The sequence below is a fragment of the Natrix helvetica genome (genome assembly GCF_964273705.1).
Source record: "Natrix helvetica genome assembly, chromosome: 11".
Lineage (NCBI taxonomy): Eukaryota > Metazoa > Chordata > Lepidosauria > Squamata > Natricidae > Natrix > Natrix helvetica.
In genome coordinates this window covers 10544128-10663058 of record NC_138562.1, presented here as the reverse complement: position 1 = coordinate 10663058, position 118931 = coordinate 10544128, and the positions used below count along the sequence as shown (strand labels likewise).

At 42.2% G+C, this 118931-nt stretch overlaps 1 protein-coding gene across 2 annotated transcripts; it reads left to right on the top strand.

Annotated features, from left to right (window-relative positions):
* Positions 1-35458: 35458 nt before the first annotated feature.
* RPS6KA6 (ribosomal protein S6 kinase A6) lies at positions 35459-97642 on the top strand. Of its 2 annotated transcripts, XM_081964096.1 has the most exons (22): positions 35459-35938; positions 54679-54738; positions 60482-60598; positions 62358-62439; positions 64110-64190; positions 67345-67424; positions 70549-70655; positions 71254-71291; positions 75326-75468; positions 76728-76798; positions 79466-79554; positions 81852-81916; positions 82899-83001; positions 83990-84114; positions 86133-86258; positions 88713-88802; positions 89642-89800; positions 91806-91967; positions 93298-93374; positions 93558-93675; positions 95057-95197; positions 95300-97642. In XM_081964096.1, the coding sequence occupies exons 1-22, from the start codon at positions 35753-35755 to the stop codon at positions 95423-95425; spliced, it is 2346 nt and encodes a 781-aa protein (XP_081820222.1). In that variant the 5' UTR covers positions 35459-35752; the 3' UTR covers positions 95426-97642. The 2 variants fall into 2 exon arrangements, with proteins under 2 accessions (XP_081820222.1, XP_081820223.1); XM_081964097.1 differs by lacking the exon at positions 54679-54738.
* The last annotated feature ends 21289 nt before the right edge of the window (positions 97643-118931 follow it).

The window sequence follows — 118931 nt, the reverse complement described above, 5'->3', positions numbered from 1 at the left end:
AGCACGGGTGAGGTGGTATCATAGATCATCGCACAGAACCGTGGTTTGTTCTTCTTCATATATGCAAGCACTCAATTTAAGGCAACTGTTTCTCAACCTTGAAAACTTTTAAGTTGGATGGACTTCAACTTCCAGAATTCGGGGAGTTGAAGTCCACCCATCTTAAAGTTGCCATGGTTGAGAAACACCAGTTTAAGACATTCCACTGCCCAGTGCATCCAACCCCCTATTCTTCTACTGTAGCCTCATCAAACTGGCATGTTGAGTTTTTAAAGAGAACGATGTGCGAGAAAAATACGTATGTTCCTTGTTCCATTGGCAGCATGCTGGCAACTGAACAGCTTTTTCAAAAAAAAAATCTTTGGACAGTTGGAGGAGTGGCAATTTACTGCATTTTCCACTTTTGTTTACAATAAAACAGAGATGATTATTTTTGTCCTCTTCTGCTTTTTTTTTTTTTTTTTTTTTTTGCTGCAATGCTGTTTTGTCAAAGGGTCTAGAATTCACCTGCTTCTAATGGTTTAAAATTTTGTTGATGCATGGAAAGAGTGAAGCATGTAATATTTTTTTAAAAAAAACATTTTAATGCTTTTGCGAGTGAACCTTTCATGAGGGACGTGGGTTCTAAATTTCATTATTTCAAAGCAAGATGAATGCAAAATAAATGAAAGTTTTGGATCGAGTATGAATGCACTGTAAAAGTTGGCTGTGAATTGTAAGCTGGCAGCTCCATAAATGCTCCTAAACATTTCTCCGTCTGACCTCATCGAAACCCCTCTTTAGAATTTTCTCCACTTTTAGGGAATGGTAACATTTGGTTTAAAATTTTGTTGATGCCTTGGAAAATTTTGTGTATCTTGTCTTTTTTTTATTATTATTAATATAAACTGGTTTATTTAAAATGTGTCACTGAAATTGAAGGAATTAACAGAATGTACATTTGGCTAACTTGGGTGAATTTTGTGATTTAAAGCTGAATTTCTCTGTGAAACTGAGTGCTTATACTGCAGATTTAGAGTGTGTAAATGGCTACAGATTCTTATCTTGAGTACTTCCATTGTAACCCAGGATATGAGATCTTGGTTTATTGCTAAAAGGGACTCCACCCAATTGTACTGACCTTTTTCTCTGTCTGTATGTGTCCATGTGTACTGTACACAGGTGCATACACAGACAACATGTTTATAATCTTGTATTATCAAAATACAGAACCACACAGGAAAAAAAAGATTATTCACAAGAAACCGATTCAGCTATTTTTATATGAACTGTTGGTCTCTGCCTTAACTTTTTTTGTGAAAATTTTGTGCCATAGGATTTTTAACTTATCAACAGATAGCTTGAGAAGTTTGGTTTGAAAATAAAAATAAAAATGTGACTATTGGATTTGGGCTAATGGATACTTTCAAAGTTTCCTGTCTTCATTAAGGGTTCTGAAAATAAACACCCTGTAGAATTGCATGAGTTAATTTTCTTACTGTGTTTGTTCCCCCTCCCCATTTTTAAGGGAGGGAAGGGCTGGGTGGGAGGGGAGAGATTGCATTCACACTGAAATGCATACTTTTAATAATTTCAGGAACTGTCAGTTTGTTTTCTGACTGTGTCAGTTATAGTTTGACAGACCCTTAATAAACTGAGTTGTAGTACAACACTGTAAACTGTTAGATCAACTTCGTTAAAGTGAAGGTATATCTGCCTTCGCTTAACTTTATCTACTCCATTCAAGGATATTTTTCTACCTCTACTAGATCTAAAATACTGGAGAAATTCAATAAAGGATAAGTAAGTTGATTTCCTATATTAGGTTTCCAGTTTCTGTTTTCATAAACAACGATTTAGAAAGATTTACTCTTGTTACTCAAGCTTGATTTCATGTTCTTGAAGTCAACTCTAAGGATAGTAACATATGCTCTCTTACTTTGCATTCAAACCCTACCATGTTTGGCCTTCTGCTTACCTGTTTTTACCTGATGCGGTGGCTAAGATGCTGAGCTTATCGATCAGAAAGGTTGGCAGTTCAGCGGTTCAAATCCCTAGTGCTGCAGAACAGAATGAGCTCCTGTTACTTGTCCCAGCTTCTGCCAACCTAGCAGCTCGAAAGCATGTAAAAAATGCAAGTAGAAAAATAGGAACCACCTTTGGTGGGAAGGTAGCAGAGTTCTGTGTGCCTTCGGTGTTTAGTCATGCTGGCCACATGACCACAGAGACATCTTCGGACAGTGCTGGCTCATTGGCTTTGAAACGGAGATGAGCACTGTCCCCTAGAGTCGGGAACGACTAGCACACATGTGCGAGGGGAACCTTTACCTTACCTGTTCTATATATTAGCCCAAACTATCAGTAGCTACTATATGTTGGTTCCATTCACATATTGCACTAAGAAAATTTTGTTTTGGGGTGAAAGACAGACAGAAATGTTATTGTGGTCATTGATCAGTAAAAAATACCTTCAATAAAATAAAGCAAAGGTAAATCCTAACATCAAACACTGTAGGCAGCCTTTCGTGGGTGAAGCTTACACTTAATGTGGCAAAATTGTGGAATTTTTAGACAAAATATATTTGTTCTGGTTGTTTTGGGGTGTAATGTGATTTTAAAACAATGGTTTATAGCTTATTGTAATGTATAAACTTTGGCATTGCAGCTCAAACATGCAAAGTTAAAATAGAACATGGATTAATATGAATTTCCATTCTATTAATTATAATGATGTTTTCATTTTTTAAAAAAAAGAAGTGATTGCAGTATTCATCACAGAAAGTGAATTTGTCATTTTTATACAAACACTTGCCTAGTCAACATATACAGTAGATAATTAGGGGACTTGTCTAGCTCTTGCTGAGAATAATGTGTGAACCAAGCAATTATGCTTTAAGCATTTATGTGCAAGCCATAGGATGCTGTTTTTTTTTCTTTTTAACTAAAGAGTAAGCAAAAATAACAACACCCAAACCTGGCTTAAAATCTCGTTTGAGTTCAGCCATCTTCCTCTAAAGGTTCCCCTCGCACATATGTGCTAGTCGTTCCCCACTCTAGGAGCTGGTGCTCATCTCTGTTTCAAAGCCGAAGAGCCAGCGCTGCCCAAAGACGTCTCTGTGGTCATGTGGCCGGGCTGACTAAACGCCAAAGGCGCATGGAACACTTACCTTCCCACCAAAGGTGGCTCCTATTTTTCTACTTGCATTTTATTTTACATGCTTTCGAACCGCTAGGTTGACAGAAGCTGGGACAAGTAACGGGAGCTCACTCCGTTACGCTGTGATGGGGATTCGAACTGCCAACCTTTCTGATCGACAAGCTCAGTGTCTTAGTCACTGAGCCACCACATCCTCTTGTAGAGTCTTCCTCTACAAGAATAAATTAACAACTTTGTTTAATTATTTGATGTTGGGTATCAAATCTGTGACCTAGCAGCCTGTAAAAATGAACTCAGGTGTCTTCCTATCTACATCAGAAAAGGTTGGAGAACAGCATATGTTGCCAGTTCACTTAAATAAAAATTGCTAATAGCTTTTTCTCTCGATAACTTCCATAATGGTTGTTATGTAGGCAGCAGAGAATTCGTTCTGTGGCTGAAGAAGGGTTATTGATCACTCACTTCCAGACTACGGGTGTCCTATCCTGCTGATTCAATTACTCAAATGTCTTGCCAGTTAATGAGGATGCAAAAATGCAGCTATCCTTTGATGAGGGTGAATCGGGCATTGGGCTATAACAGAGCTGTAAAAACAAAATGACATTTTTTTTAAAATTCAGTCATCCTGATTCAGTCCTTTAGAGTTGATTGTTATAAAAGGAATTTATTCCATCCTTCGTTCCTCTGTTAAAAATTCTTTATTCAGTCATCTTTATTCACACACACAAATTGAAGAGTGATAACGAATCAGCGGGAAGCCAAAACCATCCTAATTTTGCCACCTTATGTGTAAGATTCAATATTTAAGATTGAGTTGATTTTGAGAGTGCTATGTCCGTGTTCAGAGCTATGAACAGTCCGCTGGTGAGGTGAATTGCAACTCACAAGAAGCGGATAATAGTAGTAGTTCACCAAGTAAAGTGTCTTTAGATTCCGGTGTTTTAGTCCTGGGCTGAGTCATTTTACGAGGACCCAGAATTGGAGTCCTGAACTTTGAGAGATCTGAAAAGCTGTCCAAATGATGTGTGAACCCTAACGAGAGAGCTACTATGTTTAATAAACCCTGTTTAATGCTCTGAATTGAAGCTGAGTTTGGCTTCTTGATGGTACTCACTTACCTTGGACAATAAGGTAAAGGTTTTACTCTCCTAGTCATAACTGACTATAGGGAGCATGGGGCTCATCTCCGTTTCAGGGCCATGGAGCCAGTGCTCTCTGAAGATGTTTTCATGGTCACGTAGCCAGCATGACATCACGGAGTTCCGTTCCCACCGAAATGGTACCTATTTATCTACTCATATTTACATGCTTTCAAACTACTAGGTTGGCGGAAGCTGGGGCGAAGATGGGAGCTCCCCCCATCACGTGGCATTCAGATCTCAAACCTGGACTGTCAGCTTTCCAGCCAGAAGCTCAGCATCTTAACCATGGAGCCACCATGCCGTCTGTACTTTGGACAGTGCTGAGAAGGACATACTACAACCTCATCAATTGTCTGTAAATTGAAGTCCAGCCCACTAAAGTTGCCGAAGTTGAAAAATCCTGCTTCCATCCTCAAAAGAGAGTGTGAGGGTTCCGTTGGATGCTCTAATTAAATCATGAGCCTCAAGCTAAGTTTCAAAAGAAATCCAGTTATTTATTAGGAACGTCATGTCGACACATATCCAAGTGTAACCAACTCTGACCCCACATAATTTATGGCCCAATTATGACCCTGTTTCTCCCATCCCCCAGGGTGTGTCGTCAGTCGCATTCGCCAACGGAGCAATTTCGCAAGTTGTAATGATCACTCCCCTCCGGCAGCTGTGGGTAACCCTGGGAGACAGCCTTGAGAAAGATATATCTAGAAAGTGCTTCCGTTTATGGCTGCTGTGCTACTTCATCAGTTTCCCATCTCCCTTGCCTATGGCAACTCGAGAGCAGGCCAGGGATGCTTTGTGAGTTGACAGAGAGTGCAAAAGGACTTTTTTCAAAGGATGTTTTGTTTCAGATGAAAGGAAGTCCATCTTCCTTATCTCTCTCTCCTCTTGAAGATCTACCGTATTCTCGTTTGCCTCCTGGAAGCAAACCAGCCATGCCAGCATGGAAACGAGAACGTGCTATGACTGTCTTGATGCATCATATCTAAGGCAGGTTTGATCTAAACTACTTTCACATGAGCAGGCAGGAACAAGATATAACCCCTCCCTGTTTCAATAAGGTTAATAAAATCCATGCAAAAGAAGCCCTTGGCATCATTTTGAAAATCAGTTTTTTCATATCTCTGCTTGCTTGCTTGCTCATCAATACAACAAGGAGGATCCTTTTAGCCTCACTGGATCTTTGCCGATTGCCGCTGCTTGTGTTGGGCCGAGATGGAAACCTTACACGGAGTTAGTGCTGCAGTTGCAATTGCTGGCACCCTCCAACTCTAGAAACTCTTAATTAGCAGTATTGACACCAGGGTGAATCAGGAAAGCTAGCTCGGAGTCCTTGCTACTTGAGATTTGCAATATTGATGGAGCTATTAGCAGCCTGCTAAAGCACTTGAGGACAGGACAAGAAGCAATGGGTAGAAAGCTTGTTCAAGAGAAGTCCAGCCTGGAATAAGGAGAAATTTCCTGGCGGTGAGAATGATTAATCAACGGAACAGCTTGCTTTCCAGAGAGGTGAATGGTCCATCATTGGAGGTTTTCAAGAAAAAAAAAATGGACAATCATTTGTCAGGATGGCATAATGTTTCTTGCCTTGGGTGGTGGGGTTGTACTAGAAAACCTCCAAGATATCTTCCAGCCGTATGTTCTAATACTGAGCTGAAATCTCAGTAAACCAGATAGTATCTACAAGGCCACACCGGTGGTGAAATTCAAGCTTCTTTACCAATGGTTCTGTGGGCGTAGCTTGGTGGGCGTGGCAGGGGAAGGATACTGCAAAATTTCCATTCCCACCCCACTCTGGGGCCAGCCAGAGGTGGTATTTGCCAGTTCTCCAAACTACTCAAAATTTCCACTACTGCTGAATTTCACCCCTGGGCCAAGCCATAAATAAGCCATGATGGCGCAGTAGATAGAATGCAGTACTACAGACGACTACTGCTGCCTGCCGGCTGCCTGTAATTTGGCAGTTCAAATCTCACCAGGCTCAAGGTTGACTCAGCCTTCCATCCTTCCCAGGTGGGTAAAATGAGGACCCAGATTGTTGGGGGTAGTAGGCTGACTCTGTAAACCGCTTGCAGTGAGACATCAGTGAGGCAGACAAACAGCTGGAGCCTGTTTCAAGTGTGTGCATGCACAGAGTTGCCAGACTCTAAAGAACAGGGTCAACTTGGGAGTAAGGCCAGAGGCGGACGATGAATGCCCCCTCCCAGAGGAAATAAAAGAAGAGCAGGGGGTTGGACCGGAAGACCTCCAAGGTCCCTTCCAACTCTTGTTATTCTGTGAATTTGTGGAGTATTGTTGTTAATGCCCTCGCATAGAAGTGTGCTACGAAAAGGATCCCACTTTCAATGTTAGAAGATTAATCTGATTTGATAGAACTTCTTTGATCGACTTTCCTCTCAAGCCAGCATCTTCAACTTTGGAAGCCCTGGAGTAGCTAGCTAGTAGCCGTGTGAAGTTTAACCAAATAAAATGGGTTCTTACGAATTAATGTTTTTAGAAATAGAGCAGCGGTTCTCAACCTGTGGGTCAGGACCCCTTTGGGGGTCGAACGACCCTTTCACAGGGGTCGCCTAAGACCATCGGAAAACACATATTTTCGATGGTCTTAGGAACCGAAACACCAATTTGATGGTTGGGGGTCACAACATGAGGAACTGTATTAAAGGATCTCGGCATTGGGAAGGTTGAGAACCACTGAAATAGAGAATGTGTGAAAAGCCCGGAAAGGACATTTCTCGTGCGGGGGGGGGGGGGGGGAGTAGAAATGGCAGCATGATCTGTCTTTTTAAAAGATGGAGAATTTTTTTTCTTGGGAGGAAAGATAATGTGTAAACTCATGCTTTGTGCAATATGTGCTATTGTACTGACATCTGGTGGCCAAAAAAAAAAGAGAACTAAGATGAAGAAGAAAAAATAGCTGGTTAAAAGGCGGCATTCCCATGTTTTCCCCACCTGGTTTTCAATTTTCCTGATTTATGCATTCAGCCATGCTCATAACATGGCTTTGTGCATCACCTGAATCCACAAGGAAACAAATCACCACGGGATTTGGTCTTTCCATCTATTGAATGGACAGTGTAGCCTTCCTCAACTCCAAAATATCAAGCGAATAGAATGGAATGGAATGGAATAGAATAACAGAATTGGAAGGGACCTTGGAGGTCTTCTAGTCCAACCCCCTTCTTAGGCAGAAAACCCTACACTACTTCAGACAAATGATTATCCAACGTCTTAAAAACTTCCAGTGTTGGAGCATTCACAACTTCTGGAGGAAAGTTGTTCCACTGATTAATTATTCTAACTGTGAGCTAATTTCTCCTTAGTTCTAAGTTGCTTCTCTCCTTGATTAGTTTCCACCCATTGCTTCTTGTCCTGCCCTCAGGGGCTTTGGAGAATAGCTTGACTCCCTCTTCTTTGTGGCAGCCCCTGAGATATTGGAAGATTGCTATCAAGTCTCCCCTAGTCCTTCTTTTCTTTAAATTAGACATACCCAATTCCTACAACTGTTCTTTATATGTTTTAGTCTCCAGTCCCCTAATCATCTTTGTTGCTCTTCTCTGCACTCTTTCTAGAGTCTCAACGTCTCTTTTATATCGTGGTGGCCAAAATTAGATGCAGTATTCCAAGAGAGGCCAAAGATGACGTCCCAAAGATAGTTTTTGAAAACTCTTCCTCTCTGTCACTCTCGCTTTCTCCCTCCCTCCCCCTCTCTCCCCCATCTCTCCCTCTCCCTCCCCCTCCCTCCCTCCCAGTCAGTCAGTCTTGATTACTGGTGATAGCCTGGACCAGGTTCTACATATTCAAAAGTGGGTTTTCCTTGACTTTTTCTTCCTAGGGTTGAGAGAGGGGGATGGGCTCAGGTTCACCCAGTTGTCTGTGTACCTAAGGTGGGACTAGAATTCTCATTCTCTCAGTTGCTGGCAGATGCCTAAACCACTACCCCAAACTGGCTGGCACCCAAAACTTTACTTTCAGCCCTAATGATGGAAGGGCGTTCTTGGCATCTGTGAAGGCAGGTTTTTAAGAAGTGAAGTAAAGAATTAAACTCTATCTACAATCAAAGGGAATTCAGGAGGAATAACCAAGTAGCCTCCATTATATACCTTACTATTCGCTTACCTGCCGGAACACTTATTTAACCTTGGCTGACATAGGAAGCCAGACTAAGATAGAACCTATAATTTACCTGGATGAGAAAATTCCAGGAAATTCCAAAGTTGTACATAGATCCTTTTTTTTATCGTTGATAATGTACAGGACAAATTAAAGTAAGTCCATTGTCTCTTTATTTAAAATGGGGGTCATGCAGGGCCTTTTTTTTTTCATGGCTTTGATTTGATTGTCGGAAGGTTCAAGCAGCCACTTTATGATTAACTTGGTTTTTGTAAATGGAATAGGCCAGAGGGGCATCAACCTTAAATACTCAAAGAGCCGCAAAGGTGCTAACTGGAAGCCTCCCCCCCTCAATTCTGGAGCCGACTGGAAGTCCAGTTCCCCCACCATAGAGTCTCCTCCTAGTATGGCGTCCTTTTTCCTCTACCTGTCCTAACTAAAAGCCCTATGAATTGTGGAGCCGACCGGCAACCGGGAGCCACAGCAGAGCGAGGAAAGAGCCACATACAGCTCCAGAGCCGTGGATTGCCAACTCTTGGAGTAGGCTGAATTATCAGGTGTACAACTGGAAATCCATAAGCTTGGAAGCTAAATGCCATAATGAAGGAGGTTAGTTAATCCCTGGAGACTTTTAAGAAGAGGTTGGCGTGCCATTTGTCAGAAATGGTGTAGGGTCTCCTGCTTGGGTGAGGGTGAGGGTGGGGTGTTGGACTAGGCGACCTTCACCATCCTATGATATCTCACCCTGGGTCTGAAGATGGAATGCATGGACCAACATGTGAGGTAAAAAATGGTGAGGGATAGTCATTTATCCATCGTGGACTCAGGAAAATCAAAGGCATTGATGTTAATGTCAGGCAAAGTTGGTTTTCTAGGGAGCCACCTTTGGGGAGAAGCATCAGAGAAGACGTGCCCTTGCGTAGAAGGAAGAAATGTGAGTGTAGATCATTTGTGTGAGAGTGTGCTGGCACGTCCAATGTGGGTGGCCCTGCTCAGTGCTGACACACAACGAAAGCCTGACTAGAACAAATGTGACACTCGCACTACAAATGCTCGCATTGTTTAAGTTGTAGGCAGAGTAAAAACGATATTTGTAATGTGGGGATACTAAATAAACCATTATACTTTCTATCATTAACCATTTGGAGTGCCTTTGTCAAGAGACGTGCACGGAAATGCGTTCAAAAGGATAAAATAGCAAGTGTCACATTCTCAGTGTCTTAATTTTAAGCCATTCCAATCCATAATATTAACGACCTCCTCCCTCCCTTCCTCCTCCTCCTCCTCCTCCTCCTCCTCCTCCTCCTCCTCCTCCTCCTCCTCCTCCTCCTCCTCCTCCTCCTCCTCCTGTTCTAAAAAGGAGCAAGAGCTGTGTGCAAAGCATGAATCATACACACATTCCCATCTGTACTATAAACATGTTGGGATAATTCTGCCAAATATTTCTTGTTGAATTTAGCCTTCTTTCCTGTGCACAAATCCCTCCGCTTGTTCTAATTCTGCCAACTGTTTCATTCAGCTAGTCCGCTTCCTTTCCCCCCTGCAACCTACAGCGAAAATAACTTACCTTTGTTTCCGTGACGGATTTCATCTTGTAATAAACCTTGCTCCTAAAGATCTGAAAGATAATCATCTTGTGGATTATCCAATTTTCCTTCATAATCCTCCTCTAAAATAAACCTATCCACCCATGTATATAATGTAGTGGAACTAAGCAACCTTTATACTGGAAGGTGTGCAGAGACAATTAAAGTAAGATAGGTAGTCCATTAACACCCAGAACTCTAAACCCACCAGAGATCACTGCCCTATGGTTGCCTCATGAGGAGTAGCTGTCTAGAGCAGAGGTGTTAAAATCAAGGCCCGGGGCCTGGGTCTGGCCCATGAGATGCTTAGATCCAGGGCTGAAATTCAGAAGGTTCTGACAGGTTCTGGGGAACCGGTAGTGGCAATTTTGAGTAGTTCAGAGAACCAGCAAATACTGCCTCAGGTGGGAATGGAGATTTTGCAATATCCTTCCCCCAGGAGTTGGGAGGGAATAGGGATTTTGCAGCATCCTTCCCCTAGGGTGAGGAAGGAATGGGGATTTTGCAGTGTCCTCCTAGTACGGAATCCTTTTTCCTCTACCCGTCCTAACTGAAAGCCCCATGAATTGTGGAGCTGACCGGCAACAGGGAACCACAGTAGAGGGATGAAATAGCCACATGCAGCCCCAAAGCAGTGGATTGCCAACTCCTGGAATAGCTGTGCAACTGGAAATACATAAGCTTGGAAGCTAAATGCCATAATGAAGGAAGTTAATCCCTGGAGGCTTCCAAGAAGAGATTGGACTGCCATTTGTCAGAAATGGTGTAGGGTGCTCGGGCAGCGGAGTTGGACTAGATGACCTTCCCCATCCTATGATATCACACTACAGGAGTGCCACTCAGGTGACCCCGAGGACACAGATAAACCTCCAAGTGCTTCAAAGACCCTCTAAAAGGATGCAAGTGACCAGCTGTCTGCAAGGAATATAAATCCTTCCATTCCCCACCATCTGGTCAGAGCTGAAGAAGCTTCTTGGATGAGAAGCTAAAAGTCTTCAAAAGAAAAATGAAAGCCAGTTGCCTCCTGAAAAAGCACTTTTGGGACAACCATGACCTGGATGACTGAGAATCTCTACAGACTTTTAGAGGACCTTACTCCTTGCTTAAGTATTAGATACTAATAGTTTTCTCATCATCACGCCTGGTCCAGATCATGGTTTCTCTATCACTGCTCTTATGTACCTGAAAACTACAGCTTCATCTTTAGGGTTTGAAACTCCCCAGCGCTATTTTTCTGACTTGAGTTTGGTCATCAATCTCAAGAGTACACCGTGCTGTATCTTGTCACAAAAGCACACAATGAATCCCGGAGAATAAAAGGTCAGTAATTACATTTCTTTTTGGGGTTGTTCCAAAGTGTTAAGGTTTGGGGAGGACACTGTGAGACGATTAACTTTTTGTTTCCCAGCCAAGAGGTACAATGCAAACCGAGACTAGGAACTCAGTCAACTATAAAACAGGAACATCACCCACTCAAGGTTTAATAATCACAATGTGTCAGAAACCAGAAAAATAAAGGAGATCCATAAAGCAAATGCAAAATAGGAGATGACTCAGTCCATCAAATCTGGTCACAGGCCTTGTGGAACCTGCTGAGTTATTGCATGATTAGAACATTCATAGAAAATCATCTTCTTGACCTCAAAGCTGTTAAAATGTTTTCATTTCTCAGACTCAAAGAACAGTGAATCTTGGGCTCAGCCCAGAGGTGAGATTCAGCCAGTTCTGAAAGGTTCTGGAGAACCGGTAGTGGAAATTTTAAGCGTGGGGACGGAATGAGGATTTTGCAGTATCCTTCCCCTGCCACGCCCACAAAGCCACGCCCACAGAACCGGCGATGGGCATGGAACTTTCCGGAAGCTTCTGAACTCCAGGGTTGATGAACCACAGTTAGCAAAGACAATGATAAGATGTAATAGGAATATCAAACTGGGAATATCTGGAGCAGATATGATGTCTTTTATTATATCTATAATTTGCCAATAATGTCTTTTCTTTTTTTTTTTAAGTTTGGAGAAAGCTCTCAGGTTTGGTTCACCCCTAGCTTTAATAACAGAATAACAGAGTTGGAAGGGACCTTGGAGGTCTTCTGATCCAACCTCCTGCTCGAGAGCCTATACCAGTGATGGTTAACCTTTTTGTAGTTGCGTGCCAGAAGCACTCCCCCCGCCCCCTTGCACATGCGTGGCAGAGACCCGAAAATCAGCTGGCCGGTGGGAGGTGCACGATCTTGCGTGGCGGAACTGAACTGGGACAACAGCTTGTGTGCCCACAGAGGGGGCTCTGTATGCCGCCTGTGGCACGCATGCCATAGGTTCACCATCACGGGCCTATACCATTCAGACAAATCACAGTCCAAACTCTTCTTGAAAACCTCCAATGATGGTGCAGCCCAGGGGTGGGTTCCTGCCAGTTCTAACCTCTTCTACAGAAGAGGTTCCACAAATCTACTGTGCCATTTAGAACCGGTTCCAGCTCCCTCCCCCTGCCCGTCCGCACCACGCTTGCTCCGCCCGCCGCTCACTGATTGGCTGGCTCAACAATCGCCCCGCCTGCCTCTAAGAGTCCTATCTAAACCTTAAAGCTGTCAAGTTTGAACACCCCTGGGGGTTTTTTCCCAAAGGGTTAGGGATGCAAGGGTCTTGTAACTTGACAGCTTTAAGACTTGCACACTTCAATGCCAGAGTTCCAGAGCCAACATGACTGGAGGAGGAATTCTGGGAGTATTTATGGAGCACAGTAGTCTCTGATGGTTTAGAAAATGTTGAGTTCATACTCTAGAGCCGTAATAGCAAACCTATGGCACGCATGCCAGAGGTGGCACGCAGTGCCCTCTCTGCTGGCGCGCAAGTCAGATTTCCTTGTTTCTTTCGTCAGCTTCTGTTTCCCTGCAAACGACGAAAGAGAAGCTCACGAAAAAAAAAGATGTTACCTCTTGCTGCGCTGCCGGTGTTGGGATGGCCCGCTGGTCTTTGGGTCTCTGCAGCGCATGCGCACATGTCTGCATCCATGTCCATGCGTGCGTGCATTTGCGCATGTTTGCTCGTGCATGTGCACACCTTTAAGTTTGGCCATGCGCGTGCGCACCGTTTGGGCACTTAGTGTCTAAAAGGTTCGCCATCACTGTTCTAGAGTGTTTTGTTTGAATGCTATTTGCTTGGAGCCATAGATTCAGCCCCTTTATAAAAACAGAGATCCAGTCTTCATCCAAATGGATCAATCTTTTAAAAGACACATGTCTAAATGAAGAAATCTGTCCACAGATCAACCCTTATGGCTTTCGTTTCATTTCCCACTAAAGGACACCCGAAGCTATATATTTTTTTTAAAAAAGAAATTGCTTTACTAGTGTAATCTAACTTAAAATTTCTAAACTTTTAGCATCTTGCTTGGTCTCTATCTACCCTGATGTCCGTTTTGGCATCAAACAAGGAAAAATCTTCCCCCTTGACTTTAGGCCAAAATATTTGATTTTCTTTATCTGATCTTTGGGACAAGTGGCTTGAGGGTTTTGTATTTTTTTACTGCTTCATTTTGTATTTTTTTTTTCATTTTAGTTGTGAATATTTTATGTCAGACAGCAGAGGGCAGCATCTAGCTGACAAGAAAGAAAGAAAAGAAAAGAAATAAATAAAGAAAGAAAGAAAGAAGAAAGAAAGGAGAGGAAGAAGAGGAAGGAGGGGAGAGATTGAAGGAAGGAAGGAAGGAAGGAAGGAAGGAAGGAAGGAAGGAAGGAAGGAAGGAAGGAAGGAAGGACAGAGACAGAGACAGAGACAGAAAAAGAAAGAAAGAAAGAAAGAAAGAAAGAAAGAAAGAAAGAAAGAGAGGAGAGGAAGGAGGGGGAGAGATTGAAGGAAGGAAGGAAGAAAGGAAGGAAGGACAAAGACAGAAAAAGAAAGAAAGAAAGAAGATGAAAAGATGAATGAGAGAGAGGAGGAAGGAAGGAAGGAAAGAGAGAAAGAAAGAAAGAATGAATGAATGGAAGGAAGGAAGAGGAGGAAGGAGAGGGAGAGATTGAAGGAAGGAAGGAAGGAAGGAAGGAAGGACAGACACAGAAAAAGAAAGAAAGAAGATGAAGAGATGAACGAGAGATGAGGAAGGAAAGAAAGAGAGAGAAGAGGAAGGAAGGAAAGACAGAGAGAGCGAGAGAAAGAAAAGAGGAAGGAGAGAAAAAGAGAGGAGGAAGAAAGGAAGGAAAGACAGAGAGAGAGAGAGAAAGAAAGGAAGAAAGGAGAGGAGAGAAAGGAGGTAGAGAAGGAAGGAAGGAAAGAAAGAAAGACAGACAAAAAAAGAAAGAAAGGAAGGAAGAAAGAAGGGAGAGGAAGGAGAGGAGAGAAAGGAGGGAGAGAAGAGGAAGGAAGGAAAAAAAGACAGAAAGAAAGAAAGAAAGAAAGAAAGAAAGAAAGAAAGAAAGAAAGAAAGAAAGAAAGAAAGAAAGAACACTCCTAAATAAGAGTATGTCCCACTGGTACTTTGATGGGAAATCACCCTAAAACCCCATAATGATAGACTGGATGAAGAAGCCAAAAATATTCCATTCTATTGCCAAGAAAGCCTCCTAGATGCATTTATCTAATTCCTAGAAGCTGACGAAAGAGAATTTTCACCTGGATTTTTTTTTACTTATGGAAGGAAGCCCAAGCACCTGGGCGTACACAGGGTGTACAACAGGGGAAGGTATCTATGAAATGTTTTTATTTATTTTTGGTTGATTATGAAAATGTTCTGCCTCCCATCTTTCTTATAAGGTGACTCTGAGTGAAATACTCTGTTTGTTACTACCGTGTTTTCCCGAAAATAAGACTGGGTCTTATTTTCTTTTGACCCCTGAAATAAGCACTTGGCCTTATTTTCGGGGAGGTCTTATTATTTTTGAGGTGCAGGAGGCGGCGAGCGGGGTCACCTCGTGGCTGCTGCTGTGTTGCAATATTTTGGGGGAGGGCTTATTTTCAGGGGAGAGCTTATTTTAGCTCATGTGCGGGGCTTATTATCCGGGGAGGTCTTATTTTCAGGGAAACAGGGTACAGATCAACCAATAAGCCTCGATTGCACACATTGTGGTTTGTTAGAATGACAACGCTATACTACATGCTTTCTGTTTCCAATTGGTTTTTTGCTTCCATATGCATCTGTGTGTTTGTGGGAGGATAGGATAGGGTAGGGTACATAGAACAGAATAGCATAGGGTAGAGTAGAATAGCATAGCATAGTATAGCATAACAAGTCTAGACTAGACTAGAACCAGAGCCGAATCCATGGTGACGCAGTGGTTAGAATGCGGCATTGCAGGCAAACTCTGCCCACAGCCAGGAAGTTCGATCCTGACCAACTCAAGATCGACGCAGCCTTCCATCCTTCTGAAGTCAGTAAAATGAGGAGACAGATTGTGGGGTGGGGGCATATGCTAACATTGTAAGCCACCCAGAGAATGCTGTGAAGCATTGGGGAGCAGTATATAAGTCTATTGCTATTTCTACTTCCTTTTATAACAGCTAGGGAAGAACATGGAGAGATGATGAATGGGAAACAGGGGGTAAGGATCTCCAGATTGCGTTTAGACCTACTTTCATGCAGAGGAATTAGTTCAAAGAGAAACATCAGAAACATAGTAAATTAAGAACAGGAACAGACCTCCGATGTCCATCGAGTCTCCCCTTTGAGTTTATTTGCTTTTTGCTTTCTTTTTAATGAATCCTTTTAATTTAATTTAATTTTTTTTAATTTTGAATTGTTTTGTTATATCCCAGGCCTATTTAAACTCAGTTACTGACGATTCCTGATGTCTAACTTGAGGATGCTCTGTGCTCAGTCACCCCTGTTGTTAAATTTTGTTTGTGTCTCTCTGCCTCGTGATCATTGGCCGTCCAGGCTGCACAATAAAATACGAGCTGACCTCATCCATTGCTCACTTTCCCATGCTTTCGGCTACGATGATTCAGAATGTTGTTAAGCTGGGCCTCTCAAAGCTGCAATTTGGCCCGTTTTTTTTCCCGAGCTGCCAGATAAATCCACCCATTCCACAGTTGGAACCCTGATGGTTTAATTTCCATTTTTATGTCTCTGTGTTCCTTGCTTACATGCACACACCTGTGACAGTCCTACTGTTCTGATCCAGCCTTAGCAGAAACAAGAAACAGACTCCTTGTCCTGAAAAACCCCTCTTTATTTATCTCCGGTGAATTAATGGCATTCACACACCGAAACGTCCAGGCAATAGTCCTTCAAGGAGTTAACTGCAGTAACAGACCTTATCAGGTCCTTGAGACAATTGCTGGGAGTTTCCAGCTACAAAGCTATAAAGTAAGTTCTGGTAAGCAGTCTCTGTGGCATGAAACATGATGAACAAAATCTTCAGAAATCCGAACTGTTGTCTCCTACGACCACCATTCCCCTTTCCTTCTATTTATTCCCCAGCCAGGGAGGGGCCATTCAGCATCTACATGTGCCTTGCTTCCCGAGTCAACTGCTTGTCCTCAGTTGTTCTCTTCTCCCAACAGCTCTGCACATATGCACATCTGGAACAGGACCCAGCTGTTCTTCCTTCCTACTCATCTTGGCTTCCAAAGGCAGCTGCCTCTCTGGTGGCTGGGAAATGTCTGAGGATCCTGGCTCTATCTTTGCGTCTGATGTAGAGTATTCATCAGAGTCTCCCCCAGATTCCAGTGTTGGCCCAAGTGTCGTTCCCCCCCCCCAATCTCCTCATCATCTACGTCTGCCACGAGCTCCACTGGCAGCTGGCGGGCCACAACACCCACATGCTTCATGGTATCCTGTACATGACACATAAGGCCATTAAGTAGTTGGTAATTTTTTTTTTTTTTTTGCAAGGAGCTTTTAAATCTGACTCAGAGCTGAAACAAACAGGGCATTACCATAACAGGACCTCTGAATAGTTTCCTTGTGTTCTGCAAAATTAGCCCAGACTTGAACTGGTTGGGTTGGGTTAGATCCATTTTGGAAAGGGAGCCCCTTTTTATCACCTTGTTTTCTGGGTTACCAAGGAACCTGGTCTTGTCGAGCACTCTGTGCAGTCATCCATCAATGAACAGCCATTCAACTTATTCATCCGATCGTGTGCAGAATCCAACCTGCAGAGTGTTAAGCACACAGTATAAAAGTAGTCCAAATCTGTAGGATCTAGCTATGTCCTTAGTTTCAAATTTCATTGGGTTTGTTCACACCGCACCCAAGCCTCCTCTCCCCTCCTCCCCTCTGATCTCCTTTCCCTTCGACTCTCCCTTTCTCTTCATCTCCCCTCTCTCTGCTCCTCTCCTCTCCTTTCCCTTCCCTTCACCTCCCCTCTCTCTCCTCTCCTCTCCTTTCCCTTCAACTCTCCCTTTCCCTTCACCTCCCCTCTCTCTCCTCTGATCTCCTTTCCCTTCGACTCTCCCTTTCTCTTCACCTCCCCTTTCTCCTCTCCTTTCCCTTCACCTCTTCTCTCCTTTCCCTTCCCTTCACCTCCCCTCTCTCTCCTCTCCTCTCCTTTCCCTTCGACTCTTCCTTTTCCTTCACCTCCCCTCTCTCCTCTTCTCTCCTTTCCCCTCCCCTCCCTTTCCATCCCTTCCCATTGTTTTACAATTGAAGAATAGGGGAGCCTATGTTGGATTTACCTCTAAGATTTAGAGCTCCATTGATACAAACTTCCCAAGAAGTTTCCATTAAAAATGGAAGACAACAGTTGTCTAAGGCCCCCATGTAAATCAGCAAACTGTCATTCAAAAGAACCTTATTATTAGCGGCGATGTTAATGCTCTCTTTTAGCACTAAGCTTTCAAAGAAAACAGGTGACTGGAGGCAGCTGTCTCAGGCTGGTCCCAGTCTGCTCCAATTTTTTTATCTCCTTTCTGCAATGAAGCTGGCTGCCCCATTATGACTGGATCTCGATTATCTCTTCTGTCCAGGCCTGGCTAGAAACACAGCCTGTCCCCCTCTTTCCCATGTGCCATTTTACATTATTTGTTCTTGCTCCGTATAGGACACGCATAACAATCCAGGGCTTAACAAAGGAAGGATTAGGAAACAGAAGCCTTTAACATGAAGATGGTGGGGGTGGGGTGGATCAAATTGTGATGTGTACAGATGTTCATAAATCATAAAACATTTAAAGAAGATGAATAGACAAAGGGGGGGGGAGGAGGCTCCTTCGAGTGCTAAACCTTCAAGGCATCCAGTGAAATCCCAACACTGGAAGTCTTTAAGAAGAAGTTGGATGAAACGGTATAGGGTTTCCTGCCTAGGCAGGGGGTTGGACTAGAAGACCTCCAAGGTCCCTTCCAACTCTACTATTGTATTGTAAATTTATTTAAGTGAAGCACTGAAAAGTACGTCTTTAAAGTGGCAACTTTAGAAGAACAAGGAAAGACTTCTTTCAAGTGGCAACTTCAGCTTAGAGCATTTGCCAAAAGCGGAAAGTCCTTCTCTTGAGATTCTTCTGGAAAAACAAAACGATGCGGTTCTTCAGTCTAGGAGTCCACTTTGCGTGAAGCCGGACTAACCCATTTTCTACCTGACACTGACATTTTGCGTAACCAGCTTTTGTGGTGGCCCGCCGGTGGCCAGTGGAGCTGTTGCCAGACTCAGACAGTGAAGAGGCTGGGGAGGAACATGGGCCGTTCATCGTATGTTTTCGCCTCCAGTCCCCTAAACATCTTTGTTGCTTTTCTCTGCACTCTTTCTAGAGTCACCGCATCTTTTTTATAGTGTGGTGACCAAAACTGGATTCAGTATTCCAAATGTGGTCTTACTAAGGCTTTATAGAGTGGTATTAGTACCTCCCTTGATCTTGATTGTATCCCTCTGTAAATGCAATTTAGGATTGCATTGGCTTTTTTGGCTGCCGCTGCACACCGCTGGCTCACATTTAGCTGGTTGTCCACTAAGACTCCAAGATCCCTCTCACAGTCACTGCTATTAAGCCTGGTTTCACCCAGTCTATATGTGTACTTTTGATTTTTCTTGCCTAAATGTAAGACTTCACTTTTCTCTACATTGAATTTCATTTTGTTAGATAGGGCCCAGTGTTCAAGTCTGTAATACCACTTAGCATTTAGACTTATATCCTGCTTCACAGTGCTTTATAGAGCTCTCCAAGCAGTTTATAGAGTCAGCCTCTTGCCCCCAACAATCTGGGTCCTCATTTTACCCACCTCGGAAGGATGGAAGGCTGAGTCAACCTTGAGCCTGGTAAGATTCGAACTGCCAAATTGCAGGCAGCCGGTAGGTAGCAGAATTAGCCTGCAATACTGTGTTCTAACCACTGCGCCACCACTCCCCCTTTCTAAAATTTCAGGAAACATTCTTTATTGGCTTTAAAAATCATCAGTCCCAGGAACTGTCAGGGAGTGGATAAGTTGGATTCCTAAGATTAGATTTTTCCTGGCACCAGAATTCTACATCTAACTTCAAAAGGGGGGGGAGGGAAACACTATTGGAACGGATGGTCTTACACACACCTTGTTTCCACAGATGCTGCTTCAATTTGTGGTTGCCAATTTTTTTCCATTTCTAATTGTAAGCTGCTCTGAACGCACTGGAAAGACATTGATCATTTATAAATATATACCCGTTACTCTAAATATATCCCTATAATGTGTGTCCTCATTTGCATTGCTGTTTATTGCTTCTTCCCCCCCCCCTCCCCATGTCCTGCAAAATTCATAATATACAATACAATACAATAGCAGAGTTGGAAGGGACCTTGGAGGTCTTCTAGTCCAACCCCCATGCCTAGGCAGGAAACCCTATACCGTTTCAGACAAATGGCTATCCAACATCTTCTTAAAAGACTTCCAGTGTTGGGGCATTCACAACTTCTGGAGGCATGCTGTTCCACTGGTTAATTGTTCTAACTGTCAGGAAATTTCTCCTCAGTTCTAACTTGATTCTCTCCTTGATTAGTTTCCATCCATTGCTTCTTGTCCTGCCCTCAGGTGCCTTGGAGAATAGTTTGGGCCACTACCCTAGTCCGATGGATCTCTTTGACTCCCCTCTCGCAGCCAGTAGCTCCACCCTCCAGCCTCAGGAAAGTTCAAATGAAAATCAAAACTTTCAAATGAAAGTTCAAACGAAAAAAAAATATATGCTAAGTTTAAGATGATATTTAGGAAAGACAGTAGAAGGCTTCATGGCCTCCCAATCCAAGAACCGCAGTTTAAAAGGGAAAGGGAAATTAAAGAGTATTTCTCGGGTTATTCCCTTCCGCTGCACAGTTCAAACTGGATACTCAAGAAAGAGTAGTAACATGTAGCAACCCGTACGGCGATTATTTAGCACTTTTCTGCTTTCATTAAGAAGGAAGCATGTAAACTGTCAAAGCTGGCTGCCTTTATTAATTCCCCCCCCTTCTCTTGCGCCCGTAGCATTTCCAGTTTATGGCAGCCAATTAAAAGTGATGAAAAGAATCAGGAATCGCCTGTTTGCTTTTCACTTTTACTGGATGTATAGTTTCTGGGCTTTAAACAATTCACAGTAGTGGGAGGAATACAATTATATCAGTTGTGATTCACATAGCTGTCATTCTCTGCATAAAAGCCATTATTTAAAAATACACTAGAAAAGTAATTGCTATTTTCGATGTGGCCTCTAAGTTAAGTAGTCACTTAATTTCAGCTCTACTTTTGGTGAATTCATAAATACATCTATGCAGTTCTCTTGGGAGTGACGTGCCGTTGTTTCTACCTTTTTTTTTTTGTTTTCTGTCCAATCAGACAGAGGTCAGCATCGACATTGTCAAAGATGGGTCATCCTTTGTTCGTTCGCCTTGCCCAAATCTGATGGATGCCTTGCTGAGAACTAAGAACAGTATGAGATGAATAGCATGTCCTTTGTGTACTCAGTTTCAGCACAAGACGTAGATTTAGTATAATTTCCACTCTTTAATTTGAAACAAGATCGCCTTGTAGAACATAAATTCCCCAAGTATAAACTGGTTTCGGCATTGCGATCAGTTGAAAGTCTGTTATTAGTGCTGAAAGAAAAATGCTCCATTGTTGTCCTTCAATATTGATCCACATGGAATTACTTACAGCCTGAGATTTGAGGAGCCAATGAAAGGATTATGGCTCTTATTCTTAGTCTCTTGATTTCCAGATTGGTGGCATAATAGTGGACAATTTATATATACCAGATCGATGTTAATTTATTTGCTTTCTAAAAGTTTTTGAGAATTATAGAATAACGAGTTTGAAGAATATAGAATAACAGAGTTGGAAGGGACCTTAGAGGTTTTCTAGTCTAACCCCCTGCTTAAGCAGGAATCCCTACACCACTTCAGACAAATGGTTATCCAACATCTTCTTACAAACTTCCCGTGTTGGAGCATTCACAACTTCTGGAGGCAAGTTGTTCCACTGATTAATTGTTCTAACTGTCATGAAATTTCTCCTTAGTTCTAAGTTGCTTCTCTCCTTGATTAGTTTCCACCCATTGCTTCTTGTTCTACCCTCAGGTGCCTTGGAGAATAGCTTGACTCCCTCTTCTTTGTGGCAACCCCTGAGATATTGGAACACTGCTATCATGTCTCCCCTGGTCCTTCTTTTCATTAAACTAGCCATATCCAGTTCCTGCAACCGTTCTTTATATGTTTTATCCTCCAGTCCCCTAACCATCTTTGTTGTTCTTCTCTGCACTCTTTCTAGACTCTCAACATCTTTTTTTAAATCATGGTGATCAAAACTGGATGCAGTATTCCAAGTGTTGTCAAAGATGGTCGTCCCAAATACAATTTTTTAAAAATCTCTGTCTTTCTCTCGCTATCAAGCCATTCCATTGATTAATTGTACTAATTGACAGGAAATTTCTCCTTAATTTTGGGATGGATTTGTCTTTAGAGTGAGCTTTCTCCTTGCCCTGCCTTCAGATGTTTTGTAAAATATCTGTATAGCAGCCCCTCAAATATTGGAAGACTGATATCATGTCACGCCTATTCAAAAATACCCCTTATTGTTTGGGTTAGTGCTAAGGTTAGATTGCTTCATGTTATGCCTAAAATTATGTTAGGTCAATAAATTTTGCAGTGTCTCATTGATTTTAGAATCGTAGAGTCATTCATTTATAGCTCTTAGCTTTATAGATTTTAACCCAATTGCTGTTATATAGTATGCATCTTATAGTATATAACATATACATTTATAGCTAGGAGCTACATTTATTTGCTGTTGCAATTTCATAGATTAATTTACTACATTACTTACTTGATTTGCTAAAATAATTAATTTACCTTATGGTAAATACCATGCAAGTATAAAATAACCTACAAGGTTAATGTTGTGTTCTTTTTTGTACATTTTATCCCAACTTTTAAAAGAAAATCTGCTCTGAACTGTGCATAACCTTTTCCTGTGGGTCGGGAGGTCAAAGTCGGAACTGTCTGATTGTAAAGAAGGGTGATCAAAGGAAACCCTATAAGATTGCTCCTGAACTCAATTTCAGGGGTTGATATTAGACCTTAACTTCTCAATGGCCTTTAAGGATGAATCTTTATTTGGTCCCAAATCCTTAATGGCAATAAAAAATAGCATTCAGACTTATATATTGCTTCACATCCCAAAGGTGCTTTTTTTCAAGAGGCAACTGGACTTCCTTGTTTCTTTTGAAGATATTTTGCTTCTCATCTAAGAAGCTTCTTCAGCCCTTACTGGATGGTGGAGAATGGAAGGATTTATACTCCTTGCAGACAGTTGTCCATTTGCATCCTTTTAGTGAGTCATTGAGGCCACTCGGAGATTTGTTTGTGTCCTCAGGGTCACCTGAGTAGTGGAAACAGGTGTGGAGCCTTCTTGGAACTGCTGAAAGGACTGTGAAAAGGAAAAAAAACACTTTGGGGATAATCATGACTTGGATGACTGAGAATTTCCATAGACTTATTGCTTCTTAGAGCTGTGGTGTCGTAGTGGTTAGAACGCAGTACTGCAGGCTACTTCTGCTGACTGCCAGCAGTTTGGCAGTTCGATCTGACCGGCTCGGTTGACTTAGCCTTCCATCCTTCCGAGGTCGATAAAATGTGGATCAGATTGTTGGGCGCAATATGTTGATTCTGTAAACCGCTTGGAGCTAAGTCTAAGTGCCAAGTACTATTGCTAGAGCTTTATATCACTCTTTCAATACAATACAATGCAATAGCAAAGTTGGAAGGGACCTTGGAGGTCTTCTAGTCCAACCCCCTGCCTAGGCAGGAAACCCTACACCATTTCAGACAAATGGCTATCCAACATCTTCTTAAAGACTTCCAGTGTTGGGGCATTCACAACTTCTGGAGGCAAGCAGTTCCACTGATTAATTGTTCTAACTGTTAGGAAATTTCTCCTCCGTTCTAAGTTGCTTCTCTCCTTGATTAGTTTCTACCCATTGCTTCTTGCTCTGCCCTCTGGTGCCTTGGAAAATAGTTTGACTCCCTCTTCTTTGTGGCAACCCCTGAGCTATTGGAACCTGCTATCATGTCTCCCCTAGTCCTTCTTGAGCTATTGGAACCTGCTATCATGTCTCCCCTAGTCCTTCTTTTCATTAAACTAGACATACCTAGTTCCTGCAACCGTTCTTCATATGTTTTAGCCTCCAGTCCCCTAATCATCTTTGTTGCTCTTCTCTGCACTTTTCTAGAGTCTCCACATCTTTTTTACATCGTGGCGACCAAAACTGGATGCAGTATTTCAAGTGTGGCCTTTTAGATGTTGTCCCCAACAATCTGGCTCCTCATTTTACCAACTGTAGATGGATGAAAGGCTGAGTCAACCTTGAGCCCCATCAGGATTGAACTCCAGGCTGTAGACAGAGTTTGCCCACAATAGTGTAGTTTAATCACTGCGCCACCAGGGCTCCAGCCTCTTCCAATGTCATCCAATCTGTGTGCCAAGATTAGCACAGAAAGCTGCACCAATTCTCCTACCTTGGGATCTACTTCACAGTGCACTAACCACCAATAGAACTCCCTCCCAGGGGGATTACAATAGATCCCGCCCTATCTTGCTTTAACAATCAACTACAGCTTTTGCAACACCCATCCACCCAACCCTGGGCTAGACAGCCTCTTAAATTATTTTATTCCCATTGTTTAATTGTCTTGTTTTATGGGAATTTATTCTGTTCTTAAAAGCTTTTATTTAATTGTTTTGTGCACTCTTTCTTTTAAAAAGCGGGTGTGTATTCCCGTAGGCTCCTTCCTTTAGAAGGAAGAGCAGTATAAAATAAAATGAAATAAAATAGCAGCAAAGGACTATAAACTGGGTAGGTATGGGAACATAGGATGAACAAGGCTGGAAAAACTCAGGGACGATGCTATCTTGCTGAGAACAATTTTGACTAAGTGAGCTCTGCTCTTACACCCAACTTTGTCTGAACAGATTGTTCCGATGGCATTTAATTGTTTTCTTTGCTTGTGCAATGTTTTATTGAAAGTACTATTGAAGATGAACAAGAAAAGGATGTAAAGGAGCTGAGATTTGCCTGTTATCAAGGTATGACTAAGATGGGAAGATTGATAGAAATTGCCAAGCTATTGTTCTTGAAATAGAAAATCTTGCCAGCAACTCTTTCCCCACACCGAACTCCCTACAAATATTATAAGACAAAGGTTTACTAAAATCTTCAGAATAGTTAAGGTAAAGGTTCCCCTCGCAGATATCTACTAGTCGTTCCCGACTCTGGGGAGCGGTGCTCATCTCTGTTTCAAAACCGAAAAGCCAGCGCTGTCGAAAAACATCTCCATGGTCATGTGGCCAGCATGACTCAACGCCAAAGGTGCACGGAATGCTGTTTCCTTCCCACCAAAGGTGGTTTCTATTTTTCTACTTGCATTTTTAACGTGCTTTCGAACTGCTAGGTTGGCAGAAGCTGGGACAAGTAATGGGAGCTCACTCCGTTACACGGTGCTAGGGATTTGAACCGCCGAACTGCTGACCTTTCTGATCGACGAGCTCAGCATCTTAGCCACTGAGCCACCATGTCCCAAATAGTTATTGGCTCTAAAAAGGATGGAAATAGCTGAAAGTCAACGGCATTCAGATGGCAATATCCACACTCACCAGGCAATATCACTGATTTGTATAAGCCAGGCAATGATTCAAGGCTAATTCCACACTTGATTCTTTCTCCCTGTTTAGCTGGTCATTTCCCAACAAAAGCATTCTTTATTCATAATTCATTTATTTGTGACCTAGTTTGGCCATATATCCACTAATTCCAGTAACTGTGGTGTAATGCTTATTGTAAGTCAATAAGAGTTAAGACATCGGGAAGTGCTTGCTTGACTTCACCTAAAGCCCAACTTCATTCAACATTCAGCATTTGTTTTTGCGCAGGGCTAAAAGCCACTTTTAAAATTTCAGATTTGTCCATTCAAATACTATTGACTACACGCTCCATCAATAGGCGGGCTAGATCATGTGAAGTATAAGTACCACTTTACAAAACCTTAATATGGCCAGACTTGGAATGCTGCATCCAGTTTTGGTTACCACAATATAAAAAAAGATGTTGAGACTCTGGAAAGAGTGCAGAGAAGAGCAACAAGGATGATTATGGGGCTGGGGGCTAAAACATATGAATAAAGGTCGCAGGAACTGGGCATGGGTAGTCTAGTGAAGAGAAGGACCAAGGGGGACATGATAGCAGTGTTCCAGTATTTGAGGGGATGCCACAAAGAAGAGAGGATCAACCTATTTTCCAAAGTGCCAGAAGGCAGAATATGAAGCAATGGATGGAAACTGATCAAGGAGAGAAGCAAACTAGAACTAAGGAGAAATTTCCAGAGAGGGAGAACAATGAACCAGTAGAACAGCTTGCCTCCAGAAGTTGTGAATGCTCCAACACGGGAAGCTTTTAAGATGATATTGGACAACCGTTTTGTCTGAAATGGTATAGACTCTCCTCTTTGTGCAGGGGGTTGGACTAGATGACCTCCAAGGTCTCTTTTAACTGTGTTATTCTACACGTGTTGCTCTATAGGATTGCATTTTTAGGGGGAATGCCATTCAATAATAAATGATGAGGAATGATTACCGTCAGAAACACTTGATCTATTTCAACTCTCTTAGAGGACTAGCCCTTTCCACCAACGCCCATTAAGACCTCCATTAAATATCTCCCTTTAAATTAAGACTTCTCTGTAGCAGCACAATATGGTTAATAGTTTTTTTCTCTCATATGAGATTTTCCATACCAAACGTATTTTACTCCCTGTACCTATTTAAGATCCATTTAGCACAGAAGCAGGGGGAAACCGCACGCTTAAAACTTCTCAAATGGTTTTATTGGAAAAGAAGGACACATTTCTGAAATGGAGCATTAATGAGGATTCTGGGTAGAAAGTCCTATGACTGTAAATCAATGTGAGAGCCGGGGATTTGAAGGAAGGATTAAATGTCCATTAACTGGTGACATCACCAAGAGTACAGCTGATGCAGCTAAAAAAAAAAAAAAGTAGACCAGATAAAGAATTGATGAATGCGATTGGGCCTCTTGGGGAGCTGAGCAGAACATTTGAAAGTGGCCCTCACGATTAAAAAGAAATGCGATGGCAGTAAATTATGCATATGAATGAATGCTGTGAAATCATGTTAGCTGGAGAAATCTGTCTGATTTCTAAGCTCCGGCAGCAGAGGTGGTATTCAGCAGGTTCTGACCGGTTCTGGAGAACCCGTAGTGGAAATTTTGAGTAGTTTGGAGAACCAGTAAATACCACCTCTGGCTGGCCCTGCCCCCATCTATTCTCTGCCTCCCGAGTCCCAGCTGATCGGGAGGGAATGGGGATTTTGCAGTATCCTTCCCCTGGAGTGGGGAGGGTATGAAGATTTTGCAGTATTCTTCCCCTGGAGTGGAGAGGGAATGGAGATTTTACAGTATCCTTCCCCTGGAGTGGGGAGGGAATGGAGATTTTACAGTATCCTTCCCCTGGAGTGAGGAGGGTATGAAGATTTTGCAGTATCCTTCCCCTGGAGTGGGGAGGGAATGGAGATTTTACAGTATCCTTCCCCTGGAGTGGGGAGGGTATGAAGATTTTGCAGTATTCTTCCCCTGGAGTGGGGAGGGAAGGGAGATTTTGCAGTATCCTTCCCCTGGAGTGGAGAGGGAATGGAGATTTTGCAGTATCCTTCCCCTGGAGTGAGGAGGGTATGAAGATTTTGCAGTATCCTTCCCCTGGAGTGGGGAGGGAAGGGAGATTTTGCAGTATCCTTCCCCTGGAGTGGAGAGGGAATGGAGATTTTACAGTATCCTTCCCCTGGAGTGAGGAGGGTATGAAGATTTTGCAGTATTCTTCCCCTGGAGTGGGGAGGGAAGGGAGATTTTGCAGTATCCTTCCCCTGGAGTGGGGAGGGAATGGAGATTTTACAGTATCCTTCCCCTGGAGTGAGGAGGGTATGAAGATTTTGCAGTATCCTTCCCCTGGAGTGGGGAGGGAAGGGAGATTTTGCAGTATCCTTCCCCTGGAGTGGAGAGGGAATGGAGATTTTACAGTATCCTTCCCCTGGAGTGGGGAGGGTATGAAGATTTTGCAGTATCCTTCCCCTGGAGTGGGGAGGGAAGGGAGATTTTACAGTATCCTTCCCCTGGAGTGGGGAAGGAATGGGGATTTTACAGTATCCTTCCCCTGGAGTGGGGAGGGGATGGGGATTTTGCAGTATCCTTCCCCTGGAGTAGGGAGGGTATGAAGATTTTGCAGTATTCTTCCCCTGGAGTGGGGAGGGAATGGAGATTTTGCAGTATCCTTCCCCTGGAGTGGGGAGGGTATGAAGATTTTGCAGTATCCTTCCCCTGGAGTGGGGAGGGTATGAAGATTTTGCAGTATCCTTCCCCTGGAGTGGGGAGGGAATGGGGATTTTACAGTATCCTTCCCCTGGAGTGGGCAGAGGGTTGGACTAGAAGACCCCCAAGGTCCCTTCCAACTCTATTATTCTGTTATCTGTTAACCACACTGCAGAGAGACAATTGGCTACCCTGTTATTAACTATGATTATTTTCAAAAGGAAGCCCTCCGAGATCTCAAAAGATATAAAAGCAAAAAATCACCAGCTGTTTCAAGAACAACAAGTACCAACTGAGTGATGATCATGTGAATGCCAATGATTTAATCGTGGCCAAATAAACCAATAACATAGAAATTATCATTGAGCTGATATTACAACTGGCCACAAAAATTAGGATTACCTTTCTGGAGAAAGACAAGAATAAATGCCCCCAAAATGGGCATTTATCCTGGGGGTGGGGTGAGGTGGGGGAAAAAGATAATGATGAGTTGCTGAAGCCTTAGAGCTGAAGAGTTCCTGATAACTTTTTTTTAAATAGCTGAAATCTTGGGTGTACATGTGATGTCTATAAATATCTAGTGACAGGAAAGGATCATTGTTAAAATATTGATGCTTGGAGTTGAATGCAAGGTGGTTAATGAAATGCATTGGGGGAAAAGAGCACACAAAATTGAAGAGCCTCAAGTCAGAAATAAAGATGGATGATAGGTAGGTAGGTAGGTAGGAAGTAGGGAGAGAGAGAGAGAGAGAGAGAGAGAGAGAGAGAGAGAGAGAGAGAGAGAGAGAGAGAGAGAGTTAGAAAAACAGACAGACAGACAGAAAAACACATGATAAAGATATATACATACCTTAGATACATATATAAGTAAATAAGATAGATAAGATAGATAGATAGATAGATAGATAGATGATAGACAGACAGACAGACAGATGATAGATAAAGATATATCGATACCTTAGATACATAGATAAATAAATAAAACAGATAGATAGAGATAGATAGATGATAGATAGATAGATAGATAGATAGATAGATAGATAGATAGATGATAGATGATAGATAGATAGATAGATAGATAGATAGATAGATAGATAGATAGATAGATAGATAGATAGATAGATATATGATAGACAGACAGACAGATGGATGGATGGATAAATAAATACCTGTAGATAGATAGATAGATAGATAGATAGATAGATAGATAGATGATAGATAGATAGATAGATAGATAGATAGATAGATAGATAGATAGATAGATGATAGATAGATAGATAGACAGACAGACAGACAGACAGACACATGATAGATAGATATATACATACCTTAGATACATAGATAAATAAATAGATAAGATAGATAGCTAGCTAGATAGATGATAGATAGATAGATAGATAGATAGATAGATAGATAGATAGATAGATAGATAGATAGATGATAGATAGATAGATAGATAGATAGATGATAGATAGATGATAGATAGATGATAGATAGATACATAGATGATAGATATAGGTATATGATAGACAGACAGACAGATGGATAGATGGATGGATAAATACATGTAGATAGATAGATAATAGATAGATGATAGATAGATAGATAGATAGATAGATAGATAGATAGATAGATAGACAGATAAAGAGATAGATAGATAGACAGACAGACAGATAGATATTTGATAGACAGACAGACAGATCGATGGATGGATGGATGCATGGATAAATACCTGTAGATAGATAGATAGATAGATAGATAGATAGATAGATAGATAGATAGACAGACAGACAGACAGACAGACAGACAGACAGACAGACGATAGGAAGGCAGAGATAGATGTAGATATAGATGATATAGACACACATAGACCCATACATAGATAAGTCTTAGATGCTGGTATCAAAAGCAAATGCCAGACAATAAATACAGTTCTCAACAAAATGAACTGTCGTAACTTGAGGACTTCCTGTGTGCAAGCGATCAATAAAATTAAGAACGGGCAAGGTGATAAAGTGGGTAGCTAGTGACATGTTTCTTTCTGCAGAGCACTCGAGCGTGCATGTTCATGAAAGTAAGAGAAAGGAGAAAGATGCCATAAATTTGAATCCAAAGTGAAATGCAGTCGAGAGACAGGCAGAAATTTGGAAAATGTGGTTGAAGGAGCTTTTTCATGCTCTTGCTAAGAGGATGACTTGGTTACGGTGCGACTCGATGAGCTCTTTGTATAAATGCCACAGTTCCGAAAGAGTAAATGCTCAGGCTTCCATTACAATCCCTATGCGTTCTCTTAAGGGGAAAAAAAAATCTAGCCATTCACAATATGGCTGTGTATGTGCAATTCTTAACACCCACAATTTGGAACCGTATAGCAGTGTGTTACGGTGTATTAATGTTAGTTGAATAAAACATGTAGTTCTTCCCAATATATTCGGATCAACAACACTACAACAGCCTGTAGTTTGTACCCAGATTTACAAATACGAGTGCCGACTTTGAACAAAAAGAGAGAACGAATCTTCTCCTCCGCCATGTGGTGGACCAGATTGTTCCTTCCTTCTTGCCAACCTTACACAAAGAAGTTGGGGGGGAGGGATAATTGATAATTAACAGTCCCAGCAGCTCCCTTTCTTATCTTCTTTCATGAGCACCTGAAGGTGTTAACACATGTTCAGGTTAATTAGCAGCAAAAACTCATCTGAAGGGACAATTTCTCCACAGAAGATAGAGCTCTGCTACTCTAGAACAAGTACCAGGAATCATGCATAAGTTGTTTCCATGTGCTAGGACTTTGGGGTAGTAACTGGGAGACCAGGCGTTCTACATTACTCTCATCTTGGGCAAGAAGCCAATTGGGTGATCTTGGGCCAGTACCTGTCTTTCAGCCCTAGGAAGAGGAAGGCAAAGTGAACCACATCCAAAATCACGCAAGAAAGTGGCAGGGACTAAATCAGGCAATAATCAGAGAGAGACACACACACACAGAGAGAGAGAGAGACACACACACACAGAGCGAGACAGACAAAGAAAAGAGGGAGAGATAGAAAAGGAGAGAGAGAGAGAGAAACACAGAGAGAGAAAGAGAAAGGAAGAGAACAGAGTGGAAAAGAGAGAAAGAGAAAGGGAAAAAGAGAAAGAAAAACCGAAAGGAAGAGAAAAAAGAGAAATAGAAAAGGAGAAAAGAAGAAACACAGAGAGAAACAGAGGAAGAGAAAGGGGGAGAGAGACACACAAACATACAGTGTGAAACAGGAATAAAGAGAAAAAGAGAGAGATAAAGGAACAGAGAAAGAAAAGGGGAAAGGGAGAGAATGGAAAGGAAAAAGAGAAACACAGAAACAGAGAAAGAGAGAGTGAAAAGAGAGAACAAGAAAAGGGAAAAAAGGGAGAAAGAAAGGGAGAAATAGAAAGGCAGAGCAAGAAGAGAGAGAGAAAAAACAAAGTGAAACAGAGAAATAGAGAGATAGAGAAATAGAAAAAAAGAAGAGAGAAAAAGGAAAAGAAACAAATAGAAAAAGAGAGAAACAGAAAGGAGGGAGGGAAGAGAGAGAGAGAGAGAGAGAGAGAGAGAGAGAGAGAGAGAGAGAGAGAGAGAGAGAGAGAGAGAGAGACTGACTGACTTTTGATAAAAATGCTGCCTCTGTTCCTTCCAGGAAGTTTTGTAAGTCATTTACTCAAACGTACAACCCACACACGCACCAGATGAACAATTTTCTCTTCTCCATACTCCAGCCACCTGTTCAAGAAATAAATAATGCTGGATGTCTTTGACAGACAGACATTCTATAATCTGTACCACCAGATCCACTCTGGAATTAAGCGTGCTGTTAAATCTTTGGATATTTTTTTTAAAATGTAAAGCCTTTTTAAAATGGGGATTGTCATTCTGAGTTGCCAAATATTAAGTTGTTCAGCGTAAGATAACACAACAGACGCAGAGACTTTATTTCAGTATCAATATGAACGGTTTCATAGCAGCCAGAAAAAGTACACAGCTTCTTTCTTTCGTTTTAATTTTGTTTTTTAAAGTCAAACAACTTTAACCCCAGGAATTTCAAGATTTTTGTGGACCTCTGTATTGAATGGCACTCTCCATCTTTTTTTTTATTTTTTTTTTTACTTTTTTAAAAAATGTAGTTTGGGTACACAGAGACATTAAAAACAAACACTGAAAGCTTTATCAAGAAAAACAAATGGAAGAAAGGCAAGGCAAAGGGAAATAATCCTTCATGTTAAGATAAGGGCACGTCTACACACACACACACGCACACACACACACACACACACACACACAAACCCCTCACCCCCAAGAACACACATACGATCTTAAGCAGAAATACAAACACTTTATATAATTATATTCAGTACTTCTATTCAGAACGTCGTTTGCCTAAAGATCGTTAGAAAAAGCATAGTTAATTCAGCTAATGAATGATAATCAGATCCCCAAGTAACACCTTTCATGGTGTTTATTGATTTGATTCTAGCCTACAATCCCTCTTCCTTTCCAAAACAACACACACACACACACACACACACACACACACACACACACACACACACCCCTCTCTCTGGTAAATTGGGCATGGAGACCCAAAGTCATCCAGAATGCTTCGATAATAGGCAGTCCTTGACTTACTACACTTCTTTTCGAACTGTGACCGTCCGAAGCTCCTGAACCAATTGACTGATGGCCGTTTTTCACACTTACGACCGTTGCTGCATCTCCATGGTCATGTGATCAAAATTCGGACGCTTGGCAAGTGACTGACCGGTAACAGTTGCAGTGCCTGGGGGTCATGGGATCCCACTTCTGTGACCTTCTGACAAGCAAAGTCAATGGGGGAAACCAGATTCCCTTAACAACCGTGTTGCTAATTTAACAACGGCAATGATTCACTTAACAACTATGATAAGAAAGGTCGTAAAATGGGGCAAAGCTTACTTAATGGCTGTCTCGCTTTGCAGCGGAAATTGGTGGCTCAACTGTGATGGGGCTACCTGCATTGGAGACCTGATCTGAATGAAGAACTGTGTTCTCGGAGTACCTTAAATACCCCTGCCTACTCACTCTCGTTTTAAATAATTTTGGTTGTTTTTAGGCAGAGCAATTTTCTACACTTTAAATGCCACTAATTGGTGAAAGATACATTTATATTTTTTTCCATGCTTTACGATAACAATTCTAGCAACAAGCAACAGGAATCGACTCAGTTCCCCTAAGTGGCATCACCAATTGATATGCCTCAATTGGTTAAAACTTGATATAAAAGTATAAATTATATACACATGGATTACACAATCTGTAATCCGGTCAACTGAACTAATTTATAGTTTATTATAGATATTGTGACACGTGAATTTTATTGAAGCATTGGAATCTTCATAATAATTATTGTGCAGAGAAGAGATGATGAGACAATGAGCAAAGAACTCTTCCTTTTAAGATTGAATTGCCAGCACAGATTTGCCCTGTAGGAAGAAGGGAGAATTCAGAATAGAATATAGAATCATAGGGCTGGAAGGGACCCTGGAGGTCTTCTAGTCCAACCCCCTGCTCAAGGCAGGAGACCTTATACATTCCCAGTCAAATGATTGTCCAGTCTATTTTTGTTATATTACCATAGTTTTTTTTTAATTCCCCAATTACTTGTATGGGGATTGTTCTCTATGCTATTCATGTTGCCCTGTATTTTCTGTTATCGATTGCACCAGTAGAGGCTAAACGAATTTCATTGTATACATGATGTACAATGACAATAAAGACTACTACTTACTACTACTACTACTACTGGTCGATACCTAGGATGCTGGCAGCAACCCGTATCAACCATCAATGCCAGTAAATAATATTTGTGATACATTTTTAAATGTTCAGTTGATTTGAGTTTCATGTTTAATGAATAAAATATATTATAATAATAGGCATTGACAGATTTGCCATCAGTCAATTGCAGAAGGAGGCTTTACTTGGAACTGCTTCCATCCTGCGTGGATATCTGTAACATCATCAAACCTGCAGATTTGCCCATCCCAGGTCCTTGGTAAGGACTCGATAGGTAGACAAAAATGCCAAACCCAGTCTGAACATCTGGCTGACTGCGATGATTAACAACAACAACAACAACAACAATTTTAAGAAGATACTTGGTTGATACCTAGGATGCTGGCAGCAACCTGTATCAACCATTAGCACCAGTCAGTGGTATTTGTGACACATTTTTAAATGTTCAGTTGACTGAGTTTCATGTTTAAAAAATGATGATGATGATATGACCTTGGCTGGGATAATTTATAAACCAGAGGTTTATTGGAAATGCTACAGATCTGTCAGGTTTAAAACAACAAAAACAACTATATTGGAAGCATCTGTTTCTTTTCCACATTTCCTAACAGAAATTGCTTCCTCTATCATACCGACCAGTCTGTGATCAGAATTAAGGCAGTCCATCCCATTAATCAGAAATGCTATGTGGCTAAAACTTCAGATTTGTATCACAATTTCATTCTGATTATAGACTGCCCTAAATATTAAGAGCTGAACAAAAAGAGAGTGTGTGTGTGTGTGCAGGGCACATTTTCATCCATGTCATCGTTTTTTTCCCTGGGGGGGGGGGAATATATTATTTTGCTGGCATAACCAGGTCTTGAGGTTTGGTTTTGGTTTTAAAGGAGGAGCAGCAGCAGGATGGTCCAGGGATAAAGGAGAGGCCCAGTTGCATCAGGACCTGCGCTGCCCTTCGTAGAGGCTTTAAGGGTCAAGAGAGGTCATCTGGTTTTAGTGTTTTCACTGTTTTTATTGGTTTTATGTTCTAAAAAAGTTTTGGATTGTAGTGTTTCTGAACTGTAAGCTTCCCAAAGTCATGGATTAAGATAAGCAGCCATAGAAATGGAACGAACAAATGAAGAAGGGAAAGGACGGGGAGGGGAAAGATAGGACAGGGAAGGGAAAGACAAGACAAGGTAGGGAAGGGAAGGACAAGGAAGGGAAGGGAAGGTGAGGACAGGAGAGGGAAGGACAGGAAAGGAAAGGACAGGGAAGGGAAAGATAGAATAGGACAGGGAAGGGAAGGGCAGGGCAGGACAGGACAGGGAAGGGAAGAAGGCAGGCTGCAGATCTGGGGGTGGACGCCTGCTATCTCCTGCCCGATCTGACCTCTGCCTTACTACCCCTCCATCTCGACCCCACAATCATTACACCGCAGTCCAAGGCTGCGGGATCAAAGGGAGGCGACACGCCCTGCCTGGCCGGGCACCTCTTCGCTCCCTCGCTCCCAGCAGGCAGGTTACAGACAGAGCCAGTCGGCCAGGCGCTTTTGCTATCGCCAGTCCTTGGCACCTTCCTTGCCCTCCCCGCCACCGCCCAATCCCCCCCCCACCCAATCCCCCGCCTGGCGCCTTTGCTACCTGGGCTTTCCCCCCCCCCATCTCTCCCCGTCCCTTCCCTCCACGCCCCCCCGCCTTCCCTCCCTCCTTCCTTTGTTCGGGCTGCGCTCACGTCATCGGCACCGACGTCACCCCCCTCGCGGTGTCCACGCAACCGCTGACGTCACGCCTCCCCGGGGGGGTCCTCCCCCGGCTTTAACCCCTTCCCCGCCGGTTCCCTCCACCCAGGGAGGGGTCAGAGAGAGCGAGAAAGAGAGAGAGAGAGAGAGAGAGAGAGAGAGAGGATTCTCCCCTGACCGCTGACGTCACGGGCGCCCCCTCCCCATTCCAGGTGCCGCCCTGGTCCGCCCCCCCAACTCCCCCCCTCCAGGCCGGCGCCGCGCAGTGCCGCCCCCGCTCGCCGGGTCGCCGCCGCGGCAGCAGCGCAGCCTCCCCGCCTCCCCAGCCAAGCCAAGCCATGCGCCTCGCTGGAGCGGCTGCTGCCTAGCCCCGGTCGCCAGCCGGCCTCGCTCTCTCTCTCTCTTCGCTCCGTGCCGTCCTTCCGTCCCCTCCGCCCGGGGAGGGTCGAGCATGAGCGGCCGCCCCGGCTCGGCGGAGGCAGCCGGGCGCAAGGCAGGGCCCCCGAGTGGCAGGAGCGCGCCGGCGGAGGCGGCGCCATGGTGCCCTTTGCGCCGCCCGAGGGCGCGGAGGAGCCGCCGCCTGAGCCCTTCTGCCCTCCGCCTCCGCCGCCGCCTCCTCCGCCGCCGCCGCCCGCCTCCATCCCCGCCGCCGACCTGCCCGAGATCGCCGCCGCCGGAGAAGGAGGAGGCACCGGCAGCAGCAGCAGCAGTCCGGGCGGCGAGGTGAGCGCCGGGGAGAAGGGCGGCCCGGGTAAAGTTTTTTTGGGGGGGAGGGGGGCGGCAGCCGGGCTGGGGGGAGGGTCCCTGCCGAGCTCTCCTCCTCCGCCCCCTCGCGATGCTGGGATGGGGGCGCTTCCCTTGGCAGCCCCCTGCCCTCTTTCCTCCTCCTCCTCCTTCTTCCCCCTTTGGTTTTTTTTGGGAGGGGGAGGGGTCTCTATTCATTAACACACCCCCTCCGAACTTTTGCTGACTTATTCCCCGGGATCCCCCCCCCAAATTAAAATTAAAATTATTTATATATTTTTAAAACAAACATTAACAATGAAAAATAAAATAAGGTCCGGGATCGAAATTCTTTCCCCGGGACTTTTTCCGAGCGCCGCATCCTCCGCCAGGGATGCGGGGTGCTCCGATGCCCAGCCGGCGTCTGTCTGTCTATCTGTCTGTCTGTCTGTCTGTCTGTCTCTGTCTCTCTGCCTATCTATCTATCTCTCTCTCTCTCTCTCTCTCTCTCTCTCTATCTATCTATCTATCTATCTATCATCTATCATCTATATCTATCATCATCTATCTATCATCATTATCTATCTATCTATCTATCTATCTATCTATCTATCTATCTATCTATCTATCTATCTATCTATCATCTATCATCCATCCATCATCCATCTATCTATCTATCATCTATCTATCTATCTATCTATCTATCTATCTATCTATCTATCTATCTATCGAGTGTCCCCGAGGCTAGTCTGGTTGTTTGTCCAGGGGATCTACGGCCCCATCATCCCCACCCCACCCCTACTCCCAGGCCGTCGGGATTCTTGATACCCCTTTCCTTCCCTCCTCTTGGTTATTTAGCCCAGTCATTCTACCTGCTGTGACTTGGAGAAGGTGCGGTACATCAATGCCTCTAATCCCCAGCCGGGCTTTGCTCTCATGAACTAACAATAACAGTAACAGAGTTGGAAGGCAACTTGGAGGTCATCTAATCCAACCCCTTGCTCACGCAGGAGACCTATACTATACTAGGGATTCGAACCGCCGAACTGCAAGTCGACAAGTCTAACTAGTCAGGCTTCGTTCTCCTCGCCTTCTGACGGTTTTCTCCGTTCCTTAACTTCCGTCTTGTTGTGAATTCAAGGCAGGAGCGCCTGCTTGGAGAAGGGAGCCTGCCCTAATAAACACCTTTAATTCAATGAGAACTGAACTTTAATTTTATTTCCTATATGTAAAACTTCTTTCTAACAGCATCCGCCAATATAATCATTTTTTTTTTTAAAAAAATATTTCCTCTTGGCCACCTTCTCTTTCCTTCCTCATTCTTGCCTTTGGTCCTCTACGACTTGGGTCTCCAAGAACTTCTGCTTTCTTTTTCTTCCCCTGTCACTTTCCTTCATCTTTTTTTTTTTTTTTAGATCAGGGGAAATCCCTCCTTTCAGACTTGTGGACTTCAACTCCCAGAATTCCCCAACCGGTGTGGTTGAAGTCCACAGTTCGTAATGTTGCCAAGATTGTGGACATCCCTGGTTTAGAGTCTTTCTGCTCTTAGTTATCTTTCCTTGTCCCTTCCCTGTCTTGACAAGTCCTCCCTCCCAAATAAACCTAGCTTTGAACTGTTACCAGATGCTCACATTTCTTTTAAGGACCAGGGATAGCAGTGTTCCAATATTTGTCACAGAGAGGAGGAGGGAAAATCCTATTTTTTCCAAAGCACCCGAAGGCCAGACAAGTAACAATGGATGGAAAATGATCAAGGGGAGATTCAACCTAGAAATAAGGAGAAACCTCCTAACAGTGAGAACAACTAAACGGTGGAACCGCTTGCTACCAGATGTTGTGGGTGCTTCATCACTGGAAGCGCTAGAAGACCTCAAAGGTCCCTTCCAACTCTGTTATGCTCTTCTATTCAGTTTCTGCTGGAATTCTCCTCACCCTAGATGAGGAGATGGGTCCCAGGCACGGAGGATTTATACATCTTTTTAAATTTAACCCAGTTCCCCTTTCCAGGAACTAAATGTAGAAATGGCTCTACAGTTCGAAAGATAAGGATGTGACTTCCACTGTTTGAGTTGCTGAATATCTTGTACCAGTCAAGAACCTAAAATCCAGGATGGTCGTATCTACATTCTCAACCTGCAATACAGATAGTCCTTGACATGTAATCATTCATTTAGGGACCGTTTCAAAGTTACAATGGCACTGAAAAAAAGTGCCTTGTGGCTGGTTTTCACATTTATGACAGTTACAGCCTAGTGGTGACGTTGAACAAAATTTGGATGCTTGGCAACTGGCATGTATTTGTGACAGTTGCATGTTCTGAGGTCATGTGATCACCCTTTGTGATCACATGACTTTCCCCGCTGACTTCTGACAAGCAAAAGTCAATGGAGAGACGCCAGATTTGCTTAACAAGTTGTGGTGATTCACTTAATGACGGTGACCAAAAGGTGGTAAAATGGGGTGGAATTTGCTTAACAACCGTCTTACTTAGCAGTGGGAAGTTTGGCTTCGATCGTGATCAAAAGTCAAGGACTACTTGCAAAGCTACTTGCAAGGACTACTTGCTCAAAAGTCCGATTGGGCTTACTATCCAGGAAGGGTCTTATTTTTGGGGAAATATGGTATTACTTTTTTTTTGTAATGTGGTTTTTTTTTAATGCTGTTCTTTAGTATTCGGTCTACTTTACTTCAAAAATTGGGGTGAGGGGTGAGGGAGAGAGAGAAAGAAAGAAGTCTATCCTTCTTGAGGGTATTAACTTATGTTTAGCCCTATCTATACTTTAAAAAAGAAATCGTTTTCATCACTACTTGTACACCAACAAACATCTTTGGGTTTCAAAATGATTTCTGAAATATTTTAAAATGCTTTGACTTCCGTACCCTGAATGCTAAAAGATTCTGAATTATTTCTTAGGTTTTGACACCTTTTAAAAATTCTTTTCCCAGCCACGTGTCTTTCTTTGTCCTTGAAATGTGCCCTTTAAATACTCCAAAACACTTCCAAAATGTCACCCATGTTTCATTCATCAGCTCTGCAGGATAATCTTAATATTTCATTTAAAAAAATAGGAAGTAATCTGGATGTTGTCCCTTGCTTCTTGTAAGAGAAAACATAGTGCTCTGTAAATGTTAGAACTAAAGTGGTGCGTAATATACTCTTTTTTTTTTGCTGATTTGCCATTGCAAACCTTCAAAAATATGCCATGCATATTATTTCTTCTTCTTCTTCTTCTTCTTCTTCTTCTTCTTCTTCTTCTTCTTCTTCTTCTTCTTCTTCTTCTTCTTCTTCTTCTTCTTCTTCTTCTTCTTCTTCTTCTTCTTCTTCTTCTTCTTCTTCTTCTTCTTCTTCTTCTTCTTCTTCTTCTTCTATTATTATTATTATTATTATTATTATTATTATTATTATTATTATTATTATTATTATTTCCATATTTTCCTTTTCCCGCATGGAACCTAAAATAGTGTTTATGATCCTGCAGGTGCGGTGATCTTATCCTGGTGATTTAGTTTCAGGAACTCTGCCCCGCCGCTTATCCTTTATCTATTTCAAGTCCTGAAGTATGCTCCAAACATTTAAACCAGATAAGAATCTCTTGCTCGGGATTATATGGTGCATTACATCATTGTTTGCTGAGTAAGCTGCAATAGGCAGAGTGTGGACTTATTGCAATGAGCTCCAAACCATGGTTGCCTAAACAGCACAGTCAGGGCTAGGTTGGCAAAACGAAGTCAGTTCGATAAACCAGATGTGGCAATCAGGAAGTCTGGCAGGGCTGCTTCCTTGAACTGTGGGTTTTTGTCTTGCCACCGTGTGTCTTAGAGGTCTATAATTCATCTGCAGTAGGGTTCTCTCGTCCTTAGGGGATGTAGGAAGTGATGTGGTTACTGTTTCTAGCCTAAGGAAAACTTAAGCAACCTCAGGGGCAACCTCTCAAGGGTTTGTTAATCACGAAAAACAACCTGGTTGCATTCCCATAAGACGCTCTAGGGTGAATCTTGTTTGCAAGCAAGCATGCGGGACGGACATCACAGGGATGTTGGAAAAGGGGCAGTTTCGTTAACTTTGGCAACAGCTTTTTTTTTAAAAAAAAAAACCAGGATGGTTTTTGTTCTCTTTTAGGTGGGTTAATTATAACAGTCTCGGTCCCAGACACTACGAGAGGTTTCATTAAACAAACATACTGGGTGCATCAATAGCTGCCTGAATAGGGAGGGATTTATTTTTAAAGTTAGTCAGCAGTTTCATTATAAAAATAAGCAGTGAGCTCAGCAATAATTTCTTTAATTATTGGTCAGTTTTCTTGCCATCGGATTATTCTTACCATGGCTCTTGCCGGAATTGCCATGTCTAATAGAGTGAGTTGGGAAAATTTACACCGGGGAAATAACCCCCTTCGGCTTCTAGGCTAGTGTGTGAAATGCCGAAATATTTGCGTTGCAGAATTGCGAAGGGAGGCAGCTTTCATTGTACCGCAACTCCTGTTTCTAGAATTAAAAAGAGTCAGAAGGGAGCTGTTCCATTCGTGCCAGTTTACATGAGACGTTCGTGAAAGATCTTATCCAAATACTGTTCTGAAAACTGGTTAGACTTGAACTGTGATTGCACTTCAAGTTTTTTTTGTTTTTGTTTTAAAGATACTAGTTTTGAAAGGTTCCTCTTGAGAGGAAGTTTTACAATTCGCAACTGTAGTTTTGTGTGTGACAGAGTTGTGGAGGAGTGACTTACCTTTAATAGTCAGCTAGATATTACCAGTGGTGGGATTCAACCAGCTCGCACCACGTCGGGAGAACTGGTTGTTAACTTTCTGAGCAGTTTGGTGAACTGGTTGTTGGAAGAAATCATTAGCGCAGAGAACTGGTTGTTAAATTATTTGATTCCCATCACTGGATAATTACACTGTAGCGTCATGCTACAATGTTTTCTTGTAAGTGTATTGTATTGTATTGTATTGCATTGTAAGTAAGTCTTATTCTGTTCCTTTGGTGCTTAACTAGAGAATGTAACATTTTATCAGAAAGGAGTCACTGCGATTGGAACAACTTTTTCTGCAGGACTGTAGCCTTCACATTTTATTCTCTCTCTGTTTGTGTGTGTCCACAGAGTGCTATTTCCCAAGGACTGTAATTACCATGCTGTTCTCCATTATAGCTGCATGTACTTTTGAAATATTTCTATGATTGAATGCTTAAACAGGGCCTGTTTGCCTCCATAATTTTTGGCGAACACTGTAGTGAAGTCTCATTATTTGGGTATCCGTGCTGAAGATTAGTGCTTTTATTTGAAATTGTTGAATTTAATCCCAGCAGGGTTGGCGATACAGTGCTTTCTTACATTTATTCTCCAGGGTGATGAAAACATGTGGTTAGGACGTTGTTTAGAAATTGTACGTTTGCTTATCCTCATTTGTATGGGACAGTTTTCATTGCAAACACGGACTTTATTTTTTTTTAACAATGAATTTTTATTACGTTTCCTTACAAGGGAAAAATGTAGCAGAAACAAGAACTAGAGAAATGAAACAAAATGAAAGAGGAAAGTGCAGAGAGGGAGAATGAGTGTGTGTGTGTATCTGTCTATCTATCTATCTATCTATCTATCTATCTATCTATCTATCTATCTATCTATCTATCTATATCCTGTCTGTCTGTCTGCCTGCCTGCCTGTATCTATCTATCTCTATCATCTATCTATCTATCTATCTATCTATCTATCTATCTATCTATCTATCTTTCTATCTTTCTATCTTTCTATCTTTCTATCTTTCTATCTTTCTATCTATCATCTATCTATATCTATCATCTATTCTGTCTGTCTGTCTGTCTGTCTGTCTGTCTATCTATCTATCTATCTATCTATCTATCTATCTATCTATCTATCTATCTATCTATCATCTATCTATCTATCTATCTATCATTATTCTATCTATCATCTATTCTATCTATCATCTATCTATCATCTATCTATCTATCTATCTATCTATCTATCTATCTATCATCTATCTATATCTATCATCTATTCTGTCTGTCTGTCTGTCTGTCTGTCTGTCTGTCTATCTATCTATCTATCTATCTATCTATCTATCTATCATCTATCTATCTATCATCTATCTATCTATCATTATTATATCTATCATCTATTCTATCTATCTATCATCTATCTATCTATCATCTATCTATCTATCTATCTATCTATCTATCTATCTATCTATCTATCTATCTATCATCTATCTTATCTATCTATCTATCTATCTATCTATCTATCTATCTATCTATCTATCTATCTATCTATCTATCTATCATCTATCTACCTACCTACCTACCTACCTACCTACCTACCTACCTACCTAATATAATCTATTTTAATCTATTTTAATCTTATCTTATCTCTCTATCTATAGTCTATAGTCCTCGGCTTACAACAGTTCATTTACTGACCATTCAAATTGACAACATCGCTGAAATAAAGTGACTTATGTACATTTTTCACACTTGGTATCATCCTCATGGTCACATGATCAAAATTCAAATCAGTTGGCAATTGACTCACATTAATTTACGATTTCAATGTCCCGGGCTCATGACATCCATCCCCTTTTGTGATTTTTCTGACAATGAGTAAACTAGGTTCCCTCAACAACCGTGTGACCAACTTAACAATGGCAAAGATTCACTGAACAACCGTGCCAAGGAAGATTGTACAATGGGCCACAAAGCTCACTTGTAACAAATGTGTCGCTTAGCAAACTAAAACTTTGGGCCCCGTTGTGGTCGTAGGTCGAGGACTCCCTGTCCTGGGGTGGCAATCTTCTACCTGTCTTTTTCCCCCCCCTGCTTCGTAACTCTGAGAGGTTATAGTTCAGAAAGGGGACATGAATTCCTCACCCACCCTATCCAGGGCCTCTTCTCTCAGTGTTTCCTACCCCTTCTTCTAACTACAGCTTCCTGCCTGCTCATGCATTGGCTAATCAAAAGATACTAACTACTTAGTGGAGAGAGAAACTACTATTTGTTCATTTGATCCCCAAGTCAAACTTGCTTGGCTGCTGAGAAGGAATTTCTAGGCCTTTACATTAAATGAACAATGTTTGAACCAAGCTGTGGGGTTGATGTTTGAAGTTTAGCTTGAAACGGAAACAACTGTTAAAAAAAAAAAAAAACTTTGCTGGCTTACATAATAACATCGTGAAATTGGCACCATCCTCCTGTTTTCTGCAGTTATTCCGAGGCCCTTATACTACTAGTAGTATCTTTGATGCATTAACGGCGGATCCAGAAAAAAGTTTCTCTGGAAATAATCTGGATGTATGAAATAACGTCTTTGAAATGTAGAACTGTTAGTATAAGCCACATCTGTGTCTTTTGTTCTTAGTTTGCAAGCTTCTGGGTTTCTACATTATAACTTTTAGCTACTTGTCATATTAGTGCAGGTAATCTGACTTATAACTGTTCAACATAGAACCGAGGAGGAATTTCCTGACAGTTAGAACAATGAATCAGTGGAACAGAAGTTGCCTCCAGAAGTTGTGAATGCCCCAACACTGGAAGTCTTTAAGAAGATGTTGGATAGCCATTTGTCTGAAACGGTATAGGGTTTCCTGCCTAGGCAGGGTGTTGGACTAGAAGACCTCCAAGGTCCCTTCCAATTCTGCTATTGTATTGTTCATTTACTGACTGCTTGATCTTACACTGAAAAAAGTGACTTCTGGGCATTTTTCACATTTACGACCGTTGCAGTATCCCCTATAATCAAAAATCAGACACTTTGCAAATGACTCATAGTTATGACGTTTGCAGTGTCCCGGTGTCATGTGATTTCCCTTTTGCGACCATCTCACAAACCAAGCCAAGGGGGAAGCCAGATTCATTTAACCTCCTCGTTACTAACTTAACAACTGCAGTGAGTCACTTAACAACGGGCAAGAAAGGTCGTAAGACGGGGCAAGCCTCACTTAGCTGTCCCACTTAACAACAGAAGTTTTGGACTTGATGGTCATAAGGCAAGGACTATTTGCATTTAGGCAGATTGTGTACGCACACAAAAAACCTCTTCACTGTGAGGTTTATGAGGAATTCAGATGCCAGAGTCATCTCCCTGCCTAAAAGGAAATGATTCAGCCTTATCAAAAAAAAAAAAAAAAAAGGATGTTTGTTTAGGACGATGCTATTTGATTTGGAGAAAGCAAATATCGTCACGAATCTGAATTGAACTTTCAACAGCTTGTCAATGCCTCTTTTGTGCATGGGCTCGTGACAGACTTGGTACGAGAAGAATGCATCTTTAGATTATCAACTTGGTACCCCGATTTATTTTAGGATTGAAATCAATACTTGGTGGGGGGGGGGGGGGTTTGGTGACGCCTCGTTTCTAGATTGGTAGGTCAGTGGATATTAGGATATGGCATTGATAACGAACCTTTTCGCCTCCGAGTGCCCAAATAGGAATGCCCGTGCATGTATGTACGTGCGCCTGTGTGAATGCACAGAGCATCAAAAACCCCAAGACCAATTGGCCAGCGCATGCATGCCTGTTTTTTGGCCATTTTCAGGCAATTTTGGGGGCCATTTTCAGGCCTTTTTCGGGCCAAAAAATGGCCTGAAAAACTGCCTGTTTCTTTGCCATTTTGGGGGGCATTTTCCAATGCTCCGGCACCTGCAAAGATCAGCTGGCCGGCATGCATGTGTGTACTGGAAACCAGAAAAGCAGCTGGGGATGGCATGCTAGGAGGAGACTCTATGGTGGGGGAACCAGACTTCTGGTGGGCTCCAGAATTGAATTGGGGGTGGGGGCTTCTAGTTGTGGCTCTTTGCGTGTTTAAGATTGCTGACTCCTGGCCTAAGGACATCTAACCATGTAGTAGGACTGTATTATTATTATTATCCTTCTCACCTTTCCCTTTAACTACTCCTGTTGATATCTCATGACCATCACTTCGTTGGTTGTATCTTGTGCTTTACGATTTATTGCTTTGTTGCTTCTGCACATGCTGAGGACTAATGCACCAGAGACAGATTCCTTGCGTGTGTCCAACCACACTTGGCCAATAAAGAATATTCTATTCTATATTCTGCTCGAAAAGCTAGGCAAAGTCCTATCTTTAATCAAAGTGCTCCATTTCTCCATCTCTGCCAACTCCGCCGACTTCACCATCCCTTCTTTCATTGTGATGAAAGGAGCTCTTCCATCTCTGAGCGTAGAGAAAAGTTGTGCTGCTGGTGTCATGTAAGAAAACAAAAGCTCCATGTGTTCGTTCTGAATCTGTCTGTCCATCAAACCTAAAAGGAAAGCCGCTGGTTTCAGTTGTAAGTTCAGTTGAAGAAGAGCAGCTCTTGAGCTTCAATGGTGAAGAATGCCTGTGTCAACCCTGGAAGCCATCTTTTTCTTTGGAGCTTCAGGGCTGCCATATTTAGGTAAAGTAAAGGTTCCCCCTCCCACATGCGTGCTAGTCATTCCCGACTCTAGGGGGCGGTGTTCATCTCCGTTTCAAAGCTGAAGAGCCAGCGCTGTCTAAAAACCTGATCATGTGGCCGGAATGACTAAATGCCAAAGCCGCATGGAACGCTGTTACCTTCCCACCAAAGGTGGTTCCTATTTTTCTACTTGCATTTTTTACGTGACTTCGAACTGCTAGATTGGCAGAAGCTGGGACAAGTAATGGGAGCTCACTCCATTAGGTGGCGGTAGGGATTCGAACTGCTGACCTTTCTGATTGACATGCTTAGCGTCTTAGCCACTGAGCCACCGCGTCCCTTTCCACATTTAGTGCTTGGGGAAATGGGAGTGGGGATTACAAGGAGTCGGTGGAGATAATAGCCATAACAACATTCTTTTCTCTGGGAGTCAAGGACGTTCAGCCTGCACCTGGATGGGAGTGACTGGAGATTGTCTCCAGTTGGGATGATGCATTGATCGGGCCCTGTGATCGGGCTTGTGGGTGCAGGGGATGGGTCTTTGACTTTCTTTTGGGTGAGGAAAATCTGGAAACGCTCAGATCCGGGTTTTCCCAGATGTGCCAATATGACATCTCTAATAAAATGGAACTTTGAGGAAACTCAAGCCTTGGAGTCTTCTTTCGTTGGGGGTGTTACTTGAAACCCTGACATGAGGGACTAGTCTTTCTCAGCTTTGGCTCCTTCCGTTCTCCATATTGGTTGGGGAATTCTGGAAATTGAAGTCCACACATCTTAAAGTTGACAGTTCTAAACCATTATTCCTACCATAGGTATCCAGACAAATGACTTCTCTCTAAACCCTTGTTAATCCTTCTGGAATATTGCAGATATACAAGCAGCGGTATTCCTTACAAACACAATTACTGTTTCTTGCACTTTATTTAGAATGGCTTGTTCCCAAGTAAGAGTGTCTGATTCAGGCTCATTCATCCAGTTGCAGGGAGAAAATAATAATAATAAATTTGGCAGTTTATTCAGATGTCATTCTGAATTAACACAGAGTACTTTTAATCTATCATAAAATCTAGTGCAGTTGTAGGAATGAATGTTAAAGTAAACGTATTTTTTAAAAAAAGAAATAATGAAATTATTTCTTAATTACTAATAATTATTTAATAATTATTAATTATTAGCTGATGCCGTAGATGTTTACAATTGTCCACGCCAAATGAAGTTTGAAACTATTTGGCTGGAGATAATTTCTTTTCCTACACTTTATATAATGACTGGGTGTCTGAAAAGCAGATGTTTGCATCTGTACATAAATTTAGAGTGATGGTATTACAGAGGAATATGTTCTTAATTAATGTTGCAAAACACTCTCTTTTTTTTCATGTTACTATTGGTCTCTGGTTCATTTTATGCTGACAAGAATTTAGCTCAAGTTTGTTTTATCTTGCTGCATTTGTGTTTTTGGAACTGTTTGATAATGTCACAGTTAATAACGGGGGATGATTTGTTATAGCCGGAAAGGCATTCCTCGTATATTAGAATGGTTCATAAAAAAAAAAAACCAGTCATGAAACATAAGAGTTTGGTTAAATTGCTACTGTTTACATGGCCAAGCTGAGTTGAAGCAGGAGAAAAGGATTTACTTTTGATGAAGGGTAATTTGCCGTAGTAGAGGGAGAAGGCATTTTGGATCCACGACTTTATTCCAGAACCAATTTCATTTGTTCTTTCATAATTGAACAGTGCTCAGAAATCCGGGTTTTGTTGAAAAGAAATATCACATGATGGACTTTTGTTTACGAGCGCTGTTTAAAAAAAGCCCTCATTTTTAAAAACACTGAGCCAACCAATGTTATGTGCTTTATTGTTTTATTTTAGAAATTTACAAGGCTGCCCAATGACTGTAGACCATGGGTGCCAAACTCAAGGCCCACGGCCGTATTCGGCCCAGGGATATGCTTAGATCTGGCCTGCAGAGCCACCCTGGAAACAATGAAGGATTGGCCCACTGGGTCTCTGCCAGCGAAAATGGAGCTGGGGGGGGGGATGTATGTGGCCCTCCCGAGCTCTGTTTTTGCTGGCAGAGGGTTGCAGGAGGTTGTCGTAGCTGAAAACGGAGCTCAGGAGCCCGTTTTTGCTGGCAAAGCACTTGGGCCACCACAGGCGCCCCCCTGACACGAGTGATGTTGGGCTGGCCATGCCTACTCCAGCTCCCCAAGGTCAAACACAACCCTGATTGAAATCGAGTTTGACACCCCTGAGGTCCACCCGTAATTGCCCATGTTGCTGCATTCTGGATTGCATTCTAGCGGTTTCGCTTAGTTTACTTTATTGTCATTGCGCCTTGTGCAACGAAATTAAACGGGATCTTCAGTGTACAATGACAGTTCAGGTTGTGGTTGTTAAGGAATCTTGTGCAGTCATTAAGCACAACATCAGGGGTGTGTGTGGCTGGTTTCCCCATTTGACTTGAGCTATTGGAAGCTGGCAGTGAAGATCCCAAGTGGCAATGATGTGACTGTGAGAAGCTGTAACCATTGGAACTGTGTGTCAGTTGCCAAGTGCCCCAATCATGACCCTGTAACTGTGGGGACACTGCGACAGCCACAACTTCAAGGACAGGCCATAAGTCTTCTTCTTGAACCCTGTTTTAACTCCAAATGGTTGCTGAACAAGAAGTCACTAAGTGAAGACTACCTGTATAGTCAAGAGCCCTTCCCTGTCTTTCATGGTTGACAAAGCATCATGATACCCCTGACGGCAACAATCGGACCAACCCCTTGGTGGGCTCTGTAGTACCTTGGGCTCTCTGGCCTGCTGGCAAAACCATCTCTTCATGCTTTTTGAAAGAATGTTGGGGGGGGGGGGCAACCTTATTATTCCTGCAAGGAAGATGTCCCCCTTGTCCACTTCTCTTCCTGTAGCTCATGGCTTCATTAGTTGTACTTCTGTCTAAAGGATTTTGAACATGCAGAGGTTCTGTCAATATTCATTCCATTCAAGCCCCTTATTGTTAAAAGAATCTGGTCCATCATGGCACACCATACCTAAGAAGGGCTGAATGTCAAATTAGACGCTGGGAGAGAAGCACAAAATCCTCAGTGTTGTCCTTTGAATAATGTGTGCATAGCATGCATGAAATGTTCCTCTCATCCTTCGGCCTGTCCTCTTTGGTAAGGCTACGCCATCCTTTCAGTTACCCCCATCTAGGCTGGGATAGATACATGTGCTTGCCACATTCGGATCCTGGCCACTGCTTCAGCAGATGTAAGGAGCAATGCGTCACGGAAGGGCTGTGGTGAAGGGAGCAAAGTTCTCACTCGTAGAAGGGATTTTGTGCAATGCTTAACAAACAACGCTGCGCTCTGCCTATTTATTTCTGATCAGAATTCAGGTGCTGGTTTCTTAGTGGGTTGAGAGAAGAATATTTTACATGTTCCTTTCTTGCACACCTGCTCATTCTTGAGGATCTGCTGCAGAGATCCTTTCGGTCTAAGAAACACAACGTTTTGGCAACAACCTCCGTTGAGTTTCCTAAAAAGATAACGGCGCCTCTTGTTTTTTAAAAGAAATTTGAAGAGAGGCACTAAACCAGGGGTGTCCAAACTTGGGAACTTTAAGACTTGTGGACTTCAACTCCTAGAATTCCCCAGCCAGCCATGCTGGCTGGGGAATTCTGAGAGTTGAAGTCCACAAGTCTTAAAGTTCCCAAGTTTGGACACCCCTGCACTAAACCTTTGGTTGGGCTTGGTTTCTGCTTGTTTGTGCCCTTCCTTTTGCACTTTTGCAACATTTGAAAGCTTGCAAGCTGTCCCTTTGTTCCCGAACTTGCCTCGCTGAGTGAGTGTCAGTAAATTGAGTTGGAATAATTCCTCAACCAAATAAAATGAAGTGACAAAGAGCCAGATGGACGCGGAGAAACTTAAATAACATTAAGGTCTAACAGTTTGGGGAGAGAGAGAGAGAGAGAAGGCAGTAAACATCCAGAATCTTTTTGGTTTCCGATGCCACTATCTCTGCACCATCTACCAAAGGGTTATTTAAAGCTTATCAAATCATCTGCCAATGTCTTCCACCCACTGGTACCCAAATGAATGTACCTAAAACAACCGATGTTTTATTTTAGCTTCGCATCTCTTATTAGTAAGAGTGAGCATTGCAGGCAAAGAAAAGAACCAAACAGTTCAAACAACCAGTACACAGAACAGAACAGAACAGAACAGAATAACAGTGTTGTAAGGGATCTTGGAGGTCTTCTAGTCCAATCCCCTGCTTAGACAGGAACTCCTGTACCATTTCAAAGAAATAGTTGCCCAGTCTCTTCTTAAAAACGTCCTGTGTTGGAACATTCCCAACTTTTGGAAGCAAGTAGTTCCACTGTTTAATTGTTCTAACTGTCTATCAGAAATTTTCTCCTTAGTTCTAAGTTGCTTCTCTCCTCGATTAGTTTCCACCCATTGCTTCTTGTTCTACCCTCAGGTGCCTTGGAGAATAGCTTTACCCCCTCTGCTTTGTGGCAGCACCTGAGATATCGGAAGACTGCTATCATGCCTCCCCTAGTCCTTCTTTTCATTAAACTAGACATACCCAGTTCCTGCAACCGTTCTTCGTATGTTTTAGCCTCCGTTCCCATAATCATCTTTGTTGCTCTTCTCTGCACTCTTTCTAGAGTCAACATATTTTTTTATATTGGATTGAGAAGGCCAGTAATTTTCTTGCTGATGCTCGCTTAACTATAAGCTTTGACTAACATATTATGTGAACATAGTCTCATATTGAGACTCATATAGGGGCTTCTATCATGGGGACTAGAATCTAGGGTCTTTTGTTAAGTGGTTCCCTTCAGTGACTACCAAATCAAGGTACCTACCTACCTCCCACGGCTGAAATTCAGTTTGAAATGAGCTGAATTTCTCCCCCACCTTTAATGGAACTACCTTTTCCCATTCCAAGTGAATCTATTCATTTTGGTATTCATTTTCTAACTTAGAGAGGGCTTTGCTTTAAATTGTTTAGCAGTCTAATTCTCACACACCCCTTCGCTGGTGTTCACCTTCTTTGTAGTGCTGCATAGAAGACACACATTATTGAACAATGCTATGGAGGTTGACACTGTATTACACAATAACCTATTTGGAAAGTTGTCCAATCTTGTCTTAAAAATCTCCCCGGATGGAGGACCTACTGGAGGGAAGCTCTTCCACTGGTTAATTGTTCTCACTGTCAGGAAATTCATCCTTAGTTCTAAGATTGCTTCTCTCCTTGATTAGTTTCCATCCGTTGCTTCTTGTCCTGCCTTCTGGTGCTTTGGAGAATAGATTGACTCCCTCTTCTTTGTGGCAGCCCCTCAAATATTGGAACACTGCTATCATGTCACCTGTAGTCCTTTTTTTCCTATTAAACTGGAAGATTGTGAGTTCTAATCCTGCTTTAACCATGAAAGCTGTCTTTGGTGACTCCTGAATCACGAGGAGACAGTGAGTTCTAGTCCTGCTTTAGCCATGAAGGACAGCAGGGTGATTTGGGGCCAATCACCAGGCAAGATGTGAGTTCTAGTCCCATTTTAGCCACAACAGCCAGTTGGGTTAGTCTCTCTCAGCTCAACTCATCTCACAGGATGGTCAATATGGAGAAAATAAGAGGAAGAACGTATGTAGGATATGTTCTCTGCCTTGAGTTATTTGTAAAAATAATAAAAGCAGGACATTAAAAAAAATGATGAGTTTCAATTTGTGGGCTACATTAATAAGTTTGCGGTAGATAGTTGATGACTCTCGTTGCTTTAATAATCCAGAAAGATATTTCTTAGCATGTGGTAATGGGTGTGGGCAGGTATGCAGCACGTGTTGTAGGATGGGAGAGTAGAGGAGCATGAGTTGTTGCTGAATTATATGATAATTCATCTCGCAAAATGAATAATTATCCTCGCGTTCTTTATCGGGTTTTTCCAGTTTTTTTAATGAACCTAGTCGACAAGTTAGGACAAGAACGCATCGTCATTTCTAAAGTGCAACTTTGAACAAATTTAGCAACTTCATAGTAAGGGAGGAAAAAAAGACCAAAAAAGATTATTTAACTTAGTGTGACTTTTCATAAAATGGAGACAATTCTTTAAAATTAGGTTGAGAGGAAAATCTCGCGAGCCATCTTTACTTTACTTTACTTTATTTCGTATTTCTAGACCGCCCCCTCTCCCAAAAGGGACTCGGGGCGGTGTACAGTCAGGCTAAAACACAAATAGGATGCATATAAATAAATACATAAATACATAAATACATAAATGGAGGAGGCTATATAAAACTGTACCTTCAAGTAAAGCATTAAAAGCAGTATTTAAAAACAACCCCTAAAAATACCCCCAAAAATTGAATTTAAAATAATTACACATGAAATTCCCCAATTAAAATATCTGCCAGGAGGTAAGATAAAACTATGAGTGGGCCAGGCCGGCTAATCGAAACAGGTGAGTCTTTAGTTTTTGTCGGAAGGAGCGGAAGTCGGTGGTAGTTCTGATGTCGGGGAGGAGGTCATTCCAGAGGGTTGGGCCCATCACAGAGAAGGCTCTACTCCTAGGCGCCACCCGTTGGCATTGCTTGGTGGACGGCACCCGGAGGAGTCCCTCCCTGTGAGAGCGAATTGGTCGCAGGGATGTGTGCGGTAGGATGCGATCCCGCAGGTAGCTAGGTCCTGTGCCATGGAGCGCTTTAAAGATGGTGATCAACACCTTGAAATGCACCCGAAAAACCACAGGCAGCCAGTGCAGCTCGCGCAGGAGAGGTGTAATGTGGGAGTACCTGGTACTCCCCGTGATGGCCCGCGCGGCTGCATTCTGAACTAGCTGTAGTCTTCGGGCGCGTCCCAGGGGAAGCCCCATGTAGAGGGCATTGCAGTAGTCCAGACGAGACGCCACCAGCGCATGAGTCTGTCTGAATTGTAGCAGCTGATGTAGTTTCACTTGGCTTTTAAAAAAGAATTTGGTAAAATGCTCGCCTATTTAGCCTCCGCTTTTGACCCACTAGATTAATTTGGCATTTCCACTTTTGCTTCAACCTCCTGGCTCAAAACAGTAACAGGGAGAGGGACCTTGGAGTCTTACTGGATGATTGCTTGAAGATGAGGTAGCACATTGTGAAGCAGCAGCCAAAATAGCCGATACAATCCTGGGTTGAACAAACAGAGGCATAGAATCAAGATCAAGTGATGCTTTATAAAACTCTAGTAAGGATCACACCTGGACCTACTGCAACCAATTTTGGTCACCATACTACAAACAAGGTGTTGAGACTTTGGAAAAAAATTCAGAGAAGAGCAACTAAGATGAACAAAGGCCTGGAGACTAAAACATATGAAGAACACGGCTGCAGGATTTGGGTTTGGCTAGTCTAAAGAAAAGAAGAATTAGGGATGACATGATAGCAGTATTCCAGTATTTGAAGGGTTACCACAAAGAAGAAGGGGGTCAACTTATTCTCCAAAGCACCAGGGGCAGGACAAGAAACAATGGTTGGAAACTAATCAAAGAGAGAAGCAACCTGGAATTAAGGAGAAACTTCCTAACAGTGAGGACAATTAGCCAGTGGAACAGCCTGCCACCAGAAACTGTGGATGCTCCGTCACTAAAGATATTTAAGAAGAGACTGAACAGCCACTTATCTGACATGGTACAGGTTCTCCTGCTTGAGCAGGGGGCTGGACTAGAAGACCTCCAAGGTCCCTTCCAGCTTATTCGTTCATTTTAAACATTCTCTTGGAGTACTCAAATACAATCCAAAGGATGGTTTCATTTTGAAAGCCAGGATATTGGCTAACAATCATTTCATGCCTAACGATCATTCCAAAGCATAAAATCCAGTGAGTGCTAATATAAATAAAAACACATTTTTCTCCCTTCAGTGTAGAACCTTTATATGATCGCGAAACGCCATCCAAGTTTTCTGGTTATTCTCATCTTAGAACAGAAGTTTAGGAAGCGATGATTTGTACTTCTGTTCCTTTATAAACATCTGAGCACGTTAAGCATAAATACTCCTTGTATATTTTGAAAGCACGCACTGCTTACGTTAGTATAATCTCCTCTGTGACCTATTGTTATATTCCGTTGCTATGAACTTAGGGACTTTAGCAAGTGGATAGGAGAGCAAGTTCCATTGAAAAGTGCAGTTGCATTTAACGTTACTTCCTGAAAAAAGAAAAGAAAAGGAAGAAGATGCAATCCTATAGACCAGGGCAGTGGTGGGATTCAATTTTTTTTACTAGCGGTTCTATGGGCATGGCTTGGTGGGCATGGCAGGGGAAGGATACTGTGAAATATCCATTCCCTCCCCACTCCAGGGGAAGGTTACTGTAACATCCCCATTTCCTTCCGATCAGCTGGGACTCGCAAGGCAGAGAGTAGATGGGGCGGGGCCAGCCAGAGGTGGTAATTGTAGGTTCTCTGAACTACTCAAAATTTCCGCTACCGGTTCTCCAGAACAGGTCAGAACCTGCTGAATACCACCTCTGGATCAGGGGTGTCAAATTCAAGGCCTGTGGGCCGGAAATGGCCTACAAGGTGCTTAGATGTGGCTCTCGGGTCCACCATGGAAAGAGCGAAGGACCGGCCCATGGGGTCTCTGCCAGCGAAAACCGTTTTCAGCCGTGATGGCTTCCTGTAGCCCTTTGCCAGTGAAAACGGAGCTAGGGAAGACTGCAAGCCGTGTTGCCCCCCCCAACAATCTGGGTCCTCATTTTACCGACCTCGAAAGGATGAAAGGTTGAGTCGGTGGTGGGTTGCAGGCGGTACGCCCCAGTATAGGCATACTGGTGCCTGCCCGGAGCACTGGGTACCATTCCGGTACGGTGCTCCCGAGGGCCCACCCGCCCACCCGTCGTCCTTACCTGCCTTTAAACTCATTGGCGCTTCCATGCCTGCGCAATGCTCTGCCGAGCAGCTGGACCCTTGGGGAGGCGTCGCCGGAGGGTAGGATGCATGCGTGCGCCGTGCGCATTCATGTGGAGGACCCCGGGGCCCGTTGCACTGTACCCCTACTGGGTTGAGTCAACCTTGTGCCAATCAGGATCGAACTGCTGACAGTGGGCAGAAGTAGCCTGCAATGCTGCCTTCTAAGCCCTGTGCCACCACCGCTCTTCTCCCTCTTTTACCACACCTGTAGCAACTTTCCAGCATAATGGATAGTTTATTTTGGATTAGCTAAGGTTTGTATCTAAAACAAACTCCCATTTTGGGTGCAACAGACTTCTCCATTTCTTTTCGATGACACTGTGAACGAAAGAAGAAAGCTGCTTTCAAAGCTTATGCGTTTGAACTCATGACAACTTTTTTATATATATATTTGCAGCTGAATGGCATTAAAATGGTGGATGAACCTATGGAGGAAGAAGAACCATATTTCTGTAACGTAAGTACATTTGGGATACTCCTCACGATGGGAATTGAAATAATTTTATATTATCTGGGTAGCCTGTTGGGTGCAATCATCAAGGCATTCATCTAAAAATAAGGAGACTGTGAGTTCTAATCCTTTGGGTGACCTTGGGCCAGTTCATGTTTTTTCAGCCCTAGGAAAGAAGCAATGGTAAAAACCTCTGGGGGGAAAAAACTTGCCAAGAAAACTGCAGGGATTGTTCAGGCAGTCTATTAAAATTGGACAAGATTTAGAATCAGAATATTTTGAAGTCTGGAACAGATTTTATGATTGGTATAAGACAAGGTGACAAGATTGGAACGAACTGTATATATTGTGATTGGACAGAAGGACAGACAACGTATTAAGTAGGCTAATTGCTAATGGTTGAGACTAGCTGTATATAATGTGAATGTATGGTCACTTCGACTTCGCGGTACTGCATTGTTTTAAATGTAAAAATAATTAAAATATATTCCAAAAGAAAAAAAAATAATTGGGACAAGATTTAATGCAAGAAAACACAATTATACGGTACCCGGTGTAAAGAGGAGACAAACAAAATTTTCCTTTAGGGAAAATGACTTTTTGGGCCACGCCGAGGAGAAAGTACGTACAAAATTTTTGGTTCGCCTAGATGTGCTTTTAAAATAATTACATATTTTCCAAGATGCAAGTCTGCTTTTTTAAAAAAAAAATCTAATTCTATAAGAATTGCATCCAGAGCACCTGCTTGTTTAAAACAGGAACAAATGGTAGCCAACGAAATGTTTTAGTCTGAACATGCAATTGGATTCCCCCCCACCAAATCTCAAGGTTTTGGATTCGAAGATGCCCTTCAGTCAAACTTCATTCTTTGTGGTTATATCCATGCAATTTTCTTGACATTCCCAAGGGAAGTGGTTCGCCATTATCTTTTTCCGAGATTCTTTTTTTTTTCTATTTTCCAATCCAGCCGGTTCCCTTGGAATTCCCATCTAATTCTCGCAAAATCAAATACTAACCAGGGCTGGTGGCTGCTTAATTTATGAGATCAGTTACTGTGTGCTGCCATCTACTGAGTCCAGCGGTGGAAAACAACATTCAAGACGAAGTTTTGCAAAAGTGTCTTGTTTGCAGAAATATTCCTCCTTTCTGGTTGTAGAAAGTTGTGGGGAGGAGTTGTGTTCGATACCTTATCAACTTATTAGCCTACTTACCATTGCACATAAGAAATCCCCATGGTGACTAGTTACAGATATAGTTGAGAAAAATAAAATAGTTCTCAGCTCAGAGAATTGAAACCCCCATTACAACAGAAGGAAAGGGTTCCCTTATACGTCAAATTCATTATCAGAAACACCCAATTGTTTGTTGGTTGCTTGGTTGGCCAATGTTGGTGTTTTAATTCCACAGTAGTTGTTTAACAGGATGTTGCTTGCTCTGCCTTTATTTTGTCCCAGGGATATCAGATTCATCCTCTTTCAATAGCTTGTAGTTTTGCTTGCTAACTTTAACTAGGAAATGAGCACCTTAAAACTATTTTGACAATGAAATGCCAAGACTTGTTGACAATTGCTCTGTTTTATATTTCCCTGATAGTAGGAGGTACAACGTGATTACACACACACCATATATATTGTGAGTGTATGTGAGTGTACACAACATACACTCACAATACACGGACACACACACATATGTCTTTCTTTTGGGTCCCAAAATAAGCAATAGGGCCTATTTTCAGGGGGTGTCTTATTGTTTTTCCATGTACAGGAGGCCCACTTCTTCTGCTTGCTCAAGGCAGGGCAGGAGGCCATGCGGCATGCCAGCACCACCGCCGTGAGGTGAGGGGACAGAGCTTCCCCGCACGCCCCGTTCTGGCTTACTTCAGGCCCCCTGCAGCCAGGCCATCCATACTCCGATACCTGCCTTGCCTTGCAGCCATGCCGTTAGCGCACCGCTCAGCCTCTTGCTCCATTGTGACCACCAGCAGAAGTGAACTCGCGAGGCAGGTGTTGCGGCGTGGATGGTCTGGATGTGGGGGGGCCTGAGGTATGGGGCACATGGGTCAGCTCCACCACCATCCCACCTCATCTGGTGGCTGCAGCACCACAAGCAACCAGAGGGGATGGGTGGCCAGCTGGCTTTGCAGGCTCTTGAGTAGGGCTTATTTTGGGGTGGGATAGGGATAGGGTTTATATTAGGCACACATGTAAAACATTATTTTTTGGGGGGATAGGTCTTACTTTCAGGGATATAGGGTATTTATTTCAAAAGCTGGGGGGAAAAAAGAGGAAAGAATCCAAAAGAGATGTGGAAATTCTCCACGGATTCTAATGCTTATCCTGGAAGAACCTCTCCCACTCATTCCCAACAAATTACACTGTCCGTAACATGAGCACTAGCATCCTAACCATACATTAGTAGGTCTCATCAGTAAATGCGTTGGCTGCTAATTAAAGAGAAGCTGTTGGCCAAGGAACTTTATTTGTTCTATGTTTTGTGTTATTCCAGGAATTGCTACTCATAGTAATGCTTCCATGTAAATTAGAACTGAAAAGACGCTTAATCTAAGAGTTAGATAACATTTTTTTTTCTTATTAGACAAGATTCTTTTATAATATTAGCCGCACAAGGGCACAACGGGAGCTGGAAAATATAATATCTTTGTCACGCGATAATATATATTTCAAGTCAGGATAGCTCATTTCCTACAAATTAAAGAATGTGTTGTACACTCGTTGGTAAGGTTCTAGTTGGTTTTGGGAATATTTAAACATGTTGAAATGACAACCTCAGTAATCAATAGTCAATATTAAAGCTAGATTTAGATAAAGCTGAAGGCTACAAATATTTATAATATTAATTAACAATGCTAATTAGTGACATTCACTGGTTTGGATGAAATCAATCAAATAAGTTTTCTGGAGATAGTATCATAACTTTTAAATACTGTTTGCCAGTATTATTGCATTATTGTAATGCTGTATTAATAATACAGTAAAATAATAGAATATAACAAGAAGGTTTTCCTGCATCATTGAAACTGTTGGGATTTGTAAACATAAAAACAAAAATCTTGGGATTTTAATTAACAGTAATACAATATTACATATATTCATGCCATTACATTTTTCTGCTCAATTATATTGGACAGAAATGGTACTCTCCATCACTGCTCAAGTCCAGTCACAGTGGTAGCTATGGAGCAGAAAAACATAGATGAATCCAGTTCTCCAACACTAAAACTGAAAACGAAAACTTTTCTTCTAACTCATTTGCTTCCGTTAAACAATTCTGTGAATTTGTTTCGATCTTTTAAGAAGGATCAAGGAAAAAGGGAGTAAATAAATATTGCAAAATCCAGTTGATTACTTCAGTTGGATCTTGGCAACATTGGTGAATCGTCTCAGCTCTGCCACAGATGTTCCAGGTTTTAACATCTATATTAAAGCACGCTTGTGGAAAAGCTAAACGAATCCAGGTGTTAGGAGATCAAATGAATAGGTGAAGAGAGGTCCCACAGAAAGGAAGAAAAGGGCATCATGTAGCACAGCGACAATTTTCATACTGTGCTTCCCCCAAAATAAGACAGGGTCTTATATTAATTTTTTGCTCCAAAAGATGCCCTAGGCCTTATTTTCTGGTTAAGTCTTATTTTCGGGGAACTACAGTACTAATTGCATTCATCTGGCTGATGATCTTAACTGGGGCTTATTGGGGGTGGTGCTGGTAGGGCATATATTACGAGCATCCCGAAAAAATCATGCTAGGGCGTATTTTCCAGTTGGGTCTTATTTTTGTGGAAACAGGGTACTTGCATATGATATTACAATGTTACAGTAAACAGTAACAGAGTTGGAAGGGACTTTGGAGGTCATCTAGTCCAACCCCCCTGCTCATGCAGGAGACCTGTACTAGGGATTTGAACTGCCGAGCTTTCTGATTGACAAGCTCCTTGTCCTAGCCACTGAGCCACCCAGTCAGGCAAGGGTTTGACGCCACCATAACGTGCATATATATTAACATTTCACTGTTATTGTGAACATCTACATGTTCACTTTCTTCTTGTTTCTGCAGTCCAATCTCCTAACTGCGAGACTGGGCTTTAGAAACAAGAAGAAAGTGAAAATGTAAGGGTTTTTTTTTGGGGGGGGGAAGATGTTAGGCCAGAACTGACGAAGCTGGAAGCTGATGGAGCATTATGCAGTTGTACAACACATGTTTTCTTTCTCCTGTTCGGCTGCATGTGGAGCTGCTGCCCACACTTAACAGCTGTTGAATTTCCAAATTCTGTTCAAAACCCTTTTTTTTTCTTCTCTCTCTCTATTATGTGGCTACCGCTCAGTATTTAGAATTCACTGGAAGTACTGTAGCATTTCAGATCCTTCAGTGGTGTGAGGTCTACGATGACTCAGCCAGAAAATGTTCCGATTATGGTAATAAGCGAGTATAACATCATTTCCACTGACAGTGGCATTCAAGAGCATTGTTTTCTTAAGTTCTTATTTAATTACTATTGTGTCAGTTTCCACAGAAACCCGTTCTACTGTCAAATCCGGGTTACTCCAGATCACTTTTAAACATAGAAACAGATGAACTCCTAAGATCGGTTCATGTAGATGATTTAAAAAAAAAACACTGAAAAAACATTATCATTTGATATGGAATATTGACACTTCAACTTGGACTGATGGATGCCATTTCTTCTTTCTTTGTCTTCTACCTTTAAGCTGCTCTTTTTCCTGGGAGAGCGGTACCTTTTCAGTGTACCCAAAGCTAGTGCTGAGATGGTTTCTAGTATCTTACACCTGTGCAAAATATTGCAATGTTCCAATATCTCAGGGGCTGCCCCAAAGAAGAGGGAGTCAAGCTATTCTCCAAAACCCCTGAGGGTTGGAGAAGAAGCAATGGGTGGAAACTAATCAAGGAGAGAAGCAACTTAGAACTAAGGAGAAATTTCCTGTCAGTGAGAACAATTAACCAGTGGAACAGCTTGCCTCCAGAAGTTGTGAATGCCCCTTCCGGTTGTGAAGTTGTGAAGTCACTTCCGGTTTGCTCGGAGGGTCGTTTTAAGCGTTCCGAAGGCTTCAGGGAAGCCTCCAGACAGTCCCTGAAGCCTCTAGAGGCCTCCGGGGGGGGGAGGCTCTTTTCGCCCTCCCCAGGCTCCTATAAAGCCTCTGGAGCCTGGGGAGGGCGAAAAAAGCATGTAAAAATGGGGGGGGGGGTCGCGCGTTGTGCGCGCATGCACACTGGGGGGGGCGCTTTGCATTATGGGTGCGGCACGCCTGCACACGACCCCCCTGCGCTCCCCCCACTTGTGGCACATGAGCCAAAAAAGGTTCGCCATCGCTGGTCTATAAAATAGGGAGTCCCTTCTCAGTGCCTTTTCACTGGATTCTACAATGACAGAGTTCCTTTAATGTATAAATACCCAAGTCTTAAAAAATTAGAAAAGCTTTATTATACATTTTCTCAGATTGTAAACTATAGTTCGGGTCTTCTGTATGTATATGTATGTATGTTGAATAGCCTGTTCGAAGGTGGTAAGCCACCTTTGCCTCTTTGTTCCTTACAAACCATAAAACATCAACAATATCCTTTACAACTATGATAATCTGCTTTAAAAGCCTAGGTAAACAAGCAGAGTGCAGAAACCTTAACTAATGTAGCACTCATTCTTATCAGCTTTTATTTTTCTTTTCTTTCTCTCTCTCTTTCTCTCTTCCTTCCTTTCTTCTTTTCTTTCTTTCAATAGGATGAAGGAAGTGTCAAAGAGATTCCTATTACCCATCATGTGAAAGAAGGATGTGAAAAAGCAGACCCAGCACAATTTGAATTGCTTAAAGTCCTTGGTCAAGGATCATTTGGAAAGGTAACGGTGAAAATAAACCATATTTCTTTTAAATTTGCACTGGGTGTCCCATAGAGCCCCTGATTTTATTCCTCTACTACATACAAGCCTAGTGTTTTTAAGTGTTGGGGAACGTACTATAGTAAATCCTGTGAGCATTTCAGTAGCAATAGCTGTAGGACTTAGACTTATAAATTGTTTCGTAGTGGTTTACAACCCTCTCTAAGTAGTTTACATAGTCACCAATAATCTGGGTCCTTGTTTTACTGACCTCGGAAGGATGGAAGGCTGAGTCAACCTTGAACCGGTCAGGATCGAACTGCTGGCAGTGGGCAGAGTCAGCCTGCAATATTACATTTTAACCACTATGCCACCAGGCTCTTTTTCAGTAGCTTTCCTGGCTTCTCTGTTACAAGAAACTGCATGACAGATAGTCCTTGACTTACAACCATTCGTTTAGCAACTGTTCGAACTTGCAAAAGCACTGAAAAAAGTGACTTATGACCAGTCTTCACACTTACGACTGTCACAGCATTCCCCACAGTCACATGATCCAAATTCAGGCACTTAGCAATTGACATTTACTGATGACAGTTGCAGCATGCCAGGGCAATGTGGTTGCCACCCGCAACTTTTCTAGACAGCTTCGTACAAGCAAAGTTAATGTTGGAATCTGGATTCGCTTAGCGACTGTGTGGGTCACTTAACAACTGAAGTGGTTCACTTAACAATTGTGGCAAAAACAAGGTTATAAAATCAGGCAAGGCTCACTTTGCTTACCTTAGCAGTGGAAATTCTGATCCCTATTGTGGCTTTAAGTCAGGGGTGTCCAAACTTGGGAACTTTAAGACTTGTGGGGCTGGCTGGGGAATTCTGGGAGTTGAAGTCCACAAGTCTTAAAGTTCCCAAGTTTGGACACCCCTGCTTTAAGTCAAGGGCTATGTGTATATGAACAAACTTTTTTGTTGCTGCATGCTTTGTGTTTAGAGGAAGTAAAAATACAAGACAAAACCCCCATCTCTGATAAGTGTGACCAGCTTTTGAAACTTTTGAATCCAAAGCGCTCCAGATGTTTCAAACTTTTATACTTCTCTTTCTAAATAGTGTCTAGACACAGTTAGCCGCTTCTTTCTTCTTCATCACATACCTAATGCTTTATTTTCTCCTCTGGTTTCAATGCTGCAATGCTAGGTTTGTACTGGCATTGGCTAAATCGTTGTTTAATTCTTCATGAGATTAAAAGTGGCTTTTAATCTTTTGGAACATCTGCAGTTCAACAGTTGGTTTTAATGGCTTTAACTGAATCCAAAAAGTATTACAGATTATTTATTTCTGTGGATGAAGCTCCGGAATTCATAGCAATTGCCTCCCTAGCTAGGGAATTCTGGGAATTCAGGTTCATATATCTGGAAGGATTCCAGGTTGGAGAAGTCCGATTTAAGGAATAAGGGAATAATGTTGTGTTGAAGATTGAGTGTGTGACCATGCGTGCTCAAGTGCCACAATTAGATTTGCAGAGGTTTCGTTTGTGTTCTCATAGAATTGCGTAGTATTTCTTTGCAGTGGAATATTTTATTTCTGTAGAATTAATTTTGGGGAACTTGGATTTTGTTTTTAAAAAAAACAGACATTGGAAGTATTATTCTAAACTTACATAGCATGTCTTACATCAGCTCATTTAGAAGGTATGGTTACTAGAGAGAAATTCATTGGACTACGTAAGATATTTGCACATTTTAGTAATGTGTTATAACATATTTAATCCTTATCGTTTGTTGAGGTTTTCCTTGTGAGAAAAATCATTGGTCCTGATGCTGGACATCTTTATGCCATGAAAGTTTTAAAGAAGGCTTCCTTGAAAGGTAAAAATAAAGTTTAAAAAATACTTCCTGCTGTGTTTATTTTTATTTGTGAAATAAAATAACTTAATTTATAACTTAACAATCAACTTTATCTTTAAAAGTGCAGATAAACTGCATGGAAGATTGTGGTATTTGAACAGAAATTTCCATAGGAATGAACGTGAAATCATATTCAACATTGCGAACATGACATATTATTTACATGGAAGCAAGTGGTTATGGCAGATTTTTTCACTAACCGACTGGTTGTCCCCAAAGGGTTTTTTTCAGGAGGCATTTGGAGTTCCTTGTTTTTTTTTCTTTTTTGAAGACATTTCGCTTCTCATCCAAGAAGCTTCTTCAGCTCTTACAGGATAGGGGGGAATGGAAGGATTTATATTCCTTGCAGACAGCTGGACATTTGCATCCTTTTAGAGGATCGTTGAAGCGCTTGGAAGTTTATCTCTATCCTCAGGGTCACTTGAGTGATGCTTCTGGCTCCTGTAGTCTGCAATTTTTAGCTATACAATTTGGGATGAACACCCTTTAAATGGTGTGGGAGAGGGAATGGATTTCCAGAGGAAAAAAAATGGCAGACTACAGGAGCCAGAAGCATCACTCAGGTGACCCTGAGGACACAGAGAAACCTCCAAGTGGCCTTAAGGACCCTCTAAAAGGATGCAAATGACCAGCTGCCTGCAAAGAATATAAATCCTTCCATTCCCCCCTATTCTGTCAGAGCTGAAGAAGCTTCTTGGATTAGAAGCGAAACGTCTTCAAAAACGGGGGAAAAAAGCACGGAAGTCTAGTTGCCTCCTGAAAAAGCAGCTTTGGGACAACCATGACTTGGATGACTGAGAATCTCTACAGACATCTAACCAACTGCTTATAGGTTTCTTAGCCGTATCATCGGTCCCTGTTGCAAAAATCTCTTTTTCTAATCACAGAGATGCTTCCGCCAACCTAGCAGTTCGAAAGCACGTAAAAAACGCAAGTAGGAAAATAGGGACCACCTTTGGTGAGAAGGTAATAGCGTTCTGTGCGCCTTCGGCATTTAGTCATGCCGGCCACATGACCACAGAGACGTCTTCGGACAGCGCTGACTCTTCGGCTTTGAAACGGAGATGAGCACCACCCCCTAAAGTCAGGAATGACTAGCACATATGTGATTTACCCTTTAAAGCAGTACTTCTTAACCTTAGCAGCAGATGGTATGAACTTTTAAGATGTGTGGACTTCAACTCCCAGAATTCCCCGGCCAAATGAAGCTCATACATTTTTAAAGCCGCTAAGGTTGAGAAACAGGTTGAGGAAATGACAGTTCCATATCACTATGAGTTTTTTTTAAAAAAAAGGGTATTCCCATCTAAGACATCCGAAGCGATGTTCAATTCAATGATTACCAATAGAATTTTGAATTTTAAATGACTCAACAGAAAGTTGGCAGAGTTCACGAATATGCCATACTGGTGAGTCATATGACATTCGTGACTTTTTTTTTTTTTGTGATGTTTTGGTGTGCTTGATGGTTGGAAGTCTCCCGTGGAATTTCCATGGAAGTCACTGGAACCCTTCCGAAATTGACTACTGAAAATGAAATTTTCTCATAAAAATCCTTTGTACGTGTGCCTATTGTAAAAGGCATAAATGCGTATTTAGTTTCACTCTTCTTGGAAAATTTATGTTTGCAGTTCGAGATAGAGTCCGCACAAAGATGGAGAGAGATATATTAGTAGAAGTAAATCATCCATTTATTGTCAAACTGCACTATGGTGAGTATTATTATCTGTGGCTTTGATCAAGGTTTATCCGATAAATGTCTTCATTTCTAGAGTTTGAATTATATCTACTAGCTTGGCTTAAAAAAAAAAGCAGACTTTATATTGTGTGACAAGCCATTTAAGCAGATATTTTTAAATGGTTTCCTGAAACTGGGTTTATTTAGAGAAAAAGTTTTATTATTTATTTAGCATACGGCGTATCATATGGGGACTAACAATATATATTAACATTTACTCTAGATAAGGGGTGTCAGACTCAAGGCCCGGGGGCCATTCCGGCCCATAGGGTGCTTAGATCTGGCCCATGGTACCTCTGCCAGCGAAAATGAAGCTTGCAAGAGCCACAGGTGGCCCTCCTGGGCCTGTTTTCAGTCCCGACGGTCTCCGCAACGGGCACATTTTTGCTGCCAAAGGGCTACAGGAGGCCATTGCAGCCGAAAACAGGGAGCCCCTGCCTGCAGGCTCCATTTTCACTGTCAGAGAGCTAGCAAAACAAAAGGAGAAATGTTTCCCCTTTTGCACTTGAGCATGCAGGAAGGGACGGGAAAAGAGAAAGGGAAAGAGGAAAGAGAAAGAAAAAGAAGGGAAGATGGGAAGAGAGCAAGTGTTCTGACCTAGGCTTCCCAAGATCATTTTATTCTCCAGATAAAACCCCTTTTATTTAGGTTAAAGGGAATTCCTCTCCAGCCAAATCCCGGCGAACAGTCTTTCAAGAGATTTCACAACTACAGACCAAAACGCAGCTCTGTAGTAGATAATACTTGGCCAGAAGTCAGGGACAGATCTTCACCCTAATGAATGGAACTAATTGTCTCCTGCAAACTCCCCTCCCCTTTCGCTCCTCTGTATTCCTCATGGGAGGGGCCATTCATGGTCCACCTGTGACTTTACTCCCTAGTCGGCCTTTGTTCCTTAGCTGTTCCCTCCTCCTGGCAGCTCTGTGCATACGCACATCGGGAACAGGCTCCAGCTGTTCTTCTGCCCCACTGATGTCCGACTCCGAAGGCAGCTGATAACTGTTGGTGGCCCTGTCCCCGTCTCTGCCTCCCACGCAGAGCCCTCATCGGAGCCTTCCCCAGCCTCCAGGAGAAAGGAGAATGAAGAGGGAAGGAAAAAGAAGAAAAGGAAGGAAGGAAGATTATAATGAGAGGGAGGGAAGGTCTGAGGGAACTCCTGCCTTAGCATTTGGCCACCATAGGTGCCCCACGATATGAGTGATGTCGAGCTGGTCACGCCCCCCTGAGGTCAACTCTGATGCAGCCCTTAATGAAGTCAAGTTTGACACCCCTGTCCTTTTATTACATAAATAATAAATAAAATATAAATTTTAAAAAGATCTACGTTCAAATGTCTAGGCCATCTAACCATTGAAGTGCAGCATTGTTTATCTTTTTTTTAAAAAAAAAATCAACCCGTATGTCCCTCAGCTTACAGCCGGTCACAATGTTTGACATGGGAGCCCATATGTCACCCACATACTATGTCCCATTTACACAGGGAGTTCCGACAGACACTGGGTGAGGTGCAACTCCTATTCAGGATTGTCCTTGCTGACCCAGTAGCTCAAAGCCTGTCACCTTTTCAGTGGGGTCATTTATATGTCTTCCTAGGTCTGGACGCGGTGGCTCAGTGGATAAGACACTGAGCTTGTCGATCAGAAAGGTCGGCAGTTCAGCGGTTTGAATCCCTAGCACCACGTAACAGAGTGCGCTCCTGTTAATTGTCCCACCTTCTGCTAACCTAGCAGTTCAAAAGGACGTAAAAAATGCAAGTAGAAAAATAGCAGCCACCTTTGGTGGGAAGGTAACAGCGTTCCGTGCGCCTTTGGCATTTATTCATGCCAGCCACATGACCACGGAGACATCCTCGGACAGCGCTGGCCCTTCGGCTTTGAAACGGAGATGAGCACTGCCCCCTAGAGTCAGGAATGACTAGCACATATGTGCAAGGGGACCCTTTACCTTTACCTTATGTCTTATGTTCAGTGACCATTTGGCTTTCCATTGGGAATCAATGTTAAAAGTTGTTAACTTCCTGGATTTGAGTCTTCTGGCTGATAAATGAAGAAGGTACTAAAAAATGCTATTTCCCAGGATAATGCTATTAAATACTAACACAAGGATTTCGAGTTTTGCCTAAATGTGGATATCAGTTGAGTATTTGGGCCAAATGTTTATAGAATTCCTCCTGATTGATTCATGTTGCCTTGAATAGTTAAAAGTTTAGAGCCCTCGAAAAGTGTGATTAGAATAGAATAGAATATTGGAATGAAGAATAGAATAGAATATTGGAATGAAGAATAGAATAGAATAGAATATTGGAATATAGAATAGAATAGAATATTGGAATATAGAATAGAACAGAATAGAATAGAATAGAATAGAATAGGATATTGGAATGAAGAATATAATAGAATAGAATATTGGAATGAAGAATAGAATAGAATATTGGAATGAAGAATAGAATAGAACAAAATAGAATAGAGCAGAATATAATAGAATAGAATATTGGAATGAAGAATAGAATAGAACAGAACAGAAAAGAATAAATAGAATATTGGAATGAAGAATAGAATAGAACAGAAAGAAAAGAATAGAATAAAATAGAATATTGGAATGAAGAATAGAATAGAATAAAACAGAACAGAATAGAATATAATTCTTTATTGGCCAAGTGTGATTGGACACACAAGGAATTTGTCTTTGGTGCATATGCTCCATTATACATAAAAGTGTGCATAAAAGAAAAGATACATTAATCAAGAATCATAAGGCACAATACTTAATGATAGTCACACAGTACAAATAAGCAATCAGGAAACAACCGATATCAATATAAATTGTAAGGATACAAGCAACAAAGGTACAGTCCTGCAGTCATAAGTGGGAGGAGATGGGTGATAGAAACAACGAGAAGACTAAGAGTAATAGTAATGCAGCCTTAGTGAATGGTTTGACAGTGGCGAGGGAATTATTTGTTTAGCAGAGTGATGGCATTCAGGGAAAAAAAAACTGTTCTTGTGTCTAGTTGTCTTGGTGTGCAGTGCTCTATAGGGTATATTAGGGCACATTGTTTAGTGTTTTATCTATGCTCCATATCTGTTGTTCCACAAAACTGATTCATATTTTATGGCTGCTCTTTCCAGCCTTCCAGACTGAAGGAAAGCTATATTTAATATTGGATTTTCTCAGGGGAGGAGACGTGTTCACAAGATTATCCAAAGAGGTATGTATTTATGGACCTTTTAAAACATAGCGTGAAGTGTCAGCCTTATACTAAGTTTTTATCTTTGCCTTTTCTTCCAAGAGCTCCGCTTTCTCTTTTTTATATTTTCAATATCCATGAGGGAGGGACATGGTGGTGCGATGGCCTAAGATATTTCTCTCTCTGGGCACAATGAGAACAAAACTCCGCATTGGTGACAGGAAGGCATCCGGCCATTAAAACACTCAGCTCCATTGCCCAGACTCCACCCCAAAAGGGATTATGGGGTCATTAAAAGGAGATGATGATGATAATGTGAGAGGGACATTAGGCTCAGAGGAGATGACTAACTCAAATCCACTTATTCTATATCTTAGTTTCAAATCAGGGCAGTATTTTTTCCTTGCCTAAATCTGTCTCTATGTCACTATTCAGAAGAAACTGGATCAACTTGCCATTAATACCTCTTAACCTAATCTCCCTCCAAATTGTTAGGGCAAATTACGATCGTGAAGTTAAGAGGGTAGAATGCTGTTTTTGGCTTTCTGGAGGAAAGGCAGGATTGAATAAATAGTTGCCTCCTACACTGTTATGACTACATAAAAATCATCTTACTCTCTGCTTTTAGAAATGTTGCTTTTTTTCTCACTCAGAAGAAAGGTTGCGGTGTAAAAACACAACGAGCTCAAATATATTAATAAATAAAGCATTTCTATGTAAGGAAGTAGGATTTTTTTTTTCTCCAGGACTCAGAAATGTCTTAGAAGGGATGCTAAAAGAAGAGATGCTTCAAAGCACACAGGAGTGCAAAGCCCATATCATCTGGGTGCTTTAATAGAATAGAATAGAATTCTTTATTAGCCAAGTGTGATTGGACACACAAGGAATTTGTCTTTGGTGCATATGCTCCAGAGTGGGTTGCTGCCGGCCTTACTGGCAGTTAGGGGCGCACGCAATTTTGTGCGCGTGCTATATGCGCGCTCCACACGCATGCACATTTGCCCAGAAGTGCAATAAAAATTGCTCTGCGCATGCGCAAAAGCAGAAAACAAGATGGCAGCTCCTATGGCGCCACTGAGAGAACCAGTTCGGGGGCGTGGCAGGCCTGGGTTGATGCCAGTTCCAGCGATCCAAGCCGCCAAAATACATTCTCCAAGAATAAAAAGATACAACACTTAGTGATAGTCAAGGTTACTAATAAGTTATCGAATCCTACTAGTAAACAAATGAAACAATATAAATTGAAAGATACAAGCAACATGGTTATAGTCATAAGTGGGAAGAGATAGATACTAGGAAGGAAGAGAAGAATAATAGTAATGCAGTTTTAGTAAATTATTTGACAGTGATGTGGGAATTGTTTAGCAGAGTGATGGCATTTGGGAAAAAACTGTCCTTGTGTCTAGTTGTTCCGGTATGCAATGCCCTATAGTGTCATTTTGAAGGCAGAAGTTGAAACAATTTTTGTCCAGGGCGTGAGGGGTGCGTAGATATTTTCACAGCCTCCTTTTTGACTCGTACAGTGTCCAGGTCCTCAAAGGAAGGCAGATTGGTAGCAATTGTTTTTTCTGCAGTTCTGATTCTCCTCTGAAGTCTGTGTCTGTCTTGTTGGGTTGCAGAGCCAAACCAAACAGTTATGGAGGTGCAGATGACAGACTCAATAATTCCTCTGTAGAACTGAGTCATAAACAAGTGTTGGACTCAATGTTTTGGGTGCTGCAACCATGTTCAGATCATTTCAGAGTTTTGTGTTTAATGGTTACATCTCACTTTTAATTTCTATAATCTTGGAGATCTTTTCATCATATGGGATTATTTGAGATAATTAAATAATCTTGTTCATTTGGATATTTTTTTTCATTCAGAGGAATTAGGTATTCTGTGGACACATGTCCTTCCAGAAGTCAACCATTCCACTTCCCTTCTAATCACTCATTTGTCATTGATGAACTGCCTCAAAAGGCATGCTCTGAATATTTATTCTTGGAGGACTAATAGGATCAATGCCTGTGGAGATTTTCAGTCATCCAGGTCATGGTTGTCCCAAAGTGCTTTTTCAAAGGGCAATTGGCATTTGTTTTTCCTTTGTTTTGCTTTGTCTTCAAGGAAAAACAAAAGTCCAGTTGCCTTTTTGCGAAACATTGGAAGGGCAAGGAAATCCCCACAGAAGAAAAGAGAATAACAAAAGTTTTAGAACGTGCAGAAATGAATAAACTAACATTTGAAATTAAAGAAAGGGAAGACACTGGATATTTTGAGGGATCTCTTTTGTCAATGGTTAAATAAGAGAATCAGGAGTTAGAACTTCTAAAATTACAAGAGAAAGAATAATTTTATTATTAGGGTTGATTACTGTAACTTATTAATGTTGATTAGCATTAACAATTAATATGAGGGAAAAACACTGCTATTGTGAGATTGCTATTTAAGGGTACTATTATTATTACTATGATGAATATTACTTAAAAGAATTGTAACCAGACAACACACTTGTCTATATGGATTTCGAACATGTTGCTTTTTCTATTCATATTAATAAAAAATTTACAAAGAAAAAGCACCTTTGGCATAATAGGATTATTGTTTGTCCTTTTTGAACCTGCATATGTACACTTTCACCCTGTGGGTCATCCAAGATTACAAACAACACGCAGTACGGACTAGTCCCATGATGGTGAAACTATGGCACGCATACCAGAGGTGACACGCAGAGTACTTTCTGCGTGCACCCGTGCTCTTGCCAGTTGTTCTTCTGGTTTCCGGCAACCAGCTGGTCTTGGTGGGTGCTGGTACACCAGAAAATGGCCTGAGAATGTCCCAAAAATGGACTGAAAAAGAACCTGAAGATGGCCTGAAAAACGGCCTGAAAATGGCCCAAAAATGGCCTGGAAGTTTCCAGAGTGCTAGAAATCCAAAGACCAGCTGGATGGCCTGCGCATGCGCACCGGCTAGCTGTTTTTCAGGTTTCCGGCACTCTGGCGCATGGTCACGCATTCCAGTTTGGTCACTCCTTGCCGAAAAGGTTCGCCATCCCTGGACTAGTGAATTTGCATCGTAGATCTTTAAACTTTGTAGGATTTGCTAACTTCTTTGATGTACAGAAATTTAACCAGAGCGGAATGTAAATCTATATAGTTCTTATTAGGTTATGTTTACAGAGGAAGATGTGAAATTCTACCTCGCAGAACTGGCTCTAGCTTTGGATCACCTCCACAGCTTGGGAATTGTATACCGGGATTTGAAGCCAGAAAAGTAAAGTAAAATGTATTTTATCCACTATTACGGTACTCTTATTTAAACCCTTTGTATTTGCCATAAAATAAATGTGGAATCACTGCTTATACAGGTAGTCCTTGACGTACGGCTTACAACTGAACCACTTCTTGGTTGCGAAGTGAATTTTGCCCCATTTTACGACCTTTCTGGCCACTGTTGTTAAGTGAATCACTGCAGTTGTTAAATTAGCAATACCGTTATTAAGCAAAACTGGCTTCCCCATTGACTTTGCTTGTCAAAAAGTTGCAAAAGGGGATCACGTGACCTTGAGACACAGCAGTGGTCATAAGTATGAGTCAGTTGCCAATTGTCTGAATTTTGATCCCACAACTATGGGGATGCCACAGTGGTTGTAAGTGTGAGTCACTTTTTTCAGTGCTGTTGTAACTTGGAACAGTCACTAAAGGAACTGTTGTAAGTCAAAGACTACCTCTACTCTTTTTTTATTTCAAAATATGTTTTCAGAAAATTCTTAATTAATTAAATGTAAATACTATAGCATTCTAATTTGCTCAACTGTCTTATTAAAATATTCTTGTTATGTGCATTGGTGAATGTGAATTTTAATTTTCAGCATTTTGCTTGATGAAGCAGGACATATCAAGTTAACAGGTAGGTGGAACTTATTAGTATAGTTTTATTTAAAATATAAATATAAATTATATATATAGTTACCTCAATAGACTCAATTGATTAAAACAGAAGGTATTTTGAACTGAGTCAAGTTGTTGCTGGTTAAATTCCTCCATCGTGTCCTCCTTTATCCCTTCAAATTATTTTTTAACTTCGTTGAACAAATGCTACATTCCTAAAAGAATCGGTTTAATTTTAGGCTGGCTGTCATCTCTTCTTCAGTCCTCCTCCAGTGTCTACTCCAGCTGGTGGAGAATCTGCAAGATATGGTCAAAAAAAGTAAAGAGAAGCCATGATGCTTCAATCAAAGTTTCACCCATCTTTATTATTTATTGATTCATTAAGAAAACTTATATGGCTTCCCAACTCACCCATGGTGACACCAGTTGACTAATAGAAATAAAACCCATATTATAAAACCCAATAAACTCTCACTTCCCTGGTGACAGCAATCAAGCAACCCACTTGGTGGGCACGATATTACCCAGAACCACTGTCTTCAGGGCCTTTCAAAAGAGTTTTCAAGGTGGGAACCAAATATCTCCATGGGGATGATGTTCAATTGGGAGGAAGCTACCATGGAGAAGATCCTTCTTCTTGGTTCCACTTGGTGGACCTTTTTCAAGGAGAGGGAGTGTCTCAACACTGATGGGTTGGGTAAATACAACTTGGAAAAGATGATCCTTCAAATAACCTGGACAACAGGTGGAGCATCAATCACAGTGGCTGTCCTCTTGATTTCTTTGACTACATCCTGTGATTACATCTGCCAGCTGGCTGTTGTACTCTCATCTATCATAGCAGATGAGTAACATCAAAGTATAATGCCTAGTAATAGAACTGTACAGCATGTACAAAAACAGCCTTGCAGATGTATAATCGTTCCCTGCAAAGCTAGCATTTTCAACATATAATGAAGCAGAAGAGTGCTCATTTTTACAAAGCATTAAGCAAAGATGATTAGGGGACTGGAGGCTAAAACATATGAAGAACGGTTGCTGGAACTGGGTATTTCTAGTTTGATGAAAAGTGGGACTAGGGGTGACATGATAGCAGTGTTCCGATATCTCAGGGGTTACCACAAAGAAGAAGGGGTCAAGCTATTCTCCAAAGCACTTGAGGACAGGAGAATAAGCATTGGGTAGAAACTAATCAAGGAGAGAAGCAACTTAAAACTAAGGAGAAATTTCCTGACAGTGAGAACAATTAATCAGTGGAACAACTTGCCTCCAGAAGTTGTGAATGCTCCAACACTGGAAGCTTTTAAGGTGATATTGGACAACCATTTGTCTGAAGTGGTGTAGGGTTTCTAGCACTTGGTTAATCACTTGCTTCTCAATGTTTGATTGTGCTAGTGACCAAGTTTCAAATAATACTCCAAACATTGGTTGAAATTAACAGGATGCAAGTTAAAACATTACAGCTCTCTTAGCTTCTTGCGCTTTCTCTCTATATATGTTTATTTCTTGAATTGATATAGCTGCCCTTCTCACGCCTGAGAATCTGGCCGATGTGCACAATGAAAAACGCAAAGCTAAATAACCAACCTTGTTTAAACACAACCATTGAAAACGAGTTAAAAGTAGTTTCACTCAGCCTTTTGGCCGAGACCAAGTGTGCAGTTGTACAGTTGTGTATGTTGTACTTTCAGAGACAGCCATGTGGATTTCTTACCCATTTTCAGCCTCTCGGGAAGATGTAAATTTTCTTGTGTTTTTGATTCTCGTGGTCATGCTGTTTAGCATATCTGGTGTGCTTCACCAGAAGCCGTTCCTTCCATTTGGATCTGTCAAAAAGTAATAATTGCTTATTTATAATGTTTCCTAGACACCAACTGTTAGGGCGACTAATATGTATGTACAATAAAAGCAAAACAAATTCTCCAGTAAGATAATAAAGCAACTAATCAAAACAAGTGTTGCAACAACAAGACACTCTAAATAGATCGCAGAAATGCAATTAATTTAAAAACCCGACACTGGCTTTTAGCCTATTGAAGAAATACTGATGCTCATTATTCTAATTTGGTGCTTAACTGCAGGTAGCTGAGACTACATTTTACAGCTGAATGTTGACTCAAAATGACACCTGTGAACTAAGCATGCCTCGGAGAAAAGCTGTGTTAGCTAGCTTGCTGTACTAAAGGCTGAAAATATTAAAATAGGGTGAACAGAAATCAGTGTACAAGCTCAGTGTGGACTCTGCCTTTTTTGGGGAGGAAAATGTATATATTCAATACTGTGTTTCCCTGAAAATAAGACTTACTTTCTTTTGACCCCCAAAATAAACACTTGGACTTATTTTCGGGGAGGTCTTATTATTTTTGAGGTGCGGGAGGCGGCGAGCGTGGTCACCTCATGGCTGCTGCTGTGTTGCAATATTTTCGGAGAGGGCTTATTTTCGGGGGAAGGCTAATTTTAGAGCATGCACTCAAAAGCCCGATTGGACTTATTATCTGGAGAGGTCTTATTTTCGGGGAAACAGGGTACATTTGTGAGATGATGCAAAGAAGGACTTGTGTTGAGTTGAAATTCTCCACTCGGAGAAAGATAGACAAATTTGAAAACTTTAGCTTGGTTTTTGTACCGCTGCAAAAATCTCTCACTTGGACACTGGTGGAAGCCATGCAGAGATCAAAGCAGTGTTTCTCAACCTTGGCAACTCTTCAGATAGATGGACTTGATTTCCCAGAATTCCCCAGCCAGCCCTGTCCACAAATCTTAAAGCTATCCAGGTTGAGAAACACTGGGTCAAAGCCTTGGACTGATGAAGCTTTCCAGAAACTGGGCTAAGGTTTAAGTCCAAACCGATTCTCCCCTTCAAACGTTTCATTGACCGCAATGGTGAGACATATTGCTTTTACATCTAAAACAAGTCCATATCTTTACAGGTGATGCACAGTCATAATTGACATTATCTATAATATATTCTTCAAACCAATCATAAAGTTGTAACATCAATGGATCATGAATTCATGTACGGTAACTAGGAAGGGAGAGGAAAGATAGTACTAGAACTTCGCTGTGTCATTATGCAGCTTGTGGGTATTTAGGTAGGCTTGCATGGGGCCATTTTAATTGTTTTATTTACTTCCAGTGTTGGGGCATTCACAACTTCTGGAGGCAAGCTGTTCCACTGATTAAAAGTGAGAACAATTAATCAGTGGAACAGCTTGCCTCCAGAAGTTGTGAATGCCCCAACACTGGAAGTCTTTAAGAAGATGTTGGATAGCTATTTGTCTGAAATGGTATAGGGTTTCCTGCCTAGGCAGGGGGTTGGACTAGAAGACCTCCAAGGTCCCTTCCAACTCTACTATTGTATTGTATTGTATTGTATTGTATTTAGTAATTAATTTAAGAGTTCATTGATGGTCGTGTGGGGTATCAGTCTACTAAAATTTAGACCAGGGGTCAGCAACCAGTAGTTCTGGAGCTGCATGTGGCTCTTTCATCCCTCTGCTGTGGCTCCGTGTCAGCTCCACAATGGATAGAGCTTTCAGTTAGGACAGGTAGAGGAAAAAGGACACTGCGCTAGGAGGGGATTTTATAGTAGGGGAACCAGACTTCTGTTCAGCGGAGGAAAAAGAATGCCATGCTAGGAGGAGACTCTAGGGTGGGGGAATTGAACTTCCGGTTGGCTCCAGTATTGAATGGGGGGGGGGGCTTCCAGTTAGGACCTTTGTGGCTCTTTGAGTGTTTAAGGTTGCAATGTTGCAAGCTCGGCTTCTTATGTCCTGCATGCAACATTACTACGCAAATACAAAAGGGCTGGAGTTTCTACCATGACACATGACTGATAAGAGATCAAGAAGAGATCGTGAGCTTCCATCACCGCTTCTCATTGGGTAGGGTTGAGGAAAGTAGACCTGTCATGATAGCTGGAGGGCCACCGTTGACTCATCTCTAGGTCACATTACTTCCCCCTAAAGAACTTACATGCTAAATCTTCACTTTCTATGACTGATGTCTGCTCAGTGTTTCTTTACTTGGTATGTCTTTGTGATGCTGTTTTAGACTTCGGCTTAAGCAAAGAATCGGTTGATCAAGAGAAGAAAGCATATTCTTTCTGCGGTACTGTAGAATACATGGCCCCTGAAGTTGTGAACAGGCGGGGCCACAACCAAAGTGCTGATTGGTGGTCGTTTGGTGTCCTCATGGTACTGTGCATTAATGGCTCGGTTTTGTGTTGCATGTCATAAGCATTTGAGACTCACAATGCATGAATGATAGAAGGGAATATTTGCATTTCGCAGGGTTGAACTGTGGAGTCTTTCGTGCTCTCTGAGCTTGGTTGTTTCCTTACAGATATTTCATTACCCTACTAGATAACATCATCAATAACCGCACACACGGATGATGGTGTCTAGTTTGGTGATGAAACATCTCCAAGAAAACCACTAAGCTCAGAGAGCACCAAGGACCACACAAATTGATGTATTATTATTGTAATAATATGGTAGTCACGATTGATGTTTTTGGGGTTGTGGCTTAAATATATTCATTTGTTTGGGGTTTTATTGTCATGAATGTTTTGTTTATTTTATTTTTATTTTATTTTATACTCTTAGCATGAGGTTTTTTTGTTATACTTTATTTTATAAGATGCCAAGAGTCAGAATTATTCGGTGATATACAAATTTAATGAGATGTAATAAACTATAATTAATATTTATATTTCTGCTGCTAAGCTTACATCATGATGGAAAGTGTGTTATTTCAGTTGAACTGAACGCACTTTATGTTACTTTTTTGAGCCAAATAGCTGAGAAAGGAACACTTAAACCAGAATTGGATGTTGAAAAGCATATTGCATAATCCTATGGTAAATGTGATTGTAATGAAGTGTTTGTAGTTGTCATTAACTCTTTAAACAAAGTTATAAATGTATTTTCAGCCACCACAGTTTTTCTGACTATTTAAGTATCTTAAATTAACCACATCTGTATTAGTGCAAAGTCTTTAGAACGTGTTTAATGTTATCAAAATTGTTCAACAGCCTCCTCTTTTATGTATTTAGTATTTAACTATGTTTGTATTTTTATGTATTTATGTGTTTTAATCTGACTGTACACCGCCCCAAGTCCCTTTTGGGAGAGGGGGCGGTATAAAAGTCTAAAATAAAGTAAAGTAAAGTAACATTTTGTTTAATAATTGTGAAGGCAGACTAATTTACACTAACAGAATAACACACTTTCTGTCATGATGTAAGCTTAGCAGCAGAAAATTGTGAATTGTTAAATTCATAATAGATAATATATTCATTAATACATTAATAATAAGTTACACATTATACATTATAATACGTTATAATACATTATAATAATAAGCAAGCTTTTCTTACATCTCAATTCTAGAAGCTTAAGTCTTGTTTGTTAGTTTGTTTTCTAAATGTTTTTGGTCTTTTCTTCTTTTTCAGTTTGAAATGCTCACTGGTACTTTACCTTTCCAAGGTAAAGACCGAAATGAAACTATGAATATGATACTCAAGTAAGTACTCTCCTGTTCTGCTCCATTGTTAAGTATTTGCAAGTTAACAAAAATGGCACATGCTATTGATACAATAAAATGATTATCAGGTGGGATAGTTGCCCCTGCCCAAAATATTTCATTATCCAAGCTCCATTTGATAAATGGACAAAAGTGTGTGGTTTTGAGATATGATATTTTTATTTCAGGTTTTCAGGTCTTAATTAGCTTCAGAGTATTTATCAAATCAAAATAAAACTTCTGTTATAGCCTTCTAAGAGTGGCTCAGTGGCTAAGACGCTGAGCTTGTTGATCAGAAGGTTGGCAGTTCACCGGTTCGAATCCCTAGTGCCGTGTAGTGGAGTGAGCTCCTGTTACTTGTCCCAGCTTCTGCCAAAAGCCCATAAAACATGCAGGTAGAAAAATAGGAACCACTTTTGGTGGGAAGGTAACAGCGTTCCGTGTGCCTTCGGCATTGAGTCATGCCAGCCACGTGACCAGGGAGACCTCTAGCGCTGGCTCTTCGGCTTTGAAACGGAGATGAGCACCACCCCCTAGAGTCGGGAACGACTAGCACATATGTGCGAGGGGAACCTTTACCTTTACCTATAGCCTTCTGGTCAGGGAGCCTTACCATAAATATGTGTGTAAAGGTATTTATCCATTTTTAAAATGGGTGAGGCAAAAATATAAACATTTGGCTTAATCCTTAGGACAGCAGTTCCCAAACTTGCAGCCTGGCAACCTGGCTAGGTGGTGGTGGGAACCGAGTTGTGCGAGTGGTGGGCTGGAGCATATGTGCATGTCTGCCGGCCCACCACTAGTATGAGCGCAGCCGTACGTCACCCTGCCACTTGTGTGAGTTGAGCTGTGTTCAGTGTGTGTGGGCTGACCCTCCTCTCAAAGGGCCCAGTTCTGAATAGGCCACAGCCTGGTAGTAGGCTGCAGCCTGAGGTTTGGGGACCCCTGTCTTAGGATAACTATTCTGACCCCCCCCCCCTTCTCTGCCTGTGAATAAACCAGAACACAGGCTTGGCTGTTTGCCCCTGTTTAATTATTGAGATAACGAATCCTTTGGCTGAGGGCCCAGACAACTCACGTTCAATAGAGCAACCCAGATAGTCCAAACGAGCAGACACGGCTAGAATACATAGATTTTCTTAACTACTAATTTGAACTGTTGTTTCCTGCAAATGTCCCTTCCCAATGCCTCACCTATAATCTCTCTTGGGAGGGGCCAATCCACAACCAGCTGTGCTTAATCATCTTCTGTGAGTCTCCTACGGAGTTGCTGCTTCCGTTTCTCAGCCCTTCTCAATCTAGCATCAGGGACAAACTGCCTTTGATCCTCCCCACTGCTCCATGCCTCAGGCGCCTCCTGGTGGCCCACCAGCCTCTCTGTCCCTGCTCTGAGTCTGAACCCTGCACAGGGTCCTCCACATCATCCAGGGCAGACTCATGGTTCCTCGCTATCCGAGTCCATCAGCAGCTCAACGGGTCCTGCTGGGCCACAACAGATAACACTGTCAAAGAAAGAATTAGTAATAAAGTTTTCCTGCTCATGTTGCAGGAAATTGGTTGAGGAATGACTGGTGTCCTTTGTGTAAAACAGTCAGTAACACTGCAGCCCATGAACAAGATATAAATGCTATAAATTGATATTAACATCGGTGCCAATTTGGTCACCAGAGTCAAGATGAAGACAATGCGAGGCAACTTGGTGTAGTGATTCAAGGCACCAGGCTAGAAATGGGAGTCTGTGAATTCTAGTTTTTCTTAGGCGTGAAGTCAGCTGAGTGACATTGGGTGGGCCAGACACCCACTCTTAGCTTTAGGAAGAAGGCAGTGCTAAAGGATTTCTGAAATCTTGCCAAACAAATTGCAGGGGCCTAACACAAGCAGTCAATGATTTGAAGACACACACACACACACACACACACACAGAGTTTATGTGGCTTTTATGCAATTTATAGAACTTAATAAACATTTTAAAAGATTTTAAAACCGATGTTTAGGACATGCGTATTAGCTCTTTGAGCATTTAAAATGAATCTTATATCAGTTTCCTGTTTTTTGGAATCTGATCATAAAAGATTGGAGGATTGTTTTCAAGACAAGGTGCATACACAACCTTGACTTTCCAGCTGTGTGAGACCTTTGAGGGCTTGGGTTCTGCAAAGGGATGCTTGATCTGATGGGAGATATTAAAGTGCTTGGCAGGAAAATGGAATCCCTGGCTTTCCAGATGTTGATTATGGGAGGTGAGCTGACTCTAGTAATCATGACCAACAAGCTAATGGTTGCATTATCATCTGGTGACATACGAAGGTTTCCCAGAAAAAAAAATACCTTGCATACAATCCCATCACAAAAGCAGACAGTTATAGCCTGTTTCTGAGCTAAAAGAATCATGGAAGGCTTGTTTTAAAGTGACAAGTGAAAACTAAAAAAGATATTGTAGGGATTGCAGGATTGAAGCTGGCGCCAAGAGTGCTGCCTTGTTATAAGCTGCTAAAAATGCACCTATTTAGAATACTTAAGTTAGAACAACAATTTCTTGTCTCTTTGAACCATCACTTGTGCAGTGGAAAACACATGCTCAAAAGCCCCCTTTGAGTAAATCATTTGCATTTGATATTTTTAAAATTAGAAAGCGCTTCTTGAATCCCAAGTTTTCTCTTTTCCCAGAGCGAAACTCGGAATGCCACAATTCCTTAGCCCGGAAGCTCAGAGCCTTTTGAGGATGTTGTTTAAAAGGAATCCTTCCAACAGGCTAGGTAAGTTAATCCTGCCTACATCAGTCTTTCTTGAAGGGGAATGTGCTGGACCTTCCCCTAAAAAATACCACACAGTCGAAGGAGAAAGGAGAGAAATGCCTTAGTCTGCAACATTGCAAAAGCTCCAGGCTGGTAGACTGTGTTCAGGGGTGGGCTTCAAAATTTTTAGCAAGGGGTTCTCTGCCTGGTTGCTGGGTGGGCGTGGCCAAGGTAGGCGTGGCCTAGTTGGCCTCCTGCACCATGGGGGGGGGGGGTGTTGCCCTCCCCGGACTCTAGAAGGTTTAATTCGAGCCTCTGGGAGGGCGAAAACGGGTCCGTTTCCAGTCTTCCCAAACTTCTGGTAGGCCCGTTTTTCACCCTGCCCAAGCCTCCACTTGGGCCCTGCACTTACCCTGCGTCCAAAACGGGCCGCGTGGGGACTCCTGGGAGGGGAGGGGTAGGCGGGGCCATCCAGGAGTGGGATTTGGGAGTTCTCCGAACTGCACAGAATCTTAGCTAGAGGTTCTCTTGAACCCCTGCGAACCCTCAGCAGCCCACCCCTGATGTTGTAGCATTTGATAATCCCTGATATAATCTATGGATAGTGTTTCTTGATTATCAAGCTAATTTAGGAAGGTGGCATATCTAGAAGGAAGGTAGAATTAGAAGCCATCTCTTTTCCCAAAAAGCACATGGGTAGCTGTGATGCTACGGTAGGGAACTCCAGAATACCACCGTGTCAAAACTAAGATAACAAATCTTGATTTTATTAGAGTTGGTCACAGTGTCCGCCAGATGTTTAGGCTGGATAGGGCATTTCCATCCACCTAGCAAGTCATTCCCAAAGATCCTGGGCTGGGCAGATGTTGTTGTTATGACAACCATTGTTGAGAATTGAGATATTGCTGAATATCTAAACATTCTTGGTTTTTTGTTCAAACATTCCTTTGAATTAGCCTTGGTATATTTTACATTTTTTTTTTAAACAATGCCATTGAAAGTCTACAGAGATTCTCAGTCATCCAGGTCATGGTTGTTCCAAAGGTGCTTTTTCAAAAGGCAACTTGACTTTCTTTCTTTCTTTCTTTCTTTCTTTCTTTCTTTCTTTCTTTCTTTCTTTCTTTCCTTCCTTCCTTCCTTCCTTCCTTCCTTCCTATCTTCTTTCTTTCTTTCTTTTTTCTTTCTTTCCTTCTTTCTTTCCTATCTTCCTTCTTCCTTTCTTCCTTTTGTCTTATATTCTTTCTTTCTTTCCTTCCTTCCTTCCTATCTTCCTTCTTCCTTCCTTTCATCTTATCTTCTTTCTTTCTTTCTTTCTTTTCTTCCTTCCTTCCTATCTTCCTTCTTCCTTTCTTTCTTTTTTCTTTCTTTCTTTTTTTCTTTCTTTCCTTCTTTCCTTCTTTCCTTCCTTCTTCCTTCCTTCCTATCTTCCTTCTTCCTTTCTTCTTATCTTCTTTCTTTCCTTCCTTCCTTCCTTCTTCCTTCCTATCTTACTTCTTCCTTTCATCTTATTTTCTTCCTTCCTTCCTTCCTTCCTTCCTTCCTTCCTTCCTTCCTTCCTTCCTTCCTTCCTTCCTTCCTTCCTTCCTTCCTTCCTTTCTTTCTTTCTTTCTTTCTTTCTTTCTTTCTTTCTTTCTTTCTTTCCCAAGAAACTTCCTCAGAACTGGAGAAGCTTCTTGGACAAGAAGCAAAACGTCTTCAAGGAAAAAACAAAGAAAGTCCAGTTGCTTTTTGAAAAGGCACCTTTGGGTCTGTCACTGAAACCAGCAGTCACTTTCAGTGCTTAAGCCCTTGGGTGCCTTCTGTGGTTTATATTTCATTTGGAGTAGCATGATTGTGTAGACTGCAATCTTTTGAAACGGACTGGCAATGCAGTGTAGAAAATGGGATCTTCTGATGCTTGGGAACTGAAAAGCGTTTCTTTTCAGTATTTGAAGATTTATTTCATTTATGAATATATGATCAAGGCTACTCAAAGCCAGGTGCAAAGCTGCAGCTGGTGCCATCGTAATAGCAACCTAAAATCCCAGGAGTACAATATTATAATTGAAGTAAGATTTATCATGCGTATTCCTGGCACTAGGAGCTCTGCAGCACTCAAGTTCCAAAGTCCTTCAAGAAGACTCACCGTTTAAAAAGACAGAAGACCCAGAAAGGCAGAGTTACCCATGCTACATAAGAGCAAATTCTTCTAGTGGAAGTAGACTTGCTTTTAGGACCCTTCCGATTGCATCGCTGAATCGATGGGGACCTTCATCAGCATATGCAATTTGTTGTTTGATTGTCAATCATTTTGTGCCTTGTGTTCCTTGAAATTGTAGGGGCTGGTCCTGATGGGGTTGAAGAAATAAAGAGGCATCCCTTCTTTTCAACCATTGACTGGAATGTGAGTCTATGGAATAAATCTGTACTCAGGGTACCATTCTCGTAAGGACTCGGGTTTAATATGATGCTTGACAACTCTTGTATTTCTTAATATTGGAGAATACCTTGAGCAGGTAAAGGGGAAAAAAGCCAATATAATTTCTACTAAAGGGAGGAAAAAAGAAAGAGTTAGTGATCCTGCAATACAAAAAACTATTATTTCTTCTCCTCCTCCCTTCTCCTCCTCCTCCCTTCTCTTTCTCCTCCTCCTCTTCTTTTTCTCCTCCTCCTTCTCTTCTTCTCCTCCTCTTCCTCCTCTTCTTCTTCTCCTCCTCCTCTTCCTTTTCTTCCTCCTCCTCCTCTTCTCTTCCTCCTCCCCTCCTCCTCCTCCTCTTCTTCTCCTCTCCTTTGCTTCTTCTTCTCCTCCTCTTCTTCCTTTCTCCTCTTCCTCCTCCTCTTCTTCTTCTCCTCCTCCTCCTCTTCCTTCTCCTCCTCCTCTTCTCCTCCTCTTCCTCCTCCTTCTGCTCTGCTCCTTCCTCTTCCTCTTTTCATTCTCCCCCTCCTCCTCTTCTTTTGCACCTTAGATGTACCTAACAGTACATATTTTTTTAATTTCTTTTCATAGCATTTAGAAGCTTTTGAAAAACATTTCTAGAAACAGGAGAATGCAGGTTCAAGAAAAGCCTGATACCTTTTGATTCGCTAATAACTGCCTGGTGCTTAGAGACTATTTATACTCCCATCCAGTAGTTTTCCTCTCCTCAATAAGTCCCTTTGAAGAAGCAAACTCTTCTGTACTAGGAGGAGAGGTTGAGTTTTATTCATTCCCCTTTCTGTGTCTCCAGATGGCTCTGGGGACAATCACAAGTGTGGGAAGAGGCACAGGCACAGGAAGGAAACATTTCTAAAATTGAACCTGCAGAAGGAAAGAACTTCCCATTAGAAAAGCAACATAAATCCATGGTAATCTACGGTGACATAATCTCTTGTGATTCTGATTCCAGAAACTTTACAGGAGGGAGATCCAGCCTCCATTTAAACCTGCTTCTGGAAGACCGGAAGATACTTTTTGTTTTGACCCAGAATTCACAGCAAAAACTCCCAAAGGTAATAGCCATAGGACTTAGACTTATATATTGCTTTACAGTGCTTTACAGCCCTCTCTAAGCGCTTTACAGAGTCAGCCTATTGCCCCCAAAGGTCTGGGTCCTCATTTTACCCACCTCGGAAGGATGGAAGGTTGAGTCAACCTTGGGCCAATCAGGATCGAACTCCTGACAATGGGCAGTGTTAAGCCTGCAATAGCACTTAGGCTTATATACTGCTCCACAGTGCCTTACAGCCCTCTCTAAGCCGTTTACAGAGTCAGCCTATGGCCCCCAACAATCTGGGTCCTCATATTTACAACAGCTACAGTGTCCTGGGGGGGGGGGGGTCATGTGATCCGCTTCTCTGACCTTCTTACAAGCAAAGTCAATGGGGAAGCCAGATCCACTTAACAACCATCTTACTTACTTAACAACTGCAGTGTTAAGAACTGTGGCAAGGAAAGTCGTAAAATGGGCAAAGGTCACTTAACAAATGTCTCACTTAGCAACAGAAATTATGGACTCAATTGTGGTCATAAGTCAAGGACTATGTGCAATATATTGTAATATACCTGTAATATATCTTCCCTCCACCCATTCGTCTTTGATAATAGAGCTTTCCATTTAAAAGTTCAACATATTAATTGGAATAGACATAAACTGTTAGTAAGAGTAAAATATAGGGCAATCCTTTTCGTCCCCACCAAAAATATTATAAATATGCTATTAATTTTTAGGGTTGTTTTTTTTAAATATGGCTTTTATTTAACATCACTGAATTGAAATTGACTAGTTGAATTAGTTTTCCATGTTAATTATTTGTTTTTTTAAAAAAACCCAAGCCTTCATTTTTCTTTGTTTACTTCTTTGTTAAAACACTCAAAAGGCGGTTTACATTCGCCATTTTTTCCCAAAAGAGGATTCTTTGATAAATCAGCATGATGATATAGAATATTTTTCATTATATTTTGGGCAAGCTAACATGTCATACTCTTCGATTAATCAAGATTCTCCTGGAGTTCCACCAAGCGCCAACGCCCATCAGCTCTTCAAAGGTTTCAGCTTTGTGGCAACGAACGCACTAGAAGACCACAAAATCACCCCTCTCAACAACATTTTGCCAATAGTACAGGTAAAAAAAAGTTGTGTGTGTGTAGTTTCTAGTCTGTGCATGCAGAAATATTGAAACAACCATTCTGACCAATATATGTAGTACTAGCTGGATACCCATGCTTTGTTACAAAACTCTGTGATCAGGCTTGATAAATTGACACTTAAAGCAGGGTAGGCCTCAAGGGGAGGAAGCTGGAATTTCCCTCCCCTTTGCTGAAGTACCGACATTTAGTACTGTAAGGAGCCCCAGACCGCTCCTGAGTGAAGGAGTGCAACGTCTGCCAGTTTGAACTGAGGTAACGGAATGCGAGGCAACCGGCAGTTGGAACAGAGTTCTTTTCAGGTGGGGAGGGGGAGTAGAATGCCTACACTCCCAGCCTGCAGGCTGGCTGAGTCACGCGCCGGCCATGCCCATGCCCAATTTAGCATCAGAGTGTGTTACTGTAAAGCAACTGGCAGTTATAGGAAACGCTGATGATGTGATGTCATTTCGAAAAATCCTTTCTTAGCGAGGACCTAGAAGCCAAGAGGAACATACGTGCCGAATTTCAGGTTTGTAGGCTTTGCAGTTCTGGAGATTTCGTGATGAGTGTGTGGCATTTGGCTTTTATATTTATAAATTAAAACTTGTCAGAAATGCTTGCTTACTACAGTAGCATTGCCGGCATATGAGGCTGGTTTTCTGGTTTCGCAACTATGAAAAAATAATGTAGGGATAATAATTTGTCAGAGTTCACACACTTTCCTGGTTGAGAATAGTGGTTTCTCTGGTTGAAAGATGAAGTGTGTCTGTATGTATGTCTGTGTCTTCTTTTGAACGGGGCTTAAAAGGAAGACTTTTTGGAACCCAAAATTCATATATTAATCCCCTGGAGAATGAGCTGTTAAATTGTGTTATGAGTCCAAACACAGATTATTTTCGGTGAATTTCATACAGACACGTTCCCCTTATCCTATAAAAAAAACCGTTGCAATATAGTTTTCTTCGTCATGATTTGTTGCATATAGATGATAAAATATGGTTAAATATAGTTATAATGATATCACTATACAGAATCATTAGGATTGGAAACTGGATTCTTTGGGCTTAATCATAGCTAATTTAAAACAAAAACTAATATCAATATCTAATGTCATAGAGCAGGGGTTTTCACACTTGGCAATTTTAAGACTTGTGGACTTCAACTCCCAGAATTACTCAGCCAACTGGCTGGGGAATTCTGGGAGTTGAAGTCCACATGACTTAAAGGGGCTCGCATGTGGAAATGACAAAATCAGCATCATCATATCACAGCCCCGGTAACATATATATTTGTGTCTGATATTGAGATACGCCATTGTAGGATTTGGGTTGTGATGTCACCCTAAGTGCTCCTTTTTACCCATCATCATAGTTGGCTTCTAGGAGTGGTGTGATGGCCTAGAGATGGAGCTCTCGCCTCACAATCAGGAGGCTGTGAGTTCAATCCTAGGTAGAGGCAGATCTTTCTCTCTCTGGGCACACTGAGAATTTATCTGCTGAGCAAAACTCTGCATTGGTGACAGGAAGGGCATCTGGCCATTAAAACACTCTGCTAGCTCCGTTCAGTTGCCCAGACCCTGCCCCACAAAGACCATTATGGGGTCTTTAAATGATGATGATGATGATATTATTTGCCTGCTAATGTCTATGGCTAAAGTTTGTCATGGGTTTAGGAGAATTTACAAATCCATCTGAGGAAAGAAACCAGGACTTACAGACTGCAAGAAATGATCAACATATTAAATCCAAATTCAACCCAAGTCTGACGTAATGTTAATTGTGAACCAGTTGGGATGCATCAACATCTACATCCACCTAGCCTACAACTTAAAAAGGACAAAATGGTCCAAAAGTTGCTCGTTTTGGGTCTGTCTCTGCCCTTACTATTATATTTCTTTTTGCAAATCCAAATTGTATGGAGCTGATAAGAAGTGGAGGGTGCCTGCAGAAATGTTCCGAAAATGTTTATTACATAACTGCAAGCTTTTAAAAGTTGTGTTTATTGTGTTCTTTAGCAACTTCACGGGAGCAGTGCCCTCTTCACAGATGCCTATGATCTTAAAGAAGACATTGGTGTGGGCTCCTACTCGGTGTGTAAGCGCTGCATTCATACAGTTTCCAATATGGAATTTGCTGTGAAGGTATGTAGGAGCTCTATTTTTTTCCCCCATATCACTGTCAACTCTGAAGCTGGCCTGACTGAGGCCATCTTCAAGGCTTCAGTGTTGCCTCAATAGTGCTAAGGGTTAAGTATAGATAGTTGGAGTTCTGTAGCCAAAACAAAATAGTTTCCCTTGAGAACCAAGGACATTCCCACGGGTGGCTGAAGAGAGAAGGAATGACGTTTCTAAGCAACCGGAAAGCACCTTGATTGGACCATGTGACTGCTTGGGGAAAAGGAGGAAATGTTTACTTTTAATTAGGTGAAAACTGCAGGAACTTTTAGAGTTGGGTTTCACCTCTTTGTGCCAATATGATGCATCCAATAAATCTGTTCTTTGAAGAAACTGCTTGCCTCGGAGTTCTGTTTGCTATGGGTGTATTACTTGGAACCCTGACCATCATTTTTAAATATCTAAACATATATAACAACCTACATAAATTAGCCCACATTTAATAAATGTCTTATAGCGCTTAACCATTTTAAATTAAATTAAGATTTGGCTTCTTTTCATCTTATTTCGAATGAATATATAAAGGAACAGGTATCAGGCCTGCAGTCATATTCCTCATTTTTTCTCGACATCTCCTAAACTGCAAATTTGGCAGTGCATGATACCAATCGAGGATAATATTGCTCAAGGTTAAACTGTGGGGTCCTTGGTGATCTCTGAGCTTGGTTGTTTTCTTGTAGATGTTTTATTACCCAACTATGTAATATCATCACTGCCACCAAAGAGTAGGATTTACATTCTTTTATAAAAAAAACTAGCTGATAACTCAGTGTTGCCCAGGTATTTATTTATCCTAATCGATACATTTGTCCTCAAAAATAATCCCGGACCAAACGTAATTTCTAATGTTGGATTTTCTCCCTTACCAGAGGGAGCCCCCTTGTGGAGTGCTGTGAAGCGATTACCATGGCAACTCCACTGTGCTGCCCAGTAGAAGCCATTTACAGCAGTACAGTAGAAGCCATTTTAAGGCATAACAGGTTTTATCTTAACAGAACACACGCCCCGAAAGGTGTTAGGGGTGTCTTACCCACAAAGTATTTGTTTCCAGAGAGTAAGTCATCTGTATGCCAAATTTGGTTGAAATTGCTCGAGGTGTTCCAGAGTTATGCTGGTACACACACACACATCCCCATATATATATGGATGTGTGTGTGTGTGTGTGCTCCCTACTAGGCACTGATGATGTTACCTATTTTGGGTAATGAAACATTGGTAATATATGGTCCTTTCTTGGTGGTTGACATGTTATTATCTTTAGTTGTTTGTGGATATGCTATTTAGAACTTTAACATTAAAAAAATAATTGCCCAGAGGATCTTTTACTACTGCTGGAATCACATTCATTCATTCACTCACTCACTCACTCATTCATTCATTCACTGGCTGCCCATCTTAAAACAGGGTAATTCTGGGAGACTTACAATTATAAAAGATAAAAAATGTATGTACTAAAAACAAAGTTAATACAAAGCCAAATCCTACAGTCCAAATGAAGATGGGGAGACCAGGAGCAGAATGGATGGGGGAAAAGCGGGATCCGTTGTAAATCTGTCAACCACCTCCATTGTGAAGTTGCCCCATTGGAGTCCCAAGCTAATTGGCAGAACCAGGTTCTAGCAGATCTTACTCTGGGGGCAAGATGTTCCAGACAGGTGCAATGGCAGTGAAGGCCCTTCTCCTGGATCCCACTAGTCAAAATATTTGGACCGACGGTACTAGTGGAGCAGGGTAATCCCACTCCTCTCTATTTCCACCTCATTGGCACAGTGTAGAACAGTGTTTCTCAAACTTGGCGACTTTAAGTCCTGTGGACTTCAACTCCCAGAATTCCCCAACCAGCTATGCTGGCTGGGGAATTCTGGGAGTTGAAGTCCACAGGACTTAAAGTCGCCAAGTTTGAGAAACACTGGTGTAGAACTTTAGTAGATGAATTGAGTCTACCAATTGTTGGGTTCCCTTAGCATGATCTTCTGATCAATTAGACAATTTAAGATTAGGTTTGAAGTGGCACATCCCTTACATAGGTGGTTTGCTGCCTTGTTTCTCATCCATCTTCTCTTTTAAGTATCTCAAAAGTATGTCTCCTCTGCAGATCTTACCTTGAGGTAGGAGAGAAAGAGAGAGAGATTCAGTGTCCACGTTGCAGTGGAGCAGTTCCAATGTTTTGAAATGCTCAGGATATCTGTCCTGCGATATTGCCTCTAGCCCTAGTACTGCCTAGATTTGTTGGCACTCAATTGTAATGCTGGCTTTGCAATTCGGGGAATTGAAGGGGAGGAGGCTGCTCTGTGCCCTTGTTGCAAGGTGGCCTTGAGAAGTGAGGCTGTTCTGTTCTTTCTTAAATAGAAATGTGCTTCGTTGTGCTGAATTTAATCTCCTGTCATGCTTTCTTTGTGGTCATTGTCTCTCCCCCTCCAGATAATTGACAAAAGTAAGAGAGATCCTGCCGAAGAAATAGAAATCTTGATGCGGTACGGACAGCACCCAAACATTATTACTTTAAAAGATGTAAGTATTCTGTTTGGTTTCTAGGGAGCGTACGAAGTGCGCCTGTTGATGGGATGAAGGTGTTTCTTCTGCTCCGGTCACTACTGGAACGCAGAAGAGAAGCTCTCGATATTTGTCAATGAAATATGATTCTGTTTGATTAAAAATAGGCCTTGTTGTCTTTGTAGGTCTTTGGGTTTATTGTTCCTAGCTGGGTGGAAATGTAATGTCATCTGTATTAACTTTATAGAAGGGATAGGAGTGGTGCGATGGCCTGGAGGTAGAGCTCTCGCCTCACAATCAGGAGGCTGTGAGTTCGATCCTAGGTAGAGGCAGATATTTCTCTCTCTGGCCACACTGAGAATTTATCTGCTGAACAGAACTCCGCATTGGCAACAGGAAGGGCGTCTGGCCATTAAAACATGGCTCCATTCAGATGCCCAGACTCCACCCCGCAAGGGATTATGGGGTCGTTGAACGATGATGGTGAACTTTATAGAAGGGATGTCCATCCTTTGCAACTTGCAGACCTCAACTCCCCCAATTCCTCAGCGGCATGGGGAATTCTGGGATTGAAGTCAACAAGTCTTCAAGTTGCCAAGGTCGGACACCTCTGCTTTATGGCGAGAAGAAAAAACCACATAGCACATGATGTTGCTTTTTCCTCAATCCCTCAACCTTCTCTCATCTTCCAGTTGAATCAGCAAAAGGTTATTCAGTAGTTTGGAATATTTGCAACTTTAAAAAAAAGGTATTGTTGGAAAATCAGTCCCTTCTGTTGAGTGTGCCTCTAGGCAGACCCTGTGTTTCATGCCCCGTTCCTGGAGTATGTGTTACTCAACTATATTAAACTTCTACAGGTGTACGATGATGGTAAATATATCTACCTTGTCACAGAACTGATGAAGGGAGGTGAGCTTCTGGATCGTATTCTCAGACAGAAGTATTTCTCAGAACGCGAAGCGAGCGCTGTCTTATATACAATCGCTAAAACTGTGGACTATCTGCACTGTCAAGGAGTAAGCTGGGCGCATTTTGATCATTTAATTAAGTTTGGATGTATGTTTTTAGGGTTTGTTTGGATCTTGGCTTTATGTTTGCTGTAAACTGCCCAGAGTTAGGACGAGTGGCTGTGTGAATCTTTTAAATGCCTGTAGAGATTCTCAGTCCTCCAGGTCATGGTTGTCCCAAAGGTGTTTTTTCAAGAGGCAACTGGACTTTCTTGTTTTCTCTTTTGAAGACATTTCACTTCTCACCCAAGAAGCTTCTTCAGCTCTGACTGGATAGTGGGGGACGGATGGATTTATACTCCTTGCAGGCAGCTCGTCGTTTGCATCCTTTTAGAGCAGGAGTGTCCAAACTTGGGAATTTTAAGACTTGTGGACTTCAACTCCTAGAGTTCCCCAGCCTGTTAGCTGGGGAACTCTAGGAGTTGAAGTCCACAAGTCTTAAAGTTCCCAAGTTTGGACACCCCTGTTTTAGAGGGTCGTTGAAGCACTTGGAGGTTTTATCCGTGTTCTCAGAGTCACCTGAGTAGTACTCCTAGTTCCTGTAGTAGGATTTCCAGAGGAAAAAATTGCAGACTACAGGAACCATTTGCACCACTCTGGTGACCCTGAGGACACAGAGAAACCTCCAAGTGGCCTCAATGACCCTCTAAAAGGATGCAAATGACCAGTTATCTGCAAGGAATATAAAGCCTTCCATTCCCTGAAAGGTTATGGACTGTGCTGAAATGGACAAACTAACTAAAGAAATTCAGGGAAAAGAAGAATCAGAATTCTACCAGATATGGGATAAATGGGACAGGTGGATGGAGGAAAGAAAGAATCAATGAAGGAATGTAACAAAACTCAAAAATAATAGTTATGAGTAAAATAAGAAAGTTAAGAATGGTGAAACGTAAATGAAATACAATTGAATGGGAAATAATATAAGGTGAGTGCTATCGATTGATAATTGCTACTGGAAAGAACAGGAAGCTCCTGTTTGTATTGCATTGTGTAAATGTGTTGTACGTCTAAGTTGTGTGTGTGTGTATTTTATATGTTTGTTAATTTAAAAAAAAGCCTTCCATTCCCCACTATCCTGTCACAGCTGAAGAACTTCTGGGATGAGAAGCGAAACGTCTTCAAAAGACAGAACAAGAAAGTCCAATTGCCTCTTGAAAAAGCATCTTTGCGATAATCTTTTAAATACAGTATATACCATAAATAAATATCCATGAAATCCCAAAGAGCCAGTTTGGTGTAATGGTTAAGGCATCACTCCAGAACCTGGGAAACCATGATTCTAATCCCACTTTAGGCATGAAAGCCAGCTGGGTGACTTTGGGCCAGTCTCTTTCAGAAGGGAAGAGAAGAAGCCCAGAAAACAGCAATTCTCAAACCTTGCCAAGAAAACTGCACAAAATGACACATTTAGACATTAGGAGTCAACACTGACTCAGAGGCACCAAATAAACAACCTTACATTTTCTTACAGGCTAAATAAATCATTTCAGTAAAGGAGTTGGTTTGAGGACAAGCATTAACCAGAGACTGACCTGTATAAGAAAGCTAGGTGGGATATTGTATTTTAGAATTTAGCTGGCCATTGCTGGAGACAAAATTAGAGGGAGGGAAAGAGAATGTTTGTTTCTAAAATTGTTCGCCACCCAAAGTCAGTTGTTGTGTTGGGCAGCCATACAAATTGAATGAATCCATCCATCCATCCATCCATAAACAAGTAAACAAACAAACCTGATCTTGAAGCTGATGTTTGTAAGCAAAAGAAGAAATCAGATTTAGTGATTTAACTTTCGAATTGCAGCTGGATAAATTGATTCTGTGGGTCTGTGCCTAATTTTGAAATCCCATATTTTTTTTCGAAATTGGATTTAAAACGTTCAATCGTTCATTCTATTCTCCTTTGTTTGTGTCTTAATTTGTGTGTTGATAGAAAGATGTAATCTTTTAAAATGCCCCCCCCTCCTTGATTTCAGCCAGAATAGTTGGGTTTTATATGTGTGTTGTTTTTTTTAAGGTTGTGCATCGGGATCTTAAACCGAGTAATATTTTGTATATGGATGATTCCAATAATGCTGATTCCATCAGGATTTGTGATTTCGGCTTTGCAAAGCAACTCCGGGGAGAGAATGGGCTTCTCTTAACACCATGCTACACGGCTAATTTTGTGGCACCAGAGGTAATGCCTTTTCCCATTTGGTTTTACAAATCGTCTTTTTAAATCTCCAGGAAAGTATTTGTATTTCATGAGTTTGGGGAGGCATTGGGGGTAGATTGCTTTGTTCTGTTGTTCCTTGCAACGTAATAATTGATCTAACTAACAAAATTGACCTATCTAACAAAATGAAATTCAATGTAGGGAAAAGTAAAGTCCTACACTTATGTAAAGAAAACAAAAAGTACACATATAAAGGATGAAACCAGGCTTAATAGCAGTGACTGTGAGAGGGATCTTGGCGTCTTAGTGGACAACCAGTTAAATAGGAGCCAGAAGTGTGCAATAGCAGCTAAAAAACCCAACACAATCCTAAATTGCATTAACGGAGGGATACAATCAAGATCAAGTGAGGTACTAATACCACTTTATAAAGCCTTAGTAAGACCACACCTAGAGTACTGCATCCAGTTTTGGTCACTGCACTATAAAAAAAGATGTTGAGACTCTAGAAAAAGTGCAGAGAAGAGCAACCAAGATGATTAGGGGACTGGAGGCTAAAACATGCAATGAATGGTTACAGGAATTGGGCGTGGCTAGCCTGGTGAAGAGAAGGACCAGGGGAGACATGATAGAAGTCTTTCAATATTTGAGGGGCTTTCCCAGAGAAAAGGGAGTCAAGCTATTCTCCAAAGCACCCAAAGGCCAGACAAGGAATAATGGATGGAAACTGAACAAGGAGAGATTCAACCTAGAAATAAGGAGGAACTTTCTGACAGTGAGAACAAACAACCAATGGAACAGCTTGCCCTTGGAAGTTGTGGGAGCTTCATCACTTGAGACTTTCAAGAAGAGATTGGACTGCCATTTATCAGAAATGGTGTAGGGTCGCCTGCTTGAGCGGGGGTGGTGGTGTTGGACTAGATGATCTATAAAGTCCCTTCCAACTCTGTTAATCTGTTAGTCTGATTTACTCTCTCACACAAAAGCATGCATAAATGGGCTTCTTACTATATAGAAACAAACATAGAAACCCAGAAGTTTAGTTAAATGTTGATTATTGTTCTGTATACTATTGCAGCATTTCAGGAAAGGTAACTATTTTATTTAAGCAGCACTGTGGTCATTAGTTTAAATCAGTGTTTTTCAACCTTGGCTACCTCAAGGAGCACAGACTTCAATTCCCAGAATTCCCCAGCCTGCACACTGGTTGAGGAATTCTGGGAATTTAAGTCCACACATCATCTTAAAGCAGCCAAGGTTGAAAAACACTGATTTAAATTTACTTCTAAACCTGAGTGTGGTGAAGGCTCGTCTTTCTAACATTAACATAGAGTTTTAATTCCTCTTTTAGGTCCTCATGAGGCAAGGCTACGATGCTGCTTGTGATATTTGGAGCTTGGGTGTTCTTCTTTATACAATGCTGGCAGGGTGAGATGTGCCGTGTTGACATTGCTATGAATTTGCAGATGTTTGAAGCCATGACTCTTCTGCTTATTTTATAGGATCAATCCAGCGTAAAAGAAAATCTGTCCTAAATCAGCAAGTTCCATCTATGTTTCTTGACTACTTATGCAAAAGAAATTAACATCCTTTCTTAAAAAATATTTTTAGGTACACGCCTTTTGCGAATGGGCCCAATGATACCCCTGAAGAAATCTTGTTACGGATAGGTAGTGGAAAATTTTCTTTAAGTGGAGGCAATTGGGACACTGTGTCAGATGCTGCAAAGGTATCAGCATAATTTTATTCTTTCTATCTATCTATCTATCTATCTATCTATCTATCTATCTATCTATCTATCTATCTATCTATCTATCATCTATCTATCTATCTATCTATCTATCTATCTATCTATCTATCATCTATCTATCTATCTCTATCTATCATCTATCTATCTATCTATCTATCTATCTATCTATCTATCTATCTATCTATCTATCTATCTATCTATCTATCATCATCTATCTAAAATTGGCTGTGTGTGTGTGGGTATGTTCCAGCATAACTCTGGAACGCCTCGAGCAATTTGAACCAAACTTGGTACAGAGATGACTTACTCTCTGGGAAAAAATACTGTGGGGGTAAGACACCCCTAACACTCCTCTGTGTGTGTGTGTTCTGTTAAGATACATCCTGTTGTGCCTTAAAATGGATTCTACTGTACTGCCATAAAATGGCTTCCACTGTACAGCGCAGTGAAGTTGCCATGGTAACAGCTTCACAGTACTCCACAAGGGGGCTCCCTCTGGTGAGGGGGAAAATCCAACATTAGAAATTACGTTTGGTCATTTATAGGGGAACATTTTCCCCCTATAAATAAATATCTGGACAACACCCGGTTATCAGCTAGTGCTTTATAAGATACAGACAGCTGTGTAAATGCAATTGCAGGTGAACTGTTGGTTAAAATGTAATATACTTCAATGCCAGGTTCCAAAAATCAAGAAATAGACTTTATGATTCTTCCAAGGAGATTTCTTTATTGTTCTTCACCTATAGATAGAATCTTAGCCAAACTAATGCAAGCTATCAGCCATATCAAGCATATAACCTGGGAACTCTTAGGGTTGAGCAGTCTTCACCCACTTTCTCTCACACAAACAATCTGAACTGAGTTGTCTCTTGCTCCTCTGGAAAGCTCCTCCTCTCCCCTGGGAATCTAGGCTACATTCCATCGCAGTAGGTCAATGAAGACTCAATCATCCAGGCCAAAGGTATCTAAAAGCTTGAATCATGGCAGCAATACATTTTGGGGAGACATACCTGAAGTTGGTGTGGCAAAAGTTGGTATATTCCAACAACTTTCTGACCCTCTGCCTAACTTTTTTTTTTTTTTGACCTAGATGGAAAGCGAAACGTTTCAGTTTAACAAATTTTGGTCCAGTTGCCATGATCCAACCTTTTAGATACCTTTGGCCTGGATGATTGAGTCTGACATATTGCAATACATTTTGGGAAGACCTGCAACCATTCTTCGTATGTTTTAGCCTCTAGTCCCCTGATCACCTTTGTTGGTAGGAGTTGACAATATCACAAAGGCCACGTTCAACTCTTTGTAACCTCCTGTTCTCTAAGCTGTACTTACAACTCTTCTTATCTCTTTGCTCCAGGATTTGCTATCTCATATGCTACATGTAGACCCACATCAAAGATACACCGCAGAGCAAGTTCTCAAACATTCATGGATAGCCTGTAGAGATCAGCTGCCACATTATCAGTTAAATAGGCAAGACGCACCACATCTAGTGAAGGTAAAGTTGGCAGAACTTGTCAAGAGTACGGAAATCTGTATCTTAATGATGATTGAGGACGGCGGGATTGATTTGTCATTTAATGTCATATGTATGTTCCAGGGGGCCATGGCTGCTACATATTCTGCATTGAACAACAAGACATTTCAGCCTGTTTTAGAACCTGTTGCAGCTTCAAGTTTGGCTCAGCGGAGAAGCATGAAAAAGCTAACCTCCACAGACTTATAGCTCAGCTGGAACATTTAATCCACGTGGAACAGAGAAAAGCAAGCAAGCAAACAAACAAAACAAAAAACAAAAAAACCCCCAAGAAACAGCTGCCTTCCCTGTGAATTAAAAGGCATATACCAGTTCCTCTCCTACACTACTTGAATTTCAGTTGAAGAAAGGAAGAAAACAAACTTTAAAAAGGAAAAAAAAACCGTCTACCAGTTTATAGAGGATGTATTGCTCTTTGTAGGTTGGTTTCAGTAGCATCAGGGTATTTTGCAACTGTGGTGAGGAATTTCGGCACACATTTCATTTCGGAGACCGATCGCATTATGTTAATACTTTTAAATACTGTATAGTTTTCATCCGGTTTATAAAGATGATGTATTAGTTGAGACCAGAGACGCTGCTCAAGTTGTAAATTTCATTTCAGAAGAAAAGGTCAGTGTTTTAATATTTTTGCTACCTTGGCCCTGTTGTAAAGACAAAAGAAAAGAAAACATTAAACATGATGTGCTCTGGTTTTGTACATTGATCCCATTAACTGGCGGGCTCCATGCATTTGATTCCCGGGTTACGACAAGCCAAGGACCCTTGAAAATGGATATCCTAGTGCAAAATGCATGACGGAAGCCCTTAACTTCTGTTGGTGTCAGCCAATTATGTGTAAAAAAAAATCATGTACAGCTATAATAATCCATGAGCATACACCGAGATGATAGCGTGTAAAGCCTTCATTAGAAGCTGTAGATTTGGTCAACCTAGCTGTGTCTTTCTTAAGGCTTTTGAAGAGTGGTGGTTGTTAGGATAATAAATAATCTGTTGTACTTAAACTTTATGTATGACTTCACCATCATTGGACCTTTTCAAGAAGGGGTAAGTAGATCTCTGCTTGATAATAGTTTAGATCGGGGGGGTGTCCAACCTTGGCAACTTTGAGGCCTGTGGACTGCAACTCCCAGAGTTCTCCAGCCAGCCAGGGGATTTCTGGGAGTTGAAGTCCACAAGTCTTAAAGTTGCCAAGGTTGGCCACCCCTGCTTAGATATAGAATAAGGTGTGGAGGGCTTTATACCACACTCGTGGACTTCAGCTCACAGAATTCTCATGGCTGGCTGGAGAATTCTGGGAGTTGAAGTCCACGGGTCTTAAAGTCGCCAAAGTTGGGCACCCCTGCTTAGATACAGAATATTATTAGGTAACAGAATATGGTGTGTAGAGCTTGTACCCTATATCTAAGAGGCTATGAGTTTGATGTAAACTCCAGTATTGTGCTCTCATCTCCTGAGGCTTAGATTTGTTTCATATGTGAACTTTGGTGTCACACAGTCTGTGCCCATTTCGTTTAACAATAGGAGGACTGATGTATTTGCACTTGCATTCAGGATTGAACCTTGTTACTTGATTGGTATTGAGAAAAAGACAAATGAAGGTACCTTGATTGGTATTGACACAAGACAAATTAAGCTACCTTGCTAATTAAGCTAGCACACTCTGCTGTCTTCAGTTGTTCTTTGCTTCGCGGTCTTCAGTTCTCCTGAATTTTGGGACAGCATTTTTATTCCTCCTAAGTTATAAGATAGTGATGTTTTTTTAATCACAGGCCATATTTCACAACAGATTTTATTTATTTACACGTTGAAAAGTTCTATGAATTCCTTGTTTTCTCTGATATTTTATAAACAGTTTTGAAGATAAATGCTTATATTAATGTTTCCCCCCCCCCCTCTTTCTTTTCCTTTTAATGTCGACTTTGTGTCCCCTGAAAAGTGCAAGATTTGAAACATTCCTTGGTCTTTTCTGATCAAGCTTTAGAATGTCTCAAGTAGAGGAGAAATTCCTCGTAGATCCATAAATTCAGTGGGAAGAATAAAACCAATGAGGATTGGGAGGATTACTCAGAAAAAAATATGAAATTGGTCAGGTTAACCCATATTGGATCTTGATTAGTTTCAAACTGGCATGTTTTCTTAGAAAATGCATCTCCCTCCCCAAATGCAAAGAAAGCTATTCCAATATGGATTTCTGAGATATTTTATTGTAAAATAAGATTAATGCGATTGATCAATATCCTAACAATATCGAACCAGCCTTGAATAACCATTAATGAATTAGAGAGCTCTTGTGATGAGATCGAGAGAGTTCTGCATATTATGCTGAATAATATTTTATTCTTTTGTTTGATGACTTCATTTGGGATCAAATAAAACTGCTAAGACTAAAATCTGAAAATAGAATGCATTTGTTAAAATTCATGAAACATTTTCGCAGAGCTACAGGAAACTGGAAATGCCGGCCATAAATTACATGAGGAAAAAGACGACTTTTTTCATTCATTTCAGGAGCAAAAATAAATATATGGATTTATTTTGTTTCGACAAATCCTTCCTTTAAGGAGTGGGTATATATTATCTCAGCCATATGTTTCTTATTATACCTACAGAAAATCAGACTTCTCTCAAATCAGAATAAATGCACTTTTTGACCGATATTGTCTACTCCGACTGACAGGAAATCAACAAATCTCAGGGACTTTTTCAACAGCCAAATCTCATGTTTTGGTTGTTTCATGAGCGTATTTGAGGCTTAGTGACTTTTCTGAAGGGTGGGTTGCAATAATTATAATTTCCTGGATAGTTGGTGATAAGTTTATAAGTTTCTGAAGTCAAGAATCCCAAGAGCCAGTCAGTTTGCTCGCAGATAAGCACACTAGAAAGTTCTAGAAGACTCTGGATATCCGTTCACTAAGAGTGATTCTTTCTTTAATCTGCTAAGTGAAAATGGTTTTGAAGAGAGGGAAGTCACCCTCCCTCAGGATGCACGGAAATGACTGCCAATGACTTTGACGCAGTGGTGAAATGCAATATTTTTTTTACCAGCGGTCCTATGGGAGTGGCTTGGTGGGCGTGGCAGGGGAAGGATACTGCAAAATCCCCATTCCCTCCCCACTCCAAGGGGAGGATACTGCAAAATCTCCATTCCCACCCAGTTCTGGGGCCAGCGAGGGGTGGTATTTGCCAGTTCTCTGAACAACTCAAAATTTCCGCTACCAGTTCTTCAGAACCTGTCAGAACCTGCTGAATTTCACCCCTGCTTTGATGTGGATGGAATGAACCCAAAGGGGCAAAACTATTAATTTTTCTCTTTATAGCACTTGCTGGAGGACTTTTTCAAAAGCAGAACTTCACATGTATCTTGAAGTTACCCAAGAGATAAAGAGGAGGCTTCCTTTTCTTTAAAAAAATGCTCCTAAGGTTAATTATTTACCACAGGGATTGCTCTCGCCTTGTAGGAACAATACAATTTCATCCATACAAATCCCTTCGTTGGAACATGGTGGTAGATGTACTTTGACAGAGATGTACATGATCTGTTCTGGGCGGTAAGTTCCTCTTCTGGTTTGGATACTAACAGAAGCAACCTCAAATAGAGGTTTGTCAGCTATGGTTTTCTAGAAAAATCACTTCTACTCGTTGAAATGATCAGGAGTGGTTAAGAAGCTCTGGGATCACACTTTCAGTATTGTGAGAGTTTAGAAATTACAGTATCATCTTTTAATGACCCCATAATCCCTTGTGGGGTGGAGTCTGGGCGACTGAATGGAGCTGAGTATTTACTGGCCAGATGCCCTTCCTGTTGCCAATGCAGAGGTTTTTTTTTCAGCAGATATATTCTCATTGTACCCAGAGAGAGAAATATCTGCCTCAACCTAGGATCGAACTCACAACCTCCTGATTGTGAGGTGAGAGCTCCACCTCTAGGCCACCGCACCACTCTTTAGAAATTACGGTACAATGGGGGAATATTGAGCCAGTGGTTAAAGCTGAGCTTGTCATCTGGAAACCACACAGTCCTGGTTCAAGACCCAGGCACTGTTCAGTGGGATGAGCTCTATAACCATCATGTGAAATTGCTTTCAGACTGGGGTTTCATCCGTCTTACGCCTTGTTAGGATGTAACGGAAAGCTAAGATCAGGAGGTTTTCAACAGTTGCATGGCAAGGAGGAAGAGAATAGCATGCGCTAGACCAGGTTTTCCCATGGCTTTGCGTGTTGAAATATGTTGGATCTGAACCTGGTTGCTAACTGGCTTATCAAACTGTTCTGACCAACAAAAAAAGTTCCTGCCCACCTAGCAGTTTGAAAGCACGTAAATGTGAGTAGATAAATAAGTACCACTTCAGTGGGACGGTAAGAGCGTTTCATGTCCCCTTGGCTTATTGCCATGCTGGCCACATGACCACAGACAACTCTGGCTCCCTTGACCAAGAAACGGAGCTGAGCACCACTCACTAGAGTCAGAAACGACTGAACAAACAATACAATACAATACAATAGTAGAGTTGGAAGGGACCTTGGAGGTCTTCTAGTCCAACCCCCTGCCTAGGCAGGAAACCCTATACCGTTTCAGACAAATGGCTATCCAATATCTTCTTAAAGACTTCCAGTGTTGGGGCATTCACAACTTCTGGAGGCAACTTCTGTTCCACTGAGTAATTGTTCTTACTGTCAGGAAATTTCTCCTCAGTTCTAAGTTGCTTCTCTCCTTGATTAGTTTCCACCCATTGCTTCTTGTTCTGTCCACAGGTGCCTTGGAGAACAGTTTGACTTCCTCTTCTTTGTGGCAACCCCTGAGATATTGGAAGACTGCTATCATGTCTCCCCTAGTCCTTCTTTCTCTTAAGCTAAACATACCCAGTTCCTGCAACCGTTCTTCATATGTTTTAGTCTCCAGTCCCCTAATCATCTTTGTTGCTCTTCTCTGCACTCTTTCTAGAGTCTCCACATCTTTTTTACATCGTGGCGACCAGAACTGAATGCAGTATTCCAAGTGTGGCCTTACCAAGGCATTATAAAGTGGTATTAACACTTCACGTGATCTTTATCTTTAAAAATAAAAAAAAACCTTTATCTAGAATTTATAATAAAACTAGCTAGTAATTTATGTTAGTTGACATTAGGGTTAAAAAAAAAGGAGAGGTTAGTTGAAACAGCTGGTGGATCAATTTAGATTAGATTTTATCTTACTTGGTTACAGTGGGGCATCCTAAGTCAATTCCAGTTTAAGTTCTAAATAGTTCTAAATTCATGGGAATTTTCTGGATGAAAATCTTGATATTATGGTCTGGGACTGTTTGGTGGTGGTGGTGGGCTCTGTGGAATGGTTTATATGAATCCCTCCAGTTTCCCAACTACTGTTCATTTTTGCACTGAATAAACTGATTTCAATTTCAGTTTGAAAAGCTAGGCTGCTTTGATTTCACCATGGTCTACCATCCCTTCCTCTTTCTTTTTATTACTTCATATGAAGAGTAGCCGAACCAGCCAGAATTCGCCATTAGACACAAAGCTGGTTAGATAACAACCTGGAGTAGTCCAGCATCTATAGCAGGGGTGTCCAAACTTGGGAACTTTAAGACTTGTGGACTTCAACTCCCAGAATTCCCCAGCCAGCTCTGCTGGCTGGGGAATTCTGGGAGTTGAAGTCCACAAGTCTTAAAGTTCCCAAGTTTGGACACCCCTGCTCTATAGCCATCATTTAAAATTGCTTTACAGACTGGGGTTTTGTCCATCTTATGCCTGGTCAGGATGTAACGGTAAGCTACGATCGGGAAGTTTTCAACTGTTGCATGGCAAGGAGGAACGGAATAGCGTGTGTTAGACCATGTTTTCCCATGGCTTTGTATGTTGAAATATGTTCCATCTGAAACTGTCTCCTTAACCTTCAGCTGCAGAGCCGTAAAAGCACTCCAGGATCGGCAAATACCCAAGTTTTATGTATGAGGTATTTGGGCGCAGTACTTCCTAAAGGTTTAAAATCGCACAAAATATTCTCCTTTCACCACACTCTTGTCAGTATTGTAACTCTCATGTCTCGGGCAGACTGTGGATTTGTACCATATTGTATTTATTTCATTCAGAATTTTTTCTCCCCTTCAATTATTTTTTATTTCAGACTCTGTATATATTGACATTAAAGTTTTCCTTGTACTACATGTTTTGCAGGTGCATCCAGTATTGTATTAAAAAAAGAAAACTTGTTTACATCCTGCTGCTAAAATTCGTACAGTGTGTCCATTCCCATCTCTCTCTCTTTTTCTTTTTGTCTGTTTCTTCCCTGCCTTCTCATCTTGCTTCCTTCCTTCTTTCTCATCTTCCTTTCACCCTTCCTTCCTCTCTTCCTCCCTCCCTCCCTCCCTTCCTAACTTACCTCCTCTCATTCCCATATCCTCCCTCCCTTCCCCCTTCCCTCTCTCCCTTCCTTCCTAACTTCCTTCCTTCTCTCATTCCCACATCCATCCTCCCTTCCTCCCTTCCTAACTTCCTTCTCTCTCTCATTCCCATATCCTCCCCCCTCCTTCCTTCCCTTTCTAACTTCCTTCCTAACTTTCTTCCTTCTCTCATTCTCATATCCATCCATCCTTCCTCCCTCCCTCCCTTCCTTAACCAAAGACAACGTAAGTATGTGGAATAAGATGTATGGAGTGTGAAAGTTTGTGAGCTGTGCCTTTAAATAGAAGGCATGTCTACTAGAATAAAAACAAAAGAAAATGAATTCATAAAGTTTCAAGTTGACAACATTTTGATTGTATTTGGTACCAAAAGCAAAGGGGTTCCCCCCACTTTCTAATAATTTATTTTTATTTATAAGCTGCTGCCTAGGGAATCATTCTTATCAACTCACAATAATACATACCAAAATAAGACATAATAAAACTAAACTGAATAAAGCAGTACAGTACCACAGAGTGCCATTATAAAACCCAAATTGTGCAACAATGGGAATGTGTCCTCTTAAAATAATGCGAAGGTGATCTCGTCAATTTGGAAACTGGTCGATGAAAGCAGTTGATGATTTCTGGTTTTTAAAATCAGTTTTTTAAAAAAAGGTAATATAGGAGAGGTACAGGTAGTCCTCACGTACAGCCACAATTGAGCCCAAAATTTATGTTGCTAAGCGAGAAATGTGTTAAATGAGTTTTGTCCCATTTTATGACTTTTCTTGCCACATTTGCTAAGTGAATCACTGCAGTTGTTTTATTAGTAACATGGTTGTTGAATGAATCTGGTTTTGACTTTGCTTGTCAGAAGCTCACAAAACGGGATCATGTGACCCAGGGACATTGCAACCGTCAAAATAAATAAGCATCTGAATGTAAATCATGTAACAATGGGGATTCTCCGATGGCCGTAAGTGTGAAAAACGACCATAAGTCACTTTTTTCAGTGCCATTGTAACGTCTGCCACTAAGTGAACTATTGTAAGTCAAGGACTACTTGTAGTCCAGTGGGAAGGGAATTTACATTTGATGAGACTTTCACTCAATCAATCAATCAATCAAAGCTAGAAGGGACCTTGGAGGTCTTGAAGTCCAGCCCTGTGCTCACACTGCTATTATGCTTATCAAAAATAAACACCGTTGACTTTACAGACAGAGTTTCTTCTGAAGCAGAAGATAGTTGGGTTTAGTTCAGCCATCGGTACCTTCGTATGGTCTATAACCCCCAATCCTGTTCATCATACATTATCTTATGTTACCTAAATATGTTATTCATCAGGTGGAACAACGGCTGATGACCTCTTTCTATCGGTCCACGATAGAAAGTGCCTTGACATACTGCATTACAGTGTGGTTGTTGTTGTTAGTTGCAAAATCATGTCTGACCCATTGTGACCCCGTGGACAATGTTCCTCCAGGCCGTCCTGTCCTCTCATTCTCTACAGTCCATTTAATGCCTTCTGCTTTGGTGACTCCATCCAACCACCTCATTCTCTGTCGTCCCCTTCTTCTTTTGCCCTCAATCTTTCCCAGCATTGGGCTCTTCTCCACAGAGTCCTTCCTTCTCATTAGGTGTGGTTTCTTCCTTCTCATTACAGTAGGGTATGCTGGTTTAACTGCTGCGGACAGAGAGGCACTACAGAGAGTGATCAATTCGTCACAAGAAACCATTGGTTGCCCTCTTAACATTGCAAGGTCTCGCTGCTTTAGCAGAGTCAGGAAGATATTCAGAGATGATTCACACTCTGGTCAGTGTCTCTTCGCACTTTCTACCATCAGGCAATAGACATCGAAGCATAGCCAGCTAAACAAATAGGTTTAAAAATAGTTTCCATCCTTGGGCCATCAGACTCTTAAACACAACCACAATCACTCCACAAACACGCGGAAATGTATGGCTAGTTTTTTCTTTTTCTTTCTTTCTTCCCCCTTCCCTTAATTACTTGAATAGGTATTATTCTTTATATTATTTAGGTTGTTTGTATTTTTTGTCATGGGTTGCACCAGTGAGGCTAAAACCAATTTCACTGTATACATGACGTACAATGACAACAAAGGCTATACTATACTATCTGAAGGGTTGATGACATTTTGTATAAGGGCTGTATCAGATGCTCCGTTTTCCTAGTCACCATCAATATCCCAGTGCCCATATTATGGACAAACTGAAGTTTTTCAGTCTTTCTGTGGAGGTCTTTGTACAGAACACGTTCTAGAAGGCTGGGGTAGAATAGAAGTGAAATATGGGTAGCCAAGGTAAAGAACGTGTGAATAGCGTTAGGTCACAGCTGCATCAGAACATGCTAGTAGAAGACGTTCCATTCCTGATGTCATCTCTACTTCCCTCGATGAAGAATTCATCATCATCACTGGAGCAGCCACTTGTCTATTCTGTTTTGAGTATAAACGAAGGCCAACAGACTTAGGCAATAATCAAACATAGTTATTTAGTTCTGAATCATTTTTTTTCAAAAGTCAAGTAAGATAAGGAGCTGATGGACACAAAAGAAGACCAATTTTACTCAGAGCCATCACATTGCCTGCATTTGTCCAAGCAGTTTTGTTCCTTGTAACATAACAGAATTTTTGTATATTTTTAATAAAAATTTTAAAAGGCAGGTTCATCTCTTGAGGACTAAACAGAGGGAGGAGGGACCATGAGAGATGTTGAATTTCATGCCCCAAAAGAGGTTCTTAGATGTTCCTCAAAGTGTCTAAAGAAGAAGCCTGGTTCTTCTGGTTGAGATCTCCTAATGGGTTTACAAGGAACAAATTACTCCAGTCAGTCAACATGAGGTCTTCCCAGCTATTGCATTCCTATGGCTTTGAAGATAGAATAGAACAGAGCTGGAAGAGACCTTGGAGGTCTTCTAGACTAGACCCCTGCTCAAGCAGGAGACCCTATACCATTTCAGACAAGTGACTGCCCAATGTCGTCTTAGTTTTGAAGCAACTTCAGTCTCTTCTTAAACACCTCCAGTGATGAAGTACGTACAACTTCTGAAGGCAAGCAGTTTCACTGGTTAATTGTTATCACTCTCAGGAAATTGCTCCTTACTTCTAGGTTGATTCTATCCTTCATTAGTTTTCCATCCGTTGCTTCTTGTCCTGCCTTCAGGTGCTTTGGACAGTTGTGTCTCACAAACATTTATGCCTTTTAATAAAATGTGCTAGTTGTAAAAATATGACCTTAGACTCTTTCTGATTTGTGGTCCCCATAGACTGCTACATTTCCTTCAATGTGGTATTTTATTTATTTTTCATTGGACTTGTTTTTAATTTATTTCCTTTTTTTGGTCAGGAGATGGCGGCATTGCTCAATTTGTGTCATCTCAGGACCATCAAATTGGGTAACTAATCTGTAAATGTGAAACTGAAGTGAAGAAGGCTTGCCTGAAAAGGCAAACTGGTCATTGGAGGGGGAGGGGGAGAGGGCTAGGACTGTGGGGTCCTTAGAGTTCTCTAAGCTTGGTTATTTCATTGCAAGGTTTCCATTACCCAACTAGGAAACATCATCAGTGCTACTGTAGAAGGCAGGGATGTTGTAAGTAGGAGGAGGAGGAGGAGGAGGAGGAGGAGGAGGAGGAGGAGGAGGAGGAGGAGGAGGAGGAGGAGGAGGAGGAGGAGGAGGAGGAGGAGGAAGAGAAGAAGAGGAAGAAGAAGAAGAGGAGGAGTGTGGTGTCCTTGGAGTTCTTTGACCTTGGTTGTCCTTTTGCAGACATTTCATTACCTAGCTAAGGAACATCATCAGTGCTAGAAGGCAGGGGAATGGTAAGTGGGAGGAGGAGCAGGACAAGGAGGTGGACAAGGAGCAGAAGGAAGAACCGGGGAAGGAGCATCAAGAGAAGGATAAGAGATCAAAGTAATATTGTAAGTTAAGATACGAGACAATACCGGAGATTCCCAACTTCAAGTCTACCTCAGCCATGGAACCCTAGCAGGCGATGGGATTATTGATTGAAATCTGGGTTGGACATCTTCAGAAACACCCTTACTAGGTTTATTAAAGGTAAAGGTTCCCCACACACATATGTGCTAGTCAGTCCCAATTCTAGTGGACGGTGCTCATCTCCGTTTCAAAGCTGAAGAGCCAGCACTGTCCCAAGACGTCTCCATGGTCATGTGACTAGCATGACTAAATGTCGAAGGCGCACGGAACGCTGTTACCTTCCCACCAAAGATGGTCCCTATTTTTCTACTTGCATTTGTACGTGCTTTCGAACTGCCAGGTTGGCAGAAGCAGGGACAAGTAACAGGAACTCATTCCATTATGAGGCTCTAGGGATTTGAACCGCCGAACTGCTGACGTTTCTGATCGACAAGCTCAGCGTCTTAGCCCCTGAGCCATCGCGTCCCTAGGTTTATTACACCATCCTATTACATCATACCCTCACTCAGATATGAATCCTCAATTCTGGCCATCCTAACCCAAGTAGATCAATCTATAAAGTCCTAAAGAGGAGTTTAAACATTATGTTTATTATGAAAATAGAAGGTAAAATCTATAAATCACTGGATGCTGGTGGAAAAGTTTTATTTTTTGGCTTTTCATAAAAAGTGGTGCCACCGTATCAGTTGATAACTTGTGGTATTTCCGGAGAAGACTGGCCCAATCCTTAAAAAAGAAATTTATGAACCCATTTTGCTCCAGGCTGAGGAGAAAAAGACAAGGCCAAGATAGAATTAATTCAACACAAGCAGAAAATGTCAAGTAAATAACAAGCAACATAATTTTACAGGAAGCCAATCCATATTTTTCCACCTCACGAAATTGCAAAATGATTGCGCATATAACAATAAATCCTTGATTATTGTGATTTCACCTCATGAGAATTCCAAAACAAAAATACAAATTTATTATTAGATTTGTATCTTGCTTTTCCATCCAAAAAGTAAGTGCATTTGAGGCAGCTACTAAAAGGAAAAGGAAAATGCAAAAACAGGTTAATTTTTTTTGAAATAATTCCTCAAAGGGGAATTAAAATACTGAAGCCCAGAAAAATCTTGAAAAAAACCCCAAAACAAGTCAGAAAGGCAAAATATTTACACTGATCATTGGTCCCACAGGATGCCAGAACCTTACTCTCCCAACATAGGTAAAGGTTCCCCTTGTACACATGTGCAAGTCATTCCTGACTCTAGGGGGCGGCGCTCATCTCTGTTTCAAAACCAAAGAGCCAGCGCTGTCCGAAGACGTCTCCGTGGTCATGTGGCCAGCATGACTAAACACCGAAGGCGCACGGAACGCTGTTACCTTCCCACCAAAGGTGGTCCCTATTTTTCTACTTGCATTTTTTACCTGCTTTCGAACTGCTAGGTTGGCAGAAGCTGGGACAAGTAACGGGAGCTCACTCCGTTACGCAGTGCTAGGGATTCGAATCGCCGAACTGCCAACCTTTCTGATTGACAAGCTCAGCGTCTTAGCCACTGAGCCACCGCATCCCTCCCAACATATGTGGATCCAAATTTGTTTCTCTTTTGATGTTAGGGACGGAATGCCATCTGTAAATGAGGATGGTTGAAAAACAACTGCAAAAGAAAATCTCCACACCATCCTATCAGTAGCTCATTAGTGTCCCAAAAGTGCAACTGGACTTTCTGTTTTTTCTCGGAAAATGTTTTGCTTCTCATCCAAGAAGCTTCTTCAGTTCTGACTGGATGGTGGGAAATGGAAGGATTTATACTCCTTGCAGACTGCTGGTCATTTGCATTCTTTTAGCAGGTCGTTAAGGTCACCTGGACATTTATCTGTGTCTTGGGGATCACCTGAGCGGTGCCAATGGGTGCAGAGCCTTCTTCGAACTGTTGAAAGGACTGTGTTGTAGACTGGAGAAAGTGTCAAAATTGAACAGCTCTCTCTCTGAACAGAGGGGGAAGGAATCAGAGATGGTATTCAGCAGGTTCTGACCAGTTCTGGAGAACTGGTAGCAGAAATTTTGAGTAGTTCAGAGAACCGGTAGCAGAAATTTTGAGTAGTTCGGAGAACCGGCAAATGCCACCTCTGGCTGGCCCCGCCCCCATCTATTCTCTGCTTCCCGAATCCCAGCTGATCGGAAGGAAATAGGAATTTTGTCTTCCCCTGGAGTGAGCAGGGAATGGAGATTTTACAGTATCCTTCCTCTGCCACGCCCACCAAGCCATGCCACAGCCACCAAGCCACATCCACAGAACTGTAGTAAAATCTTTTGAATCCCACCACTGGGAGGGATATGGCATCATCTGTCTCCAATCTACAACACAGTCTTTTCAACAGTTCCAAGGAGGCTCCACACCCATTTGCACCACTCAGGTGATCTTAAAGACACCGATAAGCCTCCAGGTGGCCTCAACGACTCTCTAAAAGGATGCAATTGACCAGCTGCCTGCAAGGAGTTATAAATGCTTCCATTCCCCACCATCCAGTCAGAACTGAAGAAACTACTTGTATGAGAAGCAAAACATCTCCAAAGAAAAACCAGAAAGTCCACTTGCCTCTTGAAAAAAACACCTTTGGGAGAACCATGGCTGAGAATCTCCATAGATATTTAGCTCACCAGTGGTGCACCTCTGGCTCCTGGTTTGGGGGGTTTGCTCATAGCTACTTTGGCGGGTTCTGTTTCGTCCTCAGCTTTGGTCGTTGCAGGCGGACGGCGTCCATGTTTTGGGGGTGGAATGTACGAAGGCGCCATCTCCAGTTGGAAGTGTGCTGCTGGTAAACGGCATGCCATCTTCTCGGTAGGCCGAGGCGTGGTGGAGGTTGGCGAGGGTGGCCGAGATAGGGGAAATGAGAGTAAGGGGGAAGCAGGTTTATCCGCCTCGATGGGTGGGAGGGTCTGAGTGGCGGAATCTTTCGTGTTCCCTTTCCGTTTCAGAGGAACGCTCGTTCTGGCAAACAAGGGCGCCTTTTTCTGTGACTTGAGAGAAATGGGAGGAGGTGACTCCTTCTCTTCCTCCTCCTCCTCTGATGACTTCTCCTTGTCTTTGGCCTGGTCAGGAGGCGATGAGGAGGGTTTCCTTTCCTGAGGGAGCGACTGAACGGAGCTCTCGCTGGTCACCTGAGAGACCTCCGGACTTTTGAAATGGGTCTTTGAAGACTTCGCCGCCCCTTCCAGGGGCGCTTCGGCCTCGTCCATTTCCGATGGCAAGATGATGGAGACGGATTTGCTGGTCTGCACTCTTTCCTCGGAGGTTTTCAAAATCCCTTTGGGCAACTTGGAGGGCTCCTGGATGTAAACCTCGGCTGGTTCTTTGACAGGATCAAAGATGGAGAAAACCGTCTTGGGCACCGAGACGTGGGCGGAGGAAGTCTTCCTTTTCTCCCTTTTCTTCCTGCTTGGCGGTTTCTTTTTAGGCTCCTCGGGCATGGGGGGCGAAGGCACCGTTGAGATGCAACGCGTGTCACCCACCATGAAAGACGTTTTCTCATACGGCCCTTTCGGGGGAGGGGCAACGGCCACTAAATGCTTCTCCAAAGGTTCTTTTGGTGGGGGCTGCTTTTTCTTTAGACACGGGAATATCTTTTCCCATATGCTTGGTTCTGGCTCGGGAACTTTTGGTTTAGCTGGCAGTTTTGGCTGAGCGGGGGCGGTAGGCCCGCTTCCCGCAGGTACGGCAGGAGTGGCAGGCTGTGGCTTCTGAGCGGCTGGCTGTGGTTGCTGTGGGGCTGGCTGTGGTTGCTGTGGGGCTGGCTGTGGTTGCTGTGGGGCTGGCTGTGGTTGCTGTGGGGTTTCCTCTGGTGCCTCAGGGGCTGGCTGTGGCTTTTTAGATGGCGGCTGTGCATTGAATAATAAAACAGCATGTTATTACGTAAGGTTTGGAGAGAAAGGGGTGGAGAAAAGAGCATCCAACCCAAATAGGTTGAGGGTGCTTGTTAAATCATAAGGAGAACAAATATGGATTCTTGTTGACATTGCCTTCCAGTGTTTTGATGCTAAGCATTCATTGATTACTCTGTACTCACCTTGTCTATTTCTCCTTGTTTCTACTCTGTCTTGTATTTAATTCCTTCTCTAGCATCTCAAGCTGTTTGAGGGGCCAAATGTTGATCAACAGGACACCTGTTCTGACCAAGGCTTTACAAAATCATGAAGCAGACTCCTTGTCCCAACTAAACCTCTTTTTATTAGACTAATGTGAATTCCTCTCATTTACATTTAGCAAAGTCCCGGCAAACAGTCTCTCAAGGGTGAATTTACAGCCACAGACCTCATCAGGCTTGGAGAGCTGCCAGGCCGATACCTTCCAAATGCATCTCTGTACCAGAAAATACTTGGCAAGGAGTCTCTGAGAGTCATGAACGAATCTTCACACTAATTAAACAAACCAATTGTCTCCTGCAAACTCCACTCCCCTTTCGCTTCTCTTTATTCCCTATGGGAGGGGCCACTCACTGTCTACCTGTGCCTTTACTCCCGAGTTGCCCCTTGTTCCTTAACTGTTCCCTTTTCTTGGCAGCTCTGCACATGCACACATCGGGAACAGGCTCCAGCTGTTCTTCTGCCCCACTGATTTCTGACTCCGAAGTTGGCTGATAACTGTCAGATGGCCCTGGCTCCATCTCTGCCTCCGATGCAGAGCCCTCATCAGAGCCTTCCCCAGACTCCAGGAATGGCCAACGTTCCTCCCCAACCTCTTCACTGTCCGAGTCTACCACCAGCTCCACTGGTGGGCCACAACACCCTTATCATTCAGGCACAGGTATGGGATAGGCAGTACCTGGCTCAACAGAAGTGCCTGTGAGAGGGATCTAGGTGGATCGCTGCTAAGTATGAGCCAGCAGTGTATTGCAGCTGCCAAAAAAGGTCTTGACTGCATCAACATAGGGATAGCATCAAGACCACAGGAAGTGACAGTACCGCTCTACACTTGGGGCCTCACTTGAAATACTGCATCCAGTTCTGGTCATCACAATGCAAGAAAGACACTAAGGCTCTAGAAAACATTCAGAGAAGAGCAACAAATGTTTGTAAGGATTCTGGAGGCTAAACCATAAGATGAATAGTTAAGGGAACTAGGTATGTTTAGCCTAATGAAGAGAAGGCTTAGGGCGACATGGTAGCTGTCTTCCAATACTTGATGGGCTGTCATAGGGAACTGGACATCAATTTATTCTCCAAAACACTGGAGGGCAGCACAAGAAACAATGGATGGAAGCTCATCAGAGAGAGCCACCCTGGAAAGAAATAATTTCCTGACATTAAGAACAATTAATCAATGGAACAGTTTGCTCCCAGAGTTGTGGGTCCTCCATCGCTGGAGGTTTTCAACTAAAGATTGGACAACATAGAACATAGAATAATAGGGTTGGAAGAGACATTGGAGGTCTTTTCTCCAACTGTCTGCTTGAGTAAAAAACCCTATATCATTTTAGACAAATGGCTATCCAACATCTTTTTAAAGACTTCTAGTGTTGGGGCATTCACAACTTCTGGAGGCAAGCTGTTCCACTGATTAATTGTTCTAACTGTCAGGAAATTTCTCCTTAGTTCTAAGTTGCTTCTCTCCTTGATTAGTTTCCACCCATTGCTTCTTGTCCTGCCCTCAGGTGCTTTGGAGAATAGCTGACTCCTTCTTCTTTGGGGCAGCCCCTGAGATATTAGGGCATTGCTAACATGTCACCCCTAAACCCGCCATCCTGGGCCCAACGTTTGGGAAGCCAGGCTCTGCCTGCCACAAGCCAGGACAAAGGGTGAGTGATGGAGGAGTAACACCTCCTTAAAAAACCTTGGTCCAGCTGGCCCGGCTGGTAGCACCTCGTAAAGGCCCCTTTCCAGGGTTACAGGAGAAGACGGTCAACGGTTTTGAAGGTGGAAGTGGGCTCTACGCCCCAATCGCAGATAAAGCGGCAGAGCCATCTTCACCCTCCCCAGGTTCCCCAAGTTTTCCTTGAGCCCCTGGGAGGGCGAAAACTGCTTCCCCTCAGCTCCAGAGATCCTCCGGAGGCCCATTTCCAGACTTCTAGAAACTCCAGTAGGCACTTTTTTGCCCCCCCCCCCAAGCTTCTGCACAGGCACTTACCTGGTATGATGAATGGGCCACGTGAAAACTCCTGGGAATGGAAAGGCAGGGTCAGAGGGACGGGACAGGGTGGGCATGGCCAACCAGTGGAGAAATTTGGAGGTTCGCCAAACTGGGCAGAATCCTAGCTAGAAGATCGCCCGAACCCGTGCAAACCCCCAGCAGCTCAGCCGTGTAACTCTTATGCCTATGAACAACGATCTATTCAATTAACAGCACTATTTTGGCACTAGTTAAGGCTCCAAGGAACTGAAAAGAGGTTGAACATAGTCCATTTGTGGTTATGTGGAGATTGTAGGCTGATTCCTCTTTTGATTCTGCTCTCCCCCTCAGGTTCTGCCGTTCCTTGTTCTACATATGTTGATCCTACGCTGACACTGATTTTTCATGAAAAGAGGCTCCATCTATTTCACAAAATACTAACAGCAAGCATTGCTTTTGACAAGTTTAGCCTTTTCAAACAACCCTAAGAAAACCACTTGCCTTTAAAACAGAAGGTCTGGATCTCACTTTGTGGCCAGGCCGAGATGGTTTTGGGAAGTCTTGTTGAAAAATTATTTTGGGCAGTGGTTTTGGTATAGCGGTATGGCTTTCAGCTCCTGAAATACAGAAAGGAACAAGATTGGATTTTGAACATAAAAAAGAGAAAGAAAGAGTAAGGAACGTATGTACAACTGAATGAGTATATACAGAGCTAACTTACGGATGGATCTAAACTCATAAACATGCAACTATATAAACTCTTGGATAGCATTTAAATCCAGCTACTTCCGAAATCTGTAACCCACAAAAAATGTGATTTTTTAATGGAACTACAGGAGCTAATATATTAAATATCTCATTATAACCAATTGTAACCATAAGTATTTATTTTATTTTATTTAGTTTGTGAAACATATAAAAGATACCGTGTTTTCCCGAAAATACGACCTGTCCCGAAACTAACGCCTTGCCACATTTTTCACGTGGGCAAAAAAAGCCCACCCCTGAAAATAACCCCCCTGGACAACCCCCCTCTCTGGCCAGGCAGAGCACCGCTCACTGACCTAGCGGTATTCCGAAGGCGCCAAGCCGCGGGAGCCGGGAGGGCAGGGAAAGGCGCTCATGTTGCTTGCTGCCTTCGGGATACTGCTAGGTTGGGAAGTGGCGTTCTGCCTGGCCGGAGGGGGGAATTGTTGGGTAGCTGCTCCCTTGCAAGCGGGCTCCCAGGCCCAGCCTCAGGGGCGAAGCAGCCATGAGCAGCCACCCGGCAAATTCCCTCTCCAGGTGGGCAGAGCACCATTCACTGACCTAGAGGGTATCACTAAGGCGCCAAGCGACATGCTCTGCCCAACCCCCAGCTCCCGCAGCTTGGCGCATTCAGGATACCCCCTAGGTCAGTGCATGGAGCTCTGCCCGGCTGGAGAAGGAGGTTGTGCGAGTGCCTGTTCCGCCCCCAGCCTCACCAAGCCCTTGTGCAGCTCCCCCAGGGCATTGCCACTGGCAGCCGCCGGCCGCCGCTACGGCCACCATGCTCACCACGCTCCGAGCATAACTTCCAAACTCCAAAACTCGTTGCCGAGTCTTCCAGCAATGGCTGCTCTAGGAGTGCTCTCTATAGTGGGCCGGCTGCTGGAAGACTCTCTGTCCGGAAGACTCTCGTTCTGGAAGACTCTTTGTCCGGACAATGAAGTAGTCATTGACAGGTAGGACGTTGTAGAGTTCTACCTGTCAATACAAACTTATTTTGCTTTGCTATACAAGTACAGGTAGTTCTTGACTTAGGACCACAATTAGGCCCAAAATTTATGTTGCTAAGTGAGACTTCTGTTAAGTGAGTTTCTGACAGTGAGAGCCATCAACCCATGGAAGTTGTCTTCAGAAGTTGCGGGAGCTTCATCCCTGGAAGCTTTCAAGAAGAGACTGGGCTACCATCTGTCAGAAATGGTATAGGATCTGCTTGGGGTTAGGGTTGGACTAGATGACCTACAAGGTCCCTTTCAACTCTGTTAATCTATATCTGTATACCTTGTCAGAACAGAATGACAATTCTGGAAATAAATAACAATGACTAGGACAACAATACATGTGTTATCCTTGATCAAGGCAAGGGTTTCTAACAATTATGTAACTTTATACCTGGGCTTCGTGTTTCACTTTGTCCACGTTTTCCATGTTTACTGCAATACAAATGGAAAGATTTTATTTTATTTTATTTTTAAAATCATATTTGGATTAGTCTAGGAGCATTTCAGGAATCTGATGTATAATCGGACATCAAAGCTATGCAAAGCTGCACAAACCGGCTTAGAAGGAAGAATGTCATGCAACTTAAGCTGCAACATAATCAGCTGCAGATTACAGCCTAAAATAAATTCACTTTTTCAATGGCAACCAGATAACGTTTGCTCTCTGGGTGTATGTTTTAATTCAGGGAGGGGGGGTCAAACTCGATTTCATTGAGGGCCGCAACAGGGTTGCGTTTAAGCTCGGGGGGGGGGGGGGGAGGTGGCCAGGGTGAGTGTGGCAAGCTTGACTTCACTTGTGTTGGGGCACCTGTGATACCTGAGCACTCTGCCAATGAAAACAGGCTCCCAAGCAGGGGTAGGTTCCTCCCAGTGGTGGGTTCCGGACCCCGTTGCAACCGGTATGGTGCAACGGGGCCGGGTGTCCACCACATGAAGACATGCAGCATATGCATGCATACTTACTACCTGCAATGCTCTGCTCCAGCTGCTTGGTGGAGCATCGCGCAGGGGCTGTATGCTCTGTGTGCGGAAGCCGTGAACAGCTCAAATACAGGTTAAGGAGCGCGGGTGGGCAGGGCCATACCAGAACGGTACCTGGTGCTCCCAGCAGGCACCAGTATGCCAATATACTGCAGCGTACTAGTTGTATCCCACCACTGGTTCCTGCCGGCATTACTATCGGTACATGTGCAGGAGTGTATTTGTGCCTAAAATGGTCTGTGCATGCATACAACATTAGAAAAGGGGGGGGGGGATAATTTTTTTCAATGAAGATTGTTCTGCGTATGTGGAGAACAGAAAATCAAGATGACGCCACCAAAAATAGAACCAGTTTGGGCGTGTGTCCGGCCGAGTTACTACCTACTCGGCCAAAGCGGTCCGAACTGGTAAGAACCCACCTCTGCTCCCGAGCACCTTTTGCAGCCGCGACAACCTCCTGCAATCTTCCGCCAGCAAAAATGGAGCTTGCGAGGGCCCCACACAGCCTTCCCAACCTCCATTTTCAGCTGCAATACCTTCTGAAACCCTCTGCCAGTGAAAACAGAGCGCAGGAGGGCTGCACGTGCCTTCCCTCTCCAGCTCCATTTTTGCTGGCAGAGGCACCACGGGCCGGTCCCTTGCTGTTTTCAGGATGCCTCCGCGGGCCAGATCTAATCACCTCACGGGCTGGATTCGGCCCGCGGGCCTTGAGTTTGACAGCTCTCTTTTAATGCAAAGTTTTCCACAAACATACCATATTTTTCGGACTATAAGACGCACCAGTGTATAAGACGCGCCAAGATTTCAAAGAGGTAAGTAAGAAAAAAAGGGGGTTTGCCCTCCCCAGCCCCCAGGAGCACTCTGCGGGCTTCAGCAGGGCTGAGGGAAGGCAAAAATGCCCCCGTTTTTCACCGAAATGGGGCCATTTTTCCATTCCCTCAGAGCTGCTGAAGCCTGCAGAGTGTTTTGGGGGGGAGGCAACCCCCCCGTTTTGGTGAAAAATGGCCCGATTTTCACCCAATTTTCACAATAGTTGGATGTGGGGGCAGGGCTTCAGGAGGGCAAAAATGGCTGTATTCGGTGTATAAGGCGCACCAACATTTCCATGCTCTTTTAGCGGGGGGAAAAGGTGCATCTTACTCTAAGAAATGCAGTACATGAAAAGAATCATAGTCGCTTTAAAATGGGAGAAGCCTTGAAATATAGCTTTCCCATGGGCGTCTCTTTACAGGATACATCCTGTCCCCAAATACTATGAATGAATACATGTATTGCATTTTTAAAAACTGCTCAATGAGCAAAGCTCTCTGGCTGGTTTAAAATAAAATACTTGCTAAATCTAGGTAGTCTTTCACTCACAACCACAATTGAACCCAAAAGGTCTATTGCTAAGCGGGACGGTTGCTAATGAATTTTGCCCCATGTGACAAACCTTCTTGCCACAGCTGTTAAAATGAATCCCTGCAGTTGTTCTGTTAGTAACACGGTTGTTAAATCAATCTGGGTTCCCCGTTGACTTTCAGTTCATTTAATGGCCGTTCAAACTTACAATGGCCCTGGGGGGAAAAAAATGACATTTTTTCATACTTACAATCCATGGTCATATGATCAAAATACAGACACTGGGTTCGCAATGGGTTCGTATTTATGACAGTGGCAGTGTCCCGAGGTCATGTGATCACCTTTTGCAAACTTCTGACAATAGGGAAGCCGGATTCACTTAACAACTATGCTACTAACTTAACAACTGCAGTGATTTACTGTCATAAAATGGGACAAGATTCGCTTAACAATTGCCTTGCTTAGTTACAGAAATTTGGGGCTTAATTGTGGTTGTAACTTGAGGAATACTTGTATATAGGGAAAGTAAATCAACCTATTTGTTCCCATCGGTTGAATTAAGTCCGTAAGGCCGTGGGTTGTAGGATTCTTGCATAAATCCTTCACAGTTGTTAGCCCACAGCATGATGTAACCTCAACGTGTAATAGCACGAAAGAGTTGATAACCGAATTTTCTGCTATTCCTCCTCTTTTTGATTTATATTTGGGAGATAGTGTCCCATTTTAGAAAGAATAAATTATCTGAGTGCAGTGTTTGTGTGGCTGGCGTGGAATAAAGTCCAGGCTATTATTTTTAATAGTATCCCACAGTAGATAATTTATTTCTGGATGCAAAAATAATGGAGTTAATCAAGGAAAAACATCTGCTTATTATAGCGCCACACAAAACAGAAATGTTTAAAAGCAAAAGCATTTCCACCAAAAAAGGGAGAAGCCAAAACATTTTGTTTGGAATCTGTTTTCTTCTTCATTCGTCTCTGTAACACGCATGCACAAATGTACCCATAATGTAGCTGTTTAATATTCTTTCGTTCAGAAATAGACTCCCATTCTCTCTCCGCATAGCTTCAGCTCTATATTTTGTCCCCCTTCCCTAATTATAGCAATAGCACTAAGACTTATATGCCGCTTTACAGCCCTCTCTAAGAGGTTTACAGAGTCAGCCTCTTGCCCACAACAATCTGGGTCCCCATTTTACCACTATACGACTATACATGTATTGGTTTCAACTTACATAGGGATTCATCAGTCCTACGTACCTCAGTTCCCTCATATATCAATTCTTCTTTTCCCCTCTAACTTTGCATAACATTGCTTTTTCCAAATATCAGAATAAATGCATCCATCTTCCTAAGGATTCCAGGCATTGAATTCCTCCCACAAGCACCATTAAAAAAAAAAACAGTGGCTGGATTAATACATTCATTAAAGCTTCATTTGTCAACCTGAAACCCTTCATTCCACCAGAATAAATCCTTTTTAAACTCTTCCTAATCCAATCCCTTCTCTCTGGCATCGTCCACTTCCAGCAGTGACTTCCAGAGACCCCCCCCCCACTTTGCATCTTTGACTGGTGGGAGAATGGCCCATCTATTCCACTCCTACTTTCTGTTTTTATACCAATTTTCAATCCACAAGAACCCTTGGCCATTTCATATAGACTAACTGAGTTTGCTTAGGAGCCTCTGGTGGGTGACTTTGTCAAAGCCTTTTCCAAAGTCCAAGCAGAGATGGTATTCAGCTGGTTCTGACGAACCGTTAGCGGAAATTTTAAGTAGTTTGGAGAACCGGCAAATACCACCTCTGACTGGTCCCACCCCCAATCTATTTGCTACCTCCTGAGTCCCAGCTGATCAGCGTCCCAGCTGATCGGCTGGGTCTTCTTTTGTTGCCCTGCACAGGAGAACAGAGCCGGAAAGCAGGTTAGTGGGATGGGGAGGGAATGGGGATTTTGCAGTATCCTTGCCCTGCCATGCCCACCAAGCCACACCTATCAAGCCATGCCATGCCACGCCCACCAAGCCACACCCACAGAACTGGTAGTAAAAAAAAAAATTGAATTCCACCACTGAGTCCAAGGATCTGATTTCTATTGGGCTATTATTCTTTATAAGCTCATCTTTTCCTTTCCAGCGTTACCTAAAAAATTAGTAGAAGATTTTGAAACCCAGGAATGGATTACCGTATTTTTCGGAATATAAGATACACCAGAGTATAAGTCGCACCAAGGTTTTGAAGAGGCAAATTTTTTAAAAAAGTTTTTGCACTCTGCAAACCTCCCAAAAATGGCTCATTTTTTTGCGAAAATGGGCCCTTTTTTGTCAAAAAAGTGCATGCATAGCCTTTAGGAGGCTTATAGAGTACTCCTGGGGGTTGGGGAGGGGGCAAAATTGAGCAAAAAAAGGCCCATTTTTCACTCATTTCTGCCTTCCCCTGCCCACAGGCGCTCTCTGAAAGCCTTCTACAGGCTCTGCATGGCCATTTTGGGGCAAAAAAAATGCTGTATTCAGTGTATAAGATGCACCCAGATTTTCAACCTCTTTTTTGAGGAAAAAAGGTCTTATACTCTGAAAAATATGTTAATCCTCATTTGTTAATATTTTGTAACTGAACACTAAAATCTACCAGATGGCAGCAAAGAGGTACTGTAGTGTACTCTGGGCTGCCAACTAATGGTCTTCTAGATTGTTACAACAGACATCGAATGGTCCTACCATTGCTGCCAATGGAAACTAGTTCTAGTCAGGGGTGGGTGGCTGCCGGCGTTACTGCTGGTTCGCAACCCACATGTAACGTATGTGCACTCGTGTGCTGTTCAATGTCAATTGTTCTGTGCACGTCCACAGAACAATTGACGGTGAACTGCGCATGCGCAGTCACTAAAATCCAAAATGGCGGTAGTCAAGCGGCAGTGAGGGAACCAAAATGGCAGTCAAGCGGCAGTGAGGGAACCAAAATGGTGGCAGCCAAGCGGCATTGAGGGAACCAAAATGGCGGCAGCCAAGCTGTAGCGAGGGAACCAAAATGGCAGTCAAGCGGCAGTGAGGGAACCAAAATGGCGGCAGCCAAGCGGCAGTGAGCAAACCAGCAACAACCCACCTCTGGTTCTAGTCACAAGTAGAGCGGGCCAAATGAACAGGTGAGATGGGTAAAACTCTTTTGGCTTTACTATCAAAATAACCAACATTATTTCCTTGCACC

What these genes read in the sequence shown, in the direction of transcription:
- RPS6KA6 (XM_081964096.1), top strand. Translation starts at nt 35,753, where the DNA reads ATGGTGCCCTTTGCGCCGCCCGAGGGCGCGGAGGAGCCGCCGCCTGAG. An exon ending in AGGACATATCAAGTTAACAG is followed by an intron (nt 71,292 to 75,325) that starts GTAGGTGGAACT and finishes ATGCTGTTTTAG; the next exon opens with ACTTCGGCTTAAGCAAAGAA. An exon ending in ACGCACCACATCTAGTGAAG is followed by an intron (nt 95,198 to 95,299) that starts GTAAAGTTGGCA and finishes TGTATGTTCCAG; the next exon opens with GGGGCCATGGCTGCTACATA.